Source organism: Caloenas nicobarica, chromosome 7, assembly GCF_036013445.1.
Source record: "Caloenas nicobarica isolate bCalNic1 chromosome 7, bCalNic1.hap1, whole genome shotgun sequence".
Taxonomy (NCBI): Eukaryota; Metazoa; Chordata; class Aves; order Columbiformes; family Columbidae; genus Caloenas; species Caloenas nicobarica.
In genome coordinates this window covers 33,246,165-33,390,343 of record NC_088251.1, presented here as the reverse complement: position 1 = coordinate 33,390,343, position 144,179 = coordinate 33,246,165, and the positions used below count along the sequence as shown (strand labels likewise).

The 144,179-nt window shown below is 41.6% G+C and overlaps 2 protein-coding genes across 2 annotated transcripts; both read right to left on the bottom strand.

Annotated features, from left to right (window-relative positions):
- Positions 1-75,086: 75,086 nt before the first annotated feature.
- On the bottom strand, positions 75,087-100,280 carry LOC135990946 (solute carrier family 22 member 15-like). Its single transcript, XM_065639131.1, has 12 exons — positions 100,191-100,280; positions 98,105-98,251; positions 94,190-94,322; positions 93,378-93,542; positions 91,665-91,794; positions 89,630-89,851; positions 87,886-88,026; positions 86,064-86,149; positions 81,931-82,039; positions 77,652-77,724; positions 76,982-77,152; positions 75,087-76,018 (listed from the first exon to the last, which is right to left on the bottom strand). The coding sequence occupies exons 1-11, from the start codon at positions 100,278-100,280 to the stop codon at positions 76,985-76,987; spliced, it is 1,464 nt and encodes a 487-aa protein (XP_065495203.1). The 3' UTR covers positions 75,087-76,018; positions 76,982-76,984.
- A 2,556-nt stretch (positions 100,281-102,836) lies between these two features.
- On the bottom strand, positions 102,837-143,957 carry REEP3 (receptor accessory protein 3). The gene is made up of 8 exons (XM_065639395.1): positions 143,874-143,957; positions 123,932-124,004; positions 119,507-119,583; positions 118,873-118,993; positions 117,482-117,595; positions 110,212-110,359; positions 107,640-107,791; positions 102,837-106,874 (listed from the first exon to the last, which is right to left on the bottom strand). The coding sequence occupies exons 1-8, from the start codon at positions 143,903-143,905 to the stop codon at positions 106,818-106,820; spliced, it is 774 nt and encodes a 257-aa protein (XP_065495467.1). The 5' UTR covers positions 143,906-143,957; the 3' UTR covers positions 102,837-106,817.
- Positions 143,958-144,179: the final 222 nt, after the last annotated feature.

Here is a 144,179-nt window from a genome sequence, read left to right as displayed (position 1 = left end):
CACATTGGCTTGCCCCTCCCAATTCTCTGCCTGACCACAAAATACTGAATCTTTCACAGACATCTTTTTGATGATGGCAAGTGTGACCCTAGGTACTTTCTACTGCCTGAAATGTCTTTCTTGGTTTTTTCTCTTTCTCATCTCTTTTCCCTTTAATTTCTAGTAACTAAGAACCAAGGTAGAAAGAGATTAACTCACCATAGGGTGCCTTTAGCTCTGTGAAGCACCGCGGGTCAGTGCATGAGAAAGTTGACAGGTATTAAAGATCTGGCACTGCAAACAGGCATGTGATTAGATCTTTGCACAGAATTAAATATATATTTATGCACGGACAAGACTGGGGAGTACAGCTATCTCACCTTGGCGCGGGGGGGGTTGCAAATACCAGTGCAAAGTACAAGAAGCCAACATGGTGATACAGCATGCCTTAGACCTACTTTCTGGAACATTCACGTTGCTGAACACAAAGCATTAAAACAAGTAGACTTTACAGGACATCTCAGGGGCCACGTATAACTTTGTACCATATTACTCCGTCACCCAGCTTGTTCATGCTACAGCTTTTTTGTTTGGGCGGGATATTTATTTATTTATTTTTAATGCATATGCATGTTCACTCAAGTGAGCTCCTAGATGTTCAAGACGCTTACATCGACATGTTCGATATTAGAGTTTGTGTGCCACCATCCATAAGGATTAGCTGTAGTTCCCAAAACTCACCACTGCATTAAAAGAAGCTATGTCTCAGTTCTTAGGGCCACTCAATTTAAATGGCAGAATTGTCTCTCAAATGATTCTAAAATAACCAGTTCTTTCTCCCAGTTCAAATCGCTCACCTCTAATGACTATGTTTTGACTAGTCACACAGTGACAAGTGTCAGAGACTGGGAATACAGTTTACAAGATAAAGAAGAGAGTCAGATGGCAGGAGATGACCCAGTTTTAAACTCACCTCTGTTATAAAAAAACCCTGATGATGCTTATAGGCATGGACTGTGCTGCCAGGGGCTTATGTCCCTTTGCTGAATCACTGCTACCAGTGTCCCACTCCCCAGTGTGCCCCCCAGCCTGCTGCCCCATTAGCCCCAGCGCTCTGCTGGCAGAGGGGACACTGCCCCCAGTGCGGGCGCAGCAGGGCTGCATGGCTGCACAACCAGAGCTGGCACGCTGTGGAGCGGTGGACACATCACAGTTTAAACCCCACACAAAGTATATTGCTGCATATACAATCAAATACTTCCAGGTGTTACACGCACATTTAGAAGTCACAGCAGACTTGCACATCGCTGTCAGCCCGTTTGTTTCTGTCCCAAGTTTATGTCACTGCAGCATTCGTTTCATGCTGCCACCAAGAAAATGCTTCCGCTCTCTTGCTGTTAGTCAGTCTCAAGTACAAGGGCAGAGCAAAACACTCTCCATTAGGTCAACAAGGCACGACTGTCCCTAGGTTCCCCAAGGCCCTGTCTCTTCACAGACCTCTAATTATGCACAAAACCTGGTGTCATTCTCCTCTATATGCTTCAGCAATAATAACAAATGATTCTGCTTCTTCAGCAGCAGCTGCTTGGAAAAGACTAAATAGGATTTTCACATTTTTTTTACCTAAAATAAAGCAGCTAAGTGCTAACAAGCATAACAACTCCCCTTGCTACAAGGAAGCTGAAAGACCTCAAGTGGAAAAGTAGCACCTAGATTTGCAAAGGCAGGGAAGAAGGAAAAAGAAAAAACAACGACCCAACCAAAAAACCCCCACGTTTCGCTGGCCGGTCCTCTTCTGCAACTGCTTCACTCCCTGAAGAGCACTGGAAAAAACTGAAAAAAGAAAACAGAGCCTGATTTTTCATCCCATTTATTCTGTCATTTACTTGCTGAAATTGGTCCCTTTTTTCCTGATCCTTTCAGGGTTGCTATGTGACGTACAACAAGAACTTTCATTTATTCGAGTGACGCACAGCAAAGGGCCAAATAGTCAGACATGTTAGACCTTTTGCAGACTTCAAACCCAGTGAGCAGTAAAACCACTGTGGCAAAATCAAGCCTTTTTTTTTTTTTAATTCCACTAGAGTAGTACTTTTTACTACCCTGGACATCCTCAGGGAAAATCTTTCTTTTCTTTATGGATCCTTTCTGGATTGCAGGCAATCTAGCAGAAAGCGAGCATGCAAAGTGAAAGCATTCATGATAGCAGTTTGCAAGAAAAATTCGCTTTTTTTGAAACTAGGCCCTCATCTCACCTGAAGAGCAGCAGAACCTTATGAGCTACGTGTGGTCACAGTGAGGTTAGTCTGACCCTGCACAGACACAGCGCGACGCTCAGGGTGTTCTCACTGCACAACCCAGACCACCCAGCACAGCTTTGTGTAACACCAAACGCACCTGCCTGCACTTGTATTCCTCTGTTTGCTCTCCCTATTTGGCACATCTTGCACAACTCCTTTAGACAAAGCTAAATGCCATCTACCGCAAAGATGCTGTAAGTAATAGAATTCTTTAGCCCCCCTTTCCAGTGAAAAATCTGTGGTGAAAATGAAAGAAAATATAGCACTTACAATGTAGGTTTTTGACATTTTGGGGAGAATTCTTTTCATGGGGTTGGTTACAAAGTAGATCAAAAGTATATGCTCAATTTTGATCCTACCAACATAAAACCTATTATACTAAATCATTTCCCCATGGAAAGATTTCAATATATATGAAACTGTCAAAAATGTCCATTATACACATAAAGAGTACTATGTTTTGTACCAAAAAAAAAAGGTAATATAAAACCTACAGAGAAATGGGAAAGATAAATGAACACCCACCACAGAGGCTGGGCAATTCCTAAATGGCAAAGGGTCAGAAAAAAATCTTCAGGTTATATTGTGAAGCATTTCTATTATCTTTGTGACTGAAGAGAGCACAGGGACTGCTATCAATAAATGTCCATATATGTTTTATAGTTTGGCTCACTTCAGCCTATTTCAATTTTCGCTGACTTGTTGAAGAAGAAAAAGAAACAAAACAAAAACCAAAAAGAGCAGGTCTGCCAGCTCTAAAGGAAAAGACTATTGAACACACTATTCTATACTTTGACTTCAAAAAAGACAGAATTTAAACCTTCTGAATTGTATATGCACAGAAGTACCACTACCTTCCTTCATGAGCTAATAAAGAAACCCCAAGGAAACATAAGCCATATGCTAAGTTAAGCACACGCTGGGACATCAGTCATGACACTGTGTTTCTTCTTAGAATTGCTTTAAAATATTCATGTCAGATAATCATAAAACACCATTAAAGAAGATGAAAGGAAAAACAAACTGATGCTAAAGAGCAAGTTCCCCATTTCCAAGTACAAGCCTGGATCCACAGGGGTCTGTGTTCCTTTTGCTGCTCCAGCGACCTTTGGCTGGTACACCTGCATGGACTGAAACAGTTACACTGAACAAGTTTGCAGTGTGTACTCTCTCTTTGCTCCCTTTTCTCCAGCTTAATTCATCTTACCTGAAATAACATGTGTTTATTATAGGGGTCAAAACAAGGCTTTGAACTTCTGACTCAAAACGTTTTCCAAATTTCAGCCTATAACAATTCACAAGCCTTCTGAAGTCCCTTATATAAAGCAATACAAGGATCACTTACACTTACGGGTCTGATAAGAATCAGCATTATAAAACATTGACATTTTAATCTCCGAAACAGATATAGCATACACAGATAACCAGTCTCGAATCCATTCTGCAAGTCCCAAAGTAATTGCTTGCTCCAAACCTTGAAATCTTTCATTGCTTCACTTCCTGAGTACATTTGTAAAACTCAATAGCACCCTATTAACTTACATGTTTGTCTTCAGTCACCAGCTGTTCTTCACACCCATTTGTTACTGAACAGGACTGAAAGCAGGAGGATCAGACCATCTCCACAGGCAGCACTGGATACTAAACCAGTGAAAATGGGGAATTTACTTGCCTATCCATTCTGAGGTACAGTCTTCTCTATCTGAGCTGTTTTTCCCCCAGATCTCAATAGCTACCAATTGCTTTAAGACAGTATATTCTCACATCTACCCAGTCTCTGATTTTTTTAGATTGTCCACTAATACTATAAAGCAGTCAAGAAATCAAATCTTTATGGAAAAAGCCACAGGGATCAAAAGGATGTGCTGTATTTTGCAGATTTTCGGACTATCCCGAAACAGTACAGTAGGTTGCATTCTTTTACCCAATTTACCATAGAAATTCTGAACTATTTCGTGGAAACCATTTGCATTCTGTGCCGTTCAGTAAACAAAGAGTCATTTCTACACCACTTATCCTTGTCAGGTGCAATTCTTCTGTAATCTGACCTTGCAGGGCTCCAGGAAGCAGCAGTGAAGTGCAGCACCTCATGAGAGCCGAGGAAGATGCAGACCTGTGCGTGCAGGTGGTTTCAGCCCAGCCCCTTCCAGTGCAAGGCAGAGGCGGCACACATTCTCCAACACAACAGTCAAGGCCATGGCCAAGATACCAGCTTGGGACTCCTAAGTCTTCCATTCTCAGATCTACAACAGACATTATTTGTAGCGCTGGGCTAATTTTTCCACACCTTGTTCTGTGAAATGGGAAGACCAGCCCCTCCTTCCCACAGCTTCCACTCCCCGCTTTGCATTGTGACACTGCACAGGTGAAAAAAAACACCGCAGAAAGAAATATCTCCCTGAGGTAATGATACACAGCTCCCGGCTAACACATTATGCTCCTCAGGCCGTCCTTCTGTCTTGGTGTATATGTATGCAGCAGTGTCAAGTCAAGAGGACTCTGGGTGAGCCTGCCTGGCCACCAGAAGCAACATAACTGTGTTAGTAAGGCATGCAAAGCTAAGATACCTCTGGCTAATACTATATTTTGCCATACTGAGGTATCATCTGGCACACCATCAGTCTGCCACCCACCATGTTTAGTACAAACCATAGCCCTATCATACCTAGTGCAATGACGTATATACAATTGCTACCACATCAACACGGAAATGAAACTACAGCTTGGCTGGTGTGTGCAAGAGAGGCTTGGACCTGCAATGTCAAGCAGTCGCTGAGACACGACTGTACCTCCAGCATTGTCAAAAAGTGCACAACAGGATTAGACTAAAATGCATTAAAAAAAAAGATCTGTGGTTACAAGCAGATTTTAGAGTTAATGTGCACACTAACAATTCCCCTGGCACTCCTCTCTGCCTGGAAAGTCAGTGTAACAATACATGTGGGAAAGTGTTACTTTTTCTCTAGAAGAGAAAATCATTGTCCTTTTTGGTTTTAATCCAATAAAACACACACATAAAAATAGAGCCCTATGAGAGATCAGCAAAGTCTACATTATAATAGCTAAATAAAAAAAAAATTTTAAAGGCACAAAAAGGAAGAAAGACTTGTTCCTGCAAAGTTAAAAGCATTCTATCTTTGAATTAACAAAGCATTCCTGTCATTGCTCTGTCTTTAAGTTCATGAATATTCCTCATGGATCTCAGCAGAACTATGTAAATGCTCAGAGGTAAGTATGTGCTTAAGTGCTATGCTGGGTAAAGAACCAGCCATTTGAGCTCTGTAGAATCAAGGATTATGTTTAAATCTTCTGTGGCTTATTTCATGCTAAAGTAAATGCTAGTGTTTACCTGAATATCTTATTCTTCTCTCATTTATTTCTCATATATCAGAAATGCATATTCTTATATTTAAGACTAAACGTTTGCTTCTATGTATCACAATTAGAGACTTCATGATAAAGGAGAAAGAGGCTGGGCTTGGAAGTGCTCATTTCTTGATCTTATTTCCAGTATTATAAGCTGAAAACATTTTGCTACTGACAGGATTAGTGCACATTCTCTGTATGATTTTGGTTTTCTAGCCATAGAACAAGTGAAAACAATTCAACTTCTAAACATTAGAGATGATGAACTTGCATGCTAATTGCTTTTCCCACTTTTCACTTTGTTTTGCACTATACTGATGCTGAAGCTGCAGCTGTAGTGTGCCCACAAACAATCTCATTTCCACAGAAGTTAGCCATGGCCTGGACAGACATGTAAAAGAAACCGAAATAGATGTTTTCCTCTGCACAATGAGGATGGGATGACACGGTTCTTTGGCAGTTGCACAGCTGAAGCACACTTTCAGCTCAGAAAAAAGAAAGCATTCAGTAGGCAACAGAACTACCAGTAGTAGCATTCTAGCTACTTACACTGCACGGAGAAAAAAACCAAGCCAAATATAACCAGGGAAAAAAGCCACAAGTGATATTAAAAAAAAAAAAAAATCACAGTTAATAAATCACATGAACAAAGACATTCAAAGGAAACAATAAAGTCATTATTTCCCTGACATTGCCCTTGTATTGTCTGTACATTCTGACTTTTCATAAACAATTTTTTTTCTGAACCCTTAAGCCTCTACTAATTGCTGAGGGAACAAAAGGGACAGGAGACTCAGAAAGAATTGATGTTATTTTACCTTAATACCAAATAAACGCAGGTGAGAGAAAAGCTACCTTACGACCATGCTGTCAGCCTCCCATATTTGAATTCCTTCATGTTGCAGAATATAATGGGTGGGCATTTTTTTGTTTTGTTGTTTTGGTGGTTGTTTTGTTTGTGGGTTTTGTTTGTTTTTCTTTTTTCCTTCCTTTTTTTTTGGTTGTTGTTCATGGTTTTTTTGTTTCTGGGTTTTTTTGGGAGGAGGGAATGGGGTTGATTTGTTTGTTTTGGTTTTGTATATGTGGACTTAAAACAAACCTGCAACTAGTTAACTTATTTCATAAAATAGGTTCTCAATTTTTTCAATACCTGTACAGAAGAGATTTATGAGAAGGAAAAAAGCAAAAAAGTAAAATGCAAATTCAGGTCAGTTTGCGCCTTCGGGTGCTTAATGGATAGAAAGAAGAATATTTGCAAGGAAAAACAAATTCACTCCTCCTAATTTTCCAGCATCATGAGGAACGAGACAGCAACACAGTACAACAGTGAAGATTTTTTTTAAAATGCAAACTTGTCATATTTTGTAGTGGAAATGAATTTACTGAAAACAGGTCAAGCTGGTGCTACACACTGCTCTTATCCCCTAGGTTTAAATAAAAATTCAACCAAAAGGCCCAGACATATGAAGTTACCAAAAAACACCATGCAAATTCTCATAAACTACATGCACAGTATACTTAGAAAAGATGCCAACATAAACCTGAATGGCTATCTGAAAACACTAGAGGACTGTATAGGTTTAAAGTCTTTTTACTTACATTATTCCACGACATTTTAATCCTCAAGCAAAACAGATGTTCCAAATGTCTTTGTAGTCTATTTTCCATGAGCTGCTCCAGTAGAGTCAAAGATGCCTCATTCTTCAATAGGGCTACAAGTTTGGCTGATAAAGACAAGAACAGAAATGCCATATACTCAGAATTCTATAAGGTTTTTAAAGCCTGAAAGTATATAGTTAATGGATTAAAAACTGATTAAATGATGTAAGTGTTGAAAAAAAGGAGAAAAGAAAAAAACATTTGTTAGAGGTAACCATGACTCAACAGAAGTCAGTCCCATTGACAAGGCACTATTTACAGTCTGGAGGTAAATATTACATCCTTGCAAATAAAACTAGCAGCAAACGCCATCAGAACGCTAAACAACGAAGAGAAGAGGGTATTCATTCAGAATACACCCAGATGCTTGTTATGCCAAATCTACATACAAAAAAACTAAGCATGCATCTCAATGTAAAGTTAGAAATCAATGACTAAAGATTGTCATCCACACCTGCACAGTGAGGGACCTTCCTCGCACAGCAGCCACTCTGAAGCAAGGGCCAAGTTCCAGTGTGATCCTTGTTTGCACGAAAGAGAAGGAACAAGAGATCAGAAGTGGTTCTGCTTGTCTCTGAGGTGCTTTTGAGACCCATAACAAAATACTGCACGTAGACTTCTCACATTTTAAGGACACTGAAAATTGAGAAGTATGCACAGAAGAGGTTTTAGGAATCAAACCAAGGGACAAAGAATAAAAAGTAAAAAAGCTGCCTTGATTACACTTTACAGGAGAAAATACATCTTATCATGGCTCTTAAATCCTGCAGAATATGTCTAAGATGACACAATGACAATAAAAACAACAAACCGGGGAAAAAAAAAAAGTCAGGCAAATTGAAATTAGATAATGCTTTTATAAACTTCTGAAATAAGAAAAGAAATGGCAGGTTCCCTGTTCCTAATATCTTCAAATGATCAGATACCCATCTGTCAACAGTGCTTTTTTCAAACATGATGAAGGATCACGAGGTGACACGGTGGCCTGCATTCCCAGGGGACTGGGAAATTGTCTAACTATGGATACTGACATTAGGGGCAATTTCAGCAGTTTATAGCCAGCAATGGGAACTTCCTTGTTCATGTCACATCTACAATTCATACTGTGGACAGCAGGAAAAACTGAACTAGGTAAAACTCTTCTCTTCTTAACGCCAGTGCCGCAGAGTTTCTCAGTGCACTCTCCAAACCACCGCTACATCCACTGCCCACGGCTTTGCTCAGAAAGCTCATCTGCTATTCTGAGACAGTAAGTTCACATTAAGCTTCTTCAAAATGTGTATCACAGGTGAAGTCTATGAGCTTGTAAAAAAATAATCATCACACTATTACAATACTCTCTGGCTTATATTGCAAATGTGTCTCCCTACCCTCAATTTTCTTTCATCATAAACGAATGTCAAGTTTTGCATATTACTACTCTGGATATTCCCTTTTATGATGGCCAAGACCAAAGCTGTCTCAAACTAGTCAATCATCACAGAATTCTTATTATTCTGCCTTACTTTTCCCCACAAATGCATATCAGTGAAACAGAACTAATATTGTTATGAACTTGGATAACAGAACTTGAGTTGAAAGCTTGTTGTAGTGAAAGAAATGCCTCTTTTTCAACACAGCATTTGCAACAACTACTGTATAAAAGAAAGTTCAATCGCATAATTGTGGTGATCATTATTTAGAAGGATTTCTTTTCCCTCCCAGAGGCATACACAAGGTTAGGTAAATCCAGAGGGAGAAATTGCCTAGATGCACAGAAACAGTAACTGATTAAGAAGTTTTTTGAAAATCTCACCCAAATTCAGAGGAAACTACCCAGGTATTAGATAAGACCACGTGTCTGAAAGAGTAAAGATGAGTTCATTTCCTGCTTGTTTTTCAGATTATGTTAATTATTGAGATTCTGCATGAGGTGACTGCATTTCGGACCTCCATGGGAGCTGGAAGAGGCAGGTCCTCCCCCAGCAAGTGAAGGTGCTCTGCCAGCTGAAAATATCACAGTGTTCCCCAGGGAGCAGTGAGGCATCATCTTCTCCCATCACAGTGGGAGTCTTGCTATCTCTTTTTCTTGGAAAATGGTAGCGAGGCAGCCCTTGCACTGCAAAGAGCTCTCAGATTTTGCTGATGTTTACAAATCAAACTTTATGCCAGACAAGGATAAGAATGTTACATTGTCCAAACAGATGGGTTATTCTCTCATGTTGCTCACAGCAGTAAGTACAGCTAAAGCACACAGCCTGGAAAGCTGGCACTCTCAATTCCAGTGACACAGACCAACCAAGCAACCAGCTGCCTGTTCTGCACCTGTTTGGGAGAAGCCTTCAAGGGCAGTCCCACATACAAGCAAATCCAGACTAGACCAGACACAGGGGAATGCAGTCTTGGAGAACAGAGACAAACCCTACAACAAATCAATTATAAATATCTTGCCAAGCAGAGAAGTGAAGGCATTGTGATTGACGTTATGCTTGGCTTTTTGGGAGTACTGAAGGAGCCAGAGCATGGTGCACCCACATTCACCTCTCCCACACACCACAGGAGAGTCTGACTCTGCTGTGACACTGTGACGCTCAGCACCGTTCCTCACCTCATTTTCTTCACTACTTTCTTCTCTGGCCATTGTCTCTCTTCTTACACTGTTATCTATTCCCATCTTCTTCTTGATCACTGGTTTCCAGACTTGCAAAGGCCTTCTGGACATGTGCCTTTCCTCCTCTCTCTTCTGTCTTATTTACTGAAGTCTCATACTTTATTCTCTCTGCTCTCCTCAGTGATTTCTTCCCTCCTCGTGCAATCAAAGGGTTTTCACGCTGCCTGATCCGAGTTCTTAAAAAGATCAAAAATAAGGATGCACAGTTATCTATTTACAACTTTTTGTGTGTGTGACTGAAATTTAGATTAAACCACAGGCAAATGAGACAAGTATAATAACAGCATCTCCATTCAACAAAACACCTGTTTATCTTCATATACAAAGAAACACAACATTTATTTGTAAAAAGCAATACTTCCAAAGCATAGTTCAGTGTTTTTCTTAAGTTGTGTTTAATTTGATGACTTTTATTCTAAATTGCTTTACATTACTTTCCTTTTTAACCATTGTCATTATTTTACTATTATGAGGTAATCCTCACCCCTTTCTCACTCTGGGAATCATCTTGATTCAAGTCTAACTTGTCAAATTAAGCATAAGCCTGTTAGAAAAACATAGAATTGCTTTAGATTAGTTCAGTCCTTTCCATTACAGAAAAAAAAAAAAAAGGAAAATAAGTTTCTCATTTCCTCTACATTTTGGGTGCTTAGCAAAATCATGACCTGAAATTTAAAAAAAAAGTCTCTTGGCTGTCAGCAGTTCCTGCTCTCAGATGTTAGCAGCACTGTTCCCCTCTCATGAGTCCCAAGTCACAGCCTACAGGACACACTGTCCCCTCAGGGACTAAAAACAGGACACTGGTCACCTCGGGAAAATGGCTGCTGCGCATGGCGCACCTCGGGCGAACAGTCCACCACACACGAGGCCACCACACACGAGGAGCCCCAGGCAAACGGTCGCCTGGGACAAATGCCCACCACACGTGGGGAGCCTCAGGCAATTATCTGCCTCAGGTAAATAAATGGCCACCACACATAGGGCTCAGCAGGCAAATGGCTGCCCCAGGCGAACAGCCGCTACGTGTGGGGCACCAGGGGCAAATGGCCACCTCAGACAAATGGTGGCTGCACACACTCCTGCCTGTGCGCCCTGCAGAGCTGAGGGCTGCAGGACACTCTGAAATCAGCCAGCTCAAAAAAGAGAAGTTTTCCTTTCACATCCCCGAAGCAGCACTCGCAGTCCCCCGCTGGCACAGCTGTCCCCAGGGAGCTGTGGGTGGCCACCTCTCCCCACCGCAGGGCCGCCATGGCCACCAGGCAGCTCTGGGCTGGCTCCCCTGCAGACGTGCTACCCACGAGTGACTAGCGTGACCTCTCCACAGATGGTCTGCGGGATGGGGTTTATTTGGGGCAAAAGGGTGACAGCGGTCTCCCGTGCACAGGCTCTCCATCCCATTCTCAGCTGTGGGGGCACAGCACGTTTCCTCCCCTTCCTCCTGACCGCCCCGAGGCATCCACCACCAGCGAGCCAGCCCTGCCCAGGAACCGTGCTCAGGAAGTCTGCAGTGTGAAATTGGAAACAGAGAAATAAATTATGGAGGTAAACTCTGCTCCCAGAGGCTAAACCCATTGCTGCAGCCAAACGCAACCCACATCTGAGAGGAGGATGGAAGGGGAGCTGTGCTACAATTACCACAGCCGCTCAATGTAACACCATGAGCAACACATCTGCCAGGCTGGAGGATGGCGGGGGGGAGCGAGTGGGAAATCACATTCCCTTCTCAGGTCATTTTAGTTAATACCTGCTGCGACCATGCATTTGCTCGTAAAAAACAATCTCTGCATCAAATATTAAAGCATTTCCATGGAAATCTTTAAGTTCTATACGTACTGCACTCAATCTTTTTTCTTCATCTCATCAGTTCATATTAAATAATTAAAAATAGGTAAAAAATGATCTTTCACATTAATACAATGCCTACTACTGTTAAAAGAGCAGCTCCATCTGATGTCCACCACTTAGGACCCAGAGATGAATGGTGCTGATTTACCCCTTACATTTAAGTTTTGAGCTAAAGGGCACTTCTTCTGCCCTGAGGACAACTGAAACTTTCCACCCGAGCATCCTCGCAAAAGGCTTGACACTCCAGAGACTGGCTCACGGAGAGATCTGGGCACCACAGCCTCAGGTCTGGGGCATGGCTGGCTTCTAAGGTTTCAGCCACTCGCGCTGTCACCCCTTTTGCAGCTCTGCATATCCACGCGGGCCTCCAGCCACCTCCCTCCTCTCAGCACCACCAAAGCCCCTCTCCCAGCTTTCTGCGTACCCCTAGCAGGGCGTCAAGTCAGCAGCCCGAGGCCAGGTGCTCCTGCACCAACCCTTGGGACAGCTTTGATCACCTCCTCCTGCTGTCTCTCCCAGGCATTTTCTGTTCTTCAGCTTCCCTTTTCACCTTGGCAGCTCCCCTGAGCCTGTTGCCATGGAAATCCCCAATTACAAACCCTCTTTGGCCTCTCTGAGCCCCAAGAACTGGTCCTTGGAAGCTTCCTTCTTTTTCTAGGAAGAGCCTCTCTTGGGTTGTGTCCCCAAACGGCGAAAGGGGACCTCGCTGGCTCCCTGCGGATCAGCCCTCTGGGTTCCAGCTCCATCCCAATCGCTCTCCGTGCTGCCATGAGACAAACCCCACACCACGAGACGCTCACTGACCATCACCGTACGCCACAGCAAATAACTCATAGTTTATGCTTATGGAATAGCTGAAAGGTGGTTAAAAGTCTTGAACACATCAGTGAAAAAAAGTCAGAACCACTCTGGTCCTCCAATTTGCCAGTGTTCAGAGTGCTCTACTTCATACGGTGACGACGAATTAACATAAGACAGGTCATTCTACCACAATGAAGCAGAAGAGATTTCCAAAAGGAAAAGGAAACGCCGACTGACATATGCCATTGAAAATCTTCCCCGTCCATCTGTATTTTGGCTTTGTACACATTTAATATCATGGTTGGTGAATTTTGTAAAAAGTATTTGTACTTAAATTAGGTTAAATAAGCTGATGTGAAGGAACATACCTATATTTTTCAGCGTAAGTACAAATAATATTTTTTCATTTCTTGATTAAAATGTAATAGAATCGAAGAAAATGTTATTTTCAAGACAATAATGCTAATGCTATGCTCCAAGTAGAATGATACATAATGCAAGAGGAAAGAAAATAAGTGATTCATATGTATCCACCACAATTCACCGACGGGTTTGTTTTGTGGGGGGTTTTTTTTAAGCAATATAGTGTCTAATGGGCACAATAACAGGAATATGAACAGAAAGCCATTTTCACTTCCAATATACTTTACAGTGATGCTTTTGCAATTTAAGCACCATTCTTAATCCATTTTCACAGGCCTTTACCTTAATGCAACAAAATGAAAGCGACCTTAGGGACATTTTCTCCTCTCCGTCACAGACAATACAGGCAAACTATGTGAACTCCAAAACATGAAAATTGTTACTCTGAAATGGGACGGTCTCAGTGAGAGCACAGAGACACTTTACGGCCACTGAGGCATAACTATATATTTACTTTCCCAGTGGTGTAATTTGCTACACTGCGATTGGTGCTGCAACTATGATTTACAAAATCATATTACAATTATTTAATGCAGTTCAATTTGCAAAACCCTCTCTGGCAATTGGCTAATAATAATTGACTCGATCTGAACGAGGCATTCTCAATAAGCACTGTATTATAATTTTTTTCAATTATGTTGCAGTTAACAGCAAATTTCTTACCTCTGAATGGCTCTACTTCAACTTACTTAAAAATTATCACCTTTGCCAGTTTACAAAACAACATGTTAGATTTTCTTTCTCTTTCAGTAAAACACAGCAATTTCCAATGTGACATAATAATAAAGAAATCTAATAGGCAACCAAATGTGAGACACTCTCAAGGAGAAGTAGTTTTTAAAATTTTCTTCAAACAACTGCCATTGAAAAAGCAATGTTATATTCAATCATGCGAAGAGCAACATGCAGAAAAAAAACTGTACGCTTTCTTTCAATTAAAATTACATATTTCAGTCATACAAAAGAACACATGAGTTTTTCAAGCTATTTCACTCACCATAGGGAAAAAAAAAAAAAGGAGGAAAAAGGGAACGTAGAAAAAACCCAAACCATTAAACATTTCAGAAACAGTCATTTCGGAAACATTATTTCAATTTTTGTTTTATGTAAAATTATGCAGCTATGCTTTTGTAACTACTACAAAACTGAAACAAAAAACATTTTATCCAAAAAGCATATATTTTCTCCAATGTTATTTCAGTAGAAAAATCTAAAGAAGCTATTACAATTTAAACTATTTTCTGGAGATTTGTTACCTGGTATTAAAAAAAAAAAATCTCATTCAAAAGCTGTGTTTAAAAGATAGATGTTTTTCATCTGTAAAGAAAACCTTAATAAAATTTTTTGCTTTTCATATGATGTCCCTTTGAAAGGACAGAGATAGAGCTCAGGAGTTTCACACTCCTATCTACTATCTCTATCTAGAAATAATTAAGTAATTATTGTGACCCAGCAGTTTCCTGGGAAACAGGAATTGGTTTGTGAGCTCCGATTAAGAAAGCACGGGAGACAGAACTGCTCTTCACATCCCTCTCTCTTCCAGGACTGGTATATATACATTTCAGTAAAACAAATTACACTTGCCCACCATATTGCATCGCTGATCTCCCCTCCCCTGAAAAACTGAATTGCAAAACCCTACATCAGTGCTGTGGTGTGGCAGAAACGAGAGACAGGTACCAAAATCACGGCATATTTCAGGAGAATGGTTCTAAGTGTACGAGCTCATCCTGTTTCTGCTTTTGGGAGCAGACCATCCCCCAGGCAGCCAGTGAACATTCTCCCTCTGACCTCAGAGGAAGTAGGATCATTCCTACACTCAGAGTCTGGGCATTAAAAATGATAAAAATCTATGTGCTACCAGTGAGCAATGCCATCTCTACACCTTTGTCTGTGTGATTTTCTGCCATTTGTTACACTGAAGTCATTAGCAAGTTGAAATAAGAGATAACAGAAAAGTGGGCTCTAAAAGATCCCTTAATTTGATGTTTGGTCAATGTTCCGGCAAAGGTTATCAAACAGGTTGGGTGATTTTCATGGATAAAGTGTCTGCATGGTGACAAGCATTGTGATGGAAATAGATTGTGATCTAGTTCAGTCTTTAGGGTTCCAGATTGGGTTCTAGCCCACGTGAAAGTTCTAGATCGCTTCATGGTTCTAGAGCGGGTTCTAGGTCACTTTGTGATTCTAGAGCGGGTTCTAGGCCGCTTTGCGATCTAGAACACTTTGGGGTTCTAGATCGGGTTCTAGGTCACTTGAAAGTTCTAGATTACACGCAGAGTCCCGATCACATTTTAGCTGACTTAGTCCATTTGACAGTCACTTGACAGTGGTGTCCACCTCTCTCAATGGTTCTATACTGTGTTTCCAGGCAGCTTTCCCTGTTTCCAGATTGCAAACTAGTTCGGTCTTTAGAGTTCCAGCTCACTTGAAAGTTCTATATCACTTTATGGTTCTAGAGCATGTTCTAGGTCACTTTGAAAGTTCCTATGTCGCCTTACGGTTCTAGGTCGGGGTTCCTAGGTCGCCTTACGGTTCTAGGTCGGGGTTCCTAGGTCGCCTTACGGTTCTAGGTCGGGGTTCCTAGGTCAGCTTACGGTTCTAGGTCGGGGTTCCTAGGTCGCCTTACGGTTCTAGGTCGGGGTTCCTAGGTCGCCTTACGGTTCTAGGTCGGGGTTCCTAGGTCGCCTTACGGTTCTAGGTCGGGGTTCCTAGGTCGCCTTACGGTTCTAGGTCGGGGTTCCTAGGTCGCCTTACGGTTCTAGGTCGGTTCCTAGATCGCTTTATGGTTCTAGGTTACACACAGAGTCCAGATCACTTTCTAGCTGACTTGATAGTCCATTTTGTTGCAACAGCAACCATGCCCTGTGTTTGAGGAAGGAGGGGCCCTGTTAGCCTTTGGACAAGCGACATCATCCGCAGTCGAGGAAGAAGCTTGAGCCTGTGTAGCCGTGGTGTCTGCGACTGGGGGGGCGGTGGCTGCGGCTGCAGCTTCAGCTGCCCTTCCAGCTTCAACAGACACCGTGCAACTCTCTTTGCTCAAAAGGGACATAAACCTCCTATTTAATCTAATTTCTCTTAACGCTAGTGTTAATACTAGCACATTCGTCACAGCAGAGAACGCTCTTACACTTCTATCGAAACTCCACAGATATTCAAAGCACTCAAAAACACCGGTAATCTGCTCTAACGAGAAGGCAAAAGTATGGTTAGCCAACCTTTCTAAAGATTTGCTAGCCCATTTAGCAAACACACAGCTGGATTTTATCTCTCTCGGAGGTTTCTCAAAGTAAAGCAGAAACGAATAGAAACTCATCATCGGTTGCAATATCATAAAGTAAGCCAATGCCAAACCACACAGTACCATCATAAGCATCGTCCAGTTCTCTGCTGTGATATAATGTAAGATTCTATTCCCAAGAAACACCCAACATCAATACAGCATTGCAGTCCACAAAGTAGAAAATAACTGATACAAACCATACCACAGCATTTTCAAACCAATGTAATTCACTTCTGCCTTAATACCGCTTAATAATATCCTAACCACCCAGACCCACAAGTTTTATAACCCTATGAGTTGGCACCGTGCCCAGAAAATGGAAAGGTACGTCTGACCACTTTTAAGAGCCAAAAGATCTCCAAATTTCGCGCCGAGCCCAGCCCCAACACGTGGTGGTGCCGAGCCGAGCCGCACACAAAGAAACGGCAGGCAGCGCCACCTCGTGGCCGCGCCGCGCAACGCTGAGCACAAACACGTGGCCGCCAAAGAGAAATGCGCCAGGCGTGGGCGGCCCCGCCCCTTTTTAGTGCCAAAATATTAACTATTTCTTGAGCCCCAGTTCTGCCCGCATTCTCCGCCACTTATCTGTTGTGGTTTGATCGCGGGGAGACAATCAATAACCGCGGCAGGTGTATTTTCCTTAACCCTCTTCCCCGCTCCCGTCTTCCGCCCCACCTCTCCTCCCCCTTCCTCACTAACGACAGGCGATTCTGAGAGGAAAGGAAAAGAAGAACAGAGAGAAGAAAAGCTGGAAAATTCGAAAACGTTTTACTAACGCTACTAAATAAACAGGAGAAAAATAAAGCAGAACAAATATTATAGAACCAGTCTTGCAATTCCCAGCAGCTGCTCCGGCAGGATCCTTCAGCCAACCACAACTAGATTCAGTTTGTCACGAGGCCTCAGCTTGCAGGGACAGCCACGAGGCCTCAGCTTGCAGGGACAGCAGAAAAAATGCTGAGACGAAGCAAACCAGCAGGAGACCCAGCAGAAGAGAAAGGGAGAGTCCTTCGGGTCCACCTTTTAAATCCAGGAAGTCGTGAATGGGATGGAATACTCCAATTGGTCAATTCGTGGTCACCTGACTCAGACCACCTCCTCTCATTGCCTCCCCCTCAATGACCCAGGACAAGGTGAAATGCATACCTTCTGCTCATGAATGTCAATCTAACTGAACTCTGGGAAGCAGATACCACTGTCAGACTGCTACAAAACAAAAAGGACAGCAGAGAGGTTGCCTGGGTGCCTGCCACAGATGAGGACTGAACAGAAATTTCACTGTTAGAAAAAGCAACAACTGGAAATGCCAAAACAACCACTTTGTGGGATAATATAGTTGATTTTAAAAGCTTTTCCTTAACGGTGGGGCACGTCAAATTCTCTAAGCATTGGAAAGAAGAACGAAATAATCACTAGCTAGACCCTGATGCCAAATAATGAGGTTAAAAATCAGTAATGGAAAATACACTGTTGGATCTGTTTTCTCAGATATACTCTCTGGATATTCTGTTTTTTCTAGGTTTTTCCAGCCCAAGGGCTTGACACACCTCCTCAAACCAGTACAATGCTCTATCTCCTCCCTTCTTGGTAGACACTGGTGGTATTTCACACACACTGGAACATGACAAATGTTTCTGCAGTTGTGTAAAATGTAAATCATTAGCAAATACTGATGATGCAAAATACAAAGCAAATATAAGCAGCTCTCTACAGAGGTTTGTTTATCTTCTGACATATGGATGCATAAATAGATGCACATACCTTTCCCCCAAATATCAAGGAGCAGTAAGTCCCTATCATATTTTTGGAAGTATGTGTGTTCTTTGATTTGATTCTAGTTCCAAGATCATTTCTCACATACCAGTAACTGTCACTATATGACACAGCAGTAACTCAGTCCGGCCTTTCCAATATTTTTAAGCAACTTTATGCATTCTTTGCGGAGAAGTCAAGCATTTCATCACAGAGAAGGTGCTGACAGATCACAGGAATGCAGGTGTTGATACCTGCTTTTGGCACAGAGAACACGAGTGTCAATCCCACCACACCAATAGCACCCCCCGCCACCCCACGTACCTGTTGCCTGTTATTGGCAGCTGTAGCAGAAACCCAAAAGTTAGCTCTGGATGTGCCCGTCGGTCACATACAGCAGCTTGCGGGTTTACAGACCATATGGGACCGATATACAGAGCTTTACAACTTAGTATCACCTTGATTATGCTACTTGAAAATAGACATCCAAGGACTGAAACTAGAAGAAACATTTAAGTTAGAAGGAAAATGAACGAAAGACAAAGAGGGGATATCACAGAATGACAGCTCTAGAAAGTCTGTGAAATATGCTTGGGAGTTGGGCTTGATTTTATCTTTTGACATTAACAGGAACTGCTGGCATAATTTGATACTATATTCTGTGCAATCAAACATGTAATTGTTGTACATATGATGCCAGATATCCCTTAAGAGCCTCATCTGACATGTGTCACTCATATGAAAGAATTTCACGAAGGCATTGCATATTGAGCTGTACAAACAGACCCAGGAATGCATTATCATTGGCAAAAGGTCAGCTTTTTCTTCTTTTCATTCCCTATGCTATTTCTGAAAGAGCGGAACAACCACTTCACTAATGTGTCAGGAATTGCTCTGCATCTAGGTGTTACTATCATAGAAAACATTTTTTATTTCTTTTACCCTTTGCTCTAAACAAAAATATTTCACCCCTGACTCAGGAAATGCTCAGATTCCATGGGGCACAAGCAGTCTGGAAATGGCTCCACAGTCCTTCAAACACAACAGCAGTTCTCAAATCACCTCCTTAAAACACCATATCAGCTTTGATTCTGTCATGCAATGTACAAAATAAGACATATCCAGAGTGAAAAAATCCAACATCTGATTGCCCACTGGACAACAAAACCATTATAGTTCATGGCAGAAGAGAAGGAAACCCATTACAGTTCATAGCAGAAGAAAAGGTGTTGGCCCATGTTACAGAATGATCCGCCTGCAAGAAAGCAGTCATGAAAGACTGAGCAGTAGAACGGGAGCTCTACCTAAACATACCTAAAAACATGTTTCTCTTTGTGATATCAAAGACACTGATTATGAAACCTGATCAATGAGAGAAATCTTTGTTTCTCACATCATAAGAACATTTACTTCCATTAGAAGAAAAAAAAAAAAGAAAAAAGAAAAAAACCAGCTTGAAAGCAACTGCCTTCCAATGGACCTCTGAAATTTAAATAACTGTATTGCCTGAGCTTTGTGCACCTCCATTACAGCCCTTTACAAGACTGAAAGAATTTCAGTATTCAAGTACTTTATTCGTTGGGAGTAGAAGTGAAATAAAAATATTTCAATCCTCAAGCAAAAGTTTGCATCTCTCCTCTGCCTTACTTGTAAAAGATCACAGAAATTAGAGTGAGAAGGACAGTGGCTTGCTTGCCTGTTCGGAGCATGCTGTTTAAGGAAGAGGCAATATCTGTTATCACCACGAGGAAGGAATAACGATATCAGCTAACTTTCCATTTCTGTGAACAGTATTTCTTTTAAACTCAGATTTTGTTGCACTTAATCATCTTTAACTCAAACAATTTACCAAAATTCAGGATCCCGACACTTGTTTTGATTAGGAGGAGGACATCATGATGGAGACAAGTAATTTTCAGCTGAAATCATGTTTACTTCCATAGGATGTCTGAAGTTCTGTTTCCATGATCACAGGATCAAATACCAGAGCCTGTCATTACTCACAGCTTGACACCTTGCCCAGCCCACAGACAGACAAAGCAGACGACTTCTTTGGCAGCACAAACCCAATGACATGTCTCTCTAGTTTTTGCTCCCTATCACATCCCAGTTCGGTGATGTACCTTGCTTTTCTCATGCATTATTTCAATACAAGCCTTCCCTTTCTCTTAGACTTGCTAACCTGAAAACAAAAGCTCTTTTGGATTGCAGAACTAAAACGTTGCACATCCACTTATCTTCTGCCACTCATTCTACAAAGCATCTCCCATCGACACCAGTTGCTCACTCCAGCTTTATTGAGGTTTGACTTAGTTCATTATGGGATCAAACAGTTCAAATCGTCTCCCAGAGCACATTTTCAGTGTTCTACCTGGAACAGCGATCCCACAGATAAAAGACCTCAAGTGAGCAAGATTTCAGACAGAATATAGAAAAAGCTATCAGAGCACCACAAGAGTAACAGTTCTGGAAAGGAAGACACTAGCATACAGTTAACAAATCCAGGTAGGAAGTTCAGTCTGTCAAATGATTTTATTCAAAAGGTAAAAAAAAAAAAAGAGACCAATTTACTTGTGGCATGGAGGAAGAGACCAGTCAGAAAAGTAGGGTCAAGTTGGTACTCGAGACACCATACTTTTCAGTCCTGTGTACACATGGAGAGGCTGGGTACAACTCACCTCCCATTCCTAACAAACATCTAGCCAGCCTTTTCTTCAACACCTCCAGAAGAGAAGTCCAGTGCCCTTCTGAGGGATCTATTCCCATTTTACATCACCTTTTCCTAACCTCCAACCTGAATTTCTTTCTTAAACACTACACTGATGTTTCACTGTTCTGTTCCAAGTATAAAAGGAGAGCAATTAGCTGGCAACCACTATACAAAACCTGTTGCAAACTGGTATACTGTTATGCTGTCTAATTTCTTTTCTTTGATTTAAAACATAACCACTTCTTTCAACTTACATTCTATGCTTTCTAAACTCTGCCTTGAGCTACCTCCGATTTGGTCACATCCTTATTAAACAAAGAAATATGTGTTTTTGCAAGAACGCAGTATTGCTGACATATATTCAGCTCTTGTCCACTCCAAGATCCTTTCCTGCCGCTGACACTGCCTGGGCAGCAAACGTTCTCCATTTTTCATTCCAGCTTGTCCCTTAGCTTCCCTAGGTAGAGGACTTCAAAAAGCTGAAACTTGTCTTGTTGATTTAGTACTTTCTTTCAAATTAACAAGGCCCTTTTGAGTTCCAGTTTTGTTTCCCTCATCTTTACAGCATAATAGCTTGATGTCCTCTGTGCATTTGACCAATATAACCTCCATTTCACTATCTGAGTCCTTACTGAAAATACTGAATAGACACAGGTGGGCTCAGCCCCACTTTAAATGCCCTCTCACTCAGGCAGTGAACTACAACTAGTTTTGAGTTGTTTCCACTCTATTCTGTGCAGTGTCTTCATGCTGGACATATTTCCCTGTGTAGTATATAAGCATACCATGAGAAAAAAGTCACAAACTTAATAGAAGTCACATTATATATCCCCACTATGTACTGTGTCTATTATCCTGCCCAAGGAAGAAATCTGATCAGTCTGATGTGATTTGTTCTTCGCAAACCCAAAGGTTTTTTTTAATCACATCATCATCTTCAGCAGCCAATAAATTGGCTGTTTAATAATTTGTCCCAGAACCTTTCCTGGGGCCAAAGCTGGACTAACTGCTCCCAAATTTATCCAAATCAGTCCATTTTTCCTCCTTTTTTCCATCTGAAATCCTTAAGTGATAACTTTGTGAAACTAGACCTATTATTAAAACCTATTCTACAAAAACCATAAACATAACTAATGTCCCACAAAATTATCTGCATATAAAGAAAAATACTATTTATCTGAATGATCCCAAGAGTTTCACAAAGGACCATGGCTCTTCCAGTGAAGCTACCAGAAAACAGGCAGAACTGGGACTGCTTATTTTAGTAAGAATATGAATCAGGGGAGACATGCTGGAAGGATACAAATGAGTGCACTGCATGAGCAAGTGAAGCCAAATGCTCCAGTTAACCCTCCTGTGTCACAAAACAAGCAAGCAAGCAACAAAACCAAAAGGCACACTTTTAAATGATGAAGAACACCCCACGTCCTTCTCATTTTGAAAGGACAGTGTATGGACTCTTCTAAGTGCTGCCAACAGTCAACAGTGTCGGAAAATGCCCAGCAGAGACAATCAGACATTTCTGTAGACAAAAGCCAGAAGCAAATGCCACCCCCTCCGCGGATGATCAGCAAAGCACCAGTTTGCCTTCTTGAATCTAAACCAAGAGCACGGCCACAGGGAACTGCCACAGCCATTCACCCCAGGGGCTCAGCTCTGCTCTCGATGCCCAATTGCTGATCATCCCACCACTGGCTCGCCCTCCCAGCAGGTTCCTACACTTGTGCTTCTGCCAGTGATTGCTGGCTACATCCTGCTTTCCTTCTGCCCCTGCTTGCCAATTGTTTCTTTACCATTTCGCAGCCATATAGCACCTGATCGGCCGCAGTCAGTCTGCAGCAAGTACTTGCTCCAGGACCAGAAACTTAAGTTACATGACTGGCCCACAGAGTGCTGTGGTTAAAACTTGCCAATTTTTCCCTTGCTTACAGCTTCTCCATCTGGTCTGTTATTCACATTTCCATACATTCACTTCTGCAACTCACTTAGCCTTTTCTCCTCCTTCCAAATCATCCTCTTAATGGAAACACTGAGGTGAAGGACCCATTTAGCCTGGGACAACACATCAAGTACCACACTGCTCACCCCCTTCCTACATAGCAGCCCACTTCCTTTTTCTATGATTCAACCTAAACAGTTCAACAGCCTTTTGGTTTAATGTCTTCGAAAAGTCCACACTGGCCCAACTTTTTTTTGTATTCCCACTTTAGCCCTACACTCCTTGCCCACCAAGACATATTTACTGCATGTTGTTCAAAGCTTGCTCCGAAGACAGAATTATAAATTTCCTCAGGGCATTTTATAGCACCTGTCAGGATTGTATCAGCACCTCATGAATGTTAGAGGTGGTGTGAAATAAATACCATTTGTTTGCAGAGAGGGGACTTTCCCCCGCGCCCTCCACACTTCTAGGCAAAGAGAAAATAATACCAGTATCACACAGGAATTTTGTGAGCTCAGACGAGACACCTCACACCTGACTTTTTGAAACAGCTAATGCAACATCTTGGTTATTGGTTCCAAGCCCATTTACCACTGACTTGATCTGCAGCTGCAAGTCAGTGCTTCTGCAAATCAGAGCCCAGGGTCCATAATGATGCATCACGGAAAAGATTATACAATCATAGAATCATTTCAGTTGGAAAAGACCCTCAAGATCATCAAGTCAAACCATTAACCTAACTCTGGCACTAAACCATGTCCCTAAGAACATCTTTGAAACATCTCCAGGGATGGTGACTCAACCAGTTCCCTGGGCAGCCTGTTCCAATGCCTAACCACCCTTTCCATGAAGAATTTTTTCCTAATATCCAATCTGAGCCTTCCCTGGCACAACTTGAGGCCATGTCTTTTTTGTCCTATCACTTGCTTCTTGGGAGAAGAGACCAACACCCTCCACGCTACAACCTCCTTTCAGGCGGTTGTAGACAGCGATAAGGTCTCTCCTCAGCCTCCTGTCCCCCAGGCTGAACCCTCCAGTTCCCTCACTGCTCCTCATCAGACTTGTGCTCCAGGCCCCTCATCAGCTTCGTTGCCCTTCTCTGCACTCTCTCCAGCACCTCAATGTCTTCCTTGTCATGAGGGGCCCAAAACTGAGAACAGTATTCCAGGTGGGGCCTCACCAGGGCCAAGCACAGTGGGACAATCACTTCCCTAGTCCTGCTGGCCACACTATGCTTGATACAAGCCAGGATGCTGTTGGTCTTTTTGACCACCTGGGCACATTATGAGAAAAGTGGTTAGTTCACACAATTTGTTTCCTAAGAATACACCAAGAGAGGCACTGAGCAAATCCAGCTCTCCAGTGCACCATTCGAGTGACCCTTCATCAGGAAGGCATCATCTTATGCCCTGCGATCTCCAGCTATATCCAACCCAGACCTCTGGTCTATTCAGCATGTCCTTGCTTCATTCTTTTGACTGCACCCTCATTCCTCATTTTTTTTCACTATCCGCCTCAAGAAACAGCTTGCAACTCACGTTCATTATTCATTCTTCCCACTCTGATGCTTCCCTCAACTTCGTGGTTGTGTAATTAAAGGCCATTTCCTAACCACATGCACAGAGAAGCTGCATCAAGGTTGCACAAGTATTCCAAGAGCCTGACTTTGCAAATTTAACGTCTTTCGCAAGTCTGCAGTCACATAAGCCTATAATATAGCAGAATTAATAAATAATCATGCTTGTCACTTTTTTACCATGGGAAGACCACCACATACCTCATGCCCTCCCTCTCACCTTTTTCTTTGCACGTGCGCCCCCCAGGCTACCTGGGTTCCAGCCTGTGAAGGAGCAGACAGAGCACAAGACTGCCACAGCATGACACAGCCTCTGCCAGCAGGACCAAAATTCAGAAACTTGTCCACACACACTCCCCACCCTCCTCTCTCCATGCTCAGCAGCAGCAAGACAAGATGCAGGCAGCAGGCTGCAGTCCAAGCCCACGCATGTTGTTTGCACACCAGTTCCAGTCCCGGTTCCAAGGCTCATCCTGGCACCAGGAATTCCCAACTGGCCAGGACAGCCCCGCCAGTCAAGCAGAAATGGTCCTGGCACCAAAATTTGCTGCTACAGCTGAATGTGTGGGGATGGCCACATGCTGAATGGCTCCCTGCCTTGTCTGAGGGATAGTCACACCATCCTCATGGTCCTTACTACAGCTGGGCAATGACTTTGGTCTCCCCAGGGCAGAGCAAGCTACAGCATTTTACCCCAAAGTCACCTCCTCTGCTGAATTTACCACCCCATCCCTTTCCTCCAGCTCACTGCTTCAGGGTCCCAAACGAACTATTGAATGCGAAGACCAGAAAGCATCTAGATCATCTAGAAAATAAAGTGCCACTTGTGTAGTGCCATTACGTTCATTGATACCTTTATGGAAAATACCCTTCATAATCACTACAACAAAATCTCCTCTGCTGCTGCAAAACCCTTAACTAGCAAGGAGAAAGAATAAAGGGGAATTGTTAAAAAGGCAGGGACGATTAAGACAAAAAGTGCAGGGGAAACAAACAAGAGTTAAACTTGTGTAGCTAGCATTTTACACTCAAGCTTTTAGCACCAAAAAAAAAAAAAAAGGCGCTGCATAGAGGGCAAAGACTCATTACTAAGATTGCATATTGCCGAGCCCTCTGCAGGGGGAATGCGACAGGCAGTTTGGGCTTTGGCTGGAGTTAAACGTGCCCAGTGATCAGCGATTCAGATCATTTTGTCCGATAAGCAGCCGTGGGTATCTGCTGAGGAGAAACACTGCAGTTTGTATTTGTTGTGTTGCTTTTGGTACATTGACCTAACATCAACGTATTAGCAGACAGTTAATATAATTTGAGATCTGCAAAATGATGAGATGCAATCTTTTCAGTGCTCAAATTCTACCTAGAAAGGTAGTGTGGGAGCACCTGGCTTTTTCAAAAAATACCATGGATTATGTTATTAAGGTTTAAGTGCAGACTTTAGTTATTCAGAGTAGATTTATTTTGCTAGAGAAAGGGAGATTTCTCTGCTTGGCTACCAAGAGAGCATGTTCCCTTGAAAGATTAATGTTTGCCCGAAGAATTTTTACATTCCTCAGTTGGAGGCTTTGCTTCTAAAGCTCACTGGCCACGGTCAGTGTGAGGGCAGGTAGCACTGCCCGTGCCCCCACGCTCCGCAATCACACAGGATCCCAGTCTCCATCAAGGCCACGCTTACCCAGCCTCTGCCGAAGAACGCGACCTGTCTGGAAGCTGCAGTGCACGCTACGGCACTGCAATATTTCTCTCTGGCATCAGGGGTCCCTGATGAAATTCAGCTGGTGTTGGAATTTCCCTATTGTCAGCAGAGCTCACATCAATAAACCCAGTGAGGACTGTTTCTCTGAGAAGCTGACCTGCTGGTGACTATAGTGGTAAATTTTATTACCTTTATAACACTGTTCTTAAAACAGTAATTAAAAGGGCTGCTTATTTTGGGACAATGAAAAGTGTATGTACATACATATACTACAGCAAAACTACTAGTGCTGGATGATAAGCACATGTCTTCTACCAAGGCTTTGTAGAAAAAGTGCACAAACTTTTTTTACTGAGCAAACGTAGAGATCAACCTACCAAGACTGCAACAATTAGCAAGTTCCTAAAAATACTCCCAACATGAGTAATAATCCCTCATCCAGTGCTCTGAAGGATCTTACGAACGAGCTGGTTCAGATGAAGACGCTTAGGAGCCTGAGCTAGGCAGCCTGCCCACAGTCAAACAGAACTGCAGCCTGGTGGTCGATACCCAGGAGGCAGATTTACTTTGAAGTTTGTGTCGTCTTTATGTTTTGTTCTTCTTGAACACAGCATTTAGTTCCCAAAAAGGTATTTACTGCTCACTGGAAGGATACATGATTACTCAGCGACTTGCATCACTGCATGTTTTTAGTGTTTATTTCAGTTGCACAAGTTACAAAAGCCATTGCTTTTGGCAAGTCAATAAAAAGCTCCCATCGTTCACAGGTTCAGCCCCTGCATTCGTCAAATCTATTAGAAGATAGATTCTGCCATTTACAGCACTTTTCATCTTGTGTAGCCCTAAACACCAGCAGCTGGATTAAGATTGCCTTTTCAGAGTTCACAAGGGACTTTTACTGCTGTCATATCTAAGCAAGACTTTAAAACTATTTCTCAAAACAAGATTTATTGAAGGGCTAGCATCTAGTGACAAATGCTGAAGGAATAACAAAATCCTTTGTATTGTTTCTTGACCTGCCTCTTTATTAATGTTGATGTTTCCTCATAACTCAAAAGTACAGCTTTGTGCTTCTGATGCACCCTTATGGAAACAAATAAAATGCTGCTGCTGCTTCTGCTTGTCCACATAAGAAAAATCAGCTCATTAAAATGTTAGTGTGGAAGTTGCCAGTAACTACATTGCATTGCTTTGCCTGCTTTCCCTGTTCAAACTTAACTGACAAATCTCTGCCAGCTCCACACAAGAACGGACATGTCTTCCAGGAGTTAAAAGACAACATATTCCTAATTTTTCTTCATTTTTTCTTTAAAAGCTCTGACTTGATTCATGGACAGGAACACTATGCAAAAGTTTGTGACTACCATCATTCCAGTGCAACTTCAAAATGCGAGTGGGGCACCCTGCTCTGCCACACGTGCTGAAGTTTATTATTGCTAGCAATGCCGGGTTTTCCCCAAATCTTTTCCAGCCCCAGTGTGCTGAAAGAAAAACTGCAAGAGACTCGTTCTGGCTGCCCTTATTCAAGCAAAATTCCCCATGCATTTAAGAAGAGTTTCTGCAAGATTGTATAATTGGAGTCTGAAAAGCGGTTAAAATCTGCTCCCTTGCTTGTGCATATTAATTTCCCCCACACGCATTCAGACATTTATTTGTGCCTGGTTTCCAATGTGCAAGAACTTCGTCTAACGGGACACGAGCACCGAGGAACCAGAGGATGGTCTGGGAGGAGTCTTTTGCGTGGCCCACTCGCCTCCTCCCAGGACTGCTTGTCACCTTGTCACCTGGGCCACGGCCCAAGCAGCCAGTTCCACCCTCCCAGGCTCCAGTGACTGAATTTAGAAGACAAAGCTGTATCAGATCTTCTCAAACCAGCTAATAGGATTGTTATGCTTCACCAGTCCTGAAGTCCCTCTTGTTCTGTGAATATCTTACTGGGAATAATTCATCACAATAATACCCTAGATCCAATCACGATTAATCCCTTTGTATAACACAGGCGTGTAGTGAAACCTTCCATTATCTCCATGTTCTTACGTCAATACATCGCTGCAGCACTTCAGCTCTGACTAGCGTGCTGCTAACTGTGACTCTTAATTGGTTGCAATATTGCTGCTTTCCAGGTTTCTGATTTGTATAGGAATCAAATTTGTATTTGTATCGGTGCATTAGGCATAATATTCCTCTATTAATCTCTTCAGTGATACAGTCACAGACTCCACTCTGTTACAGATGCAAGTATCACAATATTTTAGAAACAAACAGACTCCAAACATTAAACAAAACTGGTCAGGATTCTGACCTTTTCTAGGTAGATGCCTGCCACCCCTACTCACATGTATCTGTGAGCACCTCCCAGAGTAATCTGTTGGCTGGAACCTTCTTAAAAGCAGCTAATTCTAAAGTAAGCCACATGTAACACCTGGGGAAATAAAACTTATATTGCAACCAGAACCTGATGCAAGAAAATAATATTATTCCCCGTGAGAAACTGAAAAGAGTACACATGTATGAGTAGAAACCAACACAACCTGAATGTTAAAACATTGTTAAAAGCTATTTTCAGGCAACCTGTTCTATAAAGACTTGCAGATATATCTAATTTATGTCCCAAAATTAATCCTATTGTTTTCCAAATATGACAGCATAGCACCAGAGCCCTTGCTCAGGCCAGTATTCCACACACAGTTTGCAGCAGGCTCCTTGTAGAACTAAGCACTGGTACACATGTTTGCAATATAAATTCCTCACACTGAGGTATCCGGTGAGTGGTTTGGGGTAGCAGCATTACACACTGGAGTCTCTGGATGCGCTTCTACAAGATACAGTATAAGGAGTCCCCAGTCCCGATCTTTGTGAAAAATAAGCAAATCTCAATTCAGAAATAAGACTGAGATCCGATTGCTTAATACCATAGTGGTTTAAGCAAGTCTTCCTCAACAAACTTACAAATCCCTAAAAATAAAGGAGTTGAATTATTTGTAGTAATTATTGAGCAATTCATTATGAGCTAGCAAATAAGTTTAAAAAAAAAATTGCCCACTACCAAGTAATTTGACAACAGAAAGAAATCAATTAATCAAAAATTATCCCATATGAATTATCTGGGTAGCCCTGGTAAATATATAACCTCTTCCCAATTTTATTAGCTGCTGTCCAGCTCTCACACACAAAATGTGATTGCATGGGCAATAAATATTAATGGTTCGTAAATTAAATAGCATTATTCTTCTTGACATAACACCATTTTGCAAGGCCCCATGGAAAAGGTACAGGCAGTTTGTTGAGCAAGCTCTGATAGAAGAAAAATACGCCTTTGTTTTTGCTTTTAAAAGCATTTGTCAGGATTTATAGGGTATATCCAGAAGGCAATTAAGGCAACATTTTACAGAAAGCTACCATATGCCCTCAAATAACAAAAAGCAATAAAAGGAAGGTGTGATCTGTGAAAACAATTTGATTTATAGAATTAACATCTATAAAATGTAGATACTTTCAGTCTAAACAATTTGTATAGGAGCAGCTTATGCATATAGATAACGCAGAATCTTCACAAGGAGCAAGCTGCATTGTTCATATTATAGCAGTGCATTGCTATCAAGGCTTAATTTTGGGGTCATAAGAGCAAAGTGGGCTCTGTCCCCTCAAATACCAGTTCCCAGAAGACTGCAGCACTGCGGCACAGACACAAGCCAGAGTAAGGGGTGTCTGCTGTCACCCACCACCCACAACACTGGGGTGTCTGCTGTCACCCGGGCATCGCTGCCGAGGGGAGCGGCAAGACCAGCCCAGGAGGCGGCCAGCAGAGCTGCACCACCGGAGTCACAGGGAACTTCGCCCACCCCGGCAAGAAATAAAAGAAAAGGTGAAGCAGGAGGATGAGAGAGATTGGCACCATCTTCAGGGCAGAAAAGAGTCAGCAGCTCATGGGGCAGGCCTGAAAGGGTCTTAAAGTGACAAATGGCAGTGTAAAGAGGGGAGGAAAGCAAGCCAGTGTGATGAAGTGCTTAAATTAACAAGGCAAGAAATGAATCTCACTAGCAGCATTTTAAACAAATATAAATGGAGTGTGAGTGTTCTCCTAGGTAACTCCAAACATGAGGTGATGGAACCTGATTCAGAATTCAAGTTCTGCAGACACAGAGATGCTGCTGCACAGAACGGGCAGCAAAGTACAGACACCTTAGAAGTAAGATGGGAGGAAAAGGGACACACCGAAACAACACTCACATTGCAGGCTGGGCCATGACAAAGACAGAGCGTGGTCTTGTCTTCAGTGCCTGGAAAAGAAAAAAAATGAGAGAGAAAGTGACCTTTAGCAAGGAAAGGGCAAAAGACTGAATTTTGTTAACTGAATTTTCACAGTTGTTCAAAATGCAACAACCTTAGTTTGCATTTGCTGAGTCTGCATAGATCCCCAAATCTGACTCCATACATGAGATTTCCAGAGACAGCACATCACAGGAAAAAAAGAAAATGTAGTTAGATCTCCAGCAAAGGTCTGTCACTGCTGAAAGTGTTTCAGTTCAGCAATAAGGATAAACTGGAAAGTATCTACAGTAAAACACCAGAAAGCAGTTCTTTAAGTTCTAGGGTGAAAGATGACAGGATGGAGAGGGGGAAATGGACCAAAGGGCGGCTGGTTTATTTTAAGGTGTATGAGACTATAGTGAGATCAAATTTTCTGTGGAGGAACCGGCAAAATTACATTGGTTAAGAAAAAAGATATGGAAGGAATTGGTAACTGAGAAGTCTGAAGGACCGGGAAGCATATAAAATGTGGGGGTTTTGGTCATTGAAAAAATAAGCTTAAAGTCGCTAAAGGAACGAGGATAGACATTTCTGATGGTACAGGTGGACTGAAGCTTAGCAACTCAGTCAGGGGAAACGCTGAATTTTCTGCAACTCTCTTGTCAGGAAGGACCAAACTAGGTTCTTGTGGAAGGACCAAATAAGCTGGGTGCAGACAGTTCATAAACTGTCCATTCCTCATCTGAGATGGGACTTAAACTGGTCAAGAAGGCTGTGGTTTGAGTTAATCTCGAGTAATACAGATCTGGAGATATTGCTTCTTTCTCTTTAGTGCACACGTAGCGTAGGATGGCATTTGCTTTGTCTGTCACAAATATTGACTCACTACAGACAAGCTGAGTTGGAGATCAGCACACTTGGGAATGTGTAAGGAAGAACAATTTCTCACCTTGGGGAAACAGGGGGACATCAGGTGCAGAAAACAGAGTGACAGGGAACACACAGTGCAGAACACACAAGTGTAGAGCCAAAGAACACCTCGTGTCCAGGCTGAATTCACTAGCACATGCTCAAGACTAGCAGATACTTATGGAGGACACAATGTGTTTTCCCCGTTATCTGAAAGACATCTGGTTGCTCTGGTCAGCGAATTAGAAGCTCGAGGCCTCATCCTTTCCTTGGGGCTGAATGAGGGGGGCTCAGCTGAGAGAGGATCTGTGGAGACACTAGGGAGCAGAAAGATCTCGCGCGTATAGTAGTATAAAACTAAGGATATTCACACCTTCAGCTTTCATAAATAAAACCATTTCTTCTGCTCGCTTTATTTCTTTATATCATTTCAGAAACCTGTAAGACTGAAAAGGATACCGCCAGATGTGATGAAGAGAAATAATAAGTAACTCTAAATGCTAGTTCTTTGGACTTTGTTTAGTTTCAGCTACTTGACTGTAAGTGACAGATCTCTCCTGAGGGCCGTTTCTGCAGTTTTACCATGACCCCAAACTGGGCTCCAGTGCTGGTACTTTGGCAGGTAATTCTTTTATGAATAGAATATTTCCATGTGAATTCATTACCTGGGTCAAAATAGTCACGTATCCAGCATCCAAAGAATCCCATGTGTCCCTGTCATTTTTTAAAATCAGCAGAAAATACAATCTCTATGTTGAAAGTAAAGGAAATAAAAGTGCAGAACACCTTCTTGCAACAACCACAACAACTGCCTGGCTCTGAACTGATGAAACATGGCAATATTCAGTAATTTATACAGCAACGAAGACAAAACAGTAGGAGGTTGCACTTCCATGACCAACAAGCCAATAAAACAAAAGGGGGGGAATGTAATTTGAGGCAGTCAGACCAAAAGTGACACAGATTATTTCTGCTTCCTGCAGTAAATAAAGCATGCTGTGTCAGCTCAAAGGAAAAAAAAAAAGCACTCCAGCAATGCTGTCCATCCTAAAAGAAAGGCAGCGGTGAGGGAAGGTCATCTGCTGCAGCTGCAGCATGTTCCATGTGGAGCTTGTTCCTCAGAAGGAGCCAGCAGCGGGACGGCCAGGGGCTGCAGCCGCAGGAGCTGCTCCCCACAGCCGCCTCGCGGGCAGCTCCAGGGCACAACTCGCAGCTGGACGCGTGAGGGAAACACAATTCAAACCGCTATCTTGGAAAACTAAACGAGCTTGCTTCCTCATATCACTGCACCATATTTCTAGGCTGTGGACTGAAAGAGAAAAGAATTAACTTTTTCTAATGTGTCCATGTGACCCCGGTGATTTCGTTGTCTCTACCTGTACACATGCCTTGAAAATGGAAGGATGTGTTTTTCCCCCATACTAAGCACTGTTGGCTTGTGTCTAGAAATGCTTTCTATCCCACAGCCCAGACATTTTAGAGAGTTTCACCCATTATACAAAAGCTGGACAAGTCACCATCGATTTTGTTTAAGGAAAGAGTTCAACACCAGTGCATGCAATTTCAGCACAAAGAAAAAACAAATTAATACAGCAAATACCTTATGGTTTCTTCCAACCAACAGAAGAGAGCTTGAGCCACACAGCCTGTTCCACCACATCAGCCAGAAAGGTGCTTATTCTTATTTCTCACAGCCAAGGAATAACAAATTATCAGAGAGCAACAAGCTGGCGTGTTAAACTGCCCAGCCTTTCCTGCAGGCAGGACCTCACCAAAGCATGTGGAATGTATTGTCCAAACTATCAAAAGGTCCACCAGACTAAGCTTTACTTAATCTGGCCAGTGATTTGCAGGCGGAGAAAAGCAAATAAGCAAACAAATAACGAGATCACAAATTTCTTGCAGCTATGAGAAAAGGAGGGTACTGTGTGCATAGTAATTACCCTGGTTCAATTACAGTAAGAATAGTCTTAAAAGAAAACTTGTTCTCCTTCCTCTGGGGACAAAAATGAGTAAGAAACTATAATTATCTTCCCTACTTATTTCCATGACAGTTGAAGTATTTCCTGTAGAGGATGAAAAAGACAGTACATAGCATGAAAATAAGACATTTATTTTCAAGAGATATGTGAAATTCTACACACAACAACTCTAAAACCTTCTGTTCATTGCCCCTAACGTTCAACCATTTTTATCCAAAAGTATTACGTCTTGTTAGACAGACTATCAACTGCTCTCCAGTCACATTATTATATGCCAGGCATGTTAATATAAACCTGCAGTCATCATGCTGAGGTCCATGTTCAAAAAGTGGTCCTGATTATTTTTCTGTACTATCTTAGTGTAGTTTCACAGATGACACTGATAGTCCCCATTTACACAGTGAGAATAAATCCCCAAGATCATAACACTATGCATTTTGAAACGTGCAGATGACTTCCCCCAAGAAATTGCACAAATAAATCACCTGAAAGCAATAACAGCGCCGGAAAATTCTGCAGCTCTAGACAATGTGCAATCAGCCAACGCACACTGTATATATTCCTTTGCCTTTATCATGTCTGACAAGCGTACGGTTTGAGACTGACAACAGGGACTGTCTGTTCGTCAGGAACAGGGCAGAATTTATAGAAAACACCTCTTGAAAGGAAGCACTCCAGATGGAGTGCCAAATCTCCATGTCAGCTCTAGACCGGTAATAATTTGTGCTCTATTTTCCTCTAAAGCAAGCGTTTCTTATAAGAATATTCAAAGAATTTTTGGAGCTGAGTGTAAATGCTTCAACTATAGTACTTCTACTAAAATCATATAGTACAACTACGAGGAGAAAAAGCAGAGATGATCCAGGGTATAGGCAAAGTATACAGAAGTGCCTTTTGCCTCTAGATTGCCATGTTGAAAATGAGTTAGGTCAACTGGTGCCTGCCTAGCAAAATTTGCTGCTGAAACAGGCCAGTGTCTAATTCAGAGGAACCAGATTCTGATCACGTGCGCAGTGATGTGCAATTGAGAAAATGTTAACTACACCAGTGAAGGAAGTGTCAGGTTTTTATTGAATCCAAGGAATGAGAAATCACCACCACTGTCAGCGGCACAAACCCACTATTTTTACTATCGCTGCCGGTTGCAGGACTAAAAATTGAGCAGCTCGGCTGAGAGGCCAAGGACTATGCTGCACTTTCATACTCGTTGCAGTGATACCTCCCAGGCATTACCTACACACCACAGAAGAACTCACAGCCCAATGTGCATTATGGTTACAAGTGCTGCAGGTACCAGCTTTCCCAACAGGTGATGCAAAAGTGCATCTCTGCTGCTTGGGCTGTTTTGTTGTTGCACCTTTGGGAGAATGTAGGAAGGTCTGTCCTGCCTTTGCATGCCAATGCTGCCATGTGTGGGGTCCTCCTGAATCTGGGTCTTTCAGGTGGACTCCAGAATTGCAAAATGGCAAAAGGGCTTTTCCCTGGCAACAACTGTGCTGCTCACAGCAGCGAGGCACATGGAAGGCTGTGGAAATCTCTCTCTGGAGAGGATATGACTCCCGGGAAGCGGCTCAGCACCAAGGTTATTTCTCTGTGGGGTTCTCCATGGCACGGGTCATAGGTCTTAAATACACGTGGGAGCACAAAGGGGATCTGTCTGCCCTTTCACAAGGCCAGAAGCAGAGGCAAGCTGAGAGATGGCAGGAAAGGAGACCGAACTCCACTGGCTTTGCACCACCAGAGCTCTCTGTGACAAGTCTTTCCCCATGCCGACGATGAGAAGCAAGCTCTGCTTCATCAAATTTGATCAGGAGATGCTGTGAGAAGAACAAATATGCCCGCTCTGGGTCAAATCCTGAGCAGTCACCATGCTAGGAGTGGTACAGGGGAATGTGGTAGCCTGCCAATAAAAGAAATTACGTACTGGGCAATTAAAAAGACTCAAACCTGAACTATTTGCAGACATCTGGCAGGCAAGGTCAGATGGCATTGGTAGGCAGCAAGGAGGAATGGCCTCTGCAGCTGTAACCATTGAGCAGAAGGATGGAATCATCCTGGGGGATGCAGCACAGCCCCTGTGAATAGCTGCCCCAAAAACTGTATCTGTATGGCCACTGACGGATGGCAAAGCAGGGAATTATTGGCCTCAGGACCTGAGCTCAGACTGATGCTTGAAAAACACCCACAGAAAATCACCTTATACAGCTGGAATTGGAATCAATAAGTTATCAACACTACAGAGAAGAAGGGGAAAAATCCCACTTCTCTCCAGCCTGGTGGTTCTGCTTACTAACTAGGGCTATTCTGTAGCAGTCAATATTTTTGCAAACTGGATGTAATTCAAGTATGAGTACAACATGGATTGAGGGTGGCTGAGGAGAAAGGGAGATAACAGAACAAAACCTGTGCCTGGACAGTATTTGGATTTGGAGAAATTCTGAAGCACCTCCATCAGATGACACAATTTCTTACCCTGTGGTGGCTCAGAAAAATATAGTGTCACAAGGTCACCCTGAATTGTACTCCCAAGGAGAGAAAGAAGAGTTGTCACCATCACCGGTAGGTGAGAAGAGACTAGAAAAATATGAAGTCCTGCCTTTGTGTGCTGCAATTGTTATTATAGCTTCCCAATATGTCATTTGATTTCTATAAGCAAGTATTACATGGTGTCTGTTTTGAGAATAAATTTTCTGGCATGCTTCAAAAGCACAAAATTCACTGAGAATTGTTTTTTAAAGGAGTTAATAGTGTCTGAAAACTCTTTTGCGTTTACAGTCTAAAGGAAAAACAAATATCTTATCAGCCCTCAAACTGCATGCAATTTGATGCACCAGTATAAAGTTAAAAATGAATAATTCCATGCCTAAAGGAACCGACTCTCACTTTCGCTTTATGTTGAGGAGCATTTACGTGAGTTTTGTGTATTTATCCAGATGAGAAGAGCATAATACACACTTGCATGGGAAAAAAAAAAAATCTATTTTTATAATTCTGTCGAGTTTTCATATTGTCACACAGACAAATTGGTTCTATATTCCTAAGCCATACTGCATTACGCCAGGGGAGGAAGAAACATCCCTGCTCCACCAAATTGTAGGGGAGTAGACTCAGCAGGATGGGGGGAAGAAAAAAAAAAATATGAAAACAATCCTTTCTCAGCTGAAGTTGTGGGTGGGCTCCAGGATATTTTGGTAACTCACTTGCATAATATACTGCTGCAGTGTGCAAAAAATAAGCAACGCCAGAGTACTGCACACACCACAATTTTAACCTTATATAAACTGAGTCACAGATTTTGGCCACCGTGTTCATCCAGCTGGAGGCTGCCCTAGATGCTCCAAGTTACTCCTAGAGAGGTCCAAAAGCCCACAGAAACCCACCTCTTGCCCAGATTTTAATACAGATCTTCTTTTACACACCTTTGATAGTTTTTCCGCAGTGAACAGTGGAACATACACTGCAAAAGGTGAAATATAAACCAGCATTTCTCTAATGCTGAAAAAGTGGACAGCCAAAGGCTGCTGTGCCCCAACAATTCATACAGCCTGAAGGAAAGCAGTGTCACAGCACTAGATTACATTTCAACAACAAGATGACCTTGGTATCCTTGAAGTGTTTGTCACCAGCAGTTGCCTTTGTTCTGTCTCAGTACAGTAGTGGTGCTTGGCTGTTTTACATCAAATCACAGTAACTTTAACCAATGATAAGTACTGGATTCTGTGAAAAGCCCATGAAGCAAGAGGTATCTGACAAGAAGAAATTCCTACTAACAGCAGCTATGGCATTAGAAATACATCGGTGGTATGCAGAGAAGCCACATTTTCTGGCATTCAAGCACTTTACAACCTCTAACGTTTTTAACCTCTCTACACCCTATAAGGGTGGAAATACAGGTGAGGAACTACCGCTTCCCCCAATCTGGAGATGGAAAAGCGAGGCACAGAACTTCTGCAGCCCCAATGCATCTATTTGCGTGTAATCACCATTAAAATTCTTTGCACATTTGGGCATAAATTGCTTTCCAAGGTCACACTGGGCATGATGGGTTGCTGCTGTATTTTCTCAAACCCTAACTCTTCTTTCCCCTGTGAGCCTACAGACAGGGAAGCAGGTTTTAAGGCAAGTCAGAGATCTTCTGACAGCCTTATTCATGCAAGTGTCCTCCCTTCCCCTCAGCCAGATCGGTTAGAAGGAATGTATCTGGCTAAGTGCAGGTTCTGTGTCCCTTAACATGTTATTTCTTACCTTGTGATAAGCATTTGTCTCCGCATGGCTATTTAAAGACAGCTAGGCGAACCTGACTTGGACCAAAATTAACCTCTGAGCTCAGAGCAATATTATCACACTACTAGGGCTCATTTTGGGGACCACTATACATACTGAGAAAAAAAGCGGCTATTCAAGAACAGAGTGGTCTCAACTTTCTCATCTCAGTGAACTTTAGCTCTGAGAGTGGCCCCACATTGACAGAGAGGAGACACTACAACAGAAAGGTGTTCCAACAGAAAACTCTGTTCAAAAGTTTCCATGATGGTCTTATTTGGCCCTGTGGTAAATATGCATATAGCTAGTTTTGCTGAGCTTGTGATATTTTCTTTGACGTTTGAAACTTGTAACAATCTGTCTCAATTTAATACAAGTATTTCTAAGCACGCACACTTGGCATTCTTTCAAAGTTATTTTCTTCTATTATTATCAGAATAACTTGTTATGTATGCGACAAAGTCTCTGCATCAGCACGGCCTAAACCTTACAAGAACAGGATTGTACCAGAATTAGGTCTTTCACATCAAATGCATCTTCAACAGACTCAAGTAAATGAGGAACAAAAGTTTAACACCGTCTGAAAGTAAGTGCAAGTGTCAGCTGCTGGTTTTCAAATGAGCCATCTAGCACTCACATCCTTGGAAAAGCAGTGATACAGAGCCAGAGAACTTCACTGTATCCCAAGGGCTTGGGACCGAATGCTAAAAAAAAAAAAAAAAATACCATGGTTCTTCCTGTATAAAGATTCAAGAAGGCAGCAGAGAAAATTATGAAAGGCTTCTTTGAGGAAATTTTTGGAGCCAGACAATTGTGTAGAACATAGCTCAAAATAGTGAAAATTAACATAATAAAAATGAAAGTCTGTATATTGTACACTCAGTTAGCAATAAAATTTCATAATTACATGACCATAGTTACTCTTAGCAAATATCAGCTCTAGTCTCACCAAAAGAGTTCTTCTTGGTCCCACTGACTTGAACATGGCTACTCACACAAATTTATCTATTTATCTATGCTAAGATCATATAATTTTGGAAAAACAAAGAACCAAAAAACCAAACACAGAAAGCCACCATCCATGTGCAGGGTCACAGAGCCGGAGCAGAGCACAAATCACCTCTGCCCACACGCTCTCTGGCAGCAGCTCTGCGTCCCAGCCCCGCTGTGCCCCGAGCCAGCACACCAGCCTCGAGCAACTAATGAACAGGACCCACGTACTCAGGATCTGCTCATCTTCCATAAAATGATGAGAACAAGGAGGCTTTTTGTTGCAGGAACTTTCAGCTGGATCAGGCCTACAAAGTATTACTGCAAAAAAAGCCAAGCAATCAAGGAGAAAACCAAAACCAACTCCACAGCAACCAGCCACTATGAATTCAGGAAGAATAACACATCTACACACCATCGCTTCTGAGAGGGGGGCTCGCAGAGAACGTCATCGTCTGCGCTTGGCTGCACATTTCTCTCTGTTCTGAGCACCTCACTGCATGCAATGTGCACATAAAGGACGATGGTGTGCAAAGGAAAACCCTGCAGAACAGCATAGGGGCTTGGCTGACACAGCTTCACAACTAGCCATGAAAACAACCAAACAAACAAGCCAGGCCTGTACTTGAGAAATGCCTCTTTGTCAGCTTAATTCTTGTCATACAGTCAGATCAGTCAACTGCAAACACAGTTACAGATCTCTGTAATAAAATATTAATAGCTCTTGCATACTGCTTCCACAAAGTAATGTAGTAAAAAATGAATGTTGCTCACACATTTCCACATTTTCTATTTTGTCACTGCTGAAAGCTTATGCCTGAGAAAGCCAGTTTACTGCAGCATTATTCCTTTTGTTTGTTTTTTTCCCCTGGGAGGTATTTTTCATTTAAAAATTAGAGAATAATTAAAATTCCTCACACAGGACAATGGTAAATAAGATTAGGGTATGCATTTCAAATGTAGCATACTAATGGCATTTTTGGACTCCGTAATAAATCATCTCTATTCTCTGCAAGCAGCAGAGTAAATGGACAAAATCTCTGAAATATACATCCCCATATATCAGTCCCATACCTTCATTCTGGTCTTATCTTTCCACATCTGGCTTGACCAGACATCTTGGTATTGTAGATACAATATTAGCTTTTTTATACATTACACGACAATCCAATGATCTCATTAACTGCTAATACTGTAGGAATGCAGCAGCCTGCTCAGCCCCATGAAACCATTTCAGCCTTTTTGCCAGGAACAGTTGTCAGCAATAAGCAGCCAAACATACATTGCTTTATCTCATTCACTTTAGCATTTGGTTTTACCATTTCCATTTAGCACTGAACTGACAGAAGAGAAATGTTTTAACGTTTGATATGAGGACTGCTTATTTCAATCCACTGAAGCTGCTTTGGTTTTGTACCTAACCTTTGGGTGATCTCATCTCTCCCTTAGGTTTCTGACATTTATGTTTGTTCTGAGTAGCTGCAGTTTACCCTACTGCAAACAGTAAGATCATGACTGGATATTTCCATTATTCAGTAAGTTTTCTCTCAGTTTGTGTTTCTTCTTCCTTCCATATAACATCAGCACAAACCATTGCTGTGTTTTCCATATCCTCTGTGCTATATCACACTGTATCTATTGAGACAACTACAAATCTCGTTTCCTGGTTTGGGCCAAATCCAGTTCTCATTCAACTTTGAGTTCAGGTAAATCCCAGCCCTCTGTTAAGCCCTGGGAGGGAGAAATGGCCAGGCCTATACCAGGCCTGATAAACTCTGTCCTATTCCATGCTAAATCCTGCTGGTTTTGCACATCAGACATTTCTTAACATTTCTTTCCTCTGGAAAGTCCTTTTGGCTAAACAAGGATAACAAATTAGTTTCTGTTTTCCAGTTTCCACAATGAGTAGAAATGAAAAAGGGAATAAAAGTTCAAGGAACACTGAGTGGGGGTACATTTATTTTCTGAAAACTGCATAGATAAAAACAGAACTTTTTTCTTCCAACAGAAGTTCTCCCAAATCTCCTTTAAGTTCAATTTTCTGCTGTACTTCCCAGATAAGCATTCAGTACCTCTTGGTTTTAGCTCATGCAACCAATATAAATCAGAAAATTGTTACCCTCTAAATGCTAACACATTTTCTCTCTGATCTTCAGTAACTTCAGGCTAGAGCAGGGACTCCTCGCACAGGTCACTGGGAGCTTCACAAGGATGAAGTCTTCACTATGGACTTTTGTTACTTTACGGTCTTTATTATTGACTTTATAGTTCCTGCGGCAATGGAAAAGCTGTCACTTTGGGCCCAGCCTTCAGAAAAGCTGAGCTTATTTGCAGCAGCATGAGCTGAGCATGCCAGCTGACTTTTGCCCTGCTTTTGTTTTTGTGGGAAGGGTCCCTTCCTGGCCCAGAAGCACCACCAGCATCACACCAGCCACCGCAGCCTGAGGGCAGGTGCAGACCCTGATGGGGCTGGTATTAGTGCTGGCTCAGCTCCCTAAAGCTCGTGCCAAGTAGGCAGCTGGACACTGTGAAGTTTAGTCAGAAATTTTGGTGGAAGTTGCCAAAAAGATAACTAAGAGGCTTTTCTTACATCAGGGACTCAGAAGTTTCACTTAGAGAAAGCTTAGAAGAGGTATCAGCAATTCAGGCAGCTGGAGAATTTGATAATACGATTGCTGAGCTATCGTGATTGTAATGCCAACCCCATCTGAGGCTACAATCACCTCCCAGGTCATCCCAACTGTTCAGGATGTGTCTGGTCTGGAGGATCTTGTTCAGAAATAGATGTTAACTCTTTTTGGGAAGACTTCTATGGCAAGCCAGCAAATTTGTGATACAGCAATATTAACAAAGCTCACTCACACAAAAATCCAATTAAACAGATAAATAAACGCACACCCATTTCCCAAAGCATAGCATGGATGAAGTCCTCCCCTAATGGATGAGCACCAAAGTGGGTGCCCGAATCATTCCAATGACTTTCCAGCATAAAGTATCATTCTATACAGGACTTGGTCACAGTTTTCAGTTCAGTACTTGGAAAAAGGCGTGACCTGCTTTGAAGGAAAGTCGATTAATTACTTAATAATGGGAGACAAATTAAAATATGGTAACACTACAACGGTATGAGAATGAAAATGTGACTGACACCTAGACACATGCAGCTCGCCCACAAGCACAGAATTGCACACATGGCCAGGTCAGGGTGATACCCTCACCCCACTGCCCAGAGTGCTGCAGCTCTGGGGTGTCCCCAGCACGCTGCACCTCCAGGGCTGCTCACGAGCTCTTCCAGACACAGCAAAGCCCACACACTCCTCCTGTGGCAATTCAGCATTTCTTTTTTGACCCCAAAACAACTTGACATTACTCTTCAAGCTATTCAGCTCTCCAGAAAGTCTTAAAAAACAGACACACCACAAACAAGAAAAAACCCTCCAGATTTCTTCAATCGCCCAAAGCTTCTCCAGTTTGTGACCCAGCCTTACCCATTGTCTAGCTACATCCCATTTTTTACAGCTATAATCCATTTAACTACACAATATGGGTCCAAGACACTTCCAGTTTTTTCCCCTCAGAGGAAAACCTTCTCATTTAACCCACTTCACAGCTCATCCTTCTGACAACATAGCTTATCTGAAGGAACAGAAAAGACAGGAATGAAGAAAAACATAGACAGAAATAACTCTCTTTAAAAACAAATGCCTGCATTTCTTCCAGCAATTTCAAATGTTATCATTCTCTTATTGCTAGGCATCCTGCTCACCTCTTCCTCCATGTAAGTGTGAGCAGCAGCAAGGGTACAGGTCTCAGAGGTACTGCACAAGTGCTGCTTTATAGCTGTCGTTTCTGATTAAAAGCTGCATGCGTATCCCACTCGAGCGAGGCTGGATCTCTCTCCAGGACTGCCGTCAGTCCGCATAAGGCCTCTACATAAAACAGAGAGAGAAAAAAAAAAAATGCTGCAGCTCTTTGTGTTCGTCTGGCTCAGCAATGAACATCTAAATATAAAAATGTTTACTGTCACTTAAGGTGAGCTCTGTGTCCCAAGCCAAGGAGTTGGCATCCTGCAAAGCCAGGCATATATTTGCAGTTGTCACCATCCAATAGTTTGCATTGTTATGAACAAGATTTAATGGTTACACTCTGTATCTATTAGCTATTTAAATCACTCTTCCACCATGTGAATATTAAACACTGGAAGAGGCAGATGAATGCCTGTACAAAAATCACAGTAAGAAAAGCAAGATTCAAATGAACATTGTTCTAACAAAATACTTAATGGAAAACAAGTAGCACCCCGACTCCAGTGATGTCTCACTCCTCTCTGCCGAGTCCAGAACCACACGACATTGTTCCAAACTTGTTAGCATGGAATCATAGAATGGTTTTGGTTGGAAGGGACTTTCAAAGCTCATCCAGTCCAACCATGAGCAGGGACATCTTCACCAGCTCAGGTTGCTCAGAGCCCCATCCAGCCTGGCCTGGGATGTCTCCAGCAATGGGGCAACCACCACCTCTCTGGGCAACCTGGGCCAGGCTCTCACCACCCTCAGTGTAAAAAATGTCTTCATCTAGTCTGAATCTCCCCTCTTCTAGTTTAAAACCATTATCCCCTTGTCCTATCACCACAGGCTCTACTAAAAAGTCTGTCCCCAATATGTCAGTAAATAAACATTTCCATCCTTAATATTGGCGTATTTGAGCCTTGACTTACAAGATCTAAATCTTATACATGAAAGCACTTTTAACAAAAACATACAAATTAGTTCCTCTGACCTAAATGGCAATAGCAAAAAAAAAAAAAAAAAAAAAAAAATTGCATCACAAAGCTGCCTTGGTAACTTTTTTTCCCATAAAATTTCCTGCAAACCAGGTGTTCTTCCATGTTTATTTTCAAAACTTTCTTCCATCTTTCAAACTTAAGGGGAAGAGATTCAACATTTTTAAGCATGATTCCAAGAGTTATGAAGAATTAATACTCTGGGGAGGAAGGAGGACTTTCCTCCCTTTTTTTTTTTTCTTCTCACGTCGCCGTCGTGTTCAGATCATTCTGCAATAGAAAGTCCAACATCACCAAAAACTTCCTGAGAAATTTTGAAGAAAAAAAAAGAAAAAAAAAATCTCTGTTTTGATTTTAAAAGACACCACTGTCGGGAGCAATTAACATTGTCTCATCATTCCTTTTATACCAGGCATTTAACATTCCCTGCCATAATTGCAAACCAGTCTATAATTATCTCTCATTTTTCTCACTCTCTTCTTCTGCTGCAGCTTCTAGGAAGGAGACATCCAGCTGTAGCTCTGTCATTTTCCCCTTAGTGTGACACCACAGCTCTTTGTTGCAGCCAGCTCTAGGAAGTCATTTGGCAGCACAGTTAATGCCCAGCCCGTAGAGGACAAGTCCAAGTCTCCTTGCCAAGCGACACTATAAGGACATCATCTGTCCCCATCATGCAAGGAAGGAAAACAAGCCAAAAATGTTTTACACGTTGCGGTCCCCCTGAAAACAGGGAAGGGGGTCCAGATAGTGCAAAGTTAATGGTGCAAGGGTGTGTGTCCAAGGGGTCTCCATGCAGGAGGGGATGACTGTCCCTTGGGGTACAAGCCCTGGGCACAAAGGTCCTTCATAGCACTGTGGTGGGAGGAAACACTCATCAGTCAAGCACATCCTTCTGTGGATCCTTTAGACTATATCCCTGATCCCTCCTGTGTGCCTGAACTGCTCATGTGGATTTCTACAGCAGCTCTTCACGCCCTTCCTGAGCCTCCTCCCAAGCAAGCTCCCCAGCTCTTGAAGGGTTGGCACAAAGTACCACAGGACCTCCTGCCATTTTCCAGAGCAACAGGCCCCATAAAATGTAATGCACCCCAGAGGTGCAGAGTGGGAGTGGGACAAAGCAAACAAACAAAAAGAACAAGAACTTTCCAGCATGAACAACTGAAAAAAGATTCTTTGAATCACTAGATCTTCTCTGACTCCCTTAGTCAGTTCTCCTAAACTACCCTAAAAAACCCCAAACCAAGGCAAAACAAAACAAACTCATTCCAACGAAAACCCAGTGAACAAAGATCCCCACATTCAGCCTCTGGTGAATCAGGACAGGGAACAAATGACGGGATGACAGATACTTCGCAGATGAAGGCTGCCTGCTCTCTGCTCTCATTTTACTGTGCAGCATCTGCCTGCTGCTCCTGGCCTGGCAGCAGCCGGTAGCTCGGCTACCTGTCATCGGAGAAGAGCAGCAGCTTCTCACAGGGCTTGCAGGGACAGTCTGACACATAATGATAGTCATTCCCACTCTCAGTTACTAATTGAAGTTGGTATTGCAATTTTCCTCCCTGACCTTTGGATCCTTGCAGCACGAGCATTACTGTAAAAATCTCATCACCTTTTAGTCTGTTATTTCACAAAATCTGGTCCCAGTGCAGCCCACTGACAGTCCTGCTGATGCAGCGAAGACATCTGTGGTAGCAGATCCACTCCCCAGGTTAACAGAGAAGCCAGGGAGCGGATCACTCTGGTTTGGTGAGAGCCACTGCTGAGTGTTGCTAAATGCTGCTCTTCCCCGTCCCCCGGCTCCTGCTGGGGTGGGTGCTGTGGTGCCAGGAAGCCACCAATTGCTCTGATTTGATACCACCACCTAAAAATAACACACAATCATCATGACCATGGCAGCATGATCATCATCAAGAAAATATGTATTTATTTCAAGGCCTCCCCAGTACCAAGTTCCTATCAGATAGTTCAGAAATTCAGGTTAAAAATAGACAGAACTACATTTTTTGTTCTGAAACAAGTGCAATCATTCAAATTGCTGTTAATAATATGCCACTGCCAGGTAGTTGCCCTCACAAGATACCTGACACCTAATCTATTACCATCAGCTTATATTCAACTAAAGATGAGATGCGACAGCATTTAAAGCTGTATAGAGCTCTTTCAGCTGGATAAAAAACTGTGAATGAAAAGCAAATACGCATTTCTGTAGCTTATCTTTCAGTCTGGCTCATACTTCAAGGTCTGCATCAGGGTGATTTTTAAATTCCTACAGTCTTCTCAGAGTTTAAACTTTAAGTTAAGAAGAAAAGATAGATCTGAGCTACCAACACTGCAAGATATCACTGTAATATGGCATCAACAGCCATGCTGGTTTAATCAACAATGTTCCTATTCACTGAAGCACATTTCTGATCTTCAGCCAAATCATGCAAGAGAAAATTGCATTCATACTCCCTGGTACTGCTGCTTCTCAGTCATCCGTCACTGCACTGAAGCAGGTTGGAGGCATTTATTCTATCAGATCTTCAGAGCAGGGGCAGAAGGGGCAAAAAAGCAGCACATCTCCAGCCCACAGTCCTACTGAGGGTCCCCTGCTTGTAACTGGGGACACTCACTGACCTCAGCATACCGGCAGAGCAGGGCGGCACTGAAACATCCTCCCAGCAGGAAAGCCACCTTGCCTTCCCTGAAAAATGAAGCCAGACCTGCCTATGGCTGAAAACAAGACTGTGTAGACATCATTCTCTGCACACCCCAGAAAGCCACTGTCTGCAGAGGGAAAGCTTCTGTCCAGCTGCCTGCACAGGCACATACCTGGGATGGAGAGCAGAAATCACAATTGTGCATCTCAGACAGGGACACAAGAACCCCTTCCCCGCCTGCTGCTGATATTCAGCACAATGCCAAGACGACGAAGCGTCAGGCAATGCCCGAGAGTCAGTATCTTCTGACATTCAGAAAGTAGCTTTACCTGCACCCTAGGACCAGTGAGCAGTCAGCCCCTTCGGCACCCAGGCATTTTGTTGGCAGTGAAAAGCTTCATAAACCTGAGCCTTTACCTCCAAGTCAAATATTTCATTTGCAAAAAGCAAATATATTTAAGTGCTCTTAGCACTAGACAGGTAAACATCCAGTATCTGTGGAAGAGAGCCACAATCTGAAGGAAATACAGCATGGCTTCTTCTGACTTTTTATATATTTTACACTTAATGCATTATTATCAGCCTACAATATGTGTGTGATTTTGATTCAGTAATTCAGTTTCTTCCCACAGCTGCATCTGGGGAGACAATTTCTTCTGGAAGTTGTCTTTTCTGTCAGTGAACAATTAAAGAGATATTTTTGCCAGGACATTTTTATCTTTTCCATCATCTTGGGTTTGGTTTAGTTTTTTTATACCTAGCCCCTTGTTTCCAGCTTTTGTACCCACCTGTATTTGCACTGTGCTTAGTCAACACCAAAGCCCAGACATCACATATTTGCAGTCTTTGCAAGTTTCATGCATTCTGACAAACGTGTAGTTGAATTTCTCACTAATCTTTCAGCAAGACTATAACCCTCAGCACCTCTAAAAGAACTTTTACCCCTAAGTTCCTGTGTGCCATGAGCGCATCGATTGAACAGCACTCCACAAACTACCGATAACTCTTCCAGTTTTCAGGGTGTACATACAATTTTTATACCACATTTGAGAAGAGCTCTGTAGTAGAAACAAAACAGAAAAATTGGCCAGGTGACAAGATTGATTTAGAGTTACAGCAGATCACTAATTGCACCCAAGTCAAAATCTCAATGAAAACAAAGATAAAACTCTTTTTGGACCTACTGGCAAGTGCGTCATCAAAACAGAGTTCACAAACCAAGTCCCTAAACCTCAAAAATGTTTTGGGGAAATGCTTCCCCCTCCTCTGTCCCCAAATGTTGCTTCTTTAACTTGCAGTTGTGTCTCATTTTTAGCTTTCCACTTTCCCACAGGATCACACACCTGAGAGGTGTCAAGACACTGACACACTCAGATTTCCCCCAGAGCTGTGGCATTAGCACCAAATGCCACCATGCCAATAAAATCACAAGAGGCAGCAGAACCGATAAGCAGTGGAGATCCCTTAAACTGCCTTTTCCTGGCACCTCGTACTCCTTTTCCATACAGACTATGAACCGGGGTTACTGCAGAAGCTTTTGCATTTCTTTCCTAGTAAGAGTAGTCGTTTTGTACAGGGGAGTGATGGGAGAACGATGCTCCCTGGATGTGCTTCCAGCTCTCAGATTCACTGTGGTACTGCAGTGCTGTACTTGCTTTAAATTCAGGTTTCTTAGGCCACATGCGTAAAAGACAATCTCAGCCTCATTTAAAACTAGATACATCTCTGGAACCTGTGATCCATAAAGAGCTTGAAAACATTGGAAATATGTGCTCGCCAGTTCTCAAGGTACATTAGAAAAACTACACATCACTGTGTGGTTTTTTCTTGTTTGTTTGGGGTTTTTTTTAAAGCATTGCTGAATGTTTGCAAAGGTTTAAGGCCAAAGTACTATACAGAGCACCTTGATTTCATTCTGAAGCAGTAAATAGGCATAAAGAACAGAAGGGAAAGCCAAGACCCTGCATTTTACTGGGTGTGCTGGCAGAGAACTGTTTTCCCAACAAAAAAAAAAAAAATCCCTACATCCTACCTTTAAAGCCACTTCCACTATGGTCAGCCCAGGGAATTAAAGTCTCAGTTAAGATCTGTTCTTACAGCATGCTTTTGCTTCCAAGATGTCCTGGCTAAGCTCACCCTAGGTAGCACTCCACACTTTGGTAAGCCGTTGGCTGTTACCTGTCGTGCCCAATGGACATGTCCTGACTCGTAAGGGACTTGCACACACACCTGCAGCAAGGAGACTGTCTCAGACCCAGACACACTCATTTAACCTGACAGCTACAACTTCAGCCCTAGGTAAGAGCTCCTCAGGGCTGATATTTCATGCAAGAACAGTTCCTTGGCATGTTGCTCCCCCGGAGAAAAGCATTTTTGGTTGAGTTCCTACTTCCTCATTTTCCAAATGCCAATGTCCTCTGCTTAAAGCTGTTGTTTTTACAATCACATTGTTCACTGTCCAAATCCCAATCCTGCAGCTCGGGATGGCTGGGACGAGCTCAGCTGCTGGTAGGTGGCCTTGGAGATGACAAACCCCACAGGGGCACACTTGCTCATCCAGGATGCACAGTTCAGGTTCGCATGGGCTCATACCACCCGTACAGACAATTTGTTCCACTCTGTTGCATTCCTCTCAAACTGCTGTAAGTTTAAACAGCTGTAAGATGCTTTTAGCCATCAAATAATAGAGGCTGTGAGCTCCTCACTAGCAACCGCAGCAAGAGCTGTGCCTGCTACTTGAAGTCAAATTTCTGTCTCCAGCAGGGGTTCCCCAACTTGCTCTGCTCTGCTGCATCCTTTCCAAATAGCTATAAATTCAGGTTATTGTGAGACACTTAAAGCTTTCAAGTGGCAAAGCTGAGCTCTGCTCTTCTCTGCCATTCACTCTAAGAGCCATGTAAGGCAGCTTACTGCAGGTCTTCCCAAAATCCCTTTGCTCAGGTAGCACAACAAAACCGGGAACCTCTGAAGCAACTTTTACTGTTAACTTCCTGATGATACAAAAATGCACGTAGTGTTTCTGATCATCAGAAGTTCCAAAGGCAACAGTTGCCAGACTTAATACTCTTTGAAATGGAAGAGATGACTGGAGGATGGACAAAGGAGTTAGTTGTTGGTGCAGATACCTCACATGTTACTCCCAACCATCACACAACATGGGGGAGAACAGCCACACGCAGTGTGGGCTGCTTAGACCTAAGCAGGGACACCAGGCAACCACAGAAGTCGAGGAAACACAATAGCCACTTCACCACAAGCCAGAGTGTAGAGTCCAGCACAGACATGCACAGGAGAAGAGCCGAGCAGGTGATCCTCCCTCCGTGTTGTCAAGCCTACCTTAGCGCTCAGCTTTATAGCAAGCCTGATACTGACTTCCCGACAATTTTGGATGGCTAACCAGCCACCTTGCTTTACCTGCAAACAATCTGCAATAATCCAAAATCTTTCCCCAAACAGCCTTCTTTTAGCATTTCCTGTTTTATCATGAGTTTGCAACACCAGAATGTGTTTAAATATATTTGAATGCACCACACAAAGTGCAGCAGTCACATCACTTTTATCCTCAGTGATCCACAGAAGGAGCAACAAGGATTGAGGTGCTTTAGAAAAAAAAGCATTAACACTGTTCTACCATGCTACAGGAAATTAAAAACAAACAAAAAAAACCCGCCAACTCCAGCCCACAAAAAACCCCCATATATACAACACTAATCTGCCCTGCAAATCCTTGCCTGATTGCCTGTTGTTTGCGTGATCCCAAAGGTAACATAAAAGCAGAGCAGTAAAGAGGAAAAAGAGAGAGAGAGATGCTGGTGGGATGAAAGAGGGTTTGCCAGGTGATCCTTCACTCGTCGCACTATTTGATGATATTTCAGTTAACGGCTTTTGCCACTGTCCTATTAAAGTTATTAACCTTTTTTTTCCCTTCAGCTTTTTCAAGCAACCTGTTTCATTGCCTGGGCCCAGCGCTGCACCATCAACAACAGGACTACGCTGCACTCAGTGACAGGCTGGAAAGATTTAGGTTTTAACAGCAAAACCCTGCAGAGGCTTTTCCTTTAAGCATTTGTCGTTCTCAAGTTCTCATTCTCCACACTACTGCCATCAGCCAGTTGGGAAGCAGTGCCTGATACTCACCCTCTCATTTCTCAGCTGTTCTAACTAAGTGGATTATGAAGATGCAGTGGTGGCTCCTATTAAACCCTGACAGAGAGGCATCACAACATCCCCACAGCCCCTGGTCTGCCCCTCAGGAAGCCCTTTTGCAACAGGGAACCTTCAGCACAGACACAGACTGAGAAATGTGGCTGTTTTCTCCCTTTTGATTCATACTGGTCTTTATTTTGCTGCCGGAGATCCGGCAAACTCCATCTCCTGTGTCGCAGCTGCCATCTGCAGGTACCCGACCTCCTTGCTGGGAAACAGCCTCTCTCGGGCAAGGAAACTGGGACGCATCTGGCAGAAAGGCTCTTCCTCCCCTTCCACCTTGCTCACTATTCTTCTACCTTCCATCTGCTCATCCCTTCCCAGCCTCTCTGTTTTCTCCATATGCTTGCACCACTAACATCTATATTCTTCCTCATCTTCACATATATCCATCTGCTGATGCATTGGAGTTCCAGCCTAAGCTTTCAGCTACCACCAAGCACGAGAAATAAATATAATCCCTTATCCTTCCCTTCGCCCTCATCCACCCTCAACGGAACCAAGGAAACAGGCTGCCAGTGCTGCCCTCTTTATTCTTCATTGGGACACTACTACTTAGCACAATACCACCAGGAAAGACCAACATCCCTCAAATTAACAGGCAATTCCCTCCTGTCCTTGCTGTCCAGAGCCCCCTTCAAGCCACACCATTTGCAGCTGCTCCCTAGCGCTGGCACCCCAGGCTGAGTAAGGAGCAGTGATTTCACAGGGCACTTCACTGGCAGCTTCAAAAGCCTCTGAGTCTGTCCCACACCCGAGGCCCAACAGGAGGGGACACCCAGAAATCCAACTCTCACATCCTGCCTGCTCCATGATTAAAGATCAGTCCCCTCTGCCTGTATCAGCATGTTGAGCTTGCACAGCTCTCTCTTCTCATTGCCTTTCTCAAGCAGAGCATTTTTTAAATTATCTACCCACCTTTGGAAGGAAAGTGCCTATTTAACAAGGCACGCACACCATGCTACCTTTTATCATCCTGTCAAGCAAGCTGAGAGTGAAAACTGCAAAACATGACTCTCTTAGAGGAAAGAGCTCATTGTCACAGCCCAAAATGTATTCAATTACCTTCTCTCCCTACCACAGAACCCTAACAATGAAACATGCAGACCTAACAGGGAAAAGCGGGTCCCTTACCATATCTATCATAGAAGCAAACAGGCTGACACTGGCCCTGTTTCACCTCTAACCATGCTCCTTCACTATTGGACACATTTTCTGGGTGGTCGTCATGCAACGAGCCTCCTCTCCCTGAGCAAGCGTTAAAGCATGAGACAGTTCTACAAACCTGCAGTGATGAATACTCTCATTTTCTGCCTCCCCACCATACCATGCACCTCATGACAGCTCTTCTCATAACAAATAACTCAGAAACAAGGTAGATGGCAATTACACTCCACTATCTCAGTTTGCTGATGGAAATGCCTTCACACTGTATTAGAGCAAAGACTTTTGAATTAAGAATTGGCGAAGAATAAAAATTAACATTTCGAAGTGCTTGTTTTTGTCAGATATACCCAAAATATTAACATGACTCATGTTTTCAGTCCCTCTGTTCACTGCCTATTTGATATTTGTATCAATAGCTATTGTGCAGCTTAGAATTGTCCAGGCTATCAAAAAATATTTTAACTCTAGAAAACAAAGCTGTGTGATCTTTCATCACCATGAATATTCAACAGAGGCAACGTAAAACCATGCTCAGCAGTAGCTCTGCTGCTTATACCTTACTCTTTGCATAATTCAAGACTTTCTTTTGATAGCGAATCAAAGCACTGTGTGGGCACTGAAACAAACCTGATATAGCTTGTGAGAGCTAGAAAATCATTACCTAATCTAACACAACAGCAGGCAGTATTCCTCTTCCTCCTGCATTATCTTAACTACGCGAGGTAAGAGTCATGCTGAACACAACTACCAGGCAAGCAGGGTATCAGAAGAAATGTGCCCTCCCTATGATGTCCCCTGGAGCATCTCACAGGTGAGCACCTCTGCTCACCCACATGAGGATGCAGCAGAGTGTAAAAAAGAAACAGGGAAAATGACAAAAGCAGAGAACATCCCAAAAATCAGCACAGGAAAGGCAGACCCGCACAGCTTCAACCCTACCCTCTGTAAGAGAATTGCACCAGCCACATTAACTGTATGCCTTGCCACTGCACTGGATGCAAGCAACCCCTGCTGGGAAAAAGGGAAAAGAGAGATTAAAGAGAAAAAGATAAAGTGTGTTTCAAAGGAATAGTGATTTCAAATCGGGTCCATCTTTCTGAAACGCGCTGTATGTCTCTGCTCCCTTAAAACTGCTTTGCAGTGCACAGCTTTTACCTTACCTCTGGATTTGAACACCCTCAAATGATCAGGTAGTCTCACCCCTGCAGGAAGCACACACTGCCCGCGTGCTGAGCCTCCTTCCTCCTGGGGCCCTCCAGCAACTCGGTGAGACACAGGAATGCTAAAACAGATGGATAAAATGAGCACAAGTGCAAATGTTGCTATGAAGGTTTGAATTAAAACTGAAAAAGTACCATATTGAAGAGTGAAAAGAAACAATGTTTCAAAGCATGTCAAGCTTTGCAAATGGGTGCAGCTTTCTTCCATCATGGTAACACTCCTGCACTGGTATCCCAATGCTCCAGGTGGCTTCGTGGCTCCCTGGGCACTGCTCACAAACCACAGTGAAGGCCTGCAAGGAAGGGAGCTAGCTCCCACCCTCCTGGAGAGGCACTTGCCAAGAGGAAATTTCACACTTAGATTCCCACACAAGCTCATCAAGGCCAGCACAATTAAACGGCCTCCTCATTACAAAAGCCCTGCGGAACACAGGCTCATCAGAGTGCAGTACCTCTCACTTCACAGTCCTCACCACGCAAGTCACTGCAGCCGCAGCTGGCAGGAGAGCACTAGAGACAAGTGTCTTCATGGGGACCATCAGGTGAGCCACACAGAGCCTGAATTCATACTGAGAGAACTTTAAATAACAACACTCTACGAAGCTTTACTACAGCCAGACACGGCTATACTGAGTTTTCACCAGAAACTTCATCTCTCCCTTGGCCAGCAAAAGCTGGGTGCAGCTCTCCAGCGATGCTGGGAGCCACCAACCAGACCCTGACCCCACAAACCTGCACCCACCGTGTCCCCTCCGCTACTGCAGCACCCGGGCACAGCAGCGCACTCACCATCTGTCCCCAGCATAGCTCTTATGACAGGTTTATTCCAGTTTAATATTAAAGCCTAGAAGACTATTTGCATAATTAAACATTGATCTGCTCTCCCTCTCTGCATGTGCCTCTCATTCATGTGAAATACATTAGTTCGGTGTCTGCCTCAGGACAGAAGTCCTGCTGATATGATGTGGTGCCTGTCCCCTATGGAAAATTCTGGCCATGTCTAGAAAAACACGCAAAACTTTTAAAATGTAAAGCCAAGGTGACAGGTCAGGGGCATTTTCCTTTCTAGCAGGGAACAAAGGAAGAGAAACAAAAGGACACGGGGATTAGCCTCCAGGCTGGCACAGAAAAGGGGATATAATTGCTAGGCTTTGCTACTGCAATGCCCATAATCTTCAGCTGTGGGTGTTTGGACAAATGAGCATACCCAGAATAAGCAACAAAAGAAAACTACCAACCAAGGGGTATATTACAGAACTGGTTTTCAAAGTGTATTGTACGCTACTAACAGTGGGCATCACTGAACCCACTTTTTTGTCAAATGGTATTTCAGAAAGTGTAATGCTCAAGCAATCCAAAGTAATTTTTTATTATTAAGTATTTTTGAGAAACTAGAAGAACCTGCTTGACAAAAAAGAAGAGAGACCCTATGACCTGTAACACAGATACGAAGCTACTGCTGGCCAGCATGCTGTCCTGCAGTTCACTGTCCTTCCTCAGCCAAGCCTCAACAGGAACATCAGGGGGTAAGCAGTTTTTTTTGTCCCCTGGGAAAACAAAACAGGCAGTGGTCTGGGAACATAAGCAATAGCGCCATGGAAATGCAACAGGTCACAGGTGAGAGTCTGCAAAATCCCAGGGTGAGCCTACATAGCTTTGCTTAACCACATATGTGACAGAAGTCGACTCTCATCTAAAGAAGAACCAGCCTTAGTTTTTCCTTTAGGAAAGAAATGACACCAATGATATTAGTGACAGAGCAGTTCCAGGTGCTCCTGGTAAAAGGGAAGATGCAATTACAGCCCACCACAGGTGGCATAGGGAAAATATTCTAAAAGTAGTATTAAGGTTAAAATCTACATGATAGCTCTGTTGCCCAGGCAAAAATTTTGCTTTTGTCACTCTGTTATTAAAGCAATTCAAATGGGGACACACAGGTACAGGACCTGTGCTGAGAGGACTCTGAATTTGATGGAGGGAAATTAATAAAATCTCTCTCATACATATGGATGCTCAGGGGAGACAAAATGAAGCAAATATCCATAACCAAATCAAGCAAAAACTCAGGGGATCACTCATGGCAACACTAGCATTTGGGCAAATTTTTTCCGCTCTGAAAGAGAGCCATCCCAAAGCTGCCACAGTTGGCAAATCCCCATCCTCAGAGGGGCACTGCCACCACCCTGCCGCAGCACCTGACCCCAGCCCTACTGAAACCAGCAGCGGTTTCTCCAGCTGCCCAATTTGCCCAAGTTTCACACTCACCCAACGGGCAAAGCGTACTGCCTTTGGAGCACAAGCTGCCCCAAAATGGGACCAAAGAGGCCACCGGCTGCTTTCCTTATGCTCCTCAAAACTATGCGATGGGAAAAGGATTTGTGGTCATGCCAGGATGGGGCCAGGGCAGCCGCCATGCAGGACGGGCACACAGGCTCTCCCCGGACAGCCTCTGCAGGCAACGGCAGCAACACCACTCCGGGGAAATTTCTTCAGTCTGTGAGACATAATTTGGAAATAAGCGATTTCTCAATGCAAATGGCATAAAAGCTTTCCACAGAAAGCATGAAAATACCTGAGTGCTCAAATTAATGGCTTGCATGGGAGGCAATCAGTAGATAAATAGCCAACATTAATATTTTGAGTTCCGATTTCTATCTTGTGCTGCCATAAATTATTTTCACATTTAAATAACAAACTTGTATTTAATCTAATCAGGGTTTAACAGTAGAGACAAAATTGAAAAATATCAGGAGAATCCTATTTTTGCTGCTAGCACCGATTATTCTACGTTTTCGAAAACTGTAACTGGAGGATTGCAACCTTTTTCCCCCTAGCTATCACAGAGATATTTGTGGCTTATTTTGTTGGTGTGGTGGGTTTTTTTGGTTTTGTTTTGTTTTCAGTTTGAAGCCACTTTATCTCAAAATTTCACTAGGACCTATCAGAATCTCTTTTGTCTGCATCAAGTCTTTTACTTTCCTTATACCAATACATACTGAGATCATGGCAAGTAATGGAAGGTTTTGTTCTGCCTAGCATCTGTAAAACTTGTTTTGCCTTTTGTTTTGGTCCCTTCCTTAAAGGTCAGCAAGCATCACACCTAATCTAACTTGTAATTACTCGAGTAAACATGACTGAATAGATAAATGCCAACACATTTAAATATGTAACATTAAATGCACTGCTTTCTGTTCCTGATGTACTAGATAACATGAGAAGAAGAACTATAGCACTTTGCCAGTGCGGTTTTATAAGCCTAGATGAAATGGAGTTTGTGTGTCTTTCAGCTAGCTGGAAAGGGCCTTTTTCCTCCACAAAATGCTCTGGTTACTCCTCCCTGCTCTTCTTCAGGAGCTGCAGAAGGACAGAATTAAAATAGCTGTTGTGCATGAGCAGGGAAATAACCTAAGGTGCAACAGGTCAGTTAATAATGTAATATACTTTGCGCATCAGCTTCAAGGGCCCCCCTGAATTTTGGCAGCCATCCAATATATTGATCAGATTACCTGGTGACAGAAAATCCAAGGGATGCATATTTCAGAAGCCATGAAGGATGAAGAAATGCAGACTAGCCCGTGAAGTAGCCAGTATCACATCCAGACAGTGTCACCTGCTGCCAGAGAGCACAGCCTTGCCTAGGGTCACCCCCTCCTAGGAGGAAAACAGCAATAAACGCATAAATTTACTTTAATGAATTAAGATAAACAAGCCAAGGAGGAACAGAAGAGCATGTGTGCAGGTAGCACGATGAGACCACAGGGAGAGGAGTCGGAGTCAGTGATCCTTGTGGGTCCCTTCCAACTCAGGACATTCTATGATTCTGTGAGTTTTGCCCAGCACTACTGTGGGGCTGGGCAGGGAGTCAGAACCATCACCAAAACGAGGGGAAAGCCACCGGGAGCTCCAGTTCGGAGGCTGCCGGCAGTAAAAGTCCCTGCTGGCTTCTCCTTATGGGACAAGCAGCCCCTCGCCAGCACCTCAGCTGCTTCCCTCCTTGTCCTGCTCAGACACAGCCTTCCCGCTGAGCCAGCTGCCACAGCATCGCTGCTAGCCTGGGTGCAAAAAAATCACACGCTGGCTTCTCCACATTCAGCCCATTCCCAGTCTGGTTTTTGTACACCACCCTAGAAATCCCCAAAAAGACCTGCCGGCCCTGGGCTGCCTTCCCCTCTAACTTCCTACAGGGCTGGACCACTAAAGCCCAGGCTGACAGCGGTTGCAATGGTACATTTCTCCTCCAAGCTTCTGTCTGCTATTTTCTCGGCAGGAGGGCAGTAGAATATAATTTCCATATTTAAAAAAAAAAAAAGGAAAAAGCAGACAAACCTAACTTCTTCTGTAATGCTTCTTTGCTACCTGTGTCTGTAATCAAAATATAATTTTTCAGTAGCATTTGCATTTCTCCTGTGATAACAGAGTATAAAAGCAATCCAAAGCCCTAACAAAAGGAACCACAGGTTTCTGTGTAAAAAACAAATAGCTCTCATCCCACTAAACCCCACAGCTACTGCAAATCACTTGATACAATATTTAATACAAATACCAGACTCCAGTCCCTGAGTCAGGATAAAGAGCCTATTTAAAAAAAAATAACCACCATATACATCACCCCACACATCAATATTAAGTGAAATGAAATAACAAAAGAAAACAATAATTTCCCAACCACAACTCTTGTCAGAGCCCAGCCTAAGAAAATCGTCAGCCAGTATTCGACTAATAATCACGTTAATTTTATTGAGCCCACTGAAGACCGCTGCGAGACTGTTAATATACCATACCACACGCCAGGATAGAAATAGCTAAATCGGATCAAGACTGGTACATTGTAAGAAATGAAAACCTCCTGTCAATCTAGGAAAGAGCATAGTACTTTCCCCCATGAATATATCACATACACAAAGCAGACACAGTAGGACCAGAGGCGCATTAACTTCAACTTTAAATGTCGGCTTTCTGCGCTCTCATTTGCACTGGCGTATCACCACGCTCCCTGCCGCAGCCGCCATCTGCTCAGCACAGACACAAACACTGCAAACCCTGACGGGCCGTAAGGGGTGGCCCAGCTATGGTGAAGGCCACCAGACTTTGCTGCCAGCCCTCAACATCTGCCAACAGACCACCATAAGCTATTATGGGTTCACATCTTCCTAGATCACTTCCAGAAAATATTGTAGCTCCCAAGGGGACCTCTGGGAAGTTCCACGCCAACCTGGTTGGGCTGCACGAGTCCTGCAAAACACAACCTGGTGTGGGCATCTTTTTCCAGCCGAGTTGCACAGTTTGGGACACTTCATAAATACAGACATACTTTGCATTTAATTTACTATATGCAAAAAGTTTTGCCAAAAGCCTGTGTGTTACCAGCACCAAGAGCTGGGTCATGAGGGAAATATACAACACCTTGTGCATCAAAACTGGATTTGTGCAATTTCCTACACCATTTCCAAACCTCATGTATATCAGTCACCCATTAAGCATCATTAAAGCACATTTACATAGTCTCTATTCAGCTATGTGTGCACTACATCTAACTCATATTTAGTGTTAAGTATGCACATGCCAAATGTGATATTTACACATTATTTAAGTTTTTACATATCCCTAAGAGCTGAACAAATTAATACTTTGATTAACTTAGCCATTTGTTCATATGCAATTATTTTCTAAAATTAACGCATTATTTAAATTTATTCAATAAAATAGCTTCTGGGGTGTTTCTTCTCTGGGTTGATTATAAGCTCTGAGGATCAAACATTCATAATTTGAGCTGTGTGGCTTTGATTATAATTGGTAAGGTGCACTTCAGCTCTTCCTTGATTGGACAAGTACAGTCGTGCTCCTGCACACAAGCCAAATTTGGCACTCAGGGTAAGCAACACAACCTTGACATTTGCTTTCATCAGACGTTCAGCCAAATAAATTCAGACAAATGTTTGTGATAAGGGAATAGGAAGGGTCCATGAGTGCAGCTTGAGCTAATTCTCCTTAAACTGTGATTGATTACGTGCACAGAACACCTCTGTCCCTCCTGAGCCCCCTGCCCAGGATCCCCCCTGAGAACAGCATACTGACAGTAAAACCCTACATGCACAGTCTGAGATCTCCCATTACTCAGGAACAGTTACTAAAATGCATCTTGTTCTTTGTTTAATTTATAATATGCTCTCTTTTCTACATGCCCTAAATAATTGCTTTTTAATAGGTAATGCAGTTCTACATCATACTGTATGTTAGTATTTCCCTTTGGGAGGCCAGGACGTGCTAACAGCGCTGGCTCCTGTACAGAGATCCACCGACGCTCCCGCTCCAACCAGGAGCAAATGTGCACATATGTCTTGTAATCAGCGCTCAGTGCCAAGGAAGAAGCACAAGGTGGAAAACAATATGGGAGACTTTCGTGCCAGGGTAGGCTTTTAAAACACAGATGAGTCCTTCACAGTCCAACCTGTCATCTTTCTGGTATACATCTGAAAAACTACCAACAAAAGCAATTAGCTCTAGAGAAGTATTTAATTCCCAGCAATGCATTTAAGTACTTCGCTATTGCTTTTTAATTGGAAAACATGCTACCAAGAAACTTCACTGCAGATTCTGAACTGACCCTGCCAGTATCAGAATGAGTGCCTCTGGGATTTTCACTTACTATAGTACAACTTTATCAGTAACAACAACTAGTACTTTTTAGAAACCAGCCTCACTTCAGAGCTCAGAAATAACCACCTTGGTTGTTTTGGAAAGTTTTACCAGCTTAATCATCACCCAGCACAGCGTAACTTAAGAAACAGAAAACCACACACACTGCTGGCTGATCCCAGCGTATAGACAGCACACATGCGTGCATCTGTTTATACAATGAGCTGCCTGAACCACACAAATGCACCTTTATTTCAGTGCATTGTCTCTCTCAAGTTCCCCATGACACCCAATAAACATAAGTACATTCTTTATTCTGGCTGAACCAAATAAATTTGTGTATCCTAAATGAGAAAGCACTAGATGACAGATAACCCCTAAGCCAAGAATACACAGAGTATGAGGGACAACAGTCTGTTCATTATTTCTTCGCAAATCCTCTAATTAAAGATTTTTCTCAGTGACTAGAAACCAAACCAAGACTGATAAAATCTCCTGTATTTAAATTCATTCAGATCTGTTCAAGATCTTTCTGTGTAACGCTGTCATGGAGGCACCCCAAATGTAAGTTTAGGCGGACAACAAGGTCCAAAACAGACTTTATTCTGACCGGAAAAGTACCGCCAATAAACTAATCAGAAACGGGGTTTATACAGTTAGCTAGCACTCCCATAACATAAGATACAGGTTCGGATATTAGGTTAGGAGATTCTTTGGGGTGCAGCGAAATAAGAATAACGAGGATCCACAGCGTGCACACGCACTCACAAGAGAACAAACCAGAGCCCTCTCTGGTTTTGCCCATAAGAGACAAACACTGGCCTACTGCGGCCAGGACTTACACTCGCCTGTCCCAGACGAGGAAGGTACACTCGCCTGGCAGACGAGGCCTTATTAAAGCATAGATTCAGTAATTCGTCACTCACCCAGACGCGCAGGTGAGGCGCTCCCCATCCCGGGCGGTCACCTCAGAGGCTGCTCGGGCTGAGGGGAGGGACTCCGGCAGCACGGCAGGCCCGCAGCTCCGAGGAGGCCACACAAAGGGAGTTGCCGGCGGGAACCCCGTTTCTAGTCTGCTCAGACCTGGCCGTGGCCATTCCAGAAGCTTCTCGGCTTCTCTGCGCGCCGCCCCCGAGTGTGGGCGTTCCAGAAGCTTCTCGGCTTCTCCGGGCTGCGGGCGCTCCGGGCGCCTCCTGTGCTGCCCACCCCGCGCACCGGCCCCGGGCCTCGCGAAGAGCCGTTAACGGCCCGTTGGAGGCCGCGCGCCTGAGCGGGGGTGGGCCGCACCAGCTCTCAGCGCGGGGGGGGAAAGTGCAACTGCCACAAACACACAAGACTTGCAAGTCCTGTAGCTATTGTACAGCAATTCACCTGTTTTTTTAAATTCAAACGGATATGATTTTGATTGTGGTACATGTAACTAATGCACACTTAAGTTACCTAGCCAGTAATAAAAGCAGAATCCAATAGGCATTTACAGACCCGTGCCAACGCTGCAAAACAACCGCCATAAACCCACCCCAGGGCAAAGCAGTGCAGGGCAGCCCAAAGGGACCTGGAAGCGTCACAGTTATTGAAAACATTACATCTAAAAGGAGCTGACGAGTCCTTAAAAATATGGACTGTTGGCTTTAAGAAAAGGCTTCTTTGCAGAGATTCAAATTTTTGCCATATGCCAAGCTACTGTGGAGAAAGGAATTTTTTTTTTTTCCCTGTAAAACTTATCCCCTACTGCCACCTGCAGTTCCCGTAAAATGCACTTTGGGATTAAACATTTCCATTTCCAAGCAGAAGCTGCTGCACACCCCTGGGTACAAAACTGGGGTGTCATCTCAAACCAGGCAACAGCGAGGATTGTCCTTTCCACAATTAATATTTAACTGCTTGATGCTTCTTGTGTGAGAGCAGGACGCATCTCGCTCTTACCCACACAACGCCCAAAAATCTAAGAAAATGCCACCAAACTCAGCGGGGATGCAGCCCAGAGACCTGCCAGGTTAAAGCTCTGGCCTTCCAGTGCTTGCTGGCCCTTATGTAAGTGAATTTTGTATATTAAAATATGCAAACCCTGATGGCAAACAGCATCTATGTGCTTTTCAATTTCTTTCTCTGGCCTTAGCAGTGTGGCATGAATTTCAGCAGGGCCGCCGTCTCTTCTGCTGCACCATCTTCCTTGCGGCTCTACCCTGTTCCTTGTGGCTGCCACCTGTCCAAGCTAACACAATGCTGGCCCAAAAACACCTGTTGCAAATAAATAAATTAACAAGCAGCAAAAATTCTTGTTTAAAAATCACAAATACATATGTAAGTGATCCAGTCATGGCTTCAGGGGAGACAATTTAATGTCTAAGTGTGTATATGGGCTCCCGGATGGTACAATTTGCATTTTGATTCCTGACACACCTGGGGAACAGTGCCTCAGTGGGAAGCTCCCCACGACCGTGCTGGAAAGCACAAGGTCCCAGCAGCGGTCAGTACCAGAACCTCTTCTTCTAAACCCCACCACAGTTACATTTCAGCGGTTGATGAGTATTTCTGTGTGGCAGTGTGACCATGGCTGGCTGCAGATGCCCACGCAGCTGCTCTCCCACTCCCCCTCCTCAGCAAGGCAGGGGAGAAAACACAGTGAAAAACCTGGTGGCTCAGGATACAGAGATGGGTACAGGCAGGGAGATCCCTTACTGATTACTCTCACAGGTAAAACAGATTCAACTTGGGGAAAATTAAATTAATTTCTTACCAATTGAACTAGGTTTAGATGATGAGAAACAAAGCTAAATTACTCTCCCTTGCTCCTTTTCCCCACCTCGCCCTCCCTTCTTCACTCCAGACCCCTCTGCCTCTCCCCACACTGTTTGACCCCCAGGTGTCCCCATAGGGCTCAACGGGGCCCAGCCAGGGCCACCAGAACCAGCCATGCCCGGGCAGCCCCGGCCTCTCCCCCCAGAGACCCTCAGCCCCGCTGTCCGCCCTGGGCACGGGCACCCCACGCATCCCCAATGCAAAAATAGGGATTAACGCACACGCGTACAGTCTGCAGATGCTCTCTTGGGCGTGCGATCACACATCTCATTATTTCAGGAGTAATTATGAAGCAGCGTTGCTCATGTACATAGGTGGCACGATCCCATTTGAGACGCAGAGGGCAAAAGCACTGCCTGCTTGGTGCAGAAGAGGAGAGGCCAAGCTGTCGCACACCCACCTGCTCACCTTCTACTGCCTGCTACCCTCAGCTGCCTTTATTTTTTTCTCTCTCCTCTCGCTGCACAGACAAATCTGGCAATAATTACAACTGAACAAAACTGTCCAAGGTTCTGTTCATTAACCACGTACTCGAAGCAGAGAACAAGACTTAACAAACCTGCTCATGCATAAATACCCATTTTGTAGCAATTCACTTTGTGTTTCCAAGTAATTTTCTTTCATCTTTTAGTTAGCCCTTTCCTCAGTCATTAAGCAGCTTCACTGCAATTTCTTGAAGATATTCATGCAGTTTATTGTACTACTTTTTCTCCCTACCATTTCAGCAGGCTTTGGCAAACATAACCTTGTGCTTGCTCCAGTGCTAAGCTGGTCTTCGAAACCTGAAGGCAAAGATCTCACCCAGAAGGCAGCAGCAAGCATCAGCATCTGCACCTCACCACCAAAGCTCACCACAACAGGGAGACGGCTTCCCCAGGAGGGGGGAAGGAAAGGGGATCGCGCGCTGTAAATGAGCAAGATTAAAAACACTAGTCCAGCTGTCACACACAAAGGCATCTGCAAATTGCTGTCACCCTTCTCCCTGCCCAGCTCTGCTGTGATGTGGTCAGAGGTGGGGTACAGCACCAGGGGTGCTCTGAAGGTCAGAAGGACTTTTACATTCCTTTTCAAATTTCAAGAACAAAGTTTCAGTGGCAGATTAAGTCATAGGGATTAATTTCGTTTTCCCCTGCAGTTCCATTAAAAGTTGATGCATTTTAATGCTCTTCAAAGCCCTCAAACTATAGATCTGTATTAATAAGCACAAAGAGAAAACCCACCTTTCTGCCTTTTTGCTGTTCTTTACCCAAACTCATTCAAATTACATTAAATTTTTATGTAACAAATGCAAGATGAAGAGACCATCACCACTCAGCATTAGCCTCCTGAAGCATAAATACATTAGCTAATGGGCTGTTTGCAAACTGCAATGGTCAATTAAATATACAGAAAACATCATCTGAGTGACAGTACAGCACCCCATCTTAATCCGATCGAGACATAAGCAAACAAGCTCATCATAGTTTGCTTCCAGCCCTGCCATCCTTTTAAAGCCAGAGAAACCCAGTGAATTTTTCCCCAGCCCCTCTGAACTGAAAAACTAACATTGTTTAGGGCACAAGTGGATTGATTAACTTTCAAGAGCACTTAAGACCAGACACTTACTCAATATTATTTTGCTCTCTTTTAGCCTCCTTGTCAGAGAGAAGTATAAAATCGCCTAAAAACACAGTATAAAATTTTATTTTAATCCTCTTTTATTTCATTGTAATTTGTTGCTCATGGAAAGAAAAAAAAAGACTAAACTTTTTAATGCCATTTCCAGACCTCCACAGCTAGTACAGCAACAAGCAGGGGGCTACCAGGAGCCCCGGTGGGCCACGTCCTGGTTCAGGAGGACATCAGCAGGTGCCACAGAAGTCCCTGTGCATCATGCCCAGTGCGCTCCCATGGAGACCATCGCAGACACTGTGCGTGTCGCAGGCAGCCACACACCCACCCACAAACATTCATCCTGCACCCAGGCTCACAGAGCCTGCGCGCACAAACTCGAGCTTATCTCAGGGTCACTCGCCAGCCTAAAGACACAGACATCCAGGAATAGGCTGCAGGGAAATGTGAGTATGTGGCTACCCCCAGGGCTGTTACTTTATTCTGTTTGAGTTTTTCATAACAATGATATGAAGGTGCCAGGGGAGCACTAACCATCTTCTTCCCATTTTCCCATTTCCTCCAAGAACGGCATCAATTCAATGGTTCTATACTGTGTTCCAGGCAGCTTTCCCAGCTTTCCAGATTGCGATCTAGTTCAGTCTTTAGGGTTCCAGATTGGGGGGTCTAACTCACTTGAAAGGTCTATATCAGGTTCTAGGTCAGTTTATGGTTCTAGATCAGGTTCTAGGTCACTTGAAAGCGCTAGAGCACATTCTGGATCACTTTGTAGTCCTAGATCATGTTCTAGATCACTTTGGGTTCTAGACCGGGTTCTGGGTCACTTTATGGTTCTAGCTCGGGTTCTGGGTCACTTTATGGTTCTAGATGGCACGCAGAGTCCAGATTAGCTTCTAGCTGAATTGACTGTCCATTTGACAGTCAGTTCCTCCAAGAACAGCACCAATTCAGGGCTGCCGAATCCTAACATCCTAACACTTCGACCTCTCAGCCACAGCCACATGAATCATTAGTTTCTTTGGGCAACTAACTGTCCCTGGAATAAGTTATTTAAATGTAAATTCTCTATAAATCAGTAGGGAAACCAACAGGAGCCCAGCAAGGCCAGGGAGCAAGAGCAAAACCTGCTCCATCCAAAGGCCATCTCTGGATTATCCACAACATGTGAGGAAAGGTGTTTTCTCCCCAAATGAGAGGCCTTGCCAGGTTGGATGCTCACCTGGCACAGCCATGCTGCTCCTCAATGCTGCGTGGGACAACCCAGGTGATTGTGTTGAGAAGGACAGGAAAAGTCAGTGCAAAATTCACTTTCAATGCAGGACAGAAATCTGATCTCCTGGTTCAGGAAAACCCCCCAGGAGAGTTATAAATCCATTGCAGTTTTAGTATTTCCAGTATATCCTACTGGCACTAGATGTCTGCACAAGATGTATGTCAAGTAGAGGAGGAACTCTTCTCCCTTTCTGGTACATACTTGTGGCACACAAAAGGAGAGAACAGAAAATACCTGTGTCAGGATAGAACAGACTTCAAATAAAAATCACAATTTAAAGTTATTTGCAATTGTTTATTGACTTTCATTTAGTTTCATTACTAATGATTAGACTAATGCTCAGTGATGAGTAGGGAAGAGAGGGCATGGTTTCCTACCTGAGATGCCTGATATTACTGTAGACTTCCAACTGCTGCCTGACACTATTGTAGATTTTCAATTGTATGGCCATGCAATTGTATGCAAGGGAAGAGGGACTGAACATGAACATACTCCACTATATTCATATGGATACCAGAGACACATGCAAACATCCTCTGGTAAACAAGCATTATATGCCCATGAACACTCAGGCACACAAGAATGAGCTAAAAATTTTAACCAAAATAATTTTTAAAAACCCCCCTGTGCTCTGCAAATCTCATACAGACAGTGAAGAGCAAATTCATTAGGGCAGAACTGATGACTGCGGTGTGTGCACCATCACTGCAAATACAGGTTTTTAAGCAAGACAGACCTGCTTTCTCCAGAATGCAAACCACCTGGTCACACCAAATTAGAAAACAGCCTCGATATAGCTCTCCCTGTAACGTTCATCTACAGTCAGCATTTGCTTGAATGTTTTCTACTCTACGTGTGTCCATTAGGACCTGAATTAAACCTAAAATAAAGGGCAGTCGCAGAGGCTTGGTACGTGACACAGCTACCAGGCGCTCAAAGGGATAACAACTGACCGCAAACACCAAAGACTTTAACCACGCCACAGCTTTTAAGTTATGAAGGCGGCCCAAGCGTTTACACCGCCCTGGGACGAACAACAACAGAACACTTCACCAACGGAAAGCGGTGGGAACGAGTTTAGCTACCTTGGCGCGGCGTCTCCTGTGAGGCGCCTCACCAGCGCCCGGCGCCATCTTGTGCGCGCGAGGCTCCCGCCGCCGGGGACAATGGCGGCGGCGCGGGGCTGAGGCCCGAGAGCCCTGAGGGCCGAGGGGGTTTGGAGGCCTGCTGTAAGTCGTGCGCCGCCGCGGCCATTTAGTTCAGCAGTTTCCGTTGTTTCAAAGCACTGGCTTCGACTGCAACACCGGTGTGTGCACTGATGAACGCCAGATGTCAAAGGGAGGAGATTTCTCCCCCTGCCCTGCCCCTGAGTCTGGCTGAGAACCAGTGCTGCTTTAATAGCAGAAGAATTTCAATGGCCAAGAACTACCAGCTTTTACCAATTTGCATGAGACTTCCTGCGTTCAGTTGCAAATTCTGAGCAGATTCCACTCTCCCCCCTGCCTTTTTTAATAGTTCTTAACTGATCTGTTAATTTGGAATCTGATTACAACTTTTCCATAGTTGATTACTGGCTTAAAAACACAGCAAGCTGTCAATACCTATATATTAACATACAAGCATAAGGGAGTCTCTCTGACAAGAAGCAGTTTTTTAAAAATCACATATATCTTGCATGATGCATACCATAAACCCACTACAAGTGTAATTATATATAATTAGTTGCGTGTTTGTAAACCCAGTTTAATCACGTTCAATTAACCACATTGTAATTGGAACATTTGATAGTTAAATGTTGTCTTGCTAAACTGATGAACACCTGGAATATACAATTAGTTCCACCACTAATAAATTAACTCTAACTAAAATCTGTCGTTAGTAATTATTTTCCTTCATTCCTAGTAGACCAATAGGATTAAAGATAATAAATAGCCAGTTCAGATCCATAGCAATTTGTTAAGACCATGACTGCAGGAGCCCTGCTGCTGCCAATTTTACTTTTCTGTGATATATTCTTTAACAGAGATAACTAACTGCTGCGTAAGTCATTGTTTTTCCTTGCTTTTATATTTCCAAAACTATTTTTTACCTGTGCGGGGTTTTTTAATCAGTGCATTCACAGAGGCCACAGCTGGTGGTTTACCCACAGGTCTCAGCACAAGTAAAACCAGGCACCTGCTGAGAGAGCTTCTTTACACAAGCACTTTGCTTACCAGTTTGCTTACCCATTTCAAGGCACGCAGACATACATAAAAACGAGAGGCCCTGGACAAGCATCCATTCACAGAAATAACTGGAACATCTTCAAAAGAAGAGAAACCAAACAATACAAAAGTACAGCATTAAACTGCAGGGTGTATCCTTAGGTCAAGCATTCCTATTTGCTGTCATTATTCCCAATCATTTGTATCTTCAGGGGAACAGAGAGGCAGCAAATCTAAAACAATAAAAGGAAACACACACAATGCAATGATAGACTGCTGAACTGTCCTATCGTAGCCTTGAAACCAAGAGATTAGGCAGCATCAAAAAAGGATTGAACATTTGTGTGAGCAACTGCATACACTATCATATAAGGATTTCATAATGGTTTGAAATGGGTGAAATACCTCTGGAGGTGCAGCAGAAACCAGGTGGAAGGAGCTGGGTGTAACATTGCTGCTGCCGGGCTTCTTGCAGCCGTATTCAGAGCCAGCTGTCACTGAAAAGTGACACCAACATTTATTTCTAAACCTGACTAGCCATGAGATAAGGAATGGTGAAAACAAATAGCAATTTCTTTCAACCTGGACATATCTGGAGTAACTCCATTTTGTGTACACAGATTGTAGTTTCCTTGGGCTTGCCTGCAATATACTGCAGTCTTCCTTTTCCTTCTGGTGTCAGTAGAGGGAGACGAGAATTCAAATCAGGCCCATGATCGCTGTGGATGGGACAGCAGGGGAGAAAGTGCAGAGGGAGGTAGAAAATAATGTGAGTGAGGCTGTGGCAAACAAGAAATGAGGCATTGCACATGCAGAATCTCTTAAAAAATTAATTTTAACAAGAAACATGTAATCACCAGTTTTCCCCTGGAGCCTTTCACGACAAGGACGATTAAAGAAAGCCAACTGATTGCTGGCAGTACTGCTACCTTGCAGACAAAAGCCCGGTATAGAAATTTACAGCCCAAGTTGCAGAAGTTGTTAAAAAAGTTACTTAAGAGTCAGCCAGTCTGTTCAGCCTTACCTGTCACTAGCACGACCAGGTTGCTGTTACATGGGACGATGTCACTTAAGCAGCATTTCACGCACCCGTTTCTTAGGGTAAAAGCCACACGGTCACACCAGTTCAGGCAGAGCCAGACTGTGTTTTCATAAGCTATTGAAATTGCTGCAACGTGCTTGTTTTCTGGTTTATTCATCCCGGTACCAGCTTTTTTCCTAAATGAAGAGACTGCTCAGAGGAACAGGAGTGTATCGAGTATAGAAAGTACTGTAACTATTTAATATCAAGTTAAAATGAGCCTAGTGTAATTCAGGGTCATGCCGCACACGTGCAGGAGTTGGAGACAGTTTGATTCCCAAACCTCATCTGCTTTTCAGCCACATTCCCATTCCCTTTCCCTCCCAAAAATCTGCAGCCGCTGTGGTCTGCCACCCTCCTCAGGCAGGGACAAACACAGCTCCCACTGCACGTTACAGCCCACACATTTCTTCACGGATTTGGACATCTTGGTACAAAGAAATTCTGCTACTACAAGAAAACATCATCCCAGATTTACATATAGTTTGCCTGTAGCTGTACATCTATCCACTATTTTCACAAATCTAACTATAATGGAAGGATTGCATCTATAAAAAAAATAATCTCTAGGAAATTTTACATCTCCTGTAGCAAGTGATAAAAAGAAAGATGACCTTTCCAATGGACTACTGATAACTTGCTGCATGGAAAAAAATTAGATCTCTTGCATGCTGTAATACACGATACACAATTATTTGCCTCAGGCAAGCTAAACACTGAATGGCAGAACCAGCTGCTTACAGATGGTGGTGTGAAAAGTTCACCTACTGCTTTCTCTGCTGCTTAGCTGCAAGAGTATTAGTCAACAAAGCAAAGGTTTATTTGTACTTCACTCTGCTCAGATTAAAAAGGATAAATTCTAAAAATGAATCTGTAGCCTTCATTTCAAGCAATAACATACAGTGCTCCAACAAAGGAGGAAACAGCTTTGATGAAATATCAAAGGGGATAATGAAAAAGATCACTGAGATGAGCTTGACATGAATACTGGGCAAAGTTTACTGTCTGGAAAAAGGAACTCAAGCCCTGCTTTCATACCTGACCCGATTTTTAACACGGTGCGTGGGTGTAGGGATGTATCATCACCAGCTGATGACAAAATAAAGCAGAGGACATTTGCCAGCCAGGGAACTGCAGATTCAGACGAATCCCTGTTGCTCCTCCATGACGAGTCAGTCACCAGGAGAGCCATGGAAAAAATCGTGGAACAAAATGAGGGATGGCATGAACTGGAGGAGCAACGGGAAAATATTTTTGAATATTCATATTTACAGTTGACATTCTTCCTCTGACAAGGTGAAGACTGGGGCTTAAGCAAACCTAACCAGGAATTAAAGGATAAATATTACCTAATGATAAGGAAACAGCATTAAAATGTAGGTGGCATAAGTGAATGTTCAAGCTTTGCCTCTGCCTAGCGCTCTTAGCGCCTAAGACAGAAAAAAACCCCAGCACTCCTTAGGGAAAAATAGAGTACGATTAAAGTTGAAACACTGAAAGGAGTGAAAATACTGAAATCAGTTCAGATTTCCTTTCTGGACAACCTGTCAGGATCACGGATGTATCTAAAAAGAGTGGGCCTTTTTGCACTGTTCTATGTTTTTCCCCCCAAGCCTTGAGATTTGCAGCTGAAACATGATAAAATCCAGAAAGCAGCAGAATTTTCTCCAATGCTGGAGTAAAAAGGCTTCAAATCAGTTTAAAAACTGATAAAGAAATAAAGGCAATTTCACAACTAAGTGTTAAAGTGCTAAAGACATTATTCTAACACAGAAACAGATGAACAGTGCAGATGCAACATTATAATCAAATCTCTACACAAAAATAAAGCACAGGGGAAGAGCTAGAAGTGATACTTAAGGACAGGGATTGTGACCTTATGTGTATAATTAAGCCACTTAGATTAACTCCCTTTGTTCTTTTTACAGAGAAACAGAAAGCAGTAGATGAGAGTCCCACACCAAGTGAAGAATTTATCAGGGCATTCCTCCCCAAACCTGCTTTGTCTTCATTAAAAATAATGGGGGAAAGAGTTGCTCTAAGTGAAGAATTGCTAATTCTATGAAGTCAAAAGCTTTAAGGGAAGATACCTGCTCTAAAAAAGCAGTTATTTGACCAAAAATGCTGCCTTGTCTGATTTGCCATGACATATACAGTAATGAATCACACAGCTGGTTTTTTTAACTCTAGGACCTTCTGAGATATAATGCACTGATTACATCAGTCCAACTGAAAATATCTCTAATAAAGCTGCAAATAATTTCCTTATTTCTAAACACGTAACTGGAAAAACATTTATTTTTTTCAAAATAGCATCTTTTTATCCCGCAATAGCAAAACACAGCAAGGATATCTAAAGTAAAAAGTCAAACAAGGTGTTAAGTTCAATTGAATTGAAAAGACATGAAGCAAAAATGGAAGTTGATGTTTCTGTGCATGTTCTCTTTTGGATCTTGGAGATGGAGCACCAAACCAGCTTCCACACTGGCCTATGCTCATAAAAAGCACTGCAGGTACCAGGAGTCACAACAGGGCTGCTGAAAAGATCATTAACTTTGTCTTGGGACACACAGCCTTCTGGTCGTCAATACACCAAATTTACAGGAGTCACCACAGGCAGACTCACATCAAGGTTATAGGTCACTTGGTGGCTCTAGATCGGGTTCTAGGTCACTCGGTGGTTCTAGATCTTGTTCTAGGTCACTTTGTGGTTCTAGATAACGTTCTATGTCACTCTGAGGTTCTAGATCACGTTCTAGGTCACTTTATTGTTATAGACCGCCCGAAAGTTCTAGATCGGGTTCTAAGTCACTTTATGGTTCTAGATTGTGTGCAGAGTCCAGATCAGCTTCTAGCTGAATTGTCTGTCCATTTGACAGTCACTTGACAGTGAGTGTCCAGCTCTCTCAATGGTTCTATACTGTGTTCCAGGCAGCTTTCCCAGCTTTCCTGATTGAGATCTAGTTCAGTCTTTAGGGTTCCAGATCGCCCGCGTGAAAGTTCTGCATCGAGTTCTAGATCATGTTCTGGGGCGCTTGAAAGTTCTAGGTCGGGGGTTCTGGATCACGTGACAGTTCTAGATAATGTTCTAGGTCACTTGAAAGTTCAGCTACTTGAATCTTAGCAGCTTGATCCACTTGTTGGTTGTTTTGATGTTCCTCGGTGCTTCGACTCTTAGGCACACGAGCATCTACATGACAAACTTCCACAGGCAGGCTCTCTAGCTGAGCAGCAATGTCTTGCCACAGTGTGGTGGCCCAAATGGCTTTACCTCTGCCTTGCCAGTTCTTTTTCTTCCATTGCTGTAGCCGCCCCCACAAGGCATTTGCCACCATCCATGAGTCAGTATAAAGTGCTGGCCACTTTTCTCATTCAGCAATGTCCAAGGCCAACTGGACGGCTTTCACTTCTGCAAACTGACTAGATTCACCCTGTCCTTCAGTGGCTTCTGTGACTCCTTGTATGGGACTCCACACAGCAGCTTTCCACCTTCCATGTTTACCTACAAGACAGCACGATCCATCTGTGAACAGGGCATACCGCTTTTCAGTCTCTGAAAGGGTATTATACTGTGGTGCTTCTTCAGCACGTGGTACTTCCTCCTCCTCTGGGGACATCCCAAAGTCTTCACTTTCTGGCCAGTCTGTAATCACTTCTAAGATCCCTGCGCGATTGGGACTCACAATTCCAGCTCCTTGCGTGATCAATGCAATCCATTTACTCCACGTAGCATCGGTTGCATGATGCATGGAGGGAACCTTCCCTTTAGACATCCAGCTCAGCACCAGCAGTCGAGGTGCCAGGAGGAGCTGTGCTTCAGTACCAATCACTTCTGAAGCAGTTCGGACTCCCTCAGAAGCTGCAAGTATTTCCTTCTCAGTTGGAGTATAATTGGCCTCCCATCCTTTGTATCCTCCACTCCAAAAACGTAAGGGTCGACCTCGGGTTTCCCTGGTGCCTTCTGCCAGAGGCTCCAGGTAGGATCGTTATTTCCGGCCGCAGTCTAGAGCACGTTTTTAACATCTAGTCCAGTCCAAACTGCTCCAAGAGCCACCGCATGAGTTATCTCACGTTCGAAGGCTTGTCGTTGTTCTGGTCCCCATGCAAATTGGTTCTTTTTACAAAGAGTCACTCGATAGAGAGGGCTCACAATCTGGCTGTAGTCAGAAATATGCATTCTCCAAAAACCTACAACACCCAAGAAAGTCTGTGTCTCCTTCTTATTAGCAGGTGGAGACATAGCTGAAATTTTGTTGATCACCTCCATTGGGATCTGACGCTGACCATGTTGCCATTTTACTCCTAAAAACTGGATCTCTTGTGCAGGTCCCTTGACCTCACTACGTTTTAGGGCAAAACCAGCATCCAAAAGAATATGTATTATTCTCTCACCTTTCTCAAAGACTTCTTTCTCTCTGTCCACAGATGCTAGACCAAATGCCTACTTATACCCTTTTGGGTCCTTAAAATACCCTCTCCTGAGGTAGTCTATGCCAAGGATGCACAGAGCATCTGGGCCAGTCACAATGGGATGCTTTTGCCAGTTTTTTTCCAGTTAGGCTCATTTCAGCCTCTACAACAGTCAATTCCTGGGATCCCCCAATCACTCCAAAAATATGGATGGCTTGTGTTCCTTTATCATCTGAAGGAATTATCCTGCACTGAGCACCAGTGTCCACCAAAGCCTTGTACTCCTGGGGGTGCGTTGCACCAGACCATCAGATCTGTACAGTCCAACAAACTCTGTTATCCCTTTCCTCCGCCTGGCTGGAGGCAGGGCACCACTAATCTCTGTCTTGCACAGTCTCTGAGTGTGAATTAGAGGTTCCGTCACGAGCATCAGAATCTCTTCTGTCCCTTCTGTAAACTGGGGCAGCCCTTTTCCTAGGAGTTTTCCCTTTTAACTCACGTACTCGTTCTTGAAGTTCTGAAGTAGATCTTTTATGCCACTTATTCATATCTTCTCCCTGCTCACGTAGGAAGGACCACAGTGAACTTCTGGTGGTGGTCTGCCTCTGTTCTCTCTCCGGAGATTGGAAACACCTTCTCCTAATAGCTGCAACATTGGTTCGTGAAGCCTGTGTGCCTTCTCTGAGTGCTTTGATTTCTTGCAACAGCTTTTCAAACCGGTTATCAGATTTTTCACATGGTTTCTCCACAGCAGAGACACAAGCCTGTAGAGAACCAGCAAGGCTGTCCTCAAATTCCCGGAGCTGCTCAATCACGTCAGAAACACTTTGTCTACCACCAGTTGACAAGACCATTTCTGCCAATGACTTAGCATATGCAGGTGGTGCACTTTGTACTAATCTGCGCCACATAGATCGTGTACACTCGATTCTATCTGGGTCTATCCCCTCTTGGCTGTTTGGCGCAAAATAGATGATCTCTCGCACAGCTAATTCTCTCAGGAACTGGATACCTCTCTCCATAGTATTCCATTTCCCTGATGTGCATTGCCAATCGTCCTTGTGAAGAAATCGTGTTTTCATAGCTGTCAGGAGTCAGGTCCAGAGGGTAGCGGAGTTGTGCTCGCTTGCAATTGCCCTATCAAGGGTGGAATCCTTTGATAGATATCCCAGCTGTTTTGCTTCTCCGCCCTCCAGTTCTATCGTTTCAGCCCCATTATCCCAGCATCGGAGCATCCAGGTTACAATATTCTCGCCATCACAATGACTATAGTCTTTTCGCTCACCTGGAGAAAAGGACTGAGTAGTGGTCACTTCCTGCCTTGATCATGCCCCTTGGGATGAGTCTGGCCTGTTGCCATCATCTGCAGTACGAGTAGCCTTTCTAGTGATGTTCTTACAACCGCCAACTGATACTGATATGGGCTCACCATTATCACAGGGGTTGTTATTGCTGCAACAGCAACCATGCCCCGTGTTTGAGGAAGGAGGGGCCCTGTTAGCCTTTGGACAAGCGACATCATCCGCAGTCGAGGAAGAAGCTTGAGCCTGTGCTGCCGTGGTGTCTGTGACTGGGGGGGCGGTGGCTGCGGCTGCAGCTCCAGCTGCCCTTCCAGCTTCAACAGACACCGTGCAACTCTCTTTGCTCAAAAGGGACATAAACCTCCTATTTAATCTAATTTCTCTTAACGCTAGTGTTAATACTAGCACATTCGTCACGGCAGAGAACACTCTTACAGTTCTATCGAAACTCCACAGATATTCAAAGCACTCAAAAACGCCGGTAATCTGCTCTAACGAGAAGGCAAAAGTATGGTTAGTCAACCTTTCTAAAGATTCGCTAGCCCATTTAGCAAACACACAGCTGGATTTTATCTCTCCCGGAGGTTTCTCAAAGTAAAGCAGAAACGAATAGAAACTCATCATCGGTTGCAATATCATAAAGTAAGCCAATGCCAAACCACACAGTACCATCATAAGCATCGTCCAGTTCTCTGCTGTGATATAATGTAAGATTCTATTCCCAAGAAACACCCAACATCAATACAGTATTGCAGTCCACAAAGTAGAAAATAACTGATACAAACCATACCACAGCATTTTCAAACCAATGTAATTCACTTCTGCCTTAATACCGCTTAATAATATCCTAACCACCCAGACCCGCAAGTTTTATAACCCTATGAGTTGGCACCGTGCCCAGAAAATGGAAAGGTACATCTGACCACTTTTAAGAGCCAAAAGATCTCCAAATTTCGCGCCGAGCCCAGCCCCAACACGTGGTGGTGCCGAGCCGAGCCGCACACAAAGAAACGGCAGGCAGCACCACCTCGTGGCCGCGCCGCGCAACGCTGAGCACAAACACGTGGCCGCCAAAGAGAAATGCGCCAGGCGTGGGCGGCCCCGCCCCTTTTTAGTGCCAAAATATTAACTATTTCTTGAGCCCCAGTTCTGCCCGCGTTCTCTGCCAATTATCTCTTGTGGTTTGATCGCGGGGAGACAATCAATAACCGCGGCAGGTGTATTTTCCTTAACCCTCTTCCCCGCTCCCGTCTTCCGCCCCCCCTCTCCTCCCCCTTCCTCACTAATGACAGGCGATTCTGAGAGGAAAGGAAAAGAAGAACAGAGAGAAGAAAAGCTGGAAAATTCGAAAATGTTTTACTAACGCTACTAAATAAACAGAGAGAAAAATAAAGCAGAACAAATATTATAGAACCAGTCTTGCAATTCCCAGCAGCTGCTCCAGCAGGATCCTTCAGCCAACCACAACTAGATTGTTTGTCACGAGGCCTCAGCTTGCAGGGACAGCAGAAAAAATGCCGAGACGAAGCAAACCAGCAGGAGACCCAGCAGAAGAGAGAGGGAGAGTCCTTCGGGTCCACCTTTTAAATCCAGGAAGTCGTGAATGGGATGGAATACTCCAATTGGTCAATTCGTGGTCACCTGACTCAGACCACCTCCTCTCGTTGCCCTCCCCCCCCAATGACCCAGGACACTTTTCATGTACGACTGTAGTAAAAAAATTACTTACTCCCACAGTAAAATCCATTTCTACTCCTTTCAGATCTCCTGTTCAGGTTTCTTATGCTAGACATACTAAGGCCAACAACCCATAAAAATCTCTGGTCTCTTCACACTGTGAGGTATCCTGTAATTTAGAGGCAAAAAACCCCTGTAGAGAAAATTAGCATATACAAGTGTGCTCTTACTTTTCACGATTACAGCTTGCCTAAATATATAAGGCCATCTAGATTTTAAATTATACACATCACTTCAATTACAACATTATAGCTTAATCTGAAGCTAGCAATTACATTTTGTAAAATAAATTAATACTTCATTTTAAGAAGCTGTAGTGAGGTCCAGAGGTCCGAAGTATGCTTTTGTTAAGTCATTAAACTAATGCACAGATTTGTCACCCCTTTTCTCACAAGCTTTGATCAAGTTCTTCCATCTTCTCAATTTGCTTCCATGAGTACCGATATTTCCAGTCGCATGTACAGAGCACGACTCTGCCCTTCGACTGCTATAGCACCTTCTCAATGGAGGCTTCATCTTCCACCACAGACAGGCCTTCTGGAACTTTAGTGTTTTCTTCTAACTGGTTTGCCTGTCAGACAGAAAAATGACAATGGAAAAACAGTTTACATGTCTTATTTTTCTTGTCCTATTCCATAGGCTAATGTTAAACCTGAAAACCAGAATTGATTGATTTTTTTTTTTAAAGATTAGAAGTGAAATGTTATTTGAAAAGCTCAATTTTTTTTCCATTTCAATTGAATGCAGTATTACTATGTATTAGGCATAAAAAGAAAGCATAATGGTATGTGTAGTATGGTTAAATCGATTAAGTACAATGACTACCAGATAATTAACAAACTAGCATATCAAGAAAAACATAAGAAAAACATGTATTCTCTTATATCTACATTAAGCCTGTTTAGTGCTAAGCTACCAATTCCTTTCTTATAGGAATTATTTTTCTTCTCGTCTTTTAAAACTAATTCTTCTGGGAAGCCATTCCCAAACTTAGAGGATATACTTGACATTTTCTAGTTTATTACCTGTTGAAACAAACAGAACTTTCATTTCCAGCCTCAAAGGTTTTATTTAGTGAATATCAACAACAGGAAGACACTTCAAACGGCTCTAACCGAGGAGACTAATGAAGGACAAAACATTTCCTCAGATATATATTAATTTTAGATTATGTTCCCCTACAAAACATGACCAAAAAGCACAATCCAATATATGATAAATATGCCTAGCTGTTTTACTCTAAAAGCACAGGAATGTTGCTATTTCAGATTGCCTTTCTAAAAGTTGTTTTATTTTAATGAAACAAAATAGTATTATTTTACATGTAATTTAAGACATACAGCTGCAACCTGCTAGCCTTGTCATCTTTGAGAGCCAATAAAAGAATAAATTTAATCTCCACTGAATGCAAGAGAAAGATGGCTTAAAAAACTTCACGCACACGTTCATTCGCGCACAATCTAAACAACATGCACTAAAATCACAGCTTGCATAAGATAGAGGGAAAATAATGCAAAGTGACAGTAAAAAATACCAATTACTCTGCTTCTTCATTTTTAAGCAGTTGGTATTTGGTAGTCTGGAGATCTTCAATGCTCTCGGCAATTGGCTTATTGAGTGTTTCAGGCAGAAGGAGGGTCAGGAATCCCGCTGACAGTCCACTGATTCCAAACACCACGAACGGTACCGAAGGACTAAGAGATTTCTAAAATTAAAAATCCATAGTAAAAAGCAAACATTGTTTCCTGATCTTAAAATATACGATCCATGTGAACTGCAGCCAAAACCAAGAGACTACAACTTTTTACTCCAGCAATCTGTTCAATTATCCATGTATTGGTAGAACAGAGAAACCCAATAAATGTCATTTCACAGAAAGAGCTTCACACAAAAACTTCGTTTACATGCCTAAAAGAACTCAGATACTGAAGGAGTCTTAGTACAAAATGTATTATATGACAAACAGTTCACTAACAGAGGAAATATTAACAAAACACAGGACATTAGATTATTTCCAAAAGGGATAAAACACCAGGTATTTTTACACATCTTGTTCATTAATTATTGAAATTGAATAAACTTCATTTAATTTTTCATAGAAACAATTTTTTTAAGGAATATAGACACATGTGGTACCAAAAGCAGCTAAGTGCTTTTGAGAGAACATAACCAAGCTGAGTTACACAAAAAGCAGAAGATCTTACCATAGATGGCACAAATGGAGCCAGAATGCCCCCAAATCTGCAAGACATGGAACAGACGCCCAAGCCAGCGTTTCTGTTTCAAACAAAGAATGAAAGATTTGTAGTTTCAGAATACACGACTGAATCATGCATAAACATGCGGTGGCATTGCCAAAACCAACTTTAAAACAAAAATATAAGTTACCAATAGTCTTTATTTAACATTTTTTTTAAAAAGGGTTGTGTGTGTTTGTTTGTTTTTACACATCTCCAGCAGTTACTCCAAGATCTTCTAGAAAGGCAAATGACCCCCTTTACAACCCTAAGAAAAGCCCTCTGTTGTGCAATCCTTCACACGTTTGAACAAAGAGAGAAGTTTTCTGACCTGCCATACCAGGCAATTTAATTGCCATCCCTGTGCTGGATGGGGAGTGGTTTCGGGATTCGGCAGGATCACCAGGCACAAGAACCCAACATTCTCTGCAGCTCAGGCCCGCGGCAGCAGCCTCTCTTCTGGCCCCTCAGGTCTGTGCTTACCTCCAAACAGAACACAACTACTTGCCAGTGTGAAGCTCAAGTGACATCTGGCCAGATGGTTTTGAGAGACTGAATTCTGTGCTCCCTTCAATTTTCAGACATGTTTAAAACAATCTCATCTAGGCTGAGATAATCAAAGCATGGGCTAGAACCGCAGGATTCCTTTCAAAGAGCCTTTTCAAAGAAAGTTACAAAAATCCCGTGTCTTTCATTTCCTGATCCAATGCCAAAATCTCACATCTCTCTATCACTCCTAAATATGGTATTTTACAGTCCCTTCAGAGACTGACATTGGCACCAGTCGTCAGTGAGACAGCAAGAACCGGCTCATGGGGGCTGTTCTCCTTCCCTACGTCTCTCAGTTGTTTCCTCTTATTCATCATCACCCTCGGTCACACCACTGAGCTGAGCTGCTCCTGCTCACCCTGTTTCCTTTTCCTCCTTCGAAGGCAGGCAAATAGTGACAGGATTAAAGGTGACAAGCAGAGAGGTGACACGGGTCGCTACTAAACCAAAACCACCCACCTCGACGTCCCTTCCTAATGGCCCTTTGTGCAGGTTAAGGGGAACAGCTGATGGAAGGAGCTGATCAGAAGCCAGTGACTGCTGTAAAAATAAACAAAACAATCTGTTCTCCCAGCAGAAAAGGGAAAGAGCAACCCATGCTTCCTCGCATCGAGGCAACGTTGACCCAAACCCCGTGAGACAAGGCAAAGCGCCTTCCCTGTCAACAAAATCCCTGAACAGATGAGAGGTACAAGTCCATGTGTGAACAATTTGTTTCAAAGCATCCTTCCCACAGACAGTCAATGCCCAGAGGTTTGCTGGCTGCTTTTTTTCTGCTGAGAGGAGTAGCGGAAAAGGCAATCCTAAACGCAAATTATTTAACTTCAATTCCAATGCAAAATGTAAGCAGTTTTTTAAAGTCTTTAGGATACTATTAATCCAGAATCCAGCAGAGTTTGGGTTATGCAAGACAATGTCGTGGTATCCATGAGGAAAATCACATCATCGTCCAGGAAGTATCAGTAAGTATTCTGGAGGTGCTGCACTGCCAATAGCTGACTGTCCGCCGCCTCTCTTACCTTACAGCCCCAGCTTTACAAAACCCGACTGGCTGCACATGTAGTGCCAGCCAAACAGCCGGGGGCAGATGCAAAAGTTTCTCTGCCGCAGCTCTTTGGTGGCACTAATGCTCACCAGGGACTGGTGTTCAACAGAAGGAATGATGGAGAGTTCCTTGCGAAGAAAGCCGGAGATCAAAGGGACAAGTATTTTAAAGAAGTATCTATTATCACCACTGACTTAAGTAAAAATAAGGAAATCAGGGTTCCTGTGCTATCCTAGGCAGTCCAATGGCCCCGCTCTGATTCCACCCATCCCAGACAAGGATGCCACCATTTCCCAAACATTTTGTCATGAAAAAAAAATTAGTTTGTTTTTACATTTATATTACTAGACCTATGATTACATTTTGTTTCCAAAGACAACCTTCCTTTTTGTCCAAAACACATCAGTAGTGATGTTTTTCTATTTTTGATGTTTTTGTTCCCCAGCAGGTATTTTAAAGGCACATCGAAAAGGAAAAAAAAAGCCCAAAGCAGGTATATGCTTTCCAGCTTGCAGCACCTCTCCGTTTCTAGCATGAGGTGTATTTGTCATTCCTCCATGTAACAATTACCCTAAAAAAAAATATATGCCTAACAGTGTTCATGCTTAAAGTAGTAAGTAGGTTTAAATAAGGAGCAGTAATACCCAAGACATTAATTTTTCTGGAAAACATCCCATTGGAAAAAAATAAAGGAAAAAGAGTTTATTCCACCTCTTCTCTAGTGCCTTTAAAGGGTCCATGTCTCACCAGATGGTACAAAGGCCTCAGCTCCGCTGTCAGAGCAATACCAGAGTCACAGCACAGCTCTGCTAAGCCCACCAGATGGTGCTGGTGCTTTGCTTTAATTTAAACTCTTGCCCATCACTGCTTCTCTTGTGTAAACTGTAATATTTGCAATTTAAGTGCCAGAGAGTTATCAAATAAATTAACTGTATTACGTGTCACATGAGGATTTTTCATGTGGTTTAATGCAGTTGTTTGCCATATTATTAAATACAAGTTGTCTAATAAAGTTGCTATTTTTCTAGACTGTCTTTACTGTTGTGTTTTCTCCACTGGCGGTCTGTATCTTTGACACATATTAGTGTAGATTCTCAAATAAAGTAGCACTTTACTCGATTTTTTTTTTTAGTCTTCCTAATGGCAAATAGTTTCAAATACACTGAGACACTACTGTCATTCCTGCCATGTATGAGCTGTCACATGCTTGGCATCAAACATCAATGGGACTTCAGAACACAAGGTAACATAAATCATGAAAACACAGTGAAACAAGGAAAAGCTGAGAAATTTAACGTTTTCAGATTTCTCTTGATTCTCAACTCCAGAAAAGCAGAGAAGAGAGATAAACAAAAAACCAGAAGCCACCCACTAGTAAGAGAGACCCTAAAGAACACAAAAGTTTGGAGAAGGAGTGCAAACCAACCCCCACATCCAATTTCAGTCAGCATGCTTGGGACTTGTATATTAAACCTAAACCTTTGCCAAGAATCACAAGCTCAGTAGCTAGAAACAGTCAATCCACCTCCATCCTCACAAGTTTTATTGCAAAACCTGCATTCACAGTCTAGCTTTTATGCCTCCGTAACATATGGGAAATTGTGAATTTCAAAGCAAAAAAAAGCCCATCTGAGGAGTCACCCACATTTTTATTATTTTTTTCCCCAACGCCCTCACTGTCCTGGAATCAGGTGATTTATGTCACCATTCCAATTACCTCTACGGTGCCACAGGACTCATCTACCAGCCAGGACACCTTGCTACTCATCTACTAGCCAGGACACCTTGCTACTCCACAGCAGCTTTCGACTTGCCTGTTCTCTCAAAAGAGGGCTCGGTTTTTGCAGCAGTTGTGGTTGTGCAGTCACTATTCTTGAGCAGCTAGTGCAGCATGGCTCCAATTTTCAACATGTACTTCAAGTACCATTCAGAAAACCACATGCAGCCAAAAGGTGGGGGTGAGAAGAGGACTATGTGATATTATATTTTCCTATCTCAGGTTTATCTTGGGACAGCAAGAGAGAAAGTAAACTCACAGTGCCAATGAGAACTACGGAAAATAAACTAAGGTTTTAGCCCACTTGTTCATGAATTGAATGTTATAAAGCAATTTACTGCCATACAGAAATTATTAAAATTAGTTGCATTACAAATATTTAATTAAATCACAAAGATATAGAAAAGCACTTGTTTTTCAGGAGGCAAAAAACCAATCATATGGGACAGATAAGTATACAGGACTGTAAATAGTCCCTACTGCGTAGTCTATAGTTATGATTAAGTTAGCATACACTTCCATCACATCATTATGTTTGGTTTTGCACCCTGTAATTTTACACCCAAAAATCAATAGTAGAAATGAGAAATACAGCACCTAGCATTACAGTGTAAGAAGCTGGTTTTCCTATTTTTATTCTGGATTCAGACCTAGAAGAAGATGCCACAAATAGCCCAGGAAGGTGCATTGGTGCAAAACATGTGACTGATAGGAGAAGGCCTTTCAAGCCCCAGCGAGCCGCCTTAATTACAGAACGAACTCATATTAATATTTCAGGTAAAAATAATTACGGATAAATATTAAAAGCACAGCTGCAATCAGTATCACTGTGCATGAAAAGTATTTTCATTTACCCAGCAGCTCTGTTGAATTACCTCAGTACTGTTGGATATAGTTCAGATGTATAAATATACACGATGTTGAAAGCGGCGCTGACCATCATTTTTCCACACAAAGCCAACAAAGTGGGACTGAGGAGCAGACCTTCCAGGAAAGAAAGAAAGAAAAAAAAGAAAAAGCTGTAGCCATAAATAGTCTGTTTTCTTACTCTTTTTACACAATGTAGAAAACATCCAGTCCACTTTGAGAGACTGGCACACAAAACCAATGTTTTATCTCTATGATTTTCAACTACAAGAACCATCCAATTATCTCAGTTCTTCCCAACCATTTTAAGAGCTAGCATAAGAATAGATACATAAAATAACAGTTAGAATCAAGAAAATCTGCCCCATTTGGGGGGAAAGTGTAAAACTATCACTGCTCTAGCAGTCAGAATACCTTACCAGGTAACTGCATCTTCCGAGGAGCACAAAGAGACAATATACCCTCCTTGACTCATGTATTAGATTTAAACCATAAAACTTGATTCACCTCAAGAGTTTATTTGCTCCCCAAGGACACCTTGTTGGGACTTAAAGCGCAGCAGCTCTGTAACTGGAAAGAACAAATGCTAACATGGCCCAGCTGGCTAACCTGATGTGTGGTTCTTTCAAAGTCCAAAACAAACCTGCCTTTCATTACCCTGATTTTGGATATGGTTATGTTCGCACCATTTGTTTTAATAAATAGAAAATTTAATACATTTTTTTTTTAAATGTGAAAAAAGAATTAATGCTATGATCAGCTGTGTTTCAGGTTCTCTTCCTCAGCACTGAGTCAAGCATGTCTCAGTTTGGATCAAATGATGTTGATTAAGTAACAGGAAAGTCTGATTGCTTCTCAATTGCTTTTAATTTTGTCCTCAAATATTTTCAGTTCTATTCATCTGATCAAGTCAGATTCTATTTCAGCTGAACCAGAATTTGTACATAAACTGGAATGCAGAAACTTACTTTATTTTCTTTTAAGCGTGATGCATTTTTGCAGTTATTTCTGTAATTCATGCAAAACAGATGCAACATTTTCATCCAAGTTCTCCTTTTGCTCAGTAAGAACTGGAATATTACACAGAGCTGCCAGAGGCAGAGGCGTGAACCTTGTCCTCAAAGCCCTGCTGGGCCCTGTCAGAACACTGGCACATCCCTTTTCTTCCATCAACCGAACACAAAGTGATGAAGACGAGATATGTAATTCTCAAATGTGCTTTAAAACTTGCCATTTCTATCCCAGGGAGACTTAAATTGAATGCTGCATATCCATGTATTAGAAATGTAGCATCAGTGTACTTGGGAAGTTTTGGTCTTACTATCAAAGCAGAAGAACGAGTCTGTCTAGACAGAGAAATTAGCACTCAGAAGCTGAGGAGTGCATCTGAAGAGCAGGTTCCCTCTCTCGGGGGAGGCTGAAGGCTGGCGAGGTGGGGAATTGCTGCGGGATTAGAAGCACACTGGAAATTCACTACACATCAGCTTCCTTCTGTAAGTAAGCCCAGACATAGTCATTATATTTTTCTCAGAGTCTTGGAACCTATTTTTAGCAATTCTTGCACAACATTCCATTATTTTCTTAACATACATAAAACAAAATGCCATTAAGCAGGAATGCACTTTCTCCTACAGGGATTCTGGTGACCATTTATAGGTCACTCGCTAGGTCCAGCCAAGCATGTCCATACTTTGCCCAGCACCCTTTCACCTGAACATTCAGCAGCAATGGTCTGCGCACAATTCTGCCCGAAACAGTTCAGTCGGGGCAACTGTTTCAAATTTTGGTAAAAGACCAAAGTCGTAAGTTCTTACTAAATTCATGCATTTGAGTTTTCTTGATAAAGAATTATCTTCCATTAATTTATCTTTTGAATTTAAGGAAGTAAAACGAGGGAAATGGTAACAAACAGTGCTGATGTTTAAGAGCTTCTAGAGCAGGAGTTACAAGTTTCGATGCCATTAAAGCTGAGACAATTGATGTAATGAACTGCAAATTTTCCTTCCTTCTTGAAAGTGTTACCAGTGAGAGTCACGAAAAGTTTTTTTGTGTTATGTGTTCAGCACAAGCAGACAAACCTAAATGGAAGTTCAAATCTAGCTACCCCTAGACCAGAACGGGATACTTGCTATAGTGTAAAGCAGACAAAATGCAGAAGGTGTCTTTGTGCTTTACAGCAGCTTTTGGAATAAAAGATTACAGCTCCATTCCCCCTGCGCTGCCACTCTCCCTCAGCAGCTTCCAATCTGATACTCACATAAATTAATTGATGAATTCTAAGTGATAAGGAAAGAGGGAGCTGAGGGATATCTCAGTTTTTACTCAATCATTGAGAGATTTTTTAGTCTCAAATTCAGTACGCATCTTTAGTAACCAAAGTGTTCTTGGCGTATTCCACAGGGGAGATGACTTGGATCAGATTCTCATTCACAAGCTAGCAGAGTTATTTAGAAATTGAGCAAAGGTTACAGATGAGAGGCGAGCGCCCAATATCTCATTAAAATCTTAAATCCCTTGTAATAAAATCAGGGCTTTGTCAATCACTCTGAAGAATGCAGACTTAGACAAACATCAGTGTTTTCCTTAGCAACGGGAGGGTCAGATTAGAGATGCAACAACCCTCATTTCATCCAGTGAAGTGACTCATCTTCATCATGCTTCGAGCTGAATTTCTTTCTGCTTATTGACACAGATCACTCCAGGCCAAGAACCAGCTTTACTCTCGTCGCAGTGGAAAGCAAGATGTCTTAATGGGACTGAAGTCAACTCAACTAGAAAAAGGCAGAAGACTTCCTGAAATTTAGCAACCCTTCAGGAATTATTACCCTATCCCGATTAGTCACTACTGTGTTTCTTTCATTCTGTTTTAAAATACATAAAAAGCAGCCAAAAGAGCATATTTGTTAGAACAAATGAAGAAACAGCCTCAATAAAAGGAGCAACAAAACATCTGAGGATTTGAATTAACACAAGCATGGCAAATAGGATTACAGGATATTTTTTTTATCTCTTTCCGTTTTTCTTCCCGAGACTTCTCTGAGATCAATTTGAAACGGATGCCATACAGCATTTGTAACTGGTAAGAATAAACACAACCTATAAAAGGCTACCTTATAATCACATCGCTGCTGCTCCTGGGTCAAAACACTGTTAAAGTGGAAACATTTCTACTGAAACAATATAAAGATAAAATACAAGCAGAAAGCAGCCACTTCTGTTTGTTAGTGTCATACAGACATAAGTTTTCAGTAGCCAAAATATATATTAATACAGAAAAAACTGTATTTGAAATGGAAATAAAAGTGAAAATACAAACCCACACGTATGTGAATGTCACTGACAATATTAGAAAAAACATATTTTGAGATGAGAAACATACTTGATGATACTCCACTGTTGCCACGAACTGTCCTCAGAACTGCACAGGGCAGCAATACACAGCGTGAGATTGAGAAAGGCAGAAAGCTTCTTGCAATCCCTATGATTTCCATATTACAGTTCTGACTTCCATTTCTAATTTTCAAGTACGACATAATTTTTTAAAGCTTTTTAGTGGTGTTCGTTCTTCGTTTTGGGATTTTGTTTGGTTGGTTTTTTGTTTGGTTGGTTGTTGTTTTGGGGGTTTTTTTGCGGTGGTGGTGGTGTTGTTTTTTAAATGATGAATTACACTTCTCATTCAAGAAAATCTCAGTTCCCATCTCTAGAAATATTACATGCCACCAAAACAAAAGTAAAACTAAGCTTGGCATCCTGCACTGTCAAGATCCAATGAAACCAACATTACACTGCACTGCAGTCTGGCTAGTAAATCCAGTATTTTAAGTTCACCTGCTTAATAGTATATACATGGATGTAGTGTCATTATTTGAGACAGAACACAATAGCTTGGTCTGACCTTTGAAAAGCCAAGAGCTTGCAGTCAAACTTAGTCAATTAACAGGTTCAAATTATGCCAGCAAGAAGTTAAAAGCAATATAGACAAGACCTTGGCTCCCTGACCAGGAAAAGACAGAAAAAAGAGAGGTATAAATGAAGAGGGCTTTAGGCCCCGACAGACTCGGTCACAAAATACTCCTTTAGTAGTTTTGTCAGCGTTCATCTGAATTAACAAACATCTACTGTAGCAGCAGTACATACTCACCAGCATTTGTTGGTAAAAACATAGTAAATATACAGGAAAATCCTGCAAATATCAGAAAACATGTCATAGTTTTACGTCTTCCAGACCTAGAAGGAAAAGAGCACCAAGATAAAGGATGGAAACCAAGTCCTTCAGTATTTTTTAAATTTGTCTGCGCAATACTATCTAAAGTACACAGGAGCATTAATGACAGTTATAAATCTACTATACTTTGGTAAAGGCTTCAAATCTTGCATTATTTTCCTAGTTCTGCATACCAAAGTCCTCCCAAAAATGCCTTGCTATGTCTAGCCAAATTTTAGTTTTTACAGTATTGACTTTGTAGCCTTGAGAAGAACCCATCTACTTCAGCAACAAGAACTCACAGACTTCTTTGTTCTCTGTACTGAGCAAGGCAATGGGTCCTGTCACCAAAAGGGTATTACAGGGCATACACACAAAGATCAAATTAATATTGGTCATGAAAATGTAATTCTAATGCTTCTTAATCTGTGTTTCTCTTTTACAACTCTGAATAAATATACGTAGTTATGACATACCATAAAACTATTTTGTATGCTTTTCCATCTAATAGTATACAACCAGAAGTAAGCAAAGGCTTTTTCTACTGCTTAGTATTTTAAAATAAAAGACAATAGGATAGAAAATCACCAGCCCATTTTCACATCTGCCATATTTACATATTTCATAATTATCTGCAAAGGACCACAAATAGCGATACTCTTAGTAACAATTTGTAGGCATGCAGGAATACTATACATGCTTGTTACTTCATGAACTCACACAGCTATTTCTAACTACTACCCTATACTAGAAGAACTACAGCGTATCTATAACATACAATGCTTGTTTTTAAAATCTTCTAAACATTTTTGCAACAATAACCACCACCAAGCTATAATTTAACCATACTACTCACTAAACCAGAATGAAAACAGAGTAGCTGGCTCGTCACATTCTGTTTTGCTTTAAGTACCTAAAGCTACATATATCCTTACTTCAGGAAACAACTTGTCAAACGAATTGTAACTTTCAAATCACAATGCAAAAAACAAACAAACACACACGTAGAAAAGGACTTGTGCAGTTTATGGTTTAAATACATGCTCTTAACTTAGGTTTTCTAGGCTTGGGGTGAAGATTCGTTAGCTATTTTGGTTTTTAGCTTGACCAAGCTGACAGTTTTTTGCTGCCCAAAGAAATCCAAAAGGTGACATCCTCACCTGCCTGAACAAAGCAGGACTTTGGCCACTGACCTCAGTGAGACCAAGGTATCACTACAAAGCTACTCAAACGGAAGGTAAGATCAAACCCTGAGCAGCTCTTTAGAAACAAGAACCCACATAAAGGGTAGCCACCAAATACACCAGAAAGTGTGAGAGCACGGGACATCCATCACTCATGCCTTAACGCAAACCGAACGGCTCTCACTTCGAAGTTCTCTTTGAAGAGTTGAAAGTAAAAATTAACATTGTCGAAAAATGCATTCAAGTGCAGTTGGTAGGCAGTACAAAAATAAGTCATTCTGAATAAAATATCTAAGAGACATATACAAGCTATAGTTACTTAAATAACTAAGCTACTCACATTTTTTCCCTAAAGACTAGACTTCAAAAAATAACATTAATCATTGAAACGTTCATGTCTTGAATAATTCAAAAGATGAACAAAACTGAAAATCGGAGTCCCATTCCTGTATCAACTGCAGAAACCCCGCAGCAGACTAAATCCCCAAAGAATCAACTGTACTGAAAAAAATGTTAATATTTTTCTAGGCTAGCTACAAATATATGCAGAAAACTAGAAAATAAGTTTTTCTTACCAGGATTTCTCAATAAAAAACATGCAGAGAGGAAATGCTGGAACTTCTACGAGACCAGAAAGAGCCACATTTAAATACAGATTTCCTCTTAATTCACCAGCATTTAAAGTCAGTCCATAGTATACAAAGCTGCAGACATACCTAAAAATAACCACATAAGTTATATTACTAACATAACTAGTCTTTAGGGCTAAGAAAGTATTTAAAAGGTAAATTATGCCAAGTTACGGATGAGCTATATCGAATTACATGCTAGGAGGAAAACTCTTACAACTTATTTAATTAAACAAAGTAACATTGAAAGAAAGCAAATGGTCGTATATATGCCTAGCATAACTTTCAGAATTTTCTATTACCTTAGCATTTTTTCTAGATTATTTAGCAAATCTAATAAGCTTAACTGTAATTAGATGATACTTAACTGTTGAAAAGCAATCCTATGAAAGAAAATGATACATACATCCACTGCTTAACAGAGAGTGTCTTCCCAAACCCAGGCCCCCCCAACAAACCTATCATCACTTTCCTTGGAAAGAACTAAGCCCCCACACTCCTGTCCCGTAAAAGCACCAAACACTGGGTTGGAAAGGCCACCACGTATTACAGCAAGACATTTTGCCTATGCTCTAGCTGTTACCTTGGTGTCCAAGCAGAGTCTGGGCCAAGTGAGGTAGGACAGTTTTGCCTGATCCAGGCAGAAGTTTGTCCTGTCAGTCACAGCTGAGCCTCACGTCTAAAGGCTCCTGAGCAACAGCACGAGGAGCTGGGTGACACCACTCCAACAGTTCTGCACACATCTATCTTCAACAGGGTTTGAGATAGAGGAAAACAGTGCTGTGGCCTCTTCTTCCAAAAGGTAGGAATGCCTCGGAGCATAATTTCTCATCACCATCATTATATTTACCTACCAGCAACTTAAAAGTCTAAGAAGCTTCTGAAAGGTCCTACTTAGCAAAGACATTCCTGATGGTTCTCCCATGTCCTGCACATCTCTGCCTACCCCACACAAGCTACTGATTTTTCTAATCTACATCCTGACAATCACCTCAAATGACATTGAACTTTAAAGGGAAGACGTGACCTTGGCATTTTGGAAAAGAGCTGTTCCCCCAACAGATTTTTAGCTCAAGTCAATTTGTAACAGCTGCTGCTGTAACAACAAACCCAGCACCCTCCCCACTTCAGGAGTCCCTCTCTGCTGCCATTTATTGCTAATATATTATGTTACATCCTCCTACACTTCAAGGTGATTTTTTTTTTCCCCAACTTGTAACACTTTTTAAGACAGCACCTAACATAAACCCATGCAATCAGCATTTTATCTTGCCCACAGTCTGCCTCCACTGAACCTGCGTAATGTGCTTTTGGGCTCTCAATGCTTATTCTAACTCCAGATCTCTGTCGTTGTCTAATCCACGTAGACCTTTTCTCCCTAAGACTGACTGAAATAAGAAGCTGAAGCAGAAATTACTGAGAGAATGTGGTTTTGAATCAATGTAAACATTATGTTCTCACCAAATTATCTCTTATTAGGTTTTGAAGCCGTTTCTATGTAACGCACTGGAAATAAAAAGCAACAGCAATAATAATGAAACATCAACTTTACATCATTTTAGATTATTGTTCTCTGCCATTAACTGACAAATCTACGATTTAGTTTTTGAGGACAGGATTTTTAAAAGAAAAGGAGGAAAATCTTGTTTCCTCATGTCTGACTGATTCACAGCATCTTGTAATTACGTACCAGATGTACATCAATACGATGGTTCGCCACCGAAGGACTGCATGTTTTACTAAGTTCAGGATAGCAGGTGCCGACTCGTCCTTTCTCAAAGTTCCCACGCTTGGTTTTAATTTTAGATTCAATCTCTCTTTTCCATTACCAAGTGCAATATATTGCAACACATCTTCGGCTTCTGCCATCTTCCCTTGGGAATACAGCCAGCGTGGTGATTCCGGGAGCGTGCTTACAGGAAAAAACAGAAAATCAATGATCACAAGTTCATTCTCAAGAACAAAGCACTGAAGTCAATCTTACAGTTTTGCAAATTAATATCTAAAACCAAAACTGTACCAATGCAAAATTCAGAGAACATTCTATTTGCACTACTCTGCATATTAAAATCTACATACTCCAATATCAAATACAGTTAACCTGTTGGAGATGCTTGACAAAGCATGCAGTCACGCGAGAGGAGGTTAAATCTAAATCTTGACTTCTGCTGAACTGACTTCTTAGGAAATGCTACGTTAGCACTATCCAGGGAGCATCTCAAATCCCAGTTAGCTGAACAGCCACGACAAAACTTTGTTTTCACAAAATTCATTTCAAGCTTCTCCATTATGGAAAGAGCTCTCAGATGAATTGAGACAAGAGCAAAAAAAACCTTTCTGGGGAATTACCTGTCAAGCTCCAGTACAAGCTCATCACTACTGAATAGGTTTTAAATCTCTTGTTCCCAAGTATAATCAGAATATCCTTGCTTATGACAACTTCAGTTCATTATTCCTGTGGGGTTTTTTTTGGTGGTGGTGGTGGTGGGTTTTGTTTTGTGTTTTTGTTTGTTTGTTTGGGTGTTTTTTTCTTGGGGGGGGGGGGGGGGGAGGATTTTTAGGTTGTAGAGTGCACTACTGCTTTTACACAAGCCATAAAACAAAGAATGGAATATTTTTTTGCTGAACCTTTAATTTTCTCTGATACTCCTAAAAGAGATATATATCCTATAACCAAAGTAAACTTTCATTACTTCAGAGGATCTCAGTATTTTTAGTATTTAGGGAAATTAACTATTTCCACCAGAAATAGAACACCATAAAGGAAAATACATTATGCGGAACTTCTTTCCTCAGGCCAGAGACTTCGTTTTTCTTGACCACAGCAAGAGCAGGCTTTTTGTGTATTCTTTAGCTGAACCTATTTCAAGAACAGATCTATCCAAAAAATAACTGAAATTTTTAAGATGGAAATAAAAATCAAGTGTTTTCCCCACCTATGCTGTATGCTAGACATCACCTGTATTACTGTGTAGACAACCTACTACACTAATTCTTTTACTTCTTCTACAGCTCTAACTAGTAATCAGAATTACACAATGCGTATTATATTATATGTTAAAAGAATATTTTGTAACACCATGGGGCAGCCAAGGCTAGTACTTTTAATTCTGTACATACCGATGCATTTCATAATCATTTTTATGAACATGTCTGTATTGGAATTCTAAATAGGAGCACCCAATAGTGCTAGGAATGGACATGCAAGACTTCAAAAGCAAGCAGATACATAGCGTATCATGCTAAAAAGGCAATCCCAAGCGCTCCCACTTATTTCCCTTTGCGTATGTCTCACAAAAGGCAACTCTACAACCCTTCTGGGACCTCTTCCAAAGCTGCTCAAGCGCTGAAGCCCGTCCTTGGCAGCAGGCGTGTTCCTGGCCAAGGCTCCGCTCGCAGCCTCCGGCAGGGCTTCCCTTCCCCACGCAGGTCTGGAACAGAGGCGTGTCCAACAGCTGGCACACAGCTGCTCTTTGCAACGCTGGCCACCACAGCTGGAACAGCACACAGAAAGACAAGCTTGTCTTCTGGGTAACCCTAACCTGCCTCATTTAAAACTGTTTCTTCCTTCACAATACGATTATTTTCTTTCCTGGTTCACAAAACCATACAGAAAAATATCATCCCTGTTTGTACCACTTTCTTGAATGATGACAAGAAAAAAAGTAACTGTTAAAAATCAATGTATATTTTTCTTAGCATTACAACGCACGTGAACCACTTACAAAGAAAGGAGGAGGAAGATGACTCCTGGAGTGTTCGATACCAAGGCAAGGTAGCGCCATTCTCTTACACAGTAACCCAGTAAAGCATAAACAGCAATGCCAACTGCAAATGTCAAATTAGTTAACGAACCTGAAAATACAAGACCAAAAAAGTGACTACAGAAACCACAGGCAAAAGGTAAAAACACTTCTTAAGCAGAAGCTCAAAATTCCTAGCCCGTGATACACCTAAATAAAATAGCAATAAAATCTTTCAAGTATCTTTACAGCATTTGTGAATTAGCTGACTCAAGTATATTATGCAGTCCTAATGAAGAATAACTTTGTGTAACATATGGAGGGTTTGGGGTTTTTTCCCCCTTTCAAGAAGAAAGGGTGGTACATAGAGAACAAGAAATGAACAGGAACCTACAGACTAAAGAGAAAACCTGAGGACAGGAAGGGGAAGTGTCAAGAGCAATTTTTTTAGATCAATTTAGGTAATCTTGACTAGAGGTGAGAGGCTGGAACAGAAATGAGAAGAAAGCTATAAAAATACAAGGGCTGAGTCCAGTATAAAAACAGCTGCAAGCCAGAGGTATATTACAGCAGGCTTCTGATGAACAAGCATAAATAAAAACGTTCAAAATACGGGGTCAACTTGAATTCCAAAAGCCTAACAACAAATCCTCTGCAGCCTAACACAGGAGATCTTGTACTAACCAAGAAACTCTCAGCTATCGCACACAAAGCCCAGCTCCCAGCCAACACGTAGCGGAGCTGCTCAAACACAAACCCTCGCCTTCAGCCCCTGAGCAGTTGTTCAGCATCTCTTTCTCAACAGCTGAGCTGAACTAGAATAAAGTGCCTAGAGTGGCAGGGAACAGACAGGCTCTCTGGTCCATCAGAAGGCTGGCCCTGCAGGGACAAAGGCTGGGAAGAGCAGGGATACACAACAGGGCAATGGGGAAGGATGCAGTGGGGGGAGAGAGAGAGGCCACAAGTCAAAAAAGTAAACTCGGGAAAAGAAAATTCAGTACTTAAAAAAAAGTGGAAAGCCATAACTAAGCCACAACTGTCTGATACAACCCCAGGAGTCCAGAGAAGAAATCAGAAAAATAATAGAATGAGGTAACTGAAGAAATGAGAGACAGAAATGTGCTCACAGCCAAAGTCAGCATTTGGACCAAGCTTTTCCCCATGTTGTGCTAGCCAAAAGGGTGTTACAGTCTGAGCTACTCCAGCTTTACAAGAGATTGACGTGCAAGCATTAAAATGTATTTTAAGTCTTGGCAGAGGCATATGAAAAAGGACTTTTAAAAATACTGGATGGTCAGAACATTCAGCAGTAGAAAAAAACCACACCCAGGCATCAAGTCATTTTGTGGTGCAAGGAAACTTCAAAGAACACTTTCATCGATATCTGCCCAAAATACCATAGAGCATCGTTCAGAAATTCAGCAATGGACAAACTGAGAAGTTTTAGGAATCAATGTATACATTTTAAAATGCTTGCCCATTTTAAAACAGTTTTACTAGTTATGAAACTTGATTCCCTCTGGCTTACTCAGGCACCTTTCCCACAAAAATTAGAACTTGGATACATCAAACTTATACGATTTATGCTATAAACTGACTTTACTTGTTACAAACACAAGAATTTAAAATGTAAGGTATTGATAGTCAGAACAATATATTGCATAGTAATAATGATTCAATATTCCCAAACCCCACCTGTAAATGACCAAAATGATTTTCCTACGTATTCTTGGGTCAGGACAAAAGACACAAGAGCCATTCCACCATTCACAATTCCAACAAAAAAACGTGAAACCGCAAATATGTCATAATTTGGAGCTAATGCTGTGACATACCCAAAAACGACATCAAAAAATAGACCTGTGGAGAAAGAATAGAATGTAATCAGTACTTATGCTATTCTGCTTGAATGCAGAAAAAAGGCAGGGAGCACAGTTACAGACTGTAATAAGTAGTTTATAATACTTTTGTCTCTAGTCTCTCATGTTTGGCTTTCTGAAGTCACACCGTATGAAAATTACAATTATCTTGAAGTCACGCACTTGAGGTCTGCAATGCCAAAGATGATGTTTCCTTGAGACAATGTTATCATTAAATAAAGAGACCCTTTGGCTGCAAACGCAGCTAGAAAACAAAACACCAGGATATGAGTTGCCCACTTGAAAGATGTTTAGGTAAATAATTTTCCCCACACCTCCTATGCCCCAAAAGAGAATTATTTTTATTGGAGACAATGTAGTGAGGCAATGTGTGGAACACTGCGCTCATATAGTGATAGCCATAGCAAAGCCAGGCTATTTTTCATCTTGTGTTGATATTCCAGTGACCACTAAGCTGCCCAGCACAGTCATACTAACAAATTTTAGTGCTGCTCTACTCCACTTGCACAGATTGTTAACTCCATAACATTGAGGCAGCAGCCCGGCCCCAAGGGCAGCCTCCAGGCAGGACAGACAGATATTGTTATCCACATCGAATGCTTAAGAAAAACCTTTTAACAATCTTACCTGAGATATACACTGGTTTCCTGCCCAATTTATCTGACAAAGGACCAAATGTGATATTTCCAATAAGCAATCCAGCAAAAAATAGGGATGATGCAAGGCTCACTTTGTAGGCTTCTTGTTCGATGAGGTACCACTGTCAAAAAAATAATTTCCTTATTGTTAAAAGCATTAACATCAAGTTGCTTGCTTCCTCAAAAATAATAAAAATCTATCTAAATTCTTCTCTTGCCATTTCCCACTTCTCCCTTTATATCCAATTAAAGTTTTGTTCACAGCTTGACAGGTAAGCCAACAGTCATGTTTTTTCCTAACAGACTCTCACACGTCTACTTTCTCCCCTCTCAAGAAATTTCATTATAATACATTATAAGCTTTCAACTTGATAACTATAATTAGTCGCACTTCAATTCCCAAGCTTTGACAAGGCAACTTATCTTAAGGTATTAAAACAAGGAAAGTCTGAATTGTTAACAGCTTAGCCATTGCAATTTTCAACAAGCTTAACTATTTCAATGAACAGGTAATAAAAATTATTCACTAACAAGAACAAAGCATGTTGACTATTGCGGTATGTAGAAAGTTAATGCTGTGCAGCTGTGCTTGCTGGACCATGAATAATCCCTGCTGCCCTTCCTCCTCATACCCACATTGAATTGTTGAACAGAAGCAGGAAGGGATTATGGAAAGATGTCCTTGTTTTATAAAAACTCTAAGACCTACTTATTGACTTACTGATAGTTTAGTATCTTATTGTGCACATGCATTTATAAGCAAACAAGTTAGAAATAAAAGCTGCGTTTCTTTATAAAACGTACTTTCTGCCTCATTCAAAAGTGGAGGCAGCAGAATCAAAAATTGTCAGAAGAGAAGAAACTGAACTGACAGCTGGTTGAAATCGGGATGAAACTTATACAATTTCCCGAGAGGGCAAGATGCACAAGCAGCTCATGTACCCCCCACTACAAACCAGGAGAATCAACACTCAGAAATGCACTGTTGAGATTACAAACATTGCTGACATCATGAACTTGGGAAAGAACGGCAAACCGAAAATCTTAAGTGCTTTTGCAGGAAAAGAATTGAACTAATTCAATGCAAAGCTTTACCCAAATAAATAATTAATAATTATTTGAGTATTTAAAGTAATTCCCAGTGTATTTACTGGAAAATTTACTTTCAAAAAAGTGGATGAGCGTCATGCTGACTTTTTAACTGACATGTGCAGTATGTCCTTTGGGGAAAGGAAGAAGGATCCTAATCCCATTTGCCTTTTTCTTTAAGAAGCAGAAGGTTTAAAAAGAAAAAAAGCCTAGGAGAAGAGGCCCATGCCCAAAATCTAACACAGCATACTAGGAGCTCAGCCCTGACACGTCTGCCTTGAATACATACAGATCCCCAAAGAATATGAGGAATTTACTGAAGCTTTTAATTACAGCAGTCTTAAGAAACATATGTTTTTCTTCAATCTGAACTAAAATAGTGGCAAAGTACTGAGAAGATACAGCTCCATCCACCCAGTTACCCACCATTTACCTGAACTCTACCCACCCAGTGGCTTGCAAGACACGGGTTTGCAGGAGCAGGACAAGATTCAACACGTTACCAGGACACCTTCGTTAGCCCCATGTGGCCAGTGCTCCAGCACAGAGTTTTGGGGGACTTTTGGATACTCTGGGAAGGTAACACTCCTGTGCAGCAGCATTTGTAGCTGGTTTCTACTAGAGCCTGCTGGGTAGTAGATTCTACCCTATTACATTGGAGAAAGATGTAGCCTCAAAACTTGTAGTTTAGCTTTCTGAGGAGACTTCAACAATGCAATATGCCTGGGCACAAATCCTCAGGAAACTCCAAGTAAAAAAATATTTCAGCATGTGCTCTCCAAGGCACAGAGCAATGCTGGCATACGTTGTTCTTCTCTCTGCTAGCACTCCACAGCACACAGATTCCAGACTCACAGTCCTCATCTGCAGGGTGTTTCATGTTGATTCAAGACACAAAACAACTTCATGATCTTGGATATGGATGTAAGAAAAGCAACTTCTCAAAGGTAAAGGACCGTTTCAACACCAAACATAACACATTCCTGAATTCACCTTCCTAAGCATCATCACCTGTTAAATAAAGCAGGGGACTGAGTTGATGCCAGACCAAGAATTCCAACAACTATATTCTCCATTAACCAAGCCTGAGCCATTATTTATGAAGTCTTAGCTATGCCAAAATTAATTACAATGATTAGTTCTTGAAGCAGAACCAAAGAGCTGCACTAAAGTTTTGTTGAGTTCCAGAACAGAACAGTACCCCTGCCAAACCTGAACGGAACTGAAAATATTTACAGTTTAAGTTCCATCACCAAAATAAAGGAAATAAACTTGACAAAAGCAGCTTCCTCTCTCAGGACAGAACAAGAGAGAAGATTGCTTTTGCAAACTGTTACTTGTGCTGCTTACCGTGTCACTGGAAGATGCTCAGATTTTAACAAGTCTGATATAATAATCTGTGAAGAATATAACTCTTAAAAGAATGCGTCTATATACTTTATTTGCACTAAAGGAACTTGTTAAGTATTTGTCAAAATCAGCTATGGTTTTTTTGGCAAGCTACAGCTGATTTTGTAACCAAGAAAGCAGGCATCTCAGCTCTTTAAATCCACACGGCATTTCGATTTAGTTACTAGACCACTAGCATACAGCAAAATGTTGGTCAGCATCTCAAGATTCCATGAAATTACTATTAAGAATTAAAAAAACCAAACCAAACCAATAAAGTTACTGAAATGAATGGGAACATAAATTTGTTTTGATGAGTCTTGAGAACTGCTACGTATTTTGGAAATAGGGACACTGACTGCTATGTTTAAAAAACACAGTTTTTGTTAAAATCGGCTGATTTCTGATTAGAAATTAAGCACTATCCCATGCGACTCAGCCTGCCAAAAGGCTGAAACAGAAGAGTGATCTTCAAAAACAGGCTAATAAAAAAAATCTGTTCCTGACAGTGATGTGATCCAATATTGCCTCACTCCTTCTTATGTCTAGTGATTCCATTTTTCCACTAGAAACGTTACACAGTCACATTTGGGATAATGGGAAGGAAGCAAAAATTTGGCACTGGCTACACTGAGCGCTACCCTGTCTTATACGAGGTTACTGACAACGGCTGCAAGGATTCCATCAGCAGAACTCGGACGGTTCCCGCTCTGAGCCAAGCCACCCACGCAGCCTTCGTTCTGGCACCAGCAGCCATGCTGAGGTCACTCGCGCTCGCCTGAGTGACTGCAGCCCAGGGACCGGCAAAAAGCAAACGCAGCCTTTTGCACGGAATTCACAAGGCGTGAGGATGAAGGGTCACGCTTCTGTCCCGCTCAAACTTCAAGCTGTTCCATCTCCCACTCGCACCACACACTGAAATAAGCAGACATGTGGTGCATGAGTTTCATTTTTATACTAGTTTTAATCTTGAAGATGTATCTTCTGTGAAAAAACTAATGCAACTCACAGTAAAGCTTACACGGCACAGCAGATTGTGCAGACGCAACAAATTGAACCTTTTGTGGTCGAAAATAAACACTAGAAGGAGTGCGTTCTAAATTCCACAGTTATAAACTGTAGTTAAATTCTAATCCATTACTAATGACTTTCTAAAACATCTGAAGGTAAAGAAAATTGAAAACAAAATAAAGTTTAACCTAAGCTAATAAATCTTAGATTTACACTAGGAAAGCTAAACTAATAATATACTTTCAGATTTAAAATAATAACAAAATGAAAAGCCAAATGGGCGGGTTCCAATAATTTTTAATAGCATAAGCAAAACGTTACAGTAAGCCCTTCTCAGCTTTTACAAGCACCAAGTCCCACACTAATGGCATAAATCCCCAAAAAAGAAATGGTTAGGCACAACAGGAGTACTTGCCTCAGTTACTATCGATGTGAAGTTGTCTGCAAAATGGACATGCTTGGCAAGTTCAGCTCTGCTCGCTGGAGTTCCTTCTTGGTCTATATGATACTCAGGCACAGCTCCCACAAGAACAATAAGCATCGACTGACAAGCCACATATACCTTAAAATAAGACACAATCATTTACCATAAACAATCCCAAGGAGACCTGCTGGAATACTCTAAGCCAGGTGTGTCAAGACTCATTTTCAGCAGAGGCCACATCAGCCTCGCGGTCACCTTCAAAGGGCCAAATGTCATTTTAGGACTGGATAAATGCAACTACTCCTACATTTATCCAGTCCTAAAATGACATTTGGCCCTTTGAAGGCGACCGCGAGGCTGATGTGACCCCCGGTGAAAAATGAGTTTGACATCCCTGCTCTAAGCTTTTCATTAAACTAACAATTAACAGTCGACCTTTACCGAGCATCACAAACCAAATGCAATCAGTGTACGGTGTTTAAATCCCCAGATGTGATCATCAGGGCAGCTGGGAGCAGCGGGCACCACTCCAGAGGTACTCAGGCACTTTCAGTAAAAGCGCCGTCTTGACATCTTCCTTCCTGTTGAAAAGTCATTCAGTTTGTTCTTGCTGTTTCATAGCCAGGCACAGGAAAGGAAGATATTAAGAACTCCATTATAGTCTAAGTGTTAGATCTCAGCTATGAAACTAAGATTATCATTATAATTTAAAAAATCACTTGCTGTACTCAAAGAATACAACCTGCAGTGACAAGTCAAAAAAAAAATTCTAAGATTATATTTTTCAAGTGTTTGTTATTTCTTTCCATTGCAGAGACTAAAACCTTAACCTGATCGGTAGGAAAACTAGAATGTGTAGAAATTTTTAAAAACCCAAAATTAATAAAGAAACCCTTATGAGAATATTTATTAATTAATATGGGCCTAAAGTCGTTTTGACTTTCTGGGCTTTGCATGTGATTTTATTTTTTCCAGCTTAAAATAATGGTATTCTTAAGCATATTCACATATTAATGCTTTTCATCACATTATCATCACATTTCCATCACATTGATGGAAAAGTTTTGAATCTAGAATAACTTCCTTCATTGGGCCACAACTCTTTTCGTGGTGGATTAGGTTAGACCTTGTTTCAATGTGCCATTTTATGCTGTGCTTACCTTGGATGTTCTTGCGGAAACAAGCTATAAACAAAAAACCTGCAACCAGCATAATCTCCCTCCCTCACAACCGTGTTTTAATTCAAAATTTGGAACTGCACTAACAGGAGGAAGCCTGCTATGAAGAAACTAAGCGAGTGAGAGAGACGTGTTTGCATGTGGGGGTGTGGACACTATTTAAAGACAGCACCCTGCATACCAGTTTTCACAAACATATATTAAAACGAACAAACAAAAACCAACTAGTTGCTGTGGTTATACTCCACTTCCTTCCGTTCAGCAGAAGCTCAAAAGGCACTTTTCGAAAAGTGGAAGATGTGCATAGAAATAAGGAAAACAGATCATAAACTTTGAAAAGTTAAGCATGTAAGACTGCACTGAGGCCGGAAAGAGGTTTGAGAAACAACCCGCAAAAGGAACAAAACCCACCAAATCCTTTTTGAAACGCCCGTGATGAGCGGAGCTCTGAGAAGATGTTTGCTAGAGGAACACTAGGAGAGGGATGCTTTGCCGTCCTCTGCAAGAGTTGCTACCTGGAGCACACGGCCAAGGCGCAGAGACCGGGACCAGCGAGCAGCGGGCGCTCCGAGGCGGAGGGGCCGGGGGACACGACCCCCGGCCCCCACCGGCCTGGCAGCCCCGTCCCGCTGCCGGGCGGGCCAGGAACCGGGACCCGCACGGACACCCCGGGGCACAGTGCGTGTGCGGGGCAGCCCCGCACCGGCAGCCCCCGGCGCTTCCTCGGGACACGGAAAAGCAAACCCGACCAACCCCAAGCACACGAACAGAAACCAGAAGACGCGGAAGCGGGAGAGCCGTGCGGAGCGGGGCGGCTCGCACGGGGGCGGCGGGCGCACCCTGCTCGGCTGACCCCGTTGCCTCTGCCCCCGGCGCGTCCCGCCGCCGCCCCGCCTCACCTGCAGCAGCACCAGGAAGGCGGTGAGGCGCCGCTGCCCGCCGCCGAACTCCCCCGCCGCCCCGAAGGCCTCCTCCAGCCCCAGCGCCATGGCCCGCCCGCCGCGCTGGGCTGAGCTGGCGCCCCCGCCCCGCCCGCCCGCCCGCCCCGCCGCGCCCCCAACCACCTGCGGCTCAGCAGCCGTGCGCTCGGCAGTGCTGCGTTAATTTAGCTTAAAAAAAAGTGACCCAGAAGAACCACTGTGCGAGCTGAGCAGACAGCACCAGCAGGTGGGGGGCGGAACAGCCTCACCGCTACTCCAGGATGAAAAGGCTAGCCAGACACAAGGTTGCTCAAGGTAGGATACAAGGGGATATTGGTGCATCTCTACCGCAAAAAAAGCACCCAAAGCAGAGCTGCGGGAGTCACCCCAGGGAAGAGCAGAACAGCTCAGCAGTTGCTCCGGAGCTGTGTCAAATGGGAGCAGCTCTCCTCCTTCCATGACCTTGATTTTAAGAGAAGCAGGATTTTTCACCACAATTTAATCTAGTCTAGATTGCAGGCTAATTGCAGGCTGCTACCAAAGTTTAATTTTGCTCTGTAGCCTTCTCTCCAGGCTGCTTTCTCTGGCCAGATCTGGTAATTGGGCACCTACAGTACAAGTCAGCTCTGCTTGCTGAGTCAAAAAAACAAATTAAACTACCATAAATGCACTGTTCACCCTGTGGCTTTCATCCAGTTCACAGAGTGCCATCTAAAAGCTCCACATCCTGTGGACAACATCAGAAACTCCAGTGAAGTTAGCAATTCTAGTATTAAGAATGGAAACAATTATTAATTAAGCCTGGGGAAAAGGGGGTTGACAAAAGCACAGTTAATAGCCTTCTTTAATAATACACGTGGTTATGTTTGCATTTCTCCTAGCATTACATTTGAAGATGCAGCTTTACTATTGCACTAGCTTTATACAGGGGTTTTCTTTTGCTTTGTTTTGTGTGTGTGTGGTTTTTCTTTTTTTTTTTTAAGTCTTTCTCCCCTGTTAGCCATACCAAGAAATTCTCTCCATTGAGGCGCTAAGTTAGGATGACCTTGCATTAGTATTCTTAGTCCAGGAAAAATAAAATTAGTGGAAAGATTGGATGGGACGGCACAGCTCACTGAGAAAGCAGCGAGTGCCACACAATGTAGTGGGGATGTTGCCCAGGAAGAGCTAAGTGAGGGTCAAAGTGCTGCTTACCTTGGAACTGTGACAGCGCAGATAAAAGGGACTTCCTAAATAATTTCTGAGCTTCCTCATCCATGTAGTCACAGCACATTAGCAGGGAGTGGTGAAATCCTAGGTTTTATCTGAAGTCCTTAGAGTCTCTGCTCCAGCTGCTTTCATGCTTCCTACCCTAATTCAAACAGAGCAACCTCTTGCTGAACCTTGGCAAAGGCAGGCAGACATAAATAAGACAGGCTCCCATTCTGTTCCTGAATAGAGCTACAGAAAGGATTTAAATAATTTTGGAAGTCTACTAATTTTACAGACCTGTTAGGTTTCCCCCTCATATTCCATCATCTGTTTTCCCACATTAGTGTGGAAAATACACAACACTTAAGGTCTCTTAAAAAAAATATATAGAAAAGTGACCTCCAAAACTGTCACCATTGCTGCATCCGCTTCGTCATGAACATTTTAGCCTAGGACATACGTACCAGCACTATTTTACAATCACCAGATAATGATTCCCTGAGCAGGTCTCGCCAACATCATGTTAAACAACAGGAAGACAGCTTTTAGTCCACATTCACAAATGCTCCTGCTACCAGCTAAGCATTAGGTGAACAAGGAAAAAAAGAAAAAAAAATCAGCATTGTTTTCTGACATCCACAGTTTCTTCAGAAGGTCGGGATTTGTACTGTATGAACTGTTCTGACATTAGGAATTGAACCACTGCAAGGTCCCCAGTCTGTGCTTCTGGGATGTACTTTCATAATGCTTAGGAGATAGTAGCAATTAACAGCAGTTTAAGTCTTTCTGCTCAATTAACCATATCAATAAATTGTTTACTTTGAGGCAGTAGACAGGAAGCCTTGTAAAAAAGGTCCAGAAAATGTGGTTATTGAGATTTTTTGCTTGGGTTTTGCTAGGGGTGATACCAGCTTACTTGATGTGAGGTTTGAAAAAGAAAAGGCCCAAGTTTCCCTGTGCATCTCCTCTTGGTTACCAGAACAACTCTGACTAGGAAATAGAAAACAAAATCTGTTTGTTGGCACAAACATCAGTAAAGCTGCAATCAATCAATCAAAAAAAAAAAGGTAGCATTAGAAGTGGTTTAATTAAAAAAAAACCCAAAACCCTAACTAACAGTTCTCCAGGAAGCCATACTCTTTGGGGAGACTAAACATCTTATTTTGAGTTTACTCCAAACTGCCCATCTAATAGGTAACACTACAGCATTTTCTACTTGCCTTTAGCAGGGGAAGTTTCATTTAAGTCTACATCAGCATGAGTGTCCATGGCAAAGCCTCAATGACAGTTCAGCCATACATTGAACCGTTTTAAAAGTGTCTTCAAAATTCAGATAGGTTGTTTCAATACTGGAATCATTATAATAACAAACAATACAAATTACATAGTGACTGGTTTGTTAATCACAGTTCAGGTAATAAAATAGCCACTGCATCCTGCTCAAAGCAGCATTTATTAAAGACAGTATCAAGATAAGTCAATGCATAATGAAGCTTTCCCTCCTACAAATATGTAAACAAGTTGACAGCAAGTTATTATTACAATATAAAAATTAAAGCTTACATTGCATTTTTTTAAAGCTACTAACTTCAGTCTCAATGTAGACAGTCTCTGGTCTGTAGCATTTAAAAACATGAATCCTTGAAAAATGTTAAAGTATTGCCTTTGCACATACACATTTTTGTAGAAAAATACTTTAAGATACCAACTTCCCATGAATGAAATCAACACCAAAAATAAAACGCATCTTTTGTCATGAACAGCATGTTAAATGCACCTATAGCAGTTACTCCACCATTCAGTTTAACCAAAATTATCTTCTGTTCATTTTAAAATTCATTATAGTTAGCAAAAAGTATTTTGTATAATATGCAGTTACTTTCACATAGCAAAGCAATTAGCATTAAGTAGCTAATATTGGCAATTACCTTGTAATCAGTCCGGCCTATGCTTATTTGCAACTGAGACATCAATTTAATACTCATCTCAAATTTTGTATTTTAACATGTATAGTAGGCTTTTGCTAAGAAATCTGAGTCAGTTCGGATATATTTTAGAAAGGCTTGAAACCTTTATACGATTGAACAAGAAATATTATCTTTTAAAGTACCTTAAATCTCTATTTAAGTTTTTCTTTAACTAAATTAGCAGTCCTATTGGTAGCAGTCAGTCAGTTCTGAGGAAACACTTTCTTCATAAGATTATATAATTTGATGTGAACTACACCTAACCAAACCAAAAAGAATGTTAAGTTAAATTTTTGGTTTTGTTTAACATGTTTCCAGTAAGTGTACTAGCAAGAGATAGATCACTTTTGCAGTTGCTAAGGCAAAAAAAGCTTGAAAATTCCCTATACGCAAAGTTTAAAAGATTGTGTAATATTTCAAAACCAAACTAAACTAAATTCAGTAAGCAGAGAGAAGTACGTGTCACTGGGGTGAAAGCTAATCATGCCATTGTACCCTGCTGAGCATCAGCTGACAATGGACAGCAAGGAATTAAAAAAAAAAAAAATTTTTAAAAAAGTGAACCAGTTCCAAGATTAATTCCAAGAGCAAAATCAAACTGTCAAGAAAATAATTTTACAGTAGGATATTAGATGGAAAACAACAGCTAGAAAAACACTGGAAATTTTATCACTTAAGATAGTATCTGAAAGAACACAAGTACATTTATATGCAAACAATAATAAATATGAATAATTCTGCCAGCTTTCTTAGTTCCACGCATAGTTCAGAAAAAGGAGAGTTTATTTAGCCTTTGTCACTACTTAATTAGCAAATTAAGTCTGCCAGAAGGTATAGCCTCAAGTACATCACAACAAGCAGAGCAACTTACTGACCATGATGAGTGTGGTAGAGCCTGAACTACTCAAATGACCTCTAGCGATGTGAAAAGAACACAACCCCCAAAATAGGATCTACCATGAACTTGTAACAGGAACTGTAACTCTGAAAGAAGAGCCTTATCCTGCTCCTTCATGCAGGATTCTGATTTGTAGGAAGATGACAATTTCATTGCCATGTTCGCTGATAAAACAAACATGATGAGTTAAAGCAAGATGTGGCAGCAAGTGCTCAAGGAGGATGCTCAACTGGAAAGTAAGAATTAGAGATTCCAACCAAGGCCTAGGTTAGTCTAATTTTCAAAGAGGGGCAAGATGCAAATAGAAAAGCCTCAGTTTCCTCTAATGTCTTATATACCTGAACACACAGCCAGCCTTTCCCTGCACTCAGGGAAGCAGATGAGGAGCACAAACATTCCTGGGGCACAAGAGATGAGCCATGCCCCGGGGAGGCAGCCTTTCTGATCACTGCCTCCCGCTCAAACAGCTCCACAAAAAAGCTGGATCACAAGGTACGGTTTTGGTTAGAGAATAAGATTTTTGCACTATCCTCATTTGGGAGAGAGCAGCCTTCCTGTCCTCTGGTATGAAACTGCGTATTTGAGTAAAGTAATACAAGCTTTGGCCTTTTAATCACATACTGACTGTTGCAACTTCTTCCTAAAGCATTCAACTTCCTCGGAGATGCTAGAAGCACTGCACCATCAGTATCGTTGTATTTGACCACGGCTTTGCACTTGGCTTACAAACGCCTACAATAGCAAGTAACACAATGCCAATACAGACCAGCTGCATGTTTATCCACACAATTCAAACCCTGGCCCAAAGTCTCCAGAAGACAACTTCAAACCCAATATTTATCAACAGGCCATCAAGCAGGCCTGCCAGCCGTGACCCCGCTATAGCTGTAATAGAAAGAAAAAGAACTGCAGCAGGCCCAAGCCTTAAGAACATGTTTAAAAGTGCTGCAGTAGACTTGCAGCTGGGTGTCATACCTGGGGGAAGGTCTAAGAACTGAAGTCCCAGATCCAAGGATAAGAGGGATCATACGCCACTTTCTCTCCAAGAAAAGTAACAGCATTTCTCCCCATGCCAAGTAATAAAATACTATCTACAAAACGTGTTTTCTCCCTGAATGCACAATAGAAATATGGACAGACGGAAAACTGAAGTCAGCCTAATTCTCAGAATTGTAGAAAACGGAACCAAAGGGAACCTCAAAAAGTCATTTTGACAAGTCCCTGCCTTGAATGGTATTCCAAAATTAATCTCTGTGCAAACAGTGATGCTGTGGACTCTAGGTTATAAAATGGCTGACTAAATCAGCTAGACTTTTAGAAAAAGCTATTTGTATGTAAATATTTTAGTATAGACCTTGAGCAATAAAAGAAACTACTCCACAGCCCATTTTAGAATCCACATCTGATATGAAATATACACACACACATGTTCTAATATATATATTTTTTTTCATTCTTAAAGCAATGCAGAGCAAAACCAAACCAGGGCCTGAATAATCTATCATACATGCCTTCATCTCAGCATGACTTCTGATACACAGCTGACGGGCTGATCAGATCCCTGAGGTCTATCACTGGAATTGCTATAAGTTTTAGTTACCACCATTTTAACCAAAAACTGAATTAAATCATGTTACATCTCTCTAGGTGAAGGAGAAAGACCTAAACAAAGCAACAAAAACCAAAACAGCCACACAGACAAAAAAAAACCCCACACAGCCTTGTAGTACATAGAAAGGCACCTGATAATATTGTTAAGTGTTAGTAGCAATTATCTACAGCATCCTAAGTGTTCTTAAGCAATCGAGATTAATTTAAAAAAGATCATTAAATACAAGAATTGCTGTAATTCAAAAGATAAGTCTAACCTACCTAAGAAGTCACTAAAATGACGTGTGCAGCTGTAAATCAGTAAGAATGTGCAAAACTATACAGTTTTGCATAAAGTGCTAAATGTACTCCCAGTTTGCACCTATTCGTGTTAAATAAATTTGTTAAGCCTGGCAATATGATGCAAGAAGATCATCCTAAGGATGTACCATATCTACATCATCTTTCCTTTTCCTTCCCCACCATCATCCACTGTCCTTTAAACTGTACATTTTTTAATTACACACAGGCCTTTTCAGGAATTGTAGTTGAGAAAAACATTTCAAGTATACCTATCGTTCTATGTAAACCTGGAGACACTATGGGTTCAATTTTCACAAGTTCCAAGTACTTACAACTTCTGTTAATTCAATTGGAGTTGTAATTATTTCGGTCTGTTTGGTACCTCTAGAAAAAGGCTGTTTCCTGTTACTCATTTAACTCCCATTTAAGGAGTGCTGAAATTCATACTATAACTCAAAGATTTAAGTCTAAACAATGAGCAATTATAGAAAAGCAGAGTAATAAAAATCCGACCATTTAGGTTCATAAAACCGAGTCCTACCATATCTATTCGTATCTACTCCTTATATGAATCATACACAGATCTTTAACACTTGACACACTCAATTTAAGTCATTATAATACAGCAGTTTGTCTTGCAGGCATTGTGCAATACACTTAGAAGTACACAGCGGGCCTCTTCTTTACTCTGTATTTCAGTGATCCATACCGTATCTGATGAGGAAAAAAGAAATATAACTTAAGAAGGAGCTGAGATCACTTCAGGCAAAACCAGTATTTACATTCCACTAATCCAATCTAGCACATCTTTAAATGTGCTTTGGACACTCCACAGATTCACTAAGAAAATCTATGACTGAATGAGATATAGTGTCAACAGAATTGCGCAAGAATGGTAAGTCTCAACTGGTTTCCCAGAATCGTGCAAAAACTTCTATGAGATCCCACAGACATTTATCCTTAAGTTTCTTTAAATTTTATGACACATGCAAGTATAAAGCACTTTGAATCGTACATACAATCTTCCCTTTGTGAGTTACAAGTCAAAGCAGGCCATATGTCTATGGGAACTAAAAAATTCTGAATCTTCTTTAATCCATTAAACACCAGACATTTAAGTGTGCAAAACCAAGACACACCAGTGCAGATGACAATACCACTATTATCTACACCCCTTTTAAGGTGAGCACTTGGGCTTAGTGGTGTCAGAATCTGCATTACAAGCACAGAATCTATTTCATCTCTCCTCCTCCGTTTTTCATCAGTTCATTTCATTCATGTACTTCCCTTAAAAACCCCACAGTACAAAAGCTCCAAGCTTAGATATTACCACATACTTCCTTCTCCATTTAGCATTCTACAACCCAGTTATTGTTGATAACCCCTCTAAGATTAAGAAAAAAAAAATTTCGGCATTAATAAAAATGTCAAAGTACACTGTTAAAAACAAACTCAATACTTAGCTAAGATTATACTTGCCTCTTTACGGCCTTTAATACTTTTCACAGATTTCATGCTCTGAGTTCTTCGAAGGCCTCTCTGAGCAAATGCTTCATCCTCTGAATGCGCCCCCTCCATCTCTTCATCTGTTTTATCATCCCCAGGATTTTTTTCCAGTGGATTTTTGTAACCTTTAAAAAACAGTTTTACAAAAATGTTTAATAAGAAGTAGCTGTAACTTTTAGATTTCCAAGAAAGCCATGAGTTTCATCTTTAACACACATCCTTTATTCTTTTAAACAGTCTGCCAGCTGTTCCAGAACAGCTAAACACCCCGTCTGCCAGACGCTTGTCACCTCTACCTCTTGTAAATAACAAGCCACTTTGTTCCATAGGTTTGTAATGCAGTGGTTCCCCAGTTGTCCAAAATTAAAAGGCCATCAGTCTGCTACCATTTTCTGCTTTACACTGAACTGCTCAGGCCTCAGCGGTCATCCTGAGAAATACTTAAGGTTTTTGGCCACAGTCCCCATGAGAAGGGGGTTAGACTAGGTGACCTTTAAAAGTCCCTCCCAATCCAAATCACTCTATGATTCATAGGGTCTTTCTTCATACTTGCATATCTTTGCATATTTAATATCAAAGTTCCTTTCAGATCGATACAATGTCAAAATACTATCAAGGGCTGTTTACATCCAGCAAAAACAGGGTGAAGGTTATTACCAAAGCTTCTCACGAGAGGGCGCAAACTGCCTAAAAACACGTCCTGCAGAGATCCTTCGTGTCCAAAAGCTCTGATCCTCACCACAGACCTATCTATCAGAAGGCCCCCAAATGTAATCCCGTTCTTCCCCCTCCGCCAAGCTCTCCTTTTATATGGCCATTCCAGAACCTACAAGCTCTAACACTCAGGGACACCTTTTAGCCTCCAAACGCAACTTTATTCACAATCAATGTACATTTCATCTTAAGCCAATATTTTATTTAGGTTTAATTAGATTATTTTACTTTGGTCACTTCATTATTTTTCCCCTGAAATTAGAATCACACTCACCTACTCCACAGCTACTTAAGGCAGACTTGCCTCTTCTGCCACTCTAGAGGCAACACGTCTCTGCCTCCAATAGAGTTTCAATCCATCTTTTTCAGTATAAAAGACTTGAATCACATCTGTTACTCATATAGTTTCTGTTTGCAGTGACACCAATACTTCCTTATCTCTATTTGTAACACCTCTTCTGATGCATCAAAATCACGTTTGCCTTTTTCACAGCAATCATACTGGCAGCTCAGTCATCCTATGATCAGTGTCCTTCTACAACTAGGGCTTTTCAACTAAATTTGCACAGAAACTCCCAGGCTCAGATCACAAAAAATAACATTCTGCTAAGTGCAGTGAAATATCACTACATAGTGTTCCTAACTGTATCTATAGTTTGTTCTTTTTTAAAATCTCTAATGCTGAAGAAAATTCAAAGAAAACAGGAGAGGTGTACACTAGATTTGGGTCCAGGAACAGAAACAAATAAGCTAGCTCTAAGAAAGCATTTTGACATGTGGGATTGAATATCACTACATGTGATTATTCACACAGCATAAACTGTACCCGACTTTCTTTTAAACGGAATTTTGAGCATTTTCAAGCTATTTCAGATAGATCACTAACTCTCTCTCACTAAGAAATAGCCCCTGCACAACAGCTCCACTGACATCAGTCCTAATGCAACTGGTGATGATTTCATGGGCTTTCTCACAGCATCCCCTGTCTTTACACTGACCAGCACAAGATTCCTCTAGGCAAAATGAGCAATTCAGCTTAGGGCCACTCAGGTGGACATTGATTCCTCACATACACACCACAGACTACAATGCAATTCCTGGAATTTCTCATACTCTCCAAGCACCACCCCTCCCCGAAAGGGAGGGATCAGAAGCAATGACAGGCTTAGGTGAAAATAAAATAAATGGACTAGAGCTATTTCTTTACATTGTAGCCTCACCATTTAAAAAGGTGCAATTGACAGCCTTCCACTGAGACCTTCCTTCAAGCATTGCAAGAGCAAAGTGATGCTGATAATAATAATATATGTAATAATAAAATAATAAGACTACTAATAAAATCTCTGCAAACACATATATTGGTCACCACACACAATCTTTTCAGTGTTGATGTGCATGAGTCCATTATGACAACTTAATGCTTTCATTATTCCTATCACCACAAGCAATTTTACATCTTGAACTATCATGACAGACCTACTGAGTTAATTTGTTCATTTTCTCTTCCTATTTATTGAGCTTCCATAAATTTTCATGTTTCATTTTTCATACATTTGTCACAGAAACACTTAATAGCATATTTTTTTACTTCCAATTAAGCTTTACTTTGGCAAGGAATTGTCATTGCTAATTGGCAAAGGTAGGAATAACGAGTACAGTACGACCACACTTAGTGGCTGCAAGAAGACAATAATTCAGGGAGTATTTTTCAACTGTCATATTTTGTTCAAGTGCACTAGAATTCTTTCTAAATGGGGTAAATGTATTTCTGCTTTCCCACTTTTGTCTTTGGTGGATTGTTCTTTTCAGCTAGAAGAAAAGAGATACTTACCTGAAGATTCACTTGCAGAGGCTCTGGTTTTCTTTTTTGCTTCTGGTAAGGGCTGACAGGGTCTCTGTCCTACTGGCTCATCTCCTTGTATAGTAGTCAAATCATGCATACTGAAACTTCGCAGTTTCTCAGTTATCGCACCTTGACTCTGAAATACAACAACAATATCTTTAAAAACAAAGCAGAGATATAACTTTGCTGTTCAAGTTGGGTTCAGATGTTTAAGCCCATGCTTCCTTGTTGCACTACAAAATTCGCTGAACATTAGCATGCAGTAGATTTACATTTGCTTTAAGTGTTGCTTTTACCCAAGCTTAACTGTACGTTGCTCCTGGATAAAGTTACAGGGAAGCTAGCGATTTCATTACAAATGTCTCATTTCGCTCCTTTAATCTGAGCAAATAAAGGATTTTTTGGGTGAGGGGAAGTGTTTAAAAGGAAAAAAAAAAAATCAGAAATGCTCAATTCACTTCAAACATTATCTTTTCTCTAGCAGTGCTAGGTAACATGACAGTAGCTTTAACACTTCTGTTTCAAGAAGTGTGGTTGAAGATAAAGATTTCCACTATTTTCTATTTTACCCCCTACAAATTTGAGTATTCTTATGAAAGAAAAAAAGCGTTAAAAATACAGTCTGCAACATTAACTCAAGTAACTGAGAAACTGGCAGCACTACAAAAGCTGTAGTTGACAGAAACTTGAAACCACAAACCAAAGCGGTCCTGCCTGGACTACAGGCTGGCAGGTTCTCTTACTAATGTAGCTTTACTGCCATAAAACAAACCCAAAAGCTAATGCTACACACAAGGATAGTTGATCACATTTGATCATTAGTATTCCTTCTCTGATTGTCTCTACATCTTTTCTACATGGGACATATAGAAAGTTACCCTTTGGAAAGGAGGGTTATCAAGCAGCTCTTTCATCTTACACCAGATGATGTTATTATTAAAGCACTGAAGTTTAATTTATTGTATAAGCAACTAAAAGGACAAGCACATTACTCAATGTCATGTTAAAATAGCATTTAATTCTTCCCTCTCTGGCATACAAGGCAAAAAGTAACTGTTTCAGAGGAAGGTTGATAAGCCTGTGCATGAATCCCACTTCAAGCAAGGGTTCAAAATTGTTTCATTCTTACAAATGAAGTTTTCAGGTAAAATTCCTCATTGAGCATTATGTTAGCTAACAGTAGCAGAAATCTGGGTACAATTCCACACACCTTTCTCTGCAGCAGCACCAGCGTAAGACAGTTCTTGCACCACTGGCTACAGCCATTTTTTCTCACTCTCATGGCAACAACTGGTTGCAGATGGTAGACGAGCACACTAAACTATTTCATGTTAAAAATAGCCATGTAAAATGAAGAGACAGTGGAGTGATACTCCTTAAGCTTGCATGCCCACCAAAGCCAGGGGTAGCAAGAGGAGGGGAGAAGTGGCTGAAACCTAATATTCATTTTCTATTGACTAGTCATTAGTACAACATATAAAACTAAGTGTGCTACACAGACAACTTACAACTCCATTCATATATTGCCAGTAAATAATAATGAAGAGTTTCTTATGAGAGAAGTAGGAGCCTTTACTTTTCTAGTTCTTCCTGTGTACATGTAGGATGACTGACAGTTCTCAAGAACACAACTACAGCTTGTCTTAGAGTTAAGATGCACTACTGACGCTGCACAGTCTGTGTATCAACTGTTGTAGAAATTCTGACATTAAATTTTATTCCCTAAAATGGCTTAAGGCAGGCCTGCCCTTCCACCACTCCAGTTCTTGCATTGAAAAGCATTTGCACAGCAAACCAAACAAGGAACCAGCTATGCCTGAGAGCTAACAGTCAGCTGGTAGGACAGCAGAGAACTGCAGAGACGGGGCTGCTGCTTTTGACAAGTAACAGCTTACAGTGTCTGCTACAACACGAGGCTGTTGATCAATCTGCATCCACTGCTTGAAGTGACACAACTGGGTTCAGGTCTCAATCACTGAACACGGATGAAGGCACAAAACAGACCCAGTCGGTTCTCAGCAGAATCAACATAAATTCAGCACAAGTCCACACTAATTGTGGACAGAATCTACTATAAAATAGTGACAGAAGCTAGATTTAGCCAGAAGCAAAAGTACAGAAAGACACTGGCATAACAATTGCACAGCAAGTTCATTCGTCATCACAAAAAGACATTTGGAAATTGTACAGAATAACACACTAAGAATGCAAGTTACAAGCCTGTATTTCCTATTCCACTGTAGATACAGAGGACTAGATCCAAGCTGGCAATGCTTAGCTTTATTTTTCAGTGCAGCTTTTTGAATATAGAATTTTGTTTTTCAAAGGGGAAAAAAGTCACACTACATGCCATAAAATAACATTGTGCCCTTAACCAAACTGCACACTCGATGAAGCTAGAGCTCCTGCGGAGCACTGCCTCAATTCAGCAAGGACGTAACAGATTCATACAATGGGCCCTTCATTCCAAAACTGCTTCCAAGACGGAAAGTTTTGCTCAAGTTACGCACCGCAAATATTATGAAGTTTGAAAGGACACATATACAAATAAGAGATGCAGAACACAGCCTGAGAGTCACAGTAGGACTGGGGGCTGCACAACCACTGCTGTACTGCACAGTCATGGTCACACATTATACTGGTCTCATGCAGGTACCCCCTGCAGCCCCCCCAGTCTCCTCCTGCCTGAATGCAGCCTCCAGCCCATCCCTAGGAAGATCCAGTCTAGCCAAATTGAGATGGATTTCTGCTTCCCACCACTGCATAGACTAATTGGAGGAAAAATTTCAAGGTGCTGTCTGCGGGTGTGGCTTTTTTTTAATTATTAAAAAAAAAAAGCCTAAGACATTACTATGCTTGCACAGCACTTAAGATTTAGGAAGATTCTTTCACCCCTCATGCCCAAAAGAAGCAGATAATTGCTTTCTGCCAAAACAAAGCATTCTGTGAGAATCTGGATTACTATCAGCTCAGAATGAAAGTTTTATTGAAAAATACTAAATACCCTCCTACTGCAGGAAACATGAGAGTAACATTCACATTTACACTATTAATGTATTAAGAGCTTTGCTACCTTGTTTGAAAGCCACAGCTTGAAAGCAAGATATTTGCCCACAAAACAGGAGGCAGAGCAATCCAATTGCAGGCGTAGCTGGGAGGGGATCTCCTGCTTCCACACTCACACCATGGATATGACAGTGGCCACCACCTGTCCCCAAGGTGCTGCTCAGGAGAAGATGGCAAAGCAGCTGCCAGGCCTGCACCACTGTCCCATCATTTCAACAGTTCTTATCAGTAAAGAAGAAACACAGGGGGCTGCATCCAGCCCAGAGGCTGCCAACTAAGCTACACCACAAAAGATTGGGAGACACGAATTTACATTTACAATGCAGGAAAAAAAAAGCAGAGGACTTCAGCGCTCAGATTTCTTCGTAAATGAACGTTGAAGAGAGATGAACTGTGAAGTTTGTGTTGTCTTAAACTAAATGCAAGTCTTGAAAAATCAGTCTGCTTATTTTTTCAACAGTGTTTCCTAGAACATATTAAGCCCTTTTCAGAGAGCACATTCATTACCAGTGACCAACCCGAAGCACTAATTTAAGTTGTAATGGGTTTCTAAATCTAGTGTTTGATAAATATAGCCTACTTAAGGGACTCCTTTTGAGACTCCTCAGGCTCTAGTAAGCTATTAGTATGCCATCTCACCAGCTGACCCTCATATATTAAATGCCCTTCTCTATTTTGTTATTGAGCATGAATTTTTATAGCCTATATATTTAACACAGGGAAGTTGCTGTAAACAGACACCACACAGTATATTTGCCTCTGGGACTTTTTTCTCGCTGTTTAAATTGGACATGCACCCCCTCAGCACTCAGGCTCACTGCACGAGCCGCTTGCTTTCATCGGAAAAGTTCTCAATGGACAGCGTGTCTACAGAGCTGCTCGGCGCTTTGTGGGCGCAGAGCTGCAGCACCCACATTCCCAGCTGTTCTCCCCCTGATCCGACGCCGGCTGACAGGGAATGACTCCTGTTCCCTCTCAACCTGGAGCTGGACTGCTGTCCCGTGGCTGACCCCTGCAGCATGCCAGGCACTCAGCGGGGATGAGGGATGAAAGCAAGATCACTGGGGAGCCGAGATGGGCACTGGCTGCCCGCCACAGCTGGCTGTGGGATCCCTCCTCCCTCCACCGTGCCCTGAACAAGGCCATTAGAATAATATGCAACTAGCAAAGAGACAGCAGATTCAGGATGACTGAAAGACATGCAGAAAAACAGCCTTCAAAATATATTATTACCACCACCACCACATTATACTTTACAACTGAACAATGTTTGTGTGACCTCATTAAGGACAGTGCATTTCACAGCTTAATGTGCAGCCATCCCACATGTGATGATATGGAAAACAGTTTTTGCTAATAGCTTGAGAAGTCAGAATTTACGTGTTGGCAAAAATTGGAATGGATGGGTGTCACTGGCACCTCAGAATATCTGGAAAGCAGATGCATCAGAATACAGGATATAATCGGTGGTACTTAGTGCTGTGGACATGATTTCCACAAATTCACACACTATTGAGCTGAAAGACCTCCAACAACTTTTCTGGCATTAAAGGTATCTTGTTGCTGACTCTTCTATACTCCGAAGAAAATTTTTATTAGTCAACTATAAAAGTCAGCCGAGGCCACATTTCATCTTTAAGTCTCCTGAAATCGGGATTTTACAAATATTTGTTTTTCTAATGTATGGTATTTAGCAAATTTCAAAACATTGATTTTTATATAAAGAGTGGTTAACTAGTACCTGATAAAAATATCAGTATGGGAATGTATGCAATAAGCCATGACTACTGCCAATTACATTTTAACTTAACTACAGTGGAGCAGGTTTAAATATCTATGCCGAATTTCATCAGACTGACCTGGCTGGCTGCTCCAGCCCCCCCCTACACAGCCAACTACCCTTTTAATACTAATCCCATATTCCTTTGACAGCCCTTGGAGAAAACCACTCTTTCCCACACTTTATCTTGAAAATACTCCAGAGTTTCCAAGCAATTTTATCACCTTCCTGAAGTCAGCATAGGCAGACAACATAGTGCCTTGGACACTTCAGTGAACAGAAGCTTTCTTTGGACCTCGCTCTTGTGTCTAACGTCCCACATTCTCTGCTCCTAATTTGAGATTTGATATGTCAGAATAAGCATGCCTGCTCCAAAAAAAAAAAAAAAAAAAAAGTGACAAAAGTGTGTCTCCTTCCCATCAAAACTGATCCCACAAATAGGATTCCGTTCGTGAAACTCTATCGCATGCTCCACCAGCTCATGCTGAAGGGATAATCTCATCACCTGCTGGAGGCAGCAGTCAACTCTTGAAAAAACAGAACAAAATCAAGAACACATGCATTGTCTCCATTTGCTTGCATGGAACAGTCACGCTCAGCTTTTTGGAATGACAAACCGAAGAGACGTTCAACATGCCAAAATAAAGATTTTTCAGAGAGTATCCCCTTCCACACTGCTTAAAAATCATGCCTATTTTAGGTCTTCGGTATTGTGGTGGTTGTTTTGTGCAAGCATCTCATCTGCACTGAATGACTTCTGGACAAACATGAGCATGTTTAACGAGTTTTAACAAATAGAGTAGGCATCTTGCCAGTCACAGCTGAATAGCAATGAAGTCTAAGCACAGACATTTAAGAAAAATTTATTCGTTATTTCAGAAGAAAGTGTGAGGAGACATTTCTATTATTTATTTAATAATATTTCTGTAACACTGTAAGGATTAACACGGAAATATTCAACCTTAGCCAGCCAGACATAAGGAAAACACACAGAGCATAAGCATCATTAGAGGTGCACATTGTAATAAATTATGATTTGCTGTTTGGCAAAGAATTTGCACTATAGCATTTAGCATAGTTCTTAAAACTTTTTCCTGGTAGAGTACTTTGAGGTTTTGTTTGTCAGGTTTGTTTGATTTTGTTTTGCTTTAAATCACCTAGATACTTTCATTCCTTACGAGGTGCACTCTATTTCATTCCAAATTATTTCATGCCTCAAGGCAAGACTAAGAATTTGAATAATAAAGAACCAGCGGTCAAACTGCACCACATCCTCCGTATTTTTGCCTCATTATGTCCATATTTTAAAACAAAAAGTCATCTTTTTTTACACTAACACCCACGTATATCTTTTTAAATAGAGAAGATGAACAAAGAAGATATGAATGACTTTTTCCAACCCTTTTCAAGATAGCATTTTAAAATGTAGTTTTTAGAAATGTTTTTGATTTATAAGGCAAGAGGTTCACATAGAAGCACAGAAATTTAAGTTAAATGCTAGCTGTACCTACTTAACTTTGAGGGCCAGGGATCTCTACATCAGTTTCTGTCATCTACTAACAGTATTCAGCTTTTCAGTCCTGTTACTACAAAGACAGGAGTTTCATTTATTCCCAGGTAGAAACTAATCCCGATAGCCTTAAAATTATCATTTAAATAGAATACACGCATCTTTCCTTCCATACTTTGTCTCTTGGTTTAAATAACTACTAGGTTGGATATACATTGCCTCAAGTTATACTCCTTTTCGTGGGCTACAAATTGCTTAGAATCTTATTTATAAGCTTGTATTTTGTTCCCCTAGACCTCAAACCTTCTGGAATTCAACTGAAGGTCATGAGTTTTGTAGGAACAAAATTTGGCAACAACCACAGGTTACTTCATGACTTAATGGAAATTACATGATAAAGCAAGAGTATGCTAAACAGCGATATGCAAGCTTACGCTTAGTGTATTAATTTAATAATCAACAAGTTGCAAACAAGTTAATTGTGTCAAGATAACTTTTATTTGTGGTAGTAATCTTTCATGCCTTACTTCAAATTTGGAGTTACCTCAAGTTGATTGGAGAAAAACAGCAGAAAAGCCAGAAATCCTTTAAATAGTTTGTTTACCAACAAGAAAGCACAGAGACAGAAAAGAAACAATGGTCATCTTTACCAAAAGCCTGCATAGAAAACTGCATGGTATCTTTTGAATTACAGTAAACTGATCCTCATCATCCAAGAAATAACTACAAGCCATCTTAAACAAACATAGTATGAGGAAGACTAAAGAGCTGCAACCCTTAAATTAGACTCCAGGTTTTTCAACACATTTGCAGAATTTGTCTTTTTGTTTAGGAATGGCAAATCCTCAGCACAATTACACTGTTCTATATCAATTAAGCAATTAATGAAAGCAGAAAGTTACCTTTACAGCTGCTGTCACTGCAGCAGTTGCTGCCAAATTCAACCCTTGCCTTCCAAAATTCACCATGGTCTCGTAGCCTCTTTCTTTGGCTTGTACGATGTACTCATCAATCTCCTAAAAGGAAAACACACTTAAATTTTAGAGGGCTATGCATAAGAGGCATGTAACTCCACAGCATTGTTTTTCCATCAATAATAGAAGACTGAAGAAATCTTTAGGAAAAATTTTAATGGAATAATTACTCTTGCCTTTGTATCCTGATGTTTCATTCACTTAGACTCTCATTTAAAAAAGGATTATGTCTGGTCAAACAAGACGATAAAATAGATCACTTTTCTCCAGCTCAGAAACATTGCAGCTACACAGCAAGTATCTTATAGAGAGTAAGCTTCACTTGTCAGACAAAAGTTTTTCAAGAAATAACACGCTTAAGATGAAATCGGAGAGCTCCTTAGAAAGGTAGAGTTGGCTCACAAAGAACTTCTGAAGCCAGAGCTTTGATGCAGTTAAGTACCAAGGACAATCCAGTAATGACATTCATCCCCAGCTGTGGTTAATGCCTGGAGTTGGAGATAAAGGCTTCAAGATAGTTCACAACAGCTCACAGACCACAGGGAAAAATCCCTTTAGCTTATGAAGTTGCAAACTGTTTATAGTTCAACCTTCAGACGGTCAAGATGACCTTATTGTTCCTATCGGTGGCTATCATGTCAGCTACCTGTTTTGCCTAATAAAGGCCAAGCCCAGCACTGACCTTCAGGAATGTTATTTTCTGTATTGTGAGGTTTTTAGACCTTTGTTAATCACTCTTGCCACACATCCAAACAGGATACTGAAAAAAAGCTAAGCAGACCCGTAGCCCTGTCATACTTTGGCTAAAGCTAAATATCCTTTAGCTATTTTCTGTTTGAGTATTTTCTGTTGGAGACTAGTCTTCCCTTAAACCTCAGTACAAAGTTTCTCCTCTTATCCTTCAGTCTGCACACCAGAAAAGTCAGTGTCGTTTATCCTAAGAAGTTTTTTACCAGGTTATGCTAGAAAAAAAGCTAACGTGCAAAGCTGTTGCTAAAACTGCATTCATGCTTCTACACACACTGCACATGTTCTTTCAGTAGAAAGTCAAACTGCATCACTTCCACTCAACTGGGCTCCCGAAAGTGCACACAGACCAGAGAACACCAAGCTATCTCATGTCAATAGAAAGAAGTACAGTGTCTGCTCATGCAAGTTAAACAGAAGCATGTACATGGACAGTCAAATGCACTTGTCTCTACTAGTCCAAGTTCATGCTGCCTGCAGACCAATAACACACTGATCTGCTTTTATCATGTATCTAGCAACAGTAAGTATTTCAGTATTAGGCGTTAAAAATATGAGAAGTTATTTCTTACCCTTTCTTTAGAAGAAAGAAGTGGGTGGAGAAATTTTCTGTAGATTAAACTTGCCCCTCTAGTATATGGGGAAAGGAGCCAAATAACAAAAGCTATCTTCAGTTCATAGTACAGTGGAAACCTACAGACAAGTTAGAGGTTGCATGAAATCAACAACTGCAGTAAGAAAATGCACAGTAATTAATCATAATAAAGAGATCTCTTCAAATAACACAATTACATATTAACATACAGGGTTCTTCACATACAATAAGTTATATTAGACAAAAATTACATGAGTTATAGACCTATGGATTTTTTTTTTTACTCTACTGTCATTTAAGAAATGCAAACAGTTAATATACTTGTTTTGCATTAAACATTTCTGCAGAGAAATTACAGTGCATCCTTTTAAGAGTTCCATTCCTCTGTTCAGTTTCTACAGCAAAGGTGGAAGTTCTATAGTCCATACTCTGAGTGAGAGTGTACAGCAAGCTTGGAAACAGATGTTATTCTTCACATACGCTGAGGTCTTTTCCTCAAAAAAGGGCTATCAACATGCACAACTTCTTTACAAAAAATAAAACATTACAAATCAAAGAACATCAGAAACCAATACAGTTTCATCCAGAGTTCATAAAAAGCAGGCTCTTACCAAGAGACTGTTAGGTCAGTTATTGTTTCAGTAACTGTATAAAGAGCAAACACAATCCAATACATCATCCAGCGAACCTGAAAATTAAGACACCATCTTCAGTAAGAATTTTGATTCCACCTTTCACAGAATACACTATGCACTGCACAGTCAGTTTTGAGCTGTCAAAACAAGACTTCCAACAGTATCTCAGTCTGCACATATTGGGTTACAACTGCAACTATATGAAGGTCCTAAGGGTTTTCTGTTCATAAATAGAACTGGTGGCAGCTGTGACAAGCTAAGTGAAACGGCTGGGTCACAGTGGTCACAACCTCACCTAGGCTGGCTTCACAGATTGATTCTGCCTCTAGAATCTTTAGTGATAAGAAAAAAAAACCACTGCAAAGAGTCAGTAGATTATCGTTTAATATGAAATGCAACTCCCACTACAGCACTAAAGGATATTTCACTCTCTCCAACACTCATCCATATGTTTATACCACAAACGATAGCATTAGTAAGTCAGGTAGCCCTTGTTTTCATTTCACAATATACTTTATTCAGCTATGCTTTGCAGTTAAATTCTACGTGTGTGCTTAGTATTACAGTATTAACAGCAGGGCAAGGCAGGAAAAAAGCATTTTCATGGAAATTTGATTCTATTCATATACCAAGAACCACAAGATTCTTGTTAGTAAAAGAGTTCACATGTAAGCATCTTAATGCTTCAGGGGTCTACATCTATATACTTTTGTTTGGTTTTAAGATTTACACTATACATGATTGTTTTGAAATCAGACAATACTCTTAAAATACAAGTTTCCTAAAAATTAACTAAGTAGCCCATTTTTCTTGAACATTTGTTCAAATTTGGTTGTCTAAACTGATTACATCTTTCAGAATAAATGCTATACAAGTAGTTCCATGTATTTGTCTTCTTTAAGATATCAGTGGTCAAATTCCAAAATAGGTCAGTGCAAGCCACCACTGGTTATTCATACTGAACACCCACATGTTCTTTAAATTCCAACACTATCTATGCTAGAAAACACCCCACAGTTTTAAAAAAGAAATAAAAGAGAAGAAAAACATCACCTGCAACCAGATGCAGTAACCTCATTTCATTTGTGATACACAGACTATTAACTCTTCTGGCACATCCATAAAATATTAAACACGGCATTTGTTAGACACTAGTTCAAGTCCTAAATTCATGTACCCTCTTTCAAAAGGAGGAATATATACACTTTCCTATAGAGGATGTGGCTCAGATTTAGTCTTAACTTTTAAAGCAATCTTTTTTTTTTTTTACATGGACTTAGATAAATACTCAAAAGCTAATGCTACACTGCTGCCTGCCTCATAGCTGTGCATTATGCTTTAAAACCACTTCCTTTGTCACAACTTGAGACCCATTTCTCTTAAATGCTTTTCTGCATTTCAATTTCAAAAGAAAGTCAGTCATGTGATGACATTCTTCACTTCAGTCTCTCAGAGGATTTAGATATTTCAGGCTTGAATAAACTAAGACAAACCTACACAACAGCTGAAGTCATCTCTGACAGGCCATGTGACATTTAGACTGGTGACCCTTCCATGAACCAGAGTCAACACCTGAATAAAAATAAAAACAACATCCACCCTCGCCCCATCACCTTATGTATGATGCAATGCAATTTTTAAGATGCCATGCAAAGCTGATTTTTTTTTTCCCAATATATTTTATTCAGGCTATTCAGTCTTTAATCAACATCTATTCACCCAGTTAGGAAAAACAGTTGAAGTGGAGTTTCTCTTGGGCTGCTAGGAACAGTAAGAAATGCTCTGCAGAAGGGTACCCAAGATCTGCCAGGAGTGCTGCTGAGCTCTGGGCAAAGATTCTCAAAAACACAACTCAGATCGTATTCTAGTACCACTAATGCATTAGGTACCAAAGGTATCCTTGAAAAGGACCCTGAGCGACTTACAGTGGTTTTCATACCAGACGGGAAGAAAAAAAAAAAAAGGTCATATTTGACACTGCTCAGGAGACTATCATCTATTTAATTCTTAAAGATGAAGTTACAGAAGCTTTGATTGAGTTTTGCTTTTTATGTTAAAAGGGTGATTACAGATTTGCTTTGTTGAGCTTTTTTCCTATCATCCAAGTGTTAAGCTCATCTTTGTTGGCTTTGGCTGAAGCACATCCTTTCAAGTCAGGATTTTGAAGCCAGGATTTGAGAAGACTGGTCCTTCAGACTTCTAAACTACATTTCAGATGCTTATTACAAGCACTTTGGTGTAACACAGTTAAAAAACTCCTCAAAGACCATAGTCAACTCCATTAAACCAGGGTAATTACAAGAACAAATAAAACTCCTCAAAGGCACAGATCCTAATTTCTAGGATTAACGTTCCTAAATCTTTTAAATTACCAAACCCAACAGCAACACTTTTTTTTCCCCAGAAATAATCTTTGAACAATTTGCTGCATCATGTCCTACACAGCAAGGCAAGACATCCGCACTTTCTGGTGGTTGTTTTTTGGTCTTTGTTGTTGTTTTGGTTTGAGGGTTTTTGGGGGGTTTTTGGTTTTTTACTGGTGGAAGCAGTGGTTAAGTAAAAAAAATGTCACCGTTACAAAGCTCTTGCAATCCAGCAAACAAAAGCAGATAGCTCCAGAGCCACACAGCCCTGGAAAGGAAGTTGTGCTCAGGCCATGACGTGACTGGCAGCAGAGCTGTGCCATTTGGAAGGCTGCAGTTAAACCTACACCCTCTCCATGAAAGAAAATGACCCCAGCTGGGAAGATTAAAACTATGGACCATCCCTAATATCTATCTGGACACTCAACCCAACCAGCAATGGCATGGTTATTCACTAATGAATCAATGTCATTCCCTGCCCATGAAAACGTCCCTGTGATGAGTCCAATTCATCTCAGCCCAGTGAGTACTTTGTGCGCAACTGCAAGTTCAAGGACCGCTCAAAGATCACAGGTGACTGAAAAGCAGTGTTTTCACACCAAATGAAAATACACAGCTGGAAAAATATGGTTACAGTTCCTACTAAAAGTCTTGTGTAAATGGCAGGCATCTCTAAAAAAGGATGCCCAAGAAAGACAGCTAAGTCATAGCTAAGCGGACAATCACAACATTCTACAAATATTACTTTTCTTTTTCTAGAAAACATATTGCAAGAAGCAATAGTAACCTCTTACATTAAAGTGATTTCTTCTATTAGAGTTTGAAACTGCTATCTTAACTTAGCCTGTGCATTCCTTTTGAGGGAGCAGGGAGGAAAAGCAGATTATAAATTCTTTGCATTATATACTTTCCTGACAGGGTAAAAGTAAGCATAAGACAGAGGAATTTCTTCTCCTATTTTTGATTATTTTTTTTCTCCCAGAAGCTTAGCTCTGGCATGCACTGGCTCTATATGCACAAATAAGCTCTAATCAGCTTTTTCACAGAAACCAGTAGTATGAATATGATGTCTGCTTTGGAGCCTTGATGGAGTGCTCAGACTAAATGTAAGACATACAAGGGGAGGAATAACACCTACTGCATTCTACCACTACAACCAAGTACAAAGTGGAGACAGCACCCATGCAGAGAGCAGCATTAGGTCACAGCTACAGCTGCCGAGTTGAAGTAACTGACAGCACTGACTCCATCCTGAGTCAGGCAGCCAAGTTAAGAACAAAGTTCAGGAGAGAATACTGGTTAATTGCCAAAATCAAGTCAGGCTGCCTCTTAAAACAGGGAAGTGACCAATGCTCTTTGTGGCTGCAGCTGGGTGACATTCTTGTGGTAACCATTGCTCACACCAAAAAGTACCTAATTTAACACGTTAATTCTAAACTGCAGTGGCAACGTTTTTTCCTCTTCTGTCTGTTCTGCTTCTTTCCTCCACATCACCCTAACCAAATCTTTTCCTTCGCTGGTTACATTTTTTTTCTCATCTTTGGGGAACAATAGATTAACCAGAGCTATCCTTTTCTCAGGCAGATTTTGACTCCCCTGTCAAGCTCCATAGAATGGCAACTAAACTGCTGCTAGTGTTCAAGTGGTCATTGAAAATCTATTACTCATTGCTTATGCTGCAGGTGTTGAAAGAATTAGAAAATCTTTTTTCTACCCCCAGCCCAAAAGTGCATTATTTTGGAAACTTCACTGAAATGTAGCCAACACTCATAAGGTTTATGTTTAAAAATCACCCTAAAAATATCTGTATACAGAACAGTGTGTTGGACACATTTCAGCAAAGTCTATGAAATGTCTGAGAAACCTTAACTTTAGCACAAAATCCCAGGATTAACACTAGATTCACACAGGTGTTGTCGCTAACACTAAGAGAGTTGAATCAAGCTTTCATATGGTTTATTGCACTTTTATTATGAAGATTTACTATGAAAGTTTCACAGTTGTACATCAGAGGCATTTAATTCAGCATGCTACTTACATATTCCTTCACATTTTTTGTCTTCACAGCTTTGTATGAGTAATATGCAGGATATAGCATCCCAAACAGCAGCCTATTGGAAAATAAAAAGAGCGTTCAGAATCTGGTATACTGTAGATGACAAAACATTGACAATACATCATTAGAGCAATGCAGCCAACTTGAAAAAAATCCCGTTCTCTAACTTGGAGAAAAAAAAAAATCATAATGTTATAGGTTTCTTGGAGGAAGTATAGCAATACACAAAAATAGAGCAACACAGAACAGTAAAGGCTGGACGCCCTGAAGACAAACAGTTTCGTAAGACTGCCTCTGATAGATAATGTAAAACTAGTAGCTCTTCTGGTTCAGCTACCAGTAAAACCAGTCCTGCAGTCTGTCCATACCAAAAGACTGTTTCCTCATTGGCAGTGCTGTCACACTTAAAGAGCCTCTAACAACTATTGGTTGGCAATGAGAATCATCTACTTTTATCAGATTACAAGATTCTTCAAAAGCAATTTTAAGACGAGTTAGATAATTTCATCTCCTTTTGCTAGAACTCTACAACAGCAACACATGGAAATGCAGGCAAGCGGGAATTAATCCAGTTTTGCTCAATTTCTGCTAAAATTCATCAAAAGTAAGATGCAGAGCAGGGTGAGAGGGTGCCAAGCAATGCACGCTGAGAGCAGGACCAGAAAAAAGGTCTGCTCTAATACAACTTGTTACAACACAACATTTTCTAGTAAGAGTCTTGGCCACAGACTAGCACAACAGCTCTTTGAGAAACTGAACAGCAGTAGTTGCCATCTCCTTGACAAATGCAACAGCTCCATAATTTTATTTCACCAGCTTGTTATGCTTGGTAAAGCCTGTTCCAGCTGGCCTAAAGCAGCAATTACAGAGAAGTCTGGCTACATCTCTGCGGCATCACTTAAAACTTGCTCAGGATGGTTATGTGGGAGAAATTTATGCTGGTAGGGATATCCAGAAATATTCTAAGACAGTTCAGAACTCTTATGTAATTTAACTTCTCACAGTTGGGCAGAGGAAGACGCACCATGTGTTTCTTTTAATAAGAGCCCACCTGGAACAGATCTGATATGTAAAATTTCAACTCAAACGGTTGAAGTTTGCCAAAGTAAATAATCAATTAAAATTAAAGGTTTTATAGTTTTGTCAGGTAGCTTTAAATAAGTGATTCTACCTACAAAGCCACTGCAGAAGACTGTACAACACTACCAAGCTTTACTGTTAGATCCAGGAAAGAATTCTAAGAACTTGCAGCCCAATTTACTTTTTTGTTTGTTTTTTAAGCAACTACTCCAAGAGCCTTCATCTTCTACAAGATGTTATTTGCAAAGACTACCACAGAACCTCCCTAGTATACAAGACATCAATGTAAGTTTCAAACCAATCTGTATGATATTCACCATCTTCCAAGCAGCACTCTGCTATGTAGGCAGAAGTCTTCTACTTAGTAGGAAGCAAATTTGGAGTACTCAAGTCATCTCCAACAGTTAACATATAGTACATAAGTGAAAAAATACACGGAATTGTTAACAGCAAAGGCACTTTCTTCAACGTCACAGCTACCACACAGAGTTTCTCCATCTTTAGCAGAAGACAAACACACAGCTACCCACGGAAGGAAGTCTGGTGCAGGGACAAGGGGATACTGGCAGAGGTACTAATGTTAAGCTATAAACGCCACAAGTGAGAGGGAAGAACAAAATTATGGAAGTGTAATTGCAGAACCCTTCATGTTTGAAAGGGGCCTTGTGAAGTCATCTAGTCCAATCTCCTGCTCAAACCAAAGTCAGTGTCAGATTTGGACCAGGCTGCTTCAGGCTTCAGCCAGTCAGGTCTTGCAGACCTACAAAGAGAGATTTCACATCCTCTCTGGGCAACCTGTTCCAATGTTTAACAAGCCGCCTAGTCCAAAGTCTTAGTTATATCCCGTCAGAACCAGAAGTTTATGACCATTGTCTCTCTTGACTGAATAGCACGGCAAGAGAATGGGCCCGCTGCTTGCAACCTCCAAAAGTTATGCAAGGCTGCCAACAAGTCTGCCCAAAGCCTTCTCTATTCTTGCTGAACAAGCCCAGTTCATTCAGACTCTCCTCACAAGTCATGTGTTGTGACCATATTGGTGGCCTCCACTGAACTTTCTCAAATAAACCTCTTTCTTGCACTAAAAAGCTCAAAGCCAGACACAGTCAAATGTATAAATCTCACATCTACATCCCTATCCTCTCCCCAGTGTGTAATATGTATATATTTTCCCAATATTTTCCTCATAATTTAATTATAAAACTCACCTTAAGAAAAATCCTCAAACATTGAACCATATATTTTCTTACCTTTAAAAAACAAAGAAGGCTCAAAGTAAAATAATTGGTTTTAATTGAATTTAGGACAAAAATAATTACTACCTGATTATAAGTAAGAGTCAAACCTAGTTAATCATATACAGCTCTTTTCTAGGATTCATTAATTTCCACAACACAAGACTAGATCTGAACAAATTTTCTGGGGCATGTTTGCAATCTTTGTGTACATTCAACCTGTACCCATACCACAGAATTGTTAAGGGCTGATAGCTGCAGAGGAGCTAAAGGCACTTCAAGCGGGTCTTCATGAGATCAGATTCCTCCATAGTGGGAGGAGATGGTACACTGCAGATCACTTAAAACAAAGCATAACTGGTGTACTATAGCAGTAGTTTAAAACCTCGATCTAGACGCTCAGAATTTCATAATTCATGCTAAACTGGAGTTAACAGAACATGGATACTGAAGCTCTTTAATATGTATAGGGAAGCTGCTACTCCAATGCAGCAGAGCTTACCTACATGTTTCAGATGTTGAAATGCCTTTTGAAAGAGTCCAGACTACATGAATTCCAGTTCAGCATACTAATCTGTAGAAGCCTGTCCAAATACAGCTCTGCTACAATCCAAAGACCTTTCATCCTAAAGCCAAGAAGAGTAACAGCAAAAAAAAAAAAAAAAAAAACCACGACAGAATGGTTTTATTCCCAACTAGGAGAAAAGCCTGACTACACAAGTTAAATGCCTCACCCTAAATAACAGGAGACCTGGAAACAGAAGAAACGTGAGACCTAACACCCTTCATTTTGATGAAGTTCTGCAGACAATAGCTCTTCCTCTCATTTTTGTCCCTGTGGAACACCCTGTTCAGTAACTCGGCAGCGCTAGTGGCTCCCACCTTTCCCTGTTCTTTTGGTTGAAATTACAACCATTAAGTATCAGAGATAAGGAAAGCCTCATTAATCCTAATAACATAACACGGACTTTATAGGGGCAGAAATTTCTTTGTTCAAAGAAGAAACACAAAAGAGGTTCCTGAACATCATAACCACTACCAACTGTCAGATGGCTGCTTATTTATGCGCCAGCAATTACTGGTTGTCTATGTACCTCTCCCAAATTCTCAAAAAATAGTCCAAAGTTATTTAAATAGCCACTAGTAGCCCACACATGTAAATTTCTTGCTACAAAGCATATGAAACAGTTTGCATCTTTCACTTAACAGATTTTTGGTCTATCCTTTTCCACTAAGTTTTCTGTCAAGTAGCACCATATCCACTTAAAAAAAAAAACAAAAACAAAAACAAACAAAAACCAAAACCACACAACTAAAACCCCCATATTTTTTAATTTAAACAGCAATTTATCTAAAATCTGGTAGAAACAAGAATTGGGACAAAACAGAATTTTGAGAACACTGCTTTGGACACAATTGATCTTCAAGCAAAAAGCTTATTACAGTAATAGTAAGACCATAAAGCTAAAGACAACCTCAAGTTAAATGAGAACACTAGCGGAAGGCAAACACAATAAAAGAAGCTAGTTTTCTCCAACTAGTGAACCTTTATGTTACTCAAGACTGGTGATATCAGGAGTTGGAAAAATCCCTCTTATGGTACTCACTGTTTTCTTTTAAAGAATTCCTCTACAATGCACTTTTAAAACCAAAGGAGAAGGAACTTCACACCACAATATCTCATTACTTATTAGTGCTCAATACTGCTGTAACATTGAAGAGTTAGAGAAACTGCCACTTGCTCATGAGAGGTGAGTGATAGGACTAAACTGAAAAACACCAGCACATTAAGCCAGTAACAATAGGAAGCAGTACTGCGAAGTTTTTATCTCCTTCCAGCCAGAGCTGACATTTTAAGTGCGGCACAATGATGCTGCCAACTCTGGCATCGCAAACTCCCTTCACGCGGGCAAAGTCATCTAATCTTAGTGACAGCTACCAGGCAATTTAACAGTAGAAAAGCCAACTTGTCGCCAGTGAGTGTAGTTGAAGGTCAGCAAATTCACTTCTACCCTTGATCTATACATGACAGATTAGTATACAGGCATAGAAGAGATCACTACAGCTGACTGAAGCAGCAGCACATAGAACAGGGGCAGCAGAGAGCCTGGGCACAATCGGTATCACTGACACAGAACTACAATAGACGAGCATTTTCTAATAGTTTCCATGTTTGCATCAATATCCCGCAAAATCTCAAAGCTGTTAGCAACACCTACTGCCACGCGTAAGTGTGTAATTCTACAGTAACTACACAATATACTTCAAGGATCTGCCCAATTATACCAAGGTTTTACAAATTTAGAAGCTTAAGTGTTATGTTTATAAAGTGCAGTCTGTATTTCACACTGGATATCAGCACACTGCACTGATGTAGCAGACAAAACCAAAGCCGGTTTCCACTGATGGAAACAGATTTCAGCCGAGCACGAGGGCATTTACTCTATTTTACTAGCAGGTATATGGATGATCCTGCTCACCAATGTCATTTTATTGCCAGTTGTACACCTACAGCTATTTCCGTTTTTCAGCTATAGGCAGCAATGAATGTAGCATTCCTTTTTTGGTACAGCCACTTCCCCTACAGACAGAAACGTTTTTCAAATATACTAGGAGATCAAGATCAAAAGACAAAGCAAAAAAAAAAAAAAGCCTTGAAATCTGAATAAAGTATTTGTGTATCCAAATAGATGTATTAAAACAAATATAACCTACTGCCTCTATCACATTATCTACAGCCTTACAATCTGAATAGCTTTAAAGTGCACAGCTATATGAAAATTCATTTCTCAAGTAAAACAACTGAGTTTGCATTTGACTGATAAATGAAAAAAGTCACCTGTACTCACATTGCTCTGCACTGAGCATATTTGACCTGCATAGTAAACAACTCTGACTGTAATGTTTAAAAAAAAAAATTAAAACATACAAAGAAAAGCCACCAAGTCGCTCAAAAAGACTACTTGCATCCAGACTCCCAAAACACTATGCCATTAAACCAACTGTGAATTAATCACAGAATCACAGAATGTTAGGGATTGGAAGGGACCTCGAAAGAACATTGCCAAAGAATTGCTGGAAGCAAGGAATAGTGTTCAGCACTTCATTCTTTTGTTCTCTGAAATGCAGAAAGACAAGGCCCAGAAGTGTTCCCTTACAGTAAAAGCCATGCAGGATACTTTGGAGACAATGCCATGTGCTAAGTTCGCTTTCCTTAACGAGTCTGATAACAGGGATGACGCCGATTTGTCCACCCACTGACAGACTGACGGTCTTGGCACAGACTGCTGCAGAGCGGGCCGTTTGTTTCCACGTGCATCTACAGTGGAAATACTCGTCTACATCCTGAAGGATCACTTGACACCATTTGGCAGGTGGAAGAATAAAAGAATCCTCCCCACTTACACAAAACCATGGAAGCGAATATAAATACCTGATACACTTCCTTACTTTGCTGCCCATGCCCGGTTCCCCTTCCCAATAATAGTCTTTACCCGCAAGTTATGACAGGAGCATCTTCCATTCCTGTCACATACACTCACAAGCTTTTCTGTGAGCTGGTCAGACACCAGAAGTAACGTAGCTGACTCCCAGCTCTGTACGTGGTTTGAAAGCCTTAAATGTACTCCAGCAGCTATGCAGAAACTACGTCTCACGTTGTTAGTATTACGTTGCTTCTATATGAACTAAAATTACTATTCTGTGTTATGGGTAGCAAGTTTAGTTTGAGCAAGATTTCTTTTGAAGGGAAGTTTTCTAATGAAAACTAAACAGCAGAATGAAATCCAGTCTGAAGAACAATGCTCAAGTCCTTGGCTGGCTATTCTTGGCTTTAAAAAGGCAGATATGGCCATACTCCTTAACAATGTGTCCACTGAGGTTTCAATCAGCACACACTGGAAAAGCATAATCATTTTTGCTTAGACTGTATGCTACTCATATACTTGAAAGCCATTCCCGTAAAGGATCAGCAGTTTGGATTTTTTCCCCCCCTTGTTTTTTTTTTAAGCTATGAAGCAGTAAGGCTAATGAGTTATGCACTAAGTTCTAACTGCTGCGCATCTCTGTGTAGTACTCTCATGCTCAAGGCATAACAAGTATCTGTAAGAATCCTATTCAGGAAAAAAACCCTGCAATTAAATGGAAAAAGCAAGACCCTCAGTCATGCCCACCAACATGCCAGAGGGTTACAACTGGGTAGTAAGTTCTAGACTAAGCCAGCCATCTCCTAGTTTTTCACAAGTCCAGACAAACGAAAGTTCACACTGGCATTTTTTTCCTGAATGTTTTTGAAAGGCACTACACTAAACAGTCTTCCTATCCAGCACCTGACAGAATTTAGTTCCATTTTGTTACCAGACAACATTGAGATATACAACACTAAGCATAACAATCTACATTAAAAGACTATGTATTCAAGCAATTACAAAGATACACTTGGACCAAAATGCTAGTCTGTTACGGGGACAGGAGAGCATGCAGATAAGCTCCTGAACCTCACACCAAATTATATCCTACCTTTTGTTCCACCCCCCACCTTGGGCAAGAAGCAGGGGAAATCCCATAAATCCTATTAAAATAACATGTCTGCTAACAGTAGCAAACCTCGAATTCAGCAACTTCTTCAGCAGATTACAGTTAGCAAAAGGCAGGAACGCGATCAGAAACAGGTCTGTTAAAATCTTCGCAGCATTCTTATATAGAGAATATCCACAAAAGCCATAGAGAAAAAGTCTTAACAGTTAAAGAATACACCCAGAAGCACTGACAGATCTTAATAAAGCACATTCTTGAGCATAGCAAGGCTATTAACCTTCCAACTTAGCAAGCTGGAATTCTCCAAAGCAGCTGCCAGATTCTTCCAAACCACGACATCACCAAAACTAATGCAATTACTCAAGCAATCAAAAAAATCACCTTAAGGTTTTAATGGGAAAAGTGACCGCCCTACAAATCCCACCAGAAAGTGGGACTTTCCTATGTCAGGAACATTTATTTGAGTCCCAAATATAATAATTGCAAGCAGTCTGATAGGAGATAATTAAGCCTTTCTTCTAATGCAGAGCTCCAGTCTCCATTATGTTTATCCTATCCACTTGCATTCGTAGAATTCTATTTTGACTTACTCAAAATAGGGAACCTGTTACCAGATACTCTTCAAGTTCTCTCAACATGGAAACAGCCCTGTCTGAATCTTGAAAGAAGTCTAAAGAGAGCGTATGAGAAAAAAAAAAATCAGAAAGAAATTATCTTCTGTAAGGGGGATGTTCTGTACTGGAATCTGTGTGAAGTACTGCCATACTTACAGTCAAGATACATCAGTAAGACTCATCACTTATTCGCACAGGCTCACCAGGTTCTCTCAGAGAAAACAAGATTTATACACCAAGAGAACATTCCAATCTTTAAACCATTTTCTCTGCAGAGAAATTTGAGTCCAAGATAAGGATTTTTCCTTTCCTGCCATTACCTTAAGCAAAATTCACCTATAAATGCATACTCCTCAGAATTCCCCCCTTTCTTTTTTTCTCCGTATGCTCAAAAAGAGCTGAAAGCATTGGAAACTTTCATGGCATTTTCAAGGTTGTCTGTTAATCATTCTAACTTGATATTACAAGACCCTACATAACACAATAATGATCAGAAAGCGGTCTTAATTAACAGTTAACTTGATACCTGAACACACATTAGATGCATTACTTCCTTCAGTGAGAATTAACCTTGAATTTCCAACTCACAACCTACACACAGCTTGCAGCCTATTAGGCCAGTTCAGCCGGCCAGCAATATTCCCCTAACACAAGTACCACCCTCCCAGCAACAAAGCTACTGCATGTGTGTCCTACCAGCCCTCTCTCGGGGGCCAGGGCAGTCTGGAACAAGGTACTGCTATAAAGCAACTCCCAAAGGAAAATCCAGGCTATTTTCACTACAGAGTCAGCCCAGAGACTCTTTCGCACGGACAAGCTGCATCAGTGCTATAACATAACAGCTCTCCTAGTCACACTCAGAGTTGACAGGGCCATTATTGGTACGCAGACCTTGTGAAACAACTCACTTCTTATTCATGTATAGATCACATACAGTGCAGAAGTCCCTGGGGAGAAGATATTGCGTATCTATCTCACTAGAAGAATCTATGCCCATGTTTGGAGATGGTGTCCAAAACTGACCAAATTTTCTTGTGTTTCTGGATAGCCTTGGCATATTTTAACCGAAGGGTTTAAGCCTGGAAATACCACCACTATGTCATTAAAAACAAACAAACCAACCAACCAACAAAATCACACACAAAATACACCACCAAACCATCAGCTCTCAAATCCCGTTCAAAACATACAGTCAAAAGGCCCAACAAACCCAGTAGTACAGAAAATTCCAAAGCTAGTACTGGAAAGCAAAACAGACAACATAGTGGGAACAGAAATTGTTACAGAACTCTTAGTCACTTCTCTGCATGCCTACCTATTCATAGCTTTATTTGAACATATGTGTTTGACCACTGCTGTAATAGCATCCTGACCATCCCTGTACTATTTCCTGTTTACAGACTTACTAAGCTCCACACGTGTGCAGAACAGTCAGCAAGTGAGCTCATAATTTCCAACCACCCACACCAAGGAACTGAAACAAGATGCATCTATAACACTTCCACGTGATGAAGAGCAAACATGGAAGGGCCTTCAATACAGAGTAACCCTATCAGTGAACTTAATCTTTCACCTAGCTCTTACCTCAAGCTCAATAGCAGAATTTCATCCCTGCTGGAGAAGTACCAATTTCCAAAGCTTACTTAAACCTCAAATAACTTATCTTCCCTCAAATAGTCCCTGATTTCACCTGTTGCTATGACTGCTTACTACTGGAAGCAGAGCATTTGTGGCCTCACAGAAGCCACCTGTAGGTGGCATCAGGCAGGAGCACGAGAGCTTGCCAAAAATCGGGCATGACTGCATCTCCTCCTTGCACAGCTCTTGAAAGAAGCTGGCATGACTTTGTTCAAAGAAAAATATGTCCTTGTACTGAACTGTGCTTTTCTTTTGATGATTAGCAAGGACTGACAGCTGGATTAAAGATGTTAGTTAAAAGAGACCAATGGACTAATTTTTCATTTTTTTAAAGAAGGTTAAACCAACTGTAGTTTTGAGCGGCTATTTTCTATTTCTGTTTAGTATATGCATGCATAAGCTTACTCCATGGAGCAGGTGAGCGAGAACACACACATAAGACCACGACTATTTTCTAAGTTTAAAGATGAAAGTTGATACCTACTTGGATGTCCAGAGAAACTGTCGCACAGCATAAACTCTATTTTAGGTGATTATGCTTTAAAAGAGTTTACATAATAAAGGTAATTGACAGAAAAACACATTTATGAGCTTCCTTGTTTTTGAAGAAGTTCTTTACACTTACTACTCTTGGAGGTACTACAATCTACACATACAGTGTTCACAAGCAACGTGATCCTCTCGATTTAGGATACTTCTGATGAGCTCCTAAATGACATCACTAATTTAATGCAGATGAACTGCTGAACAAGATTAACATGAACATTACAAATTCAAGAATGAGGTGTTCAATTTTCTCATATGGTTTAAAGTTCCATATACAATTGATACTTAGTTTCTTGGCTTTGACAAACTTAAGAAAAAAATTACCTGCTGTCTTATTTACCTACACTACTCCTAGCTTCATGTCTAGTATCTTCACAATAATTTTGGAAGCTCTTACAATTTTTAATTAGGTCTTAATTTCTGTATAAAAATATGAAGTCCTTCATATCAAAGATACTCTAGAAGAATCCAGGAGAGACCTTGCAAACACCTTCCATTTTAATCTAACTGGTACACTGAAAAATTGTTCATTATAACTTCAACTAACTCATGTAAAGTCACTTCTTCTCAAAGGTTTCTCTGCTCTGTGCCACAGTAAATTTTGAAACAAGCAAAGAAAGATGAATGTCTGCAGCACCAAAGCTAGCATAAAAGAATAAAGCAAATACTATCATCTCAGTACTGCCAACTCCTGCACATTTTTAAAATGTTTAACAGTCTTAAAGCTTCAGCTCTCTAAGACCTCAAAGATTCCAATTCTGATTAAAGGACCAGGTAAGAATCAGATTTGCATATGAAGATGACCTTTTATCTGGTACAAAATTGGAACAGACACAGTAAGATAGCATAGCTGAAGAATAACAATGCTCATTAATTGACAAAATTTCTGCATTTGATAGAAACAAACTAAAACAAATGCTGTCAAAAACACACAAACACCACACGTCCAGAATAAAACCCTCAAAAAAACCAACAAAACACAGTCTCATTACAGCAAGTGTACTTATTGTTTAAAGCAGATACATTAAGGAGTGAGGCTAAGTCCCAAAGCAAGACAACTCAGTATTTTAAGTGGCAGTAACCTCTTTCAGTGATGGGGAAAAAGAAAATCGTGGTTGTCTCAAAGGATCTGAGGCCAACTTTTTCTTTGTTAGCATTAACTTGGACATATTTACCCGAAGTTATATTATCTTCAATCAAGCTATGGGACTCATGATGGGAAGCCCATGCATAATTGCACAATAAAAACATTCGAGTCTCAGCTGCATAAGATGGGGAGAAATATTTGTATCAAAGTGTTCAATCATATTTCTCTATTATCAGCAGCTGCATAAGGAAAAAGTGACCTGACATCTCCAACACTCAAACTACGGAAGTTCAGTAATCTTGTACTTATTTTCAATGTTACAGGAAAATAAGTTTCTGTTCTTTCAAGACTATAAAGTCATGTTCATTCTCAACTATTTTTGGAATCTAAAGCTTTCTTCAACTTTGGAAGGTGCTTTAAAGCCAGCCACTACTCTGGAGTTTCCCCATCCCGGCCTCCTCCATCACTCACAGTCTATACTCACTTCCTTTAATACCTCAGAATGCCACATAGTTAACAAAAAATGTATTTCCACTCAGATTCTTACCTTCCCACCTCTGCTTTTTGACCTTACATTGGTCTGCTGGAGACTTTGAAGAATCTCACAAGTTAAAATCCACAATCATGCCATTGCTTGCTGCTCTAAGACAGTACCTTCTCCCAACATTTTTGGAGCACCATCAACATCAAAATAACTGGCTATAGGAAACTAACATTTAAAACAGGAGTGGTCCCAACTAAGAATTGCTTCTGCTTGTTCAAAGGAAAACCACATTTTATTTTCAAGCCATTTTAAGTGAAAGACAAACCACACTGCATGTAACCATGCATTAATCACGTGGGTTGGTTGGTTTGTTTTTTAAATGAAAAAAAACATGTCCAATGCTGCTGCAGGCCACACTATATGGAATATCAATCTGGCTGGCTGCCTTTGGAGAAAAAAGTGAAGTTCATAACCCAAAGGCCCAGAAAACTCCTATTTAATCATTACACACCCTAGAACCTAAGGGTGTTGCTGCAGACCAGCCTCAAGGTCCTGCCTCTCCCAAGAAAACGCTACAAAGAGAGAAAACTTGGTGCAAAGAAAGAAGTGCAACCACACAACAGCAATTCTTGAAGTAAAAAACAGCCTGTCTTATTCTCTTCTCCAGACAGCTTTAATTTTAATCATCAGAAGTTATCTACATCTCAATTTTTGCCTTAAGGTCTTTGATTTCCAAAACAAATCTGTTTATCTTATGACCCAGAGAAGTATTTCTGAAGCCTCCCAGAGCAATCAAATACCAAACTTGGCCATTATGCACAGGAAAAGGCTTCTTCTATGAAATTTGCATTTGGCAGATACTGTTGAGATAACATCTGGACTTGTCATTCCAATGTATACGTGTTTCCTCAGTTATAACTGGTACTTAGAGAACTCTGTGAATATGCCGTTACACAACAAGTCAAAAACTGACAACATGCACAATCTCTACCAAACTTATTCATGTAGTTGTATTAGTAACTTAACGTCAAAAAAAGCCATACTAAAAGATATCTTCATTTCCTCCCTTCTGAACCCCAATGCATTAGTAAAATAGTTTGAGGGGTAGGTTCTGTTCTTAAAAACAGATAATGCACATTATGCTAGTTAACCAAAGGTTCATTTTTGAGAGAACAACTCTGTTAACACAAATATGCCTGATTGGTTAATACCTAAGCAGGCTAAGAAACCAGAAGATACAGAGGCAATGTGTGTCTTTTCAGAAAGGTCATTTGCCAAACGCAAATGAAAAGTAGTTTGCCTGATCCACATTATCTTCTTTATACAAACATAAATCCCATTTTGTCTCAAGCAATCTAGGTTAACTTTTATTCAAAAAAAAACCCCCAGCACTCAAAGTCCTATATGTAGAATAGTAAAACCAACACTGCTAATACTGCATCCATGGCAAACTAATGACTGCCAAGGCAGTCATTTAAAACATGTATTTTATGTTTCTGTGGTTATATTGTCTTCCAAGTAAACTTTAAGCTGTTTGCTACTGAAAAATGTGAATAGGTCAGCTTCTTCTCTGGCTTTTAAAACTGTCTAATAGTAAATACATTTCAACTGAGCAACACTAGACATGTTTTTAGGCATAAGGGAAACCATGCATTATAGGACGAAGTCCTAGTCTAGGAAAAAAAATTAGCAGACAAAAGCAAATAATAAGAGCACAAATCCAAATAATTAATTTTCTTTTAACATTACAATTTAAGGTAATGTTACTATACTATCAAAACCAATCAAGATATCTCTAAGCTAGTGATCATTTTCCACACTCTCCTTTCCATGGCTTTGACCAAGGAGTTAAAAAACAGGGTGGGGGAACAAAATAACAAAACCAGACAGTGGTAGGAAGGCACAAGCACAAACTGTTTTCCGAGTTTCCCCTTCAAGGGCTGCAAGTTCCAACAGCTTTATTAGCAAAAGAAAGTAAAGCATTATGTCAGACTTCTCACTTCGGGAGAAAACAACTTTGTTAACCCTTGCATTTAAATGCTGGGTTAAAGGCTTTTGAAATAAATTGCACTTAGTTTTCAACATCTAATGCAAGTTCCAACCGTCCTCAGGATATGTGAGCAATATTTCAAAGATGATAATCACAGGGAAAACATTCATTTAGTTAAACCCACTTCCATGTCAATGCTTGCAGACTAGCTATAAAACACAACAGACAGAAATAATGCCCTACTATTTCATCAGTGATAAACTGTACTGGAAAGTAACAGTGCTGGCTGGCAAAAGGCTCAATAGAGAGTTAGCCACTATGGGGTATTTTATTTCCCCCACATCCAAAAGCATCTCATCAGACTGGTTATTCAGTGTCACCGAGGCCAGTCATGTTTAAAGGCAGACAGGTCAGCAAAAACCTGCAATAATCTTTCCCACCTAGACTCTATACACCTCATTTATCCAGTAGTAAGTTGTTACAATCCAGTTTGGCAGGTCTTTAAAATTCTCAAGATCCACAGAGATCGCATTGTTTTCAGCTGTAGTATTTTCGTCTCTAAAAACCTCATACTTTTCACATAACAATACAGATTTTGAAAATCCAAAATTTCAAAAGCAGAATAAAAAGGATCAGAAAGCTTCTTTACACATGAAGCATCAGAGAGTTTTGCTAGACATGTTTTTACTTTTTTTTAAAAATAATTTCTTATCAAAGATGAAAAAGTATTGAGCCAAGGCAACTTTTTTTTTAAATATCAGAATTTGGCTTGGGATCTTCCTCACCCTTATATGAGCATATCAAGAGTTGGCTCTACATACAAAATAACCAGGAAAGACAAGCCATTCCATCTAGGTTGCAGAAATGCTTGAGAGCCTAAAATACGCTCAGTTGAAGCAGACATCGGTTTGTGGAACATGCAAGAGTGGAGGCTGTTTATTTTAATTAGAAACATCCTTTTGTGCCAGACCGTGCAGCTCTTGGTATATCTTTATCTACAAGGCATAGCACACAGATGTGGATTTCAGCACGTTTTGTAGCAGAGCACATGCCAAGATCATTAAGTAAGAATGTCAGACTCCATAGTACAGCCCTGGTTGTGCTCCATCTGTTTTGAGCAAGCTTGCCTGCCTGCCATAGGCTGTGAACACTGACCACGCATGCTCTGCATCTACGCAATCCCACAAACACGGGAGAAAAAAAGAGCAGCTAGACTGCATAGCAAACATTGATTTAAAGAAAGGTGTGCCAGGCAGGCAGTGGGGATGCTTCTAACAGTCAGAGCTAGGCCTTTTGCATTGCACTAACTTACAGAATAAGTATTACAAGTCAAGTTCGGCAAGCAGACACTTTTTGCTGTACATATTAGGATTGCGAGACTGAGAAGTTGAACTATAGAAGTGCTCTGCTGATTTCATTGCTCAATTATGTAAATTATTTTAAACTTTCACACAGACAATACACTTAATCCCTAGACTTACATATGCTTACAGATTTCAAGCTATAAAATTTAAGATCCTTTAAAAAAAATCTGACACCTTGTTTGATTAGAACAGCTGCACCATTTTTACTGGAACTAGTTTCACTACAAGGAAAAATAAGCAGCAATGTGCAAGTGAAGAATGCAGTTTCAGAGTATGCTTTAACCAGCCTGGTTAATACACTGATGCCAAAAACAATGCTGGTTTTGTCCTGGAACTTTTCATTCTCAACACAGCACTTACCTAGCAACTACACAACAGCAGCATGAGTGGGTACAGGTCGCTGCAACTAACAGAAGATTAACCTCTTTCGAGCACACTAATTTTCATTTGAGTTGACAAAACAATCAGAGTCACACTGTGGGCACACAATTTGTGGACCCTGTGGGAAGTGGAGAATGAGGAGAGCATGAAGGGCAGGATGGCCCCTCTCAGCAACAGGCCAACGAGATCTGTTTAAGCATAGCATGAAATGCCAAGGATAACTGATAGCCAATGACTGAATCTTTGCAGTTCTGTGGCGAGACAGGCATTTCAGCACATCTCTCCAGCCCAGTCACTCACACTATGACAGCAACTCCTTTTTCCCCACAGGTGCAGCAGCAATTTATAGGCCTTTAAACTGGAAGGATATCAGAAGGCATTCAGCATCCAACGGCATGCAGCATCCAACGGCATTCAACATCCCTCAACCTTCAGCTAGAACTATCTTGCCAGGAGAAGAGCAGGCTACAAACAGTCAAAGAAACTCTCCCATAAATAGCCCTTCTGACTTGAAGATGAGGCCGTATGTAACTATTCCTTCCACACAGCATGTGGTGGTATTATTACTTAATTATGGCTGTTTCAAGACAACATGTTTGACAGCATGTCGATTAGCAAACAAGAGGGTGAATATTTCTGTACTTATTGCTTTCGATTAAAAAAATTTGCATTCGAAGAGCAAGACACAATCCAGGTTTACAAACAAACCATACACAGCTCCATAAAACATCACCACCACACTAAGCCAGATATTCCTGACAACAGTTCAATCAATACCAAAGCTATGGCTTCAGCCACTCGTTCTCAGATGTCTAGTAATTCTGGGAGCAACTGGAAATGTCAAACCACAACAACAAAAGTATTAAAAGTAGAGCAAGAAAATGCCTTGGAAACTACCATGAAAGAAATAGCTCCAACCTGTAAAGTAGCAAAAGCTGAAAGAGACTAATTCTACCTACCTCCAGGTCACCTCCTGTGTGTCCCAAACAGTCTTCATCCCCCTTAATGTAGCTACAGTTATAGTTATAACCCAGTACCAGAACCAAGGAACGCTTGCTGAATCTTTTACTCATACATCTTTTGTTCCTTGCAAGGCTTTAAAAAGGGGATAGGGAAGGCAAGTACTACAAGTACAAGCAGACAGAAAAGTAACTACTAGTACCCAAGACAAAGACATCGTCCTGTGGACCACTACGACTCTTACTTTCAACAGTCATAACTGCTGACCAACTTTATTGAAAACAAAGCATGTACTTAGGCAGGAGGGTGGAGAGAGCGTTGCAAAGCAACACAGATGGGGAAACTTTCATTTTTAAGTGAGGAGGGGAAAAAGGTTAACAGATTACAGCAGACAGTCTGCTTTAACAGATTGCGAGTACAAAATGGCCATCTACTTTGTTTTCAGGATGTTTCATATCTTTGCTTGGCACAAGAGGATAGTCTGATCTCATCCATACCAGGCTGTGACTGACAAGTACTCAATGTGTTTACTATTAAATACTGTCTCAGCAACTGATGTGTACACAATTGCTCAGACCTTACAAATGAGAAGCATGAGCAATCAAAGCAGACTAAAAGTCAGGCACTGGCTCTATTAGAAGTTTACAAGATGGGCAGCCACAAATTTAGAAAGCTATTCCCACCATTAAAGACTACAGGCTTGACAAGGTATACCACTTCATTTTGTGAGACACTGAAAGAAATTACTATCATCTTGTTGGTTTTAGAAGTGGAAAAAAAAAAAAAAAAGAAAAAGGAAAAACCCTGCAACATTCGTTCTGAACACTGTTCCAATAGCCAGTGCGTTTTACAATTAATAATGACCTATACATACTACAGCAGCACCGTATGGACACAAAACTTTAAAATTAAAAGATGTTTTAATCACGTGCTTCAAGTCTTCTGCTTCTTGGCAGAAAGGAGAGGACATGCATTTAGCACAAGGTATTTCACATGTTTAGATGCCTAAGTATAATAGCATGTATATAGTAAGGGAAAAGATTTCATTAAAATGAAGTTTTGCCAACAACTATTATGTAGAGCAGTGAATTTGAACCACTCCCTGTTTCCTGTGCATTACTCTTCAAGACAATTCACATGCAATTAAGAATTCTAATTCTCTACTAGTTCCATTCCCTAGGTTCCTTAAAGCTTTAATCAACTCTGCTAAAATAGTTTGGTTAATCCCAAATTGCAAACTCTCAAACCGAATCAGAAGTCAGTTTGCTTGGGATATGCGTGTCAGAACAAGTCCAACATGTCAAAAGTCAGCAGAGGGCACTGTGACACACCCACGAATTAATATTTTGCTGCTCTTTTGGCCCTGAAAAATAGTAGGTCAGTCAGAAGAGAATTCTGCTGCAGCCAAAACAACTGCTGCTCCTTTTAATCACCAGTCAAGACAACAAGTATTCCTGATGGCTGCCCAAACATGACAACAGGGCTTCCTCAGCTTCCTACAGACTATGTAGAATATCCATAGCTCTCATATCCAACAAAAAGCCACCACACCAAAACTGAAACACTACATAAGAGAGAACCTCAGGTCTTAGCAGCTACACAGTGGTTAAAAATATTTCCATCTCTCTTACTGCATTTAAGGGAAATGTAGTATTCACCTTCTGAACTCGTGACACACAAGTCAGAAAAAAAAAAGCCACTGGAACAGGTATGTCTGGAACGAGACCAGGAAGGAAAACAGAGCAAACAGAGGAAGACAGCATAATGGACACCAAGAGGAAAGGACAAGAAGGACAGTCTCAAGGCCATTGAAATTAAAATATATCACACCACATTGACTCTTGTGCTTTCCACCCTCCTTTTCCACACGACTTTTGCTCTATTAAGCAAAGTTAAACAATTGTCTTGAAGCCGTCCAAGTTCTCATTCCTGGGAAGATGAACACTGGCAAACTATTTAAGTCCCACAGCCAGGAAACAAGGACACGAGAAGGTGGAGAGGATTTATAAATAATATTAAGGACTCCCTTTTTAGCAAAAATAATTAGGGCATACAAATGAGTGACCAACATCAACCAGAAAACTCAACTACGTAGAACTGCGCAATACATAGTCTTTTATCATCTCTTGCAATAAATCTATGGATAGCAGTAGCTATTCTGTTCGTTCCCTGTGCTATTGGTTAGGCCCATGGAGGACTTAATCCTCAAAACGCAAATGCTACCCTTAGCAATTCATAACTAACTTCACAAGAACCTGGTCATTAGAAACTGAGGTGCTCAGCATCACCAACATTACTCTCACAACCAACGCAGTCCCAGTTGCTGTTAAAATAAAAATTCCCTGGTTGGCGCTTTTATGTAACAAAGCAGAAGCAGGTTCAGCAGCGACATGTGATGTACAGACAGTAAGCATATGCCTCTTCCCTCTAGTGCTGCGTACTGCCTCTGGGAAGACCATGCTGACAGAGCGCACAAACAGCAACTCTTCCCACAGCCTCTCTATTCCAAACCAGTGTCGTCCTTTGCCAACCCTGGAACATGACGCTCTACTTTGCAAGTTTCAGTTACCTGACAATTCTCAGAGAGGACAGGGAGAAGGACAAGGACTGCTACTTATCTAAGTGACCAGAGCACAGCAGGAAAATATACGTGGCAGCATGAGAAGGCTTCCTGACAAAGTTTTCAGGTGAAGTTACGGCAGATAGCTTAAGGAGGGTGTTTGTCACCAACAAAACAGGGGAATCCTATTATGCCCTGCTTTGGGTCATACACTCCCACACTAATTCAAATGTTCGTTGCACTGCTTTGTGAGCAGATTCACTTCATTTGCCCAGCAAAGAGGCACACACAGCAAATCTCAACTCAGGCGACCCACTAACCACTGGGTCCCCACAGACACAGAGCTACTCAGCAAGGAGCATGAGGAAGACTCAGTTGCTCGATTATTACTCAACATTTATTACAAAATACTGTTCACGTTCAAAAGAGCAAAATTACCTCTCAGTTTCATGAAGGAACAGTACAACACCTAAGAAAATGACTGGAAGTTGCACTAGAGTTTACTCTTTCTCAAATAGAAATTGGACAACATGCAAGATGATGCTTTTCATCTAAGAAAGTTTGTCCCTTCGGTTGCCAAAAACTCAACATTAGAAACATGGGTACATAATAACAGTCCAGTCTCTCTCTTCATCTGCTGATGACCTATACTGACCAAGGACCTCCATTTCACACTGTAAAGTCCTCCTAGCCCTCTCTGCTCTGCAACAAGTTAAAAACAGTTACCAACTAGATTGTACAGGTTAATTTGGATCAATTTACAAGCAAGGCTCACAATGTATGTGCGACAGGCACCAGCAGCCTGACCTTCCTGGCTGAGTACTCGCGGAAAACACACACTTAGAGGGAGAGATGCGGTGCAACCAGCAGACACAACCTGTGCTGGCTGTGGGAGCACAAGGACCCTCTGAGGCACCGGAGAGCTCAACCGCAGCCAGGCGAGGGCCGCTCCTGGGCAGAAACGCAGCTCCCGCTACCTCACTCTTTTCGGAGGGGGAAGGCGGGCGGAACGCTTTGAAACCATTAAATTCCGAGAAGCGCTGCGGTTTGCTTTGACACGGCACCTCTAAGCCGTCGGCTGGTGCAGCACGGCGGCACTTCGGCCTAGACACCCGCCCGCCTCCCCGCCCCGCACGGTACGGGCCGGGCCCCGCACGGTACGGGCCTCGCCGCAGCGCAGGGAGCCGCCCCGCCGCCCCACCTGCGACCCGAGCAGCGAGGCCGAGCCGCGCCGGGGCGGAGAGACCGCCGGGCTGCCCAACGGCTGCCCAACGGCTGCCCAACGGGCGCGCGAGGCAGCGGCTGAGGGGAACAGGAGGGAAGGAGGGAAGGAGGGAAGGAGGGAAGGAGGGAAGGAGGGAAGGAGGGAAGGGGCACCGCCTCCCTCCCGCCACTTCGGGCACCGCCGCGGGAAGCCCCGGGAGTGCCCGCTCCCCCCAGCCCGGCACTCACACGACAGCCCGCGAAATCATCCAGGAGACCATCGCGGCGGCCACAGCGCGTCCCCTCCGCCAGCCGGGCCCGAATGGCCGCGGCACCGCCTCCGCCCGCCCCATTGGCTCGGAGGCTGCGCGCATGCGCCCTGGCGGCCGCGCGGGCCCGGGCGCGGCGGGCGGTGCGGGGGGTCGCGGGTTCGGTCCCGCCCGGCAGCAGGAGGGGCGGGCGGCGGTGGAGTGTTCACCGTGGCTGGGTCCGGCGCCGGGGACATTGCGCGCCGGGAGGGGCTGCAGGCAGCGCCCCGCCGTCAGGAGGGGCCCG

What these genes read in the sequence shown, in the direction of transcription:
- LOC135990946 (XM_065639131.1), bottom strand. Translation starts at nt 100,280, where the DNA reads ATGGCGCTGGGGCTGGAGGAGGCCTTCGGGGCGGCGGGGGAGTTCGGC. An exon ending in ATCATTTTGGTCATTTACAG is followed by an intron (nt 91,795 to 93,377) that starts GTGGGGTTTGGG and finishes TTGTATTTTCAG; the next exon opens with GTTCGTTAACTAATTTGACA. An exon ending in ATCTTCCTCCTCCTTTCTTT is followed by an intron (nt 89,852 to 91,664) that starts GTAAGTGGTTCA and finishes TTTTCCTGTAAG; the next exon opens with CACGCTCCCGGAATCACCAC.
- REEP3 (XM_065639395.1), bottom strand. Translation starts at nt 143,905, where the DNA reads ATGGTCTCCTGGATGATTTCGCGGGCTGTCGT. An exon ending in TTCTTTCTTCTAAAGAAAGG is followed by an intron (nt 117,596 to 118,872) that starts GTAAGAAATAAC and finishes TTTTCCTTTTAG; the next exon opens with GAGATTGATGAGTACATCGT. An exon ending in GTATTAAAGGCCGTAAAGAG is followed by an intron (nt 106,875 to 107,639) that starts GCAAGTATAATC and finishes TTTCCTCATCAG; the next exon opens with ATACGGTATGGATCACTGAA.